The sequence below is a fragment of the Eretmochelys imbricata genome, chromosome 1 (assembly GCF_965152235.1).
Source record: "Eretmochelys imbricata isolate rEreImb1 chromosome 1, rEreImb1.hap1, whole genome shotgun sequence".
Classification (NCBI taxonomy): domain Eukaryota; kingdom Metazoa; phylum Chordata; order Testudines; family Cheloniidae; genus Eretmochelys; species Eretmochelys imbricata.
In genome coordinates this window covers 278037877-278182055 of record NC_135572.1, presented here as the reverse complement: position 1 = coordinate 278182055, position 144179 = coordinate 278037877, and the positions used below count along the sequence as shown (strand labels likewise).

At 42.2% G+C, this 144179-nt stretch overlaps 1 protein-coding gene across 2 annotated transcripts; it reads left to right on the top strand.

The window, feature by feature from the left end:
• The first annotated feature begins 89447 nt into the window (after positions 1–89447).
• On the top strand, positions 89448–143755 carry NUDT4 (nudix hydrolase 4). 2 transcript variants are annotated; one of them, XM_077832383.1, is made up of 5 exons: positions 89448–89751; positions 110697–110807; positions 130126–130170; positions 136454–136538; positions 139883–143755. In XM_077832383.1, the coding sequence occupies exons 1-5, from the start codon at positions 89653–89655 to the stop codon at positions 140083–140085; spliced, it is 543 nt and encodes a 180-aa protein (XP_077688509.1). In that variant the 5' UTR covers positions 89448–89652; the 3' UTR covers positions 140086–143755. The 2 variants fall into 2 exon arrangements, with proteins under 2 accessions (XP_077688509.1, XP_077688501.1); XM_077832375.1 differs by having other exon boundaries at positions 136451–136538.
• Positions 143756–144179: the final 424 nt, after the last annotated feature.

Below are 144179 nucleotides of genomic sequence, written 5' to 3'. Positions count from 1 at the left end.
TATGCATCTGATGAAGTGAGCTGTAGCTCACGAAAGCTCATGCTCAAATAAATTGGTTAGTCGCTAAGGTGCCACAAGTACTCCTTTTCTTTTTGCGAATACAGACTAACATGGCTGTTACTCTGAAACCTGTCATAGGCTTTTTGCTTTAGTTTCTAGAAAGTGGGATAGAACATGTCTACTCCACAGGGCTATTTTGACGATTAGATAATGTCTGCCTAGTGGAGTATAAAAATTATTTATTAGAAAGAAAGGAAAAAATAAGAATTGTTATGGACTGTCAAGAGCCAGGGTGATAGAAGAGAAGGAGGAGCATAAGTTAGAGAACAGAAGGAGAGGAAAGGCAAAGCCAATATGATGTAGAAGAAGAAGGGGGTAAACAACAGAAAATGAGGTGAATATGAAGGAAGGAATTAAAAAATAAAAACTGTAGACAGACTTGAGAAAAGAGATGGCAATGATTAGATAGGTCAGATATGGAATGAGGAAAGGGAATAGGGAAATGGTAGAAGGCAATGAGTAAGATTACAGCTTTTAGGCAGAGGGCTATTTTGAGTACTTACACTATAGCTGGCATCTCTTGTTTCTAAAGTTAAATAATTGGTGGTAATAAAAGACCAAAAATAACCTAAAATTCACTAGGATGTGCACAAAGCCCTTCCATGACCAGGTACCTAACAATGCCCAAATGCCAGTTTAATTTAGAGACTTCTCCATTGTTTTTTTTATTTTAGGATCTTGGCAGCTACTCCTAGACACTCGCACAAGCAGCTGGGCTCCACCTTCCCTGTAGGCCCAATGTTTCCCTCTTCACTTCAAAAAATATGAGCTAGTTACAAAGTATCTTCTTGCAGACCCTTCTCAGAATGCTACAGCTGGTCCTGGTTATCCTACTAGGCAGAACTCAGTTACCTTTGGTGGCCATAAAAAGGTGTTTTGCAGGCCTACCTCTAACTTCCAAAGTCAGCTCCTGGCACTATTTTGTCTGCCTGCCAAGGCAAATGTTTTGCATAAAACAAAGACCTTCGGGATCCCTTTGCTAAGGAGTAGAGCTGGGCAAAATTTTTGTTGACAAATAGTTTATTCGCCAAAAAATTCAGTTTTGGGTCAACTTCAATGCCACAAATTCAGGTCCAATTTGGCAGATAATTTCAGCCAAAAATAAATTAAAAAAAAAAAAGTCAAAATATTTTGACATTTTCTATACTAAATGTTTTGACTTTGTTTACAAACAATTCTTTTAGAATTTAGCTAGATATTAAAAATTAAAAAGAGTAATACATCTGAAAACTCATTTTTAATTCTTTTGTTTTTTAGGTTGACCAGAAACAAAATTTTTGGCCATTTGTGGTATAGCCACTGAACTGAAAAGTCAATCATTCTCTCAGCTCTACTAAGGAGTACTGCAGTTGCCCATGTTGATTATTGCAAGTCTTTGGTGGCTGTAGCTAGCTTACTAACTGCTTGCATAACAGCTGTTGGGCTATGAAGCAGTAAACACAAGGCAGTGTCTGTATGGATATGAAACATACAGAGCTGAACATAGGGTTTTTTTGCTAGGTGACACATCTTTGTTTTCTTTTACAGCCTTGCTTTAGACTGACATGCAAGGCTGTACTACAGTATTATAAAAGATTCTTGTTCCTTTCAGAGGCTAGCGGAGGAAGGGAACGTCTCTACTTCTTTCCTTCTGCCGGTGAACAGAGGGCACAGATAGTGGTGTGGTCTCCCTCCTTGTTCTCTCCAATTCTGACATGGAGAACCATCTCTTCCTCAGAGTAGGAGATGGATAGTCTTCTCCCAGATGACACACCTCTTTTGTCAAGTGCTTCTGCTTCTCCACATATTGGTGGGAAGACTGAGGCCCAGAAATTTCTCAGCTAGGCCCCAAGAGCTTTTGCTGCTTCCATTTAAAATTCCACTTTCAGGAGTATCTTCCCTTCACCAGTCTTGATCTAGGAAACAAGCACTCCCCATCAAGCTAGAGAATGGGAAGTAGAGGAGAAATGCTGTCTGCTAAAAACAAAAGAGGGGAGCTGTGTTCCCCTTTCCCCTTGCCTCTCCTGGTATTTTTAGAAATAGATTATGTCCTTGGTTTTTATAATTTCCTTTAATTTTGTTAACATGGATATGATCACTGACCTCTGGAAGAGAGAAGGCCTGACTAACAGTGAGCCCTAGGAAATATGGGGTCAGGGCTCCCTTTGTGCTAATACACATTCAGTATATAAGTGTCTGCAACCTAGTGTGATGTTTATAATGCTAATAAAAGTCTACTGGATTCAGTCCAGAAGCCAACATGAACTTTAAATATTAGCATCTATCATTTATATGAAAATCTTTATATATAAAGATATATAAATATATCTTTATTTTCCTATAGAAATGGAAGGCCATATAAATACTAAAGGCTTGATTCTGCACTGCCTTACCTTGTTGATCCTTTACATCAACACATGAGGGTGTAAGATGCCATATTTCTTATTTGGGAGCCATACATACTCATTTTCCTCTGGTATACAGAACCCCACACAGTGCAATGCAGTGGGGAATTAAGCCCTCAGACTGTTCATGTGGAGTATCAACTTGACAGCACTGGAGACCAAAGTAGTTCATTTCTTGACCACAGGAAGACCCCATAATGCCCTACCAGTGTGTCTCAACCTGCCATGGAGGGATCAACATCTAGGCATGAGACTGAATTTTAAGTTTCTATAACCAGTCATTCTTTGGCTCCTGTTGAGATTGCTAATTAATGTGTTGGTCATGGTGTTATTTTTGCTGTAGATACCTGTCAACTGGAGACTTGACTGGAACCACCAACTAATTTCAAGTACTTGAGCCATTAAATGGTAACAGCTTCAGATTAACGGGCAATTGATTCATGCCCTAAAGATAAAGGTCTCCACGCCCTCCAAGCTAACCTGTCCCCTCGCCCCCAGCTCTCTCTCTTTTATACTATTTTATATTATTTATACTAACTATAGTCCCAATACTTAGGTTTTAAATTTTTTTTTACAAAACTACTGTGTTACCATGTACGTCATTATCCAAACTGAACGTAAATAGACGTTATGGTTTTTTCACCCTTTCATTCAGTGAACAATGTCTGAGTTCCCATCAGTGCAGCACAGAGACATTTTACATCAAGTAAAAATTGTTGTTTTTGAAATCTAAAAACAACCCTTCATGAAAACTTCTGTAAACATGGCAGTGTAATAAAACCAACAAATATCTAAAATGTTGGCCCTAGAGGTAGTATGCCTGTCGGGCCTGATTCTGAGAAACACAGAGATGCCACATTTCCCATTAAGGCAATATTTATGTGGTGGAGGCACCACAGAAGAAGACCTTTTATGTGCACTTTGGGTGAATGGGTGTCACTCTACTTTTCGTAATGCCCAGCTAAATGTAACTCACTGGCGACTGTGCGTTACATATCTGTGCTGATCCACAGAAAACATGAGTTGCTACTTCCCCCTAGCTATTGAGTCTTGGCTCCTGAGCTAAAGCTATAGCAGTTCTTGCTTTTATTTCTGGAGGTCTCCAGTTCAAACCCCGCTGTATGTCAGCCAAGAGGACGGGTGTCATATAAGCAATAGTAAGTGTATTAATTAGTGCTATCACATGGTCTGCTGTACCTTATTGCCCAACTATTTTACAACTAAAGGGCATGTTCAGCCCTAGATCCAACTCCCATGAATATCAAGGGGACTTTTGTGCATAGGTCTGATGTAGTCTAGAGCCCCAAGAACTGTAGTAGTCTGACCTCCACAATTTTTTTTGGAAAGCAGAATGCTGCACTTAGCAAATGTTTGTACATTTGACTAATACGTACTGAAGCTGTACTTACACATGTAACTCCAGCAGAGTGCATTCATGAGGAAAACCATACAAGCTTACAGGTTAATCATTCTCTGAACATCAAAAGCCAGGGCAGATTAGGATGTACAGCGTGTTGGCTGGGCTACAAACCAAGCTGTTTTAGTATTAATAATAAATTTCTGAGGCAAAGAGATTTTTAATAGCTTTGTAGCACTTCTGCCGAGTCTGTGTAGGTATGGAGATTCTCACTCTACTGATTGTAGGGGGGTGTCGCGGGGTTGATACATCCATCACCCTTTGGGGCGCAGGGGTGGGGGTCGTTATGGCCCCACACTTGCATCTGTAGGGTTGTCCCCGGTCTCGGGGATGCATGGCCCTGTGGCCTTAGTCAGATGACCCTTGAGGTCAGGGCAGTGCGGCCTGATGGCTGGAGTCAGTAATGACCCCTGCTGCTGGGGCAGTGCAGCCTAGCGGCCAGAGTCAATAGTACTAGGGAGCTGGACCACCACCCTGTGGTGGGTGGTGGCCAGGTTAGGGGGACCTGGGCCCTACCTCTTCACTGGGTCTCAACCCAGGGCCCTGTAGGTGGTGGGATCACCCACCATCTGCTCGGCGGGGATCCTACAAAGCCTGTCTTCCTGGGTCACTTCCTACCTGACGCTCAGCAGTCCACTGTCTCCGGGTCTCCACAGTCTTTTCCCTCTGCATGGCGTCTTGAGCCTGAGCGTAGGGGTCCATCTCTGGTTGGCTGGCCTTCACATCCTGGAGTGCAGGCAGTCCTTCCCCAGGAGTCAGCAGCACACCTCCTTCCTCACCGATGGTCAGCCCAGACTGAGCCACTCTGCTGCCTTTTATATCCTGGCTCCAGTTGGAGCATACCCAACAGAGCTGAGGGGGCAAGAGAGAAGGGTTAATCCAGGGATCAGCAACCTTTGGCATGCAGCCCGTCAGGGAAAGCCGCTGGCGGGCCGGGACGGTTTGTTTATGCAGCATCCGCAGGTTCGGCCGCTCACAGCTCCCACTGGCCACGGCTTGCCATTCCAGGCCAATGGGGGCTGCGGGAAGCAGCAGCCAGCACATCCCTCGGTTCATGCCGCTTCCCGCAGTCCCCATTGGCTTGGGAGGGCGAGCGGCTTCCTCTGGCGGGCCGCGGGCCAAAGGTTGCTGATCCCTAGGTTAATCCCTGTTGTACTGGTGCAGGGTTGTTACACTCCATCACAGGGGGAAATAAAAATATTAAGAAAGAGAAGGGCTTTTATTGCATTGCTAAAAACAAAGAATGGTGTGGAGAATTTTTCTTTTATTTAGTTATATGTGTTTCAGTAAAGCAGATATTCTGCCTCGGTAAAAGTGAGCTGGTCAGTATATTATGCATCCCCCTCTGTGCCCAATCTACACAGGATAAGAGTTTGTTACCTTATTAGTAGTACTGTAGTGCCCAGAAGTCCTAGTCATAGATCAGGACCCTTTTGTGCTAGGTATTGCACAAACAGAACAAAAAGATGGTCCCTGCCCCCAAAAGCTTACGGGTTAAGTGTAAGACAAGAGACAACAGATTAATACAGATGGGGCAGTAGGAGGAATTCATATTGGTCAGCATGATAGCAGTGGTCTTAGCACCAGTAGCCTAATCAATGTCAAGTTTACATAGGTATCATGGCAGATGAGTGGTTTGAGGAGGGATTTGAAGATGGGTGAGTTGTGGATGTTACAGAACTGTAACATGTTCTTCTTATCTCTGTTCCAGTTACCCCCCACCCACCATGTTTTATGTTGTGTAGTTGTTGCACATGACAAGATGTAATGAGTTTGGAGATACGGTATGACATATGTACCCCTTCCTCTGCCCCCTCTTCTCCCCTTCCTTAAGAAGTGTCCTTCATGGCTCCTCAAATCAGATTAGAGAGTGTTTAGGGATGGGGGAGAGAAACAGACACTACCACATCACTAAATTTTGCAAAGGGGAAATTGCTTCTCCTACTTAAGGCTGCAACCTGCTCCCATTATAAACCCTTTAAAGTTTGTTTTAGCCTGGAAAATTGCCAGGTTTTCTTTGCAGGCAAAGGAAGAGAAGGTTTCTGGAAAAATTCTATCTACAAAAGTCAATAGGGGTCTGCCTGACCAGACAGTTTGCAAGATTGGGGCCTAATTTTAAATAGTCATTTTTCCTGTTTCCCTTTCATAAATCAAAATGTTGTCAAATGCCAAAAGTAAACAGTTTTTTTCTGATCTCAGTCAGTCATCCTAGCTGTTAGTTATAACAACAGCAGGTAAAAATTTGACTGAAGTGTGAATTTTAAGCTGACAGTGGCTGTCTAAATTTTGGCAGATGCTGTAGGATTGCTTGCAGTGTTAGCGGGTGAGAGAGGACTGATGATTGGTAAGGTAATTTCTGCTCTCTGCAGCTCTCACGACAGAAGGCACTATTGCCCAGTGAAGTCAGGATGACAGTTTTAATAGTGTGAAGTCAAATTAGCTTTCAACTGCTGTCGGCTGCCTCTAGGCTCCTGTCACATGTGAGGTTTCAGAGTAACAGCCGTGTTAGTCTGTATTCGCAAAAAGAAAAGAAAAGAAAAAAGAAAAGCCACAAGTACTCCTTTTCTTTTTGTCACATGTGAGAGGCCTTGTATGGTAGATAACCTTAGGCTAGTCTCTTTGTGAAGTAGTAACTTGGCACAGTAGTAACCCTGGCAGTACTGTAACGCCAATAACAAAAGCCTGTTGAGAGTTAACCAAAGGGTAACCAAAAAGAAAAGGAGTACTTGTGGCACCTTAGAGACTAACCAATTTATTTGAGCATAAAGTGTAACCAGTTCATCCTGTCTGATCAAAGACACTGGTGTGAGCAATATGAAGTACTCAGACATCATAAACCCAGGATGAAATTCAAGTCTCATTGAAATGAGTGGGAATTTTGCCATTTACATTAGTGAGCTTAAAATTTACCCCAAATGATTAATAAAATTATTTTTAAGTTATCTCAGAAACAGACCAAAAGAGATTATAAACAGGATTGGCATGGGAACCAGGGTTTCAGCAGTACCCTTTCTGAGTTTCATGGTGCTATGGTAGATTCTCACTCTACCGATTGTAGGGGGGAAATAAAAATATTAAGAAAGAGAGGGGCTTTTATTGCATTGCTAAAAATAAAGAATGGTGTGGAGAATTTCTCTTTTGTTTAGTTATATGCGTTTCAATAAAGCAGATATTCTGCCTCAGTACAAGTGAGATGGCCAGTTATGCATTCCCCTCTGTGCCTAGTCTACACTTGCTTTCTATTTTCTTGGTTTTGTAATTAATTGAATTACAATTCGTAATTGCTGTGCGAGGACTTTTTGGTTATTTGTTGCCATGAAATTTGTTTAGGTCTGTCATGTTTGTACTAACATGACTAACTTTGAGCAAAACCTGACAAGAATTTTTGGAACAGATTCACAAGCATCAACATCACCAGGTATTAGATATTTTGCCAAAATTTAGCAAAGTTTCAAGTTATGAAATTAACTGGGGAAAGTTGGACAGCAATGAAACTTATAGATCAGAATTCTCTTGCTGGAATTGTAAACAGGTGAACCTCAGATATAAATATCAAAACCAGTAACTAATTAAACTGTAATTAAAATATACCACAATCCTGTAACTGAATCTATTAAAATGGACATTGATAAATGAAAACAGCTGATCCTGTCAAGTTGTCAGTAACACAAAGAAAAATCTCTTACCAAGGTTGTTACACATCATTAATTCTCTTCCACCATATTTTTGTACAAGTGCAAAGTATTGTTTTTAAACCGATAATGAGCATGTAAATGTAGCATTACCTACATATATTGTCATTGTGAAGCCAAATTCTGCAAGTGTGATGGGTTTGTAATACCTCAGATCCTTTGTAAAATTTGAGGAGGAGCACCTGCTTTCAGGGAATAAAAAGTGTTTAGTTTTCTATCCCCAAAGGCACTGACAGAATCTGCCCCATAAAGGGTGAAGAAATTCTTGTACATTCTTGAATACCAATGGTGTATCCGGCACTTTGCATTTATTTAATAGGTCAGATTCCCACTGTTTTTGTGTTGGTCCGGTGACACAAAAGGAATAGAGAATTGCCCTGAACTAAGAGGAATCCCAAGGTGGTGAAAAGCCAGCATAAAGGGCATTTCTGGGAGTAGCCGGAGTATAATGTGATCCAACAGTCCCTGGTCAGTGAAGCAACCCTTAGGGAACTGGTCTGGCTGGAAGAACTTAGAGCAACCTTTCAATAGGGTCACAGATCAGGGAAATGCCCTGCCACTCCAGGTGCTATTCCTAATGCAGAGGTGTTTTGACACTCTGGTTAGAGTATAGCAATAGCCTGGGAAGCGTATTTAAAAACATTTCTAATTGAGTGTTTGGTAATGTCTTGATGTAAAATGCAGGGCATTTAATCAGTTTTCTGGCAAAGGACACCCAAATTAGTTATTGTTTAGGGTTACTTGCTGTAATTGTTTTTATTATTATAGTCACTAGGAGCACAAGTTAAGTTAAAGGTTTAAATGCTTCACGATCTTGGCTCCTTGAAATACAATGGAAAAGAGCTGTCTGAAAATTGTCACAGTCCAACCTATGCTTAAACTATAAGGTAAGCAGATCTAAATCAGACAGGTAGGACTTTGTGCATCATTACCATGTCTAAGAGGACAAACAACCCAATACTCATAATTCCCAGTTGTCTTTTTGTATAGCATTATAGAAATGACTCAGTTAACTGATGGAACAAAACCTCTTTTCTACCGTACGCTGTCATGAGCAAAGTACATCTCTCTAGTCTGTTCAGTTTGTGGATGTTTAGTGTGGAATTCAGAAGCATTTGGTATTGGCCCAGCTCTGCTCCCATGGTTCTAACCATCATGCTACTTTCAAGACTGAAAAAAGAAAAGGAGTTCTTGTGGCACCTTAGAGACTAACCAATTTATTTGAGCATGAGCTTTCGTGAGCTACAGCTCACTTCATCGGATGCATACCGTGGAAAATACAGAAGATGTTTGTTTTTATACACACAAATCATGAAAAAATGGGTGTTTATCACTACAAAAGGTTTTCTCTCCCCCCACCCCACTCTCCTGCTGGTAATAGCTTATGTAAAGTGATCACTCTCCTTATAATGTATATGATAATCAAGGTGGGGCATTTCCAGCACAAATCCAGGTTTCTCTCCCCCCCAAACAAACCCACTCTCCTGTTGGTAATAGCTTATCTAAAGTGATCACTCTCCTTACAATGTGTATGATAATCAAGATGGGCCATTTCCTGCACAAATCCAGGGTTTAACAAGAACGTCTGAGGAAGAGGGGCGGGGGGTTAGGAAAACAAGGGGAAATAGGTTACCTTGCATAATGACTTAGCCACTCCCAGTCTCTATTCAAGCCTAAGTTAATTGTATCCAATTTGCAAATGAATTCCAATTCAGCAGTCTCTCCCTGGAGTCTGGATTTGAAGTTTTTCTGTTGTAATATTGCAACTTTCATGTCTGTAATCGCGTGACCAGAGAGATTGAAGTGTTCTCTGACTGGTTTATGAACGTTATAATTCTTGACATCTGATTTGTGTCCATTTATTCTTTTACGTAGAGACTGTCCAGTTTGACCAATGTACATGGCAGAGGGGCATTGCTGGCACATGATGGCATATATCACATTGGTAGATGTGCAGGTGAACAAGCCTCTGATAGTGTGGCTGATGTTATTAGGCCCTGTGATGGTGTCCCCTGAATAGATATGTGGGCACAATTGGCAACGGGCTTTGTTGCAAGGATAGGTTCCTGGGTTAGTGGTTCTGTTGTGTGGTATGTGGTTGCTGGTGAGTATTTGCTTCAGGTTGGGGGGCCGTCTGTAGGCAAGGACTGGCCTGTCTCCCAAGATTTGTGAGAGTGTTGGGTCATCCTTCAGGATAGGTTGTAGATCCTTGATGATGCGTTGGAGAGGTTTTAGTTGGGGGCTGAAGGTGACGGCTAGTGGCGTTCTGTTATTTTCTTTGTTAGGCCTTGTCCTGTAGTAGGTGACTTCTGGGAACTCTTCTGGCTCTATCAATCTGTTTCTTCACTTCCGCAGGTGGGTATTGTAGTTGTAAGAATGCTTGATAGAGATCTTGTAGGTGTTTGTCTCTGTCTGAGGGGTTGGAGCAAATGCGGTTGTAACGCAGAGCTTGGCTGTAGACAATGGATCGTGTGGTGTGGTCAGGGTGAAAGCTGGAGGCATGTAGGTAGGAATAGCGGTCAGTAGGTTTCCAGTATAGGGTGGTGTTTATGTGACCATCGTTTATTAGCACTGTAGTGTCCAGGAAGTGGATCTCTTGTGTGGACTGGACCAGGCTGAGGTTGATGGTGGGATGGAAATTGCATAAGCTATTACCAGCAGAAGAATGGGGTGGGGGGAGAGAAAACCTTTTGTAGTGATAAACACCCATTTTTTCATGATTTGTGTGTATAAAAACAAACATCTTCTGTATTTTCCACGGTATGCATCCGATGAAGTGAGCTGTAGCTCACGAAAGCTTATGCTCAAATAAATTGGTTAGTCTCTAAGGTGCCACAAGTACTCCTTTTCTTTTTGCGAATACAGACTAACACGGCTGTTATTTGTGCTGGAAATGGCCCACCTTGATTATCATACACATTGTAAGGAGAGTGATCACTTTAGATAAGCTATTACCAGCAGGAGAGTGGGGTGGGAGGAGGTATTGTTTCATGGTCTCTGTGTATATAATGTCTTCTGCAGTTTCCACAGTATGCATCCGATGAAGTGAGCTGTAGCTCACGAAAGCTTATGCTCAAATAAATTGGTTAGTCTCTAAGGTGCCACAAGTACTCCTTTTCTTTTTGCGAATACAGACTAACACGGCTGTTACTCTGAAACCTTTCAAGACTGAGTAATTTTCGACATCTTGAGAGATTATTGGAGATGGGATAACTAATACATTTGCTAAATATCTATGTCAATTATATTTGCCTAGCTGAATCAAAGTCTGCCAGATATCTGGCAATACATATTACCAAAAAAATAGGGTTAGATGTAGAAGTTATTGAGACATTTTGAAGTCTCACAAGGGCAAACCAGCCACTCAGTGACAGTATTTAGATTATCAGGTGTGTGCCTGAACCATTTTGCAGCCATTGAGATTGCTTCCTGGAGGCAAGGAGAGGTTTACAACAGATTCTCTCATTATTACAAGGCAACAAGCATTATGTAAACTGTCAGGAGAACTTCTGAATAGGTTTTTATTCTTGTTGATTCCCCACAGAAATGGGAAGAAGCTCAAAGAGAGAACCAAGCTGTTATCCTTAGTAGCTGTCCTCACCTTAGACAAAGGTGTCACATGCCAAAACAGTCAGAAATGTACATACATCTCAACAGAAGACAGTAAATAAAGCAGTATCTAAGACTATTTTTGTTTCTAATCACTGGTGTTACTGGTATAACTGATATCAGCTGATACAGTTGGCTGCTGGGCTTAGTTTTGAATGTATTTAATATTATTCCAAGGGATCTAATTTTCAGCTCAGACTTTAGAAGGGCAGCTTAAAAAAATGAAAGAACAGTTTAGTTTGAGGGATCTAAGTACTCATTACATTATTTGTATTACAGTAATTCTTATAGATCCTAACCAAGATGAAATGCTTTAGACTTCCAAATAATCATTTGCACTTACAAACGAATATCGGTCAAAGACATCTGCTTTTATTTGACTCTAAAACGTATGGGTACAAAAAAGGTGAACTTTTAACCTTCTGGCTCTCCATGTTTGGAAAGACTATTGTTTGTGTTTGAGCTAGAGAGCTAGGAGTTATGCCTGCCAAATATGACTCACCTTCTCCGTTTTCACCCTTCAAAGAGGTAGCACCATCTCCATTGCTTCTGCCCTTATGTCAGCTTTGCTTCCCAAATTCACTCTCCTCTGCCGCCGTCCCTAACAAAAAAACTAAAGCCAGCAGTAGTAATGACACCATTAGTATAAGTGGCTGATATTTGTCTCCCTTGTAAGGTGCTTTGAGGCCCACGGATGAAAAGCACTGTATAAAACCTAGTTATTTTTCTACCCGTCCTGCCATGCAGTCTTCTCTTCCTAAGACCAAATTTAGTTCCTCTCACATCACTGCGCAGCAGACTGCATAGGTAACTTGGAAGAAGGAGACACTAGGTCTTCAGCCATGTCCAACAGTTGAAGAGGCTGGCTTTAATCAACAGCTAGCCACAGCTCTTAAATACTGAAAGACAGGTTCACATTACACCTGTTGATTCCATTATAGGTTCCTCTGAATCTCAGTATTTCCAAATAGAACCTCCAAATACAAGTATCATCTGAATACAGAGACTAGTCAGTCACCATCTTGTTCCTTTGTCTGGTTTCTCAACTCAGCTGCATTTGGAAAGTTTTCAGAGTAACAGCCGTGTTAGTCTGTATTCGCAAAAAGTACTTGTGGCACCTTAGAGACTAACCAATTTATTTGAGCATAAGCTTTCGTGAGCTACAGCTCACTTCATCGGATGCAAGGAAAGTGACAACCTTTTCTCATTTTCCTGAGTGAGTTCATTCTAAAGAGTAGTGATTGTCTGGTTTTCACCTACAGGGTTCCTATTGGGGTATTTAGTGCAATGGATGAGGTACACCACATGTTGTAGTAGGCATATGTAGGACCACGGAACTTGACAGGTGAGTTGTGGAGAGTGTTGATCATTGCAGTAGAAGAGGTATGTCTGCAGGTTTTGCATCTGTTGTTCTGGCAGGGTCTGGTACTGCTTTGAGTCGGTGAAGATGTATAAGCTCAAAAGCTCTCACCAACAGATGTTGGTCCAATAAAACATATTACCTCACCCACCTTGTCCTTCTAACCTCTGATTAACTCTGTCACCCAACTCTGTCTCTGAAATACTAATCACCTATATTTGGAGAAGTGATCAGGTCAGACATAAAAATAATCTTTAAGAAAGAATTTTGGAGAGAAAAAACAAATGTTTTAAAAAGGAAATTATAGAAGGGGAAAGATACATTGATAATGAAGTGAAAAGGGAAAGGATTGTTTTTAATAGGAAGTTTGCAGCATATAATATTTTGATTTAATAGTGGTTTTGCTGTTTTTAGCACACACACAAATCTGAATTTTCCTACGTTTGGAAAAAGAAACAGTTACACCCCTTCCCCAGACCTGATCTCTCCTTTAGATATCCACTTGATTTATTTCTCTGATTGTCTTTTTAGAGGATTGACAGATGTTTTTATGCATATATTTTAATGCTTCTATGCTTAGCCATTCTGTTGCTACAGACATTCTGTTGCTACAGAAATCCAGAGAGATAACAGGAGCAAGCAAAGATATATCAGATTTGTCTTCTATCAGATAAAAAAGTGGGAGTTTAAACAAATATATTGCTATCCCAACACTCCAAGTACTAGGGAGGCTTTGGTCTGCTTATATTAGTTCTGAAGAGTAAAATAAACACTGGAATGAGTCTGAAAACACCATATTTAATACCTAAACATACAGTTTTAATGCTTGTGTCTAGAGGCCAAATGTAAATCTCCCATGCAAGGGAGTTTACATTTAGGAGCTCAGACTGTGTGCTAAGCCCACATGACAAAGTCCTTGAAAACCTGTTAGGCAATCTGTTTGTGGAGATTTTCCTGAATTGCCACAGTAAATGTATAGGGTATAGGGAAAATAGCCACATTTGGACATGAAGGTTCCAAACCTGCTCCTATGGAAATCCAAGGCCAAACTCTCATAGACTTCAACTGGGAGCAGGCCCAGGCCCAAATCCCATAAAATAAAATGTAATCAGACTGAGCTATGGATGTGGTGGATATTTCCAGTCCCTTCACTGAAGTTATCTGAGTCACTCTGCACCGAGTGACCAAACACCACAAGTTCACAATATGTATTGTATACTTTTAAACTTACTTTTACATTTAAAGTCCCCAAATGACCTTCATAAATGAGATACAGTGTGAAAGGATGAGTGATCCCGCAGTAATCAGTATTGCCAGACCTAAGCATTCAGAAGTCATGAGCTTGCCACTGCCCTGAAAATCCTGAGATTGGTTGAAGAGCCATGAGATTTTTAAAATAGAGTCAGGGTTCTGCTGCCTTCTGATTCTTTAGATTTCACATTTTTAAGCTTGTCTCTGCAACCATAAGTGGCTAGACACTTTCCATTTACATTTTAAAAAAAATATTTTTAAAAATTAAGTTAATCGTCTCACGTAATTCCAGGAGCTGGGGCTTTAAGGAACACTAAGTATGTGAGAACTGTGATATTGTATTTACAGCTGGGAACATGGAGTCATCTTCCCGAAGATACCTATGAGGGTCTATAAGAAAGTAAGAAAGGACCTGATTTGCATTACAGTAGGGCCTATAGGTCCCACCTGAGATTGAGCCCCATTGTTTAGACACTGTACATGCCCTTAGGCCTTGTCCTCACTGCTCATAAGTGTGTTTTTACCTCAGTATTAGCTATCCTGCTGTAAAAACAGTAAAGACAAGGCACTTTAGTTTTATTATGAGGTAAACTAAGCGAGGACAATCATGGGCAGGGGTTTAGTGTTGACCTTACAGTCAAACCAAAGTGCCTCCTGGTAGCTATGCGTTACACTGAGGTAAGACAGTGAAGACAAGGCTTTAGTAAGGGATAGTCCCTGGCCACAAAATCGTACAGTCTAAATAGATAAGACAAAGAGCAGAACTAGAGACAGACTTGTCCACAGTCACAGTGCAGGCTAGTAGCAGAGCCAGGAGTACACAGCGGGTTGCCTCGTAAAATGCTCTATCCACTAGGCCCCACTGCCTTTGTTACTAACTCAGAGCTTTAAAAATAAAGAGGATGAGGGGGTAGTGATCATTAGTAAACAAAAAAATAATTATCTGTAATAGTAAATTATACCCTGTAAATCAGTTACTGGATTGGGACACAGAAGAGCTTGCTCCTATTCCCAGCTCTCCCGCTGACCAGCAGTGTGAAACTGGACAAGGCACGTCACCTCTGTGCCTCAATTTCCCCATCTGTAAAATGGGATTCATGAGACTCATTTCCTTTGTAAAATGCCAAGATCTGTGGTGGAAGAGTGCTATGTATGCTATTATCAATGGGCAAACAGAGCTGACTTGCAATTAGTGTCCCCACTGGGTAAGAATACAGATGACATGTTCTCCACACACACCCCATCACAACATTATGCTGTCCTACTGATCTCCACCTCAGTGAGGTTGCCTGACCTTTTACATCTTCACTCCCTCATCTTTATTTATGTAACTGCATCGTAACCGCAAGCTACACAATAAGTCTGTGGGAGGAATAGAAGTAGAACCAGGAGTCTGACTCCCAGATGCCTGATGTGACCCAAGTAGCTTGTTAAAAAAACATATAATTCTAACTCCAAGAATCTTGAGGTGAAATGCTAAAAACAAATTATCAGAATTTCTCTCTTAAAAAAACCATACTCCCTCAGGAAGAGAAATCCAGTGCTACAGAAAATAACTGGGGCAAAGGGTTCAAGTCTCAGGAACAGACAGACAACCAAGTAAGGTTTTTTCCAAAAAAATCCACAAAGAATTGTACTTGACAATGTTAGGTCTACTGCACTAATGAGCACTCTAAATTTTCAAACCAGGAACAAGTTTAGAAGTGGGATGAATTTTACACTTCATTCTAAACCATTCTGAAGCAGTAGTTTGGCCTGGTCTACACTGCAAACTCTAACTGCTGGCACAGCCTTTCATGAATCTACACTCAATTTTGTACCCTGCTGACAAAACCCTCAGCTTTTGCCAGGGAAGTTAAACCAGTTCCCCAAACAACGTTAAGACTCCTACTGGTATATTTCCACCAGCAACATACCACTGTGGATTCAGAAGTACCTGTACTAGTGTCCTCCAGCAACAAGCCTCCAAAACAACTGTCCCTGCAGCAGTGACCACTCTAGTCAAATTTCTGAGCTCCACTGTCCAGAGGGTCACAGTGACCGGAAGGCCGTCCCCCATTTGAAATCCACAGTATGTTTTTGAAATGCCTCTTTGCCGTCTGTCCCACCTTTGAAAGCACATCTGTACAGGCATGTCTCCACCTCACTCTGGTGCTGCTGCATGGTCTAGAGAAGATGTCCTAGACTTTCTCAACCTGTAAGGGAGGAACATGTGAATACATAACTGGAATTCCCACAGGAATAAAGATATATACTAGGAAATTGCAAAGGCTATGAAGGCCCGGGGCAGAGCAGGTGTGAGGGCCAGTACCAAGCAAAAGGGAAAGAGTTGCATCAGGATCACCAGAAGACAAAGGAGCACAACCTCCAGGCTGGTGTTGCCTCCCAAAACACACCCTATTATGAACAGCTTGATGCCATGCTGAGCTGGTACCCCACCACCTGCCCATCAATGACAGTGGATACCCCTTAAATGGCAACTGAGGAAGAGGTCACTGAGGATGGAGACATGGATGGTGCAGGAAGCAAGAGCCAAGTGCTCTTTGAGACCCATCTGGACTCACAGGATATAGATTCGGGTTTCAGAGAAGGTCATTCGTCTTAGGTCAGAGTCTTGCAATCTGCTGGCCCCATTTCACATAAGTTTTCCGGCAAGTAGTATTTAATCTTTGCCTGGACATCTCTAAGTAGAGCTGCCTTGTTTCTCCTGCCACTGTAGGACACCTTCCCAAGCCACTCTAAGAAGCTCTTGGAGAAGGAGGGAAAATCAGCTTTCAAGAGCCTGGCAGCGTGTGGCCAGCTGACAGCCAGCCATCTCAAGCATCTCTTTTCCCTGGCCCTCTGAGATCCTCATTGATCTATCCTCAAGGACCACAACTGCCTATAATAAGTTTAGCAGTCTTTACTACACTATCCAGAAGTTACCTATCCTCCCCCCTACGCCAGACCTCTCACAGCTAAAGGGGTTAGAAAGCAGCCCCAATATATGCACCAGGCCGTATGCTGCTAACAGCTCCTGGAGCAATGGTGATTGTGAGACTTATTATTTTCATACACCTTTGCCTGCTATAATTCCTTACATTTTCCCAGCTATCTGGTATCTCCTCTACAACTAGCAAGGGCTCTGTCTATCAGAGACTTTGCTGGGGTATCCTTGAGTATCCCTTCTACACCTGTTGAGTGATTTTGCATAATGAGGACAAAGAAGATGGGGAGACATGTTTTCCAGACTGATCCAGGCAGCCTAGGCCAGGGTCCATGAGACTCTGGAGTAGCAGGAGTGCATGCTCAAGGAGATACGGAAAGAAAATAAGAGATGCACAAAGACTTTAAATCCTACTGAGATGCTGGAGCACATTATTGATCAGCAACTCAGCCACCACGACACAATGTGGAGAACAAATCCTCTGGCTAGGACCATATGCCCTGACCCCTTCAAGCAGCAGCATTCCTGGCATTCAACCCCAGTGAATAACAAGGAGAACTGCTATGAATATGCCTAGTGCATATTGTGATGCAGCTGCATGAGACCAGCACCTTGCACTTTAAACATCAGTGACAACAAATACAAGTTCTGAGTTTTCACAAAATAGATTCTCTGTCTTACAACAGACATGAAAGTCCTCTAAAACAATAGCCCCTATTTCCCCACCCCAAACAATTGATAAACCAATTAGTGAACATGCACTAACACAAAGTAAAGCACTGCTTAAAGACTACTGCCTTCTGCTTAAAGCTTCCCTCAACAGCACAGCACCGCTAGTGGCAATCACAACTGGCCGTGCCTCAGGCTGCTCAAAATCAGCAGACAGTCTGGCCACATCATCCTTCCACCCTGCCGGTAATGTTTCCCCCTTGGCCTCACAGATGTTATGCAATAAACAACATGCAAAAAACATCAGGACTATTTTCCCCACTGAGATCCAGCCTTGTCATGAGACATTTTCTAACGGCCCTTTGATCCTCCAAAGGCACACTCTGCAGTGGCTCAGGAGATAGTTAACTCTGTCCTTGCTTCTGTCCAGGTGCCTGGTCTACAGCTTCATGAGCCAGGGAAGCAAAGGGTAGGATAAGTCCCCAAGAATCACAGCTGGTATTGCAAGCCCATTAATGTCAATAAGACTGTGTGGGGAAAATCTCCCTGCTTGCAGCTTTTCAATAAGCCCTGTATTCCTAAAGATGTGAGCATCGAGGGCTTCTCCTGATCAGTCAGCATTAGCATTGCTAAATCATCCATGATGACCCACCAATGGGTCTCATCTGAGTGTTTCTCCACTGAAGGTCTGGGTGAGTTTGGCGCACAACTCCAGGAACACAACCCTCTGCATGTGAAAGTTCTGAAGCCACTGTTGATTGTCCCAGGTTTGCACCATGAGCTGGTCCCACCACTCCGGACTCAAAACGGCCACTCTACTCTGTGCAGTTGGTCAGTGAATACCTGCAGGTACTACAGCTGGTCACTTCTCTCTCTTGCACGTATCCTCTGTGTTCCTGCTATGATTCTGAAAATACAAAAGAATCCCTTTCCCTTGTCCTTAAAATGGACAAGGCAGCTCCACTGATTGGTACAAAAGCCATGTTTCTGATAGTAAGAAGGAAAAAGGTGTAAAAAAGAATAGACTGTGGGATGGGCCAGAGGGATATGAGAATTTGATCCAAACTCCCATAATTCCCAACCAGTAATTGTGACAGTACCACAAAGCCCTGCAGAAGTTTTTCATAAGGTAATGCACCAGGTGATGACATGGGTGACACTGGGATGCCTATCCACAGTGCCAATAAAACCTGATACTGTGAGGATATATTGTCTCAGCAAAGGCAACCAAATGTGAACATTCTCTGCCAAAAGAGCCATGTTGGTTGCAGGACGTAGCAGAACTTATGCTGATAAAACTTTCTAGTTTGGACAAGGCCTTAGACAGAGCAGCGGAAAGAGGCTGGAAGTCAAACCAAGATTTTTGTTAATTGATGCATTAACATTTTAGCCAATAAGGTGACATTGATTTCCTACATATGTGTTGCTAGAGAGCAGAACCAGCCAGCCTGTCAATTAGTTTATACAGCCATTCACATTCAATTGCTTAACACAAAGGCTGTAAATATCTATGAGTCACTGTTAAAATCCATGAATGCTTTGTGGACTTAACTGTGGAATTTGAGAGAAGACCTTGTTGGGATTATTTTTGCTGATGCATCCACTATGGGCTCACTGCAACCACACAAACAAACATCCAGCATAGACCAGACTCACATGGCTTTATTGGTATTCAACAGTGCAAGTCACTAATGTAGATCTGTTGCATTGGGACAAAAAGTGACTTCACCAGCACAAATCACTCTTTATGCTAGTGCAGTGCAAGTGCAGTAGGGATTTGCACTGGTGCAGCTGCCGAAATATCTACATCAGTGCTGAAACCTCGTGTAGATAAGTCCTATAGGTTGTAAGTGTAGTGTTGCCTCAATCACACAAACACAAGGCTATTTCTAAAATGTTATCTGGCATTCTTTTTTCATCACGTAGGAGTAGATTTAAATCATGTGTCGCCCTGTACAGTTCTGTTACCAGTATTCAAGAAAGATTAATTCAAACGGGAATAGATGCAGAGGAGGGCTACTAGGTTGATCAGGGGGATGGAAAGCCTATCTTACAATAGGAGACGAAAAACTTTGCTTGTTTATCCTCGCAAAATTAAGGCTGAGAGGGTATATGATTACTCTCTATCAATACGGAGTAGACACCAGGGAGGTAGAATAGCTAATTAAGCTAAAGGAAAATGTTGGCACAAGAAGAAATGGGTATAATTGGCCATGAATAAAATTAGGCTGGAAATCAGAAGGTTTCTAACCATCAGCAGAGTGAGGTTAAACAAGGTGCATAAAGCATGAAGTGCCCGAGAGTTAGCGGCATCAATGTTCAGTAAATGCCCCTTGCCACACTCTAGAATTTATCTACACTGGATAAATTAGTGCACATATTACAGAAACTACTATCAAGGCCTGGTATGCACTCAAAGATTTAATATGTTTAATTCACAGGCTGTGACTGTTGCTTATTCCACTAATCATAACTGTCTCATTGTTACTCTATGCTCTTATCGTCTGTTGTATCTATTTGTTGTCTTTTGTCTTATAGACTGTAAACTTTTAAGGGCGGGAACATTTTGGTTATATTTCTGTAATGTACCTAGCGCAACGAGGCTCCAATTCTTGATTAGTGCCTTGAGGTACCACCATAATACAAATAGAACAGAGAGAAAATTCCCTAAAATCCTGTGTTGACATGGCCCAAAAATACATCAGTGGTAAATGTAGACAGAGTTCAGGTCTTTGTAACACATCCTTAGTTGGTCATTATTTAAGCAAAACTCTGATCAATTACACTGGGATCAATGTAACAAGATAGTGTCATCTGAGTCAACTCTTAGAGCAGGGGTGGGCAAACTACAGCCCGGGAGCCACATATGACCCTCCAGATGTTTTAATCCGGCCCTCGAGCTCCCTCCGGGGAACAGGTTCCAGGATTTGCCCTGCTCCAGCCAGGGAGCAGGGTTGGGGGCTTGCCTTGCTCCGTGCGGCTCCCAGAAGCAGCAACATGTCCCCCTTCTGGCTCCTATGCATAGGGGCAGCCAGGGGGCGCTGCACGCTGCCCCCGCCCCAAGTGCCACCCGCAGCTCCCATTGGCCAGGAACCACAGCCAATGGGAGCTGCCAGGGTGGTGCCTGCGGATGGGGCAGCACGCAGAGGCACCTGGCTGTGCCTCCGTGTAGGAGCCGGAGAGGGGACATGCCGCAGCTTCTGGGAGCTGCTTGAGGTAAGTGCACCTCAGAGCCTGCACCTCTGACCCCCTCCTGTGCCCCACGCCCCTGCCCCACCCCTGATGCCCCTTCCATCTGCCAAATCCCTCAGTCCCAGCCTGGAGCACCCTCCTGCACCCCCAACCCCTCATCCTCAGCCCCACCCCAGAGCCCTCACACACACCCCGCACCGCAACCCCAGCCTGGAGCCCACTTCTGCACCCTGAACTCCTCATTTCTGGCCGCACCCCAGAGCCCTCACCCCCCCAGCCAGAGCCCTCCCCATCTCCCGCACCCCAACCTCCATTTTCATGAGCATTCATGGCCCGCCATACAATTTTCATACCCAGATGTGGCCCTCGGGCCAAAAAGTTCACCCACCCCTGTCCTAGAGAATATATGACATTAGTGGGTCAGTAACTACCATTAAAGGAACATTATTCTGTTGAGTTTTATACCTTTATCACTTACATATGCTTTTCTGGAGTGTCAAAGATTGGGTATCTTGGCCGTAATTTTAAGAACAAACATTTCTGGAGCAAGAATAAGTGTCTGAAGTTTTGGAAGATTCGGGTGTATTTTGTCATTTTGATTAAAAATTTCATACTTGTGTCATCATCAAGCAGCTCTTTAGAGGTCTAGCCAACAGTCTTTGGAAAAGTTTGCTTGTTGCCTAGAGCTCATACCAGAGTGTTTGTAAACTGAAAAGCTCAGCAGTATAAGAAACAGATACTGAAACTGGACTGTTTTCTGTATCCCCCCTGCCATCTAGCCTGAGCAATTTTCTGACAGTTATGAGGGTGACCAAAGAGGAAATCTTTGCAAATAGTTTTGGTTTCCACCTCATGAATTTGAGAACCTGCTGAATGTTGATTATTTAAATGTTAAATATTGATTGTTAGATCCTCAGTGGGTATAAATTGGCTTAGCTGCACTGAATGAAATGGAGCTATGATAATTTATACCAGCTGATGATCTTGCCCAGGTTTTATAAATAAAATAAAAATAAATCTACTGGAAAGAAAGTCCCAGTCAGGTTCACAGACCCTAAAGGTTTATGGCTTTCCAAAGCCAATCAGAGCCCAATATTCCTTAGGTAGTAGATTTCTGAATGAATGTTAATATAATTTGTGTCTATTGGTCAAACACTTTGCACACAAACAAGTAGCACATCAATAGTTCATGAAAATGTTGAGAGTATTTGAGCTTTCATTAAATATCATTGATTACACTTTGCTTTATTATTTTGAACACTTATGCTCTCCATCTTATGGGAAGCTTTGTGAAAAAGACCAGCTCCCATTACACCTGGGTCTGCTAAGTGAAGAAACCTGTTTTTGTTTGGAATCTCATAATCTGGGAGAGGCCTCCCATTTCTAACACAACACAGAAAAAGATGTGCAATAACCTTTCTGGCTATAAGGGGAAAGGTGTGTGTTCCCTCCTTCCCCTTTGGCTAGGCATTACAGTCACCTACTTCTTCTCTTTCCTGGCATCCATAACGGAGAGTTCTTCAGTATCACTGGGAAAAAATCAGATGTGTTCCATTTAATAGATAGCCAGTACTGTAGAGCATGTAAACTGTTTATTACTATAACAAGGCACAAAAAAAAACAGCTTAAAGCTAACTCACTCTGTTGTTCCTGCTCCCTGAAAATGGCACAATGCTTAATTTCCAGAGGCGCCAAATGCCTTCAGTTCCATTGACTTCACATGGGGTTGTCAGAGCTCAGGGGGAATTGAATAAAGTGCTGCTATTTCTATCTTACTAAAAGAGACTAGTAAGGGAGAGGAGAGGAAGCTGTAATGTTACTGATTCTACAAGTTGACCTGAAGAACCTGATTCTGCCACAGAATCTAGCCTAAGTAAATGATGATACAAGTGATATATAAAAATAACTCAGCAAGGACATGGAGACTCTGTTGTTGCTCAGACCCTAGTCCTGTTTAAGGTCAGGTGTACATGACAAGTGTATAACTATGTCAGTCAAAACCCCCAGTGTTGATGGAATTATGCTGACAGAAGAAAGCTTCTGTTGGCATAGCTAATGTTGACTGGGGAGGAGGTGTTACTTACAGACAGAAAAACTCCATCAACATCAGTTGCATCAGTTCTAGAGGGCTCTTTGATCAGCCTCAATCAGCCTTGTGATCACCCTCCCCCTGTGTGATTAACAAGGGGGTAGGGCTGACTAGGAGAGAAGGCCTTCAAAGCCAGAGGCTAAGCGACCAAGGGGAGCTAGTGAACGGGAGTTTGAGGGAAGGAGACATAATGTAATCACTATGGTTAGGAAGGCCCACATCACCAGTGCCAACCCTGCTCCTGTCTCCTCCACCCGCACCTATATCCAGACAGACAACCTAACCATGGATGCCTCTACCCAGATCTTGGTGTGGATTTGCAAACACTGTGGCCTGCATTTCCCACTCACAGAAAGCCAAGCTGTTGGGATCATCCAGTGTGAAATGTGCCTGCTGCTGGAATCTCTCAGGAGCAGGAGGGAGAGCTACAGGAGGAGGTGGCTAGGCTGAGGAGCATCCATGCAAATGGGGGATTCTTCTAGAGTATTCACATGGAGACATCTAAGGCTGAGGAAGCTATCCAGCTACAGAGGACTGCTGTCACACCAGCGGGGGAGGAGGACATGACTCTGTCTCAGGGAGGACACTGGCAGCTGGTTACTTCTGGTAGCAGGCAGTGCTCTACCTCTACTCCCAACCCACCCACTATGGTGATGGAAAACCGATATGCTGCCCTGGCAACGAGTGATGAGGAATCACCCCCAGAGGAGGAGAAGAAGCCATGCACCCCCAAGGCTGGGAGGATCACAGCCACCATTCCCAGGAGGAAATGTAGGGTAGTGGATGGTGACTCTCTTCTGAGAGGGATGGAGGCACCCATCTGTCACCCTGACATGGCATCCCAGGAGGTACGCTGCCTGCCAGGGGCCTGTATCCGAGATGTTGTGGAGGGATTGTTGAGGATCATCTGGCCCTCTGACTACTACCCTAGGCTACTCATCCATGTGGGCACTAATGATACTGTGAGGTATGACCCTTAGCAGATCAGAAGTGACTACAGGGCTCTGGGAGTAAGTGTGAAGAAGTTGGGAGTGCAGGCAGTGTTCTCTTTGATCCTCCCGGTCAAGGGTAGGGGCCCAGGCAGAGACAGATACATCCTGAAGGTGAATGCCTGGCTACGAAGATGGTGTCACCAGGAGGGCTTCAGCTTCCTTGATCATGGGATAGTGTTCCAGGAAGAAGGACTGCTAAGTGGAGGGGGGTCCATCTATCGAGGAAGAGCATGTTTGGATACAGACTCGCTAGTCTAGTGAGGAGAGCTTTAAACTAAGTTCAAAGGGGTCAGGTGACCAATGCCAACAAGTAAGTCAAGAACATGGAGACCTGGGCAAAGGTTTGAAATTTGGGGGGAGCATGGGCTGTTATAGCAGGGATAAAGGAGAGACAAGACAGAACTGGGGGGGGGGAAATCCAATCAGTATCTTAGATATCTGTATACTAAATGCAAGAAGTATGGGAAATAAGCAGGAAGAACTCAAAATGCTAGTAAATAAACACAACTATGACATAGTTGGCATCACAGAGACCTGGTGGGATAATACGCATGACTGGAATACTGGTATAGAAGGGTACAAATTGCTCAGGAAGGACCGGCAGGAAAAAAAGGGAGGAGCTGTTGCCTTATATATTAAAAATGTATACACTTGGACTGAGATTGAGATGGAGATAAGAGACAGACTTGTTGAAAGTCTCTGGGTAAGGATAAAAGGGGTAAAAAACAAGGGTGATGTCATGGTAGGGGTCTACTACAGACCACCTAACCAGGAAGAAGAGGTGGATGAGGCTTTTTTAAAAAGAAGAGGTGGATGAGGTGGATAACAAAATCATCCAAAGCACAAGACTTCAGCTACCCAGACATCTGTTGGGAAAATAACACAGCAGGGCACAGATTATGCAATAAATTCTTGGAATGTATTGGAGACCATTTTTTATTTCAGAAGGTGGAGACAGCTACTAGGGGAGAGGCTATTCTAGATGTGATTTTGACAATAGGGAGGAACTGGTTGAGAATTTGAAAGTGGAAGGCAGCTTGGGAGAAAGTGATCATGAAATGATAGAGTTCATGATTCTAAGGAATGGCAGGAAGGAGAACAGTGAAATAAAGACAATGGATTTCAAGAAGGCAGACTTTAGCAAACTCAGGGAGTTGGCAGGTAAGATCCCATGGAAGCAAGTCTAAGGGGAAAAACAATAGAAGACAGTTAGCAGTTTTTCAAAGAGACATTATTAAGGGCACAAGAGCAAACTATCCCACTGCGTAGGAAAGATAAGAAGTATGGCAAGAGACCACTCTGGCTTAACCAGAACATCTTCAATGATCTAAAAATCAAAAAAGAGTCCTACACAAAGTGGAAACTAGGTCAAATTACAAAGGGTGAATATAAACAAGTAACACAAGTTATGTAGGGACAAAATTAGAAAGGCCAAGGCAAAAAAAAAAAAGATCAAACTAGACAGAGACATAAAGGGTAACAAGAAAACATTCTACAGATACATTAGAAGCAAGAGGAAGACCCAGGAGAGGGTAGGCTCGTTACTCAGTGGGGATGGGTGGGGAGAATAATAACAGAAAATGTGGAAATGGCAGAGGTGCTGAATGACTTCTTTGTTTCGGTTTTCACCAAGAAGGTTGGTGGTGATTGGACATCTAACGTAGTGAATGCCAGTGAAAATGAGGTAGGATCAGAAAAAGCTAAAATAGGGAAAGAAAAAGTTAAAAATTATTTGGACAAATTAGATGTCTTCAATTCACTAGGACCTGTTGAAATGTATCCTAGAATACTCAAGGAGCTGACTGAGCAGATATCTAAGCCATTAGCAATTATCTTTGAGAAGTCGTGGAAGATGGAAGAGATTCCAGAAGACTTGAAAAGAGCAAATATAGTGCCCATGTACAAAAAGGGAAATAAGGACAACCCAGGGAATTACAGATGAGTCATCTTAACTTCTCTACCTGGAAAGATAATGGACCAAATAATTAAGCAATCGCTTTGCAAACATCTAGAAGATAATGAGGTGATAAGTAACAGAATACGGACCCTGGACTTCAGGAAAGCAGACTTCAACTCCCTCAGGGAACTGATGGGTAGGATCCCCTGGGGGAATGACATGAGGGGGAAAGGAGTCCAGGAGAGCTGGCTGTATTTCAAAGAATCCCTATTGAGGTTACAGGGACAAACCATCCTGATGTGTCGAAAGAATAGTAAATATGGCAGGTGACCAGCTTGGCTTAACCGTGAAATCCTTGCGGATCTTAAACATAAAAAAGAAGCTTACAAGAAGTGGAAGATTGGACAAATGACCAGGGAAGAGTATAAAAATATTGCTCGGGCATGTAGGAATGAAATCAGGAGGGCCAAATCGCACCAGGAGCTGCAGCTAGCAAGAGATGTTAAGAGTAACAAGAAGGGTTTCTTCAGGTATGTTGGCAACAAGAAGAAAGCCAAGGAAAGTGTGGGCCCCTTACTGAATGAGGGAGGCAACCTAGTGACAGAGGATGTGGAAAAAGCTAATATACTCAATGCTTTTTTTGCCTCTGTCTTCACGAACAAGGTCAGCTCCCAGACTGCTGCGCTGGGCAACACAGCATGGGGAGTAGGTGGCCAGCCCTCTGTGGAGAAAGAAGTGATTAGGGACTATTTAGAAAAGCTGGATGTGCACAAGTCCATGGGGCTGGATGCGTTGCATCCGAGAGTGCTAAAGGAGTTGGCGGCTGTGATTGCAGAGCGATCGGGGGAAGTCCCGGACGACTGGAAAAAGGCTAATGTAGTGCCCATCTTTAAAAAAGGGAAGAAGAAGGATCCTGGGAACTACAGGCCAGTCAGCCTCACCTCAGTCCCCAGAAAAATCATGGAGCAGGTCCTCAAGGAATCAATCCTGAAGCACTTACACAAGAGGAAAGTGATCAGGAACAGTCAGCATGGATTCACCAAGGGAAGGTCATGCCTGACTAATCTAATCACCTTCTATGATGAGATTACTGGTTCTGTGGATGAAGGGAAAGCAGTAGATGTTTTGTTTCTTGACTTTAGCAAAGCTTTTGACACGGTCTCCCACAGTATTCTTGTCAGCAAGTTAAAGAAGTATGGGCTGGATGAATGCACTATAAGGTGGGTAGAAAGTTGGCTAGATTGTCGGGCTCAACGGGTAGTGATCAATGGCTCCATGTCTAGTTGGCAGACGGTATCAAGTGGAGTGCCCCAAGGGTTGGTCCTGGGGCCCTGGGGCCGGTTTTATTCAAGATCTTCATAAATGATCTGGAGGATGGTGTGGATTGCACTCTCAGCAAATTTGCGGATGATACTAAACTAGGAGGAGTGGTAGATACGGTGGCAGGTAGTGATAGGATACAGAGGGACCTAGACAAATTGGAGGATTGGGCCAAAAGAAATCTGATGAGGTTCAACAAGGATAAGTGCAGGGTCCTGCACTTAGGACGGAAGAATCCAATGCATCGCTACAGACTAGGGACCGAATGGCTAGGCAGCAGTTCTGCGGAAAAGGACCTAGGGGTGACAGTGGACAAGAAGCTGGATATGAGTCAACAGTGTGCCCTTGTTGCCAAGAAGGCCAATGGCATTTTGGGATGTATAAGTAGGGGCATAGCCAGCAGATCGAGGGACGTGATCGTTCCCCTCTATTTGACATTGGTGAGGCCTCATCTGGAGTACTGTGTCCAGTTTTGGGCCCCACACTACAAGAAGGATGTGAAAAAATTGGAGAGAGTCCAGCGAAGGGCAACAAAAATGATTAGGGGTCTGGAACACATGACTTCTGAGGAGATGCTGAGGGAACTGGGATTGTTTAGTCTGCAGAAGAGAAGAATGAGGGGGGATTTGATAGCTGCTTTCAACTACCTGAAAGGGGGTTCTAAAGAGGATGGTTCTAGACTATTCTCAGTGGTAGCAGATGACAGAACAAGGAGTAATGGTCTCAAGTTGCAGTGGGGGAGGTTTAGGTTGGATATTAGGAAAAACTTTTTCACTAGGAGGGTGGTGAAACACTGGAATGCGTTACCTAGGGAGGTGGTAGAATCTCCTTCCTTAGAAGTTTTTAAGGTCAGGCTTGACAAAGCCCTGGCTGGGATGATTTAGTTGGGGATTGGTCCTGCTTTGAGCAGGGGGTTGGACTAGATGACCTCCTGAGGTCCCTTCCAACCCTAATATTCTATGATTCTATGAGTCAGCATGGATTTGTCAAAAACAAATCTTGCCAATCCAACCTGATAACTTTCTTTGACAGGGTAACAAGCCTTGTGGATAGGGGGGAAGCAGTAGACATGGTATATCTTGACTTTAGTAAAGCTTTTGATACTGTCTCTCATGACCTTCTCATAAACAAACTAGGGAAATGCAACCTAGATGGAGCTACTATAATGTGGGTGCAAAACTGGTTAGAAAACAATTCCCATAGAGTAATTATCAGTGGTTCACAGTCATGCTGGAAGGGCATAACACATGGGGTCCCGCAGGGATCAGTTCTGGGTCCGGTTCTGTTCAATGTCTTCATCAATGAGTTAGATAATGGCATAGAGAGTACACTTATAAAATTTGAGGACGATACCAAGCTGGGAGTGGTTGCAAGTGCTTTGGAGGACAGGATTAAAATTCAAAATGATCTGGACAAACTGGAGAAATGGTCTGAAGTAATTTGGATGAAATTCAGTAAGGACAAATTCAAAGTTCTTCATTTGGGAAGGAACAATCAGTTGCACACATACAAAATGGGAAAGGACTGCTTAGGAAGGAGTACTGCGGAAAGCGATCATAGTGGACCACAAGCTAAATATCAGTCAACAGTGTAACACTGTTGTAAAAAAAGCAAACATCCTTCTGGGATGTATTAGCAGGAGTGTTTTAAGCAAGAGACGAGAAGTAATTCTTCCGCTCTACTCCGCTCTGATTAGGCCTCAACTACAGTATTGTGTCCAGTATTGCGCCACATTTCAGGAAGGATGTGGACAAATTGAAGAGAGTCCAGAGAAGAGTGACAAATGATTAAAGGTCTAAAAAACATGACCTATGAGGGAAGATTGAAAAAATTGTGTTTGTTTAGTCTGGAGAAGAGAAGACTGAGAGGGGACATAATAACAGTTTTCAAGTATGTAAAAGGCTGTTACAAGCAGGAGGAAGAAAAATTGTTTTTCTTAACCTCTGAGGAAAGGACAAGAAGCAATGGCCTTAAATTGCAGCAAGGGAGGTTTAGGTTGGACATTATGAAAAACTTCCTAACTGTCAGGGTGGTTAAGCACTTGAATAAATTGCCTAGGGAGATTGTGGAATCTCCATCATTGGAGATTTTTAAGAGCAGGTTATACAAACACCTGTCAGGAATGGTCTAGATAATTAGTCCTGCCATGGGTGCAGAGGACTGGACTAGATGACCTCTCCAGGTCCCTTCCAGTTCTATGATTCTATGCCTAGGGGCCCCAGCCAATTGGGGAGGCTGAAAAATGGGTGCCCCCCATGTCCTGACCCACTCAGCCCACCCAGTGCTCCTGCCGGGGAGTGGGGTCAGGGTGTGGGGGCAGAGCGTGGGGGCTTGCCCTGCGCCACCCACCCAGCACTGCTGCCGGGGAGTGGGGTCAGCTTGTGGGGGTCTGCCCCACTCTGCCCTGCCAGAGAGCAGGTTCGGGGTCTGGGGGCTTGTCCCACTCCGCCCACCTAGTTCTCCTGCCGGGAAGTGGGGTCGGGGCATGGAGGCTTGTCCTGCTCCACCTGCCCACTTGCTCTGGCCCAGGTCCCTACAAACTCCTAATCTGCCTCTGGCATTGCCAGTATAGGTATACCAAAGTATACTAGTAGGTATACCAAAGTATACTAGTTGGCAGCCGGTGTCAAGTGGAGTGCCCCAGGGGTCAGTCCTGGGGCCGGTTTTGTTCAATATCTTCATAAATGATCTGGAGGATGGTGTGGATTGCACTCTCAGCAAATTTGCGGACGATACTAAACTGGGAGGAGTGGTAGATACGCTGGAGGGGAGGGATAGGATACAGAAGGACCTAGACAAATTGGAGGATTGGGCCAAAAGAAATCTGATGAGGTTCAATAAGGATAAGTGCAGGGTCCTGCACTTAGGACGGAAGAATCCAATGCACCGCTACAGACTAGGGACCGAATGGCTAGGCAGCAGTTCTGCGGAAAAGGACCTAGGGGTGACAGTGGACGAGAAGCTGGATATGAGTCAGCAGTGTGCCCTTGTTGCCAAGAAGGCCAATGGCATTTTGGGATGTATAAGTAGGGGCATAGCGAGCAGATCGAGGGACGTGATCATCCCCCTCTATTCGACATTGGTGAGGCCTCATCTGGAGTACTGTGTCCAGTTTTGGGCCCCACACTACAAGAAGGATGTGGATAAATTGGAGAGAGTCCAGCGAAGGGCAACAAAAATGATTAGGGGTCTAGAACACATGACTTATGAGGAGAGGCTGAGGGAGCTGGGATTGTTTAGCCTGCAGAAGAGAAGAATGAGGGGGGATTTGATAGCTGCTTTCAACTACCTGAAAGGGGGTTCCAAAGAGGATGGCTCTAGACTGTTCTCAATGGTAGCAGATGACAGAACGAGGAGTAATGGCCTCAAGTTGCAGTGGGGGAGGTTTAGATTGGATATTAGGAAAAACTTTTTCACTAAGAGGGTGGTGAAACACTGGAATGCGTTGCCTAGGGAGGTGGTGGAATCTCCTTCCTTGGAAGTTTTTAAGGTCAGGCTTGACAAAGCCCTGGCTGGGATGATTTAACTGGGAATTGGTAGCTGGGAGTGCTGGTAGCGTAGGGCCTGAGGAGGGAGTCTACATAGCCAGACAATCCTGCTGTCAGGGTGCCAATGCCTGAAATGATGGGGCGCCCAGGAGTTCCAGGTTTATGGATCTTGGGTAGCAGATAGAATATCCCAGGTCGGGGTTCCAGGGGTGTGTCTGTGCGGATTTGATCTTGTGCTTTTTCAGGAAGTTTCTTGAGCAAATGCTGTAGTTTCTTTTGGTAACTCTCAGTGGGGTCATAGGGTAATGGCTTGTAGAAACTCGTGTTGGAGAGCTGCCGAGCAGCCTCTTGTTCATATTCCAACCTATTCATGATGACAACAGCACCTCCTTTGTCAGCCTTTTTGATTATGATGTCAGAGTTGTTTCTGAGGCTGTGGATGGCATTGCGTTCCGCATGGCTGAGGTTATGGGGCAAGTGATGCTGCTTTTCCACAATTTCAGCCCGTGCACGTCGGCGGAAGCACTCTATGTAGAAGTCCAGTCTGCTGTTTCGACCTTCAGGAGGAGTCCACCTAGAATTCTTCTTCTTATGTAGACTCCCTCCTCAGGCCCTACGCTACCAGCACTCCCAGCTACCTTCGAGACACCACTGACTTCCTGAAGAAACTTCAATCCATCGGTGATCTTCCTGATAACACCATCCTGGCCACTATGGATGTAGAAGCCCTCTACACCAACATTCCACACAAAGATGGACTACAAGCCGTCAGGAACACTATCCCCGATAATGTCACGGCTAACCTGGTGGCTGAACTTTGTGACTTTGTCCTTACCCATAACTATTTCACATTTGGGGACAATGTATACCTTCAGATCAGCGGCACTGCTATGGGTACCCGCATGGCCCCACAGTATGCCAACATTTTTATGGCTGATTTAGAACAACGCTTCCTCAGCTCTCGTCCCCTAAAGCCCCTACTCTACTTGCGCTATATTGATGACATCTTCATCATCTGGACCCATGGAAAAGAAGCCCTTGAGGAATTCCACCATGATTTCAACAATTTCCATCCCACCACCAACCTCAGCCTGGTCCAGTCCACACAAGAGATCCACTTCCTGGACACTACAGTGCTAATAAACAATGGTCACATAAACACCACCCTATACCGGAAACCTACTGACCGCTATTCCTACCTGCATGCCTCCAGCTTTCACCCTGACCACACCACACGATCCATCGTCTACAGCCAAGCTCTGCGTTACAACCGCATTTGCTCCAACCCCTCAGACAGAGACAAATACCTACAAGATCTCTGTCAAGCTTTCTTACAACTACAATACCCACCTGCGGAAGTAAAGAAACAGATTGATAGAGCCAGAAGAGTTCCCAGAAGTTACCTACTACAGGACAGGCCTAACAAAGAAAATAACAGAACGCCACTAGCCGTCACCTTCAGCCCCCAACTAAAACCCCTCCAACGCATTATTAAGGATCTACAACCTATCCTAAAGGATGACCCAACACTCTCACAAATCTTGGGAGACAGGCCAGTCCTTGCCTACAGACAGCCCCGCAACCTGAAGCAAATACTCACCAACAACCACATACCACACAACAGAACCACTAACCCAGGAACTTATCCTTGCAACAAAGCCCGTTGCCAATTGTGCCCACATATCTATTCAGGGGACACCATCACAGGGCCTAATAACATCAGCCACACTATCAGAGGCTCGTTCACCTGCACATCCACCAATGTGATTTATGCCATCATGTGCCAGCAATGCCCCTCTGCCATGTACAATGGTCAAACTGGACAGTCTCTACGTAAAAGAATAAATGGACACAAATCAGATGTCAAGAATTATAACATTCATAAACCAGTCGGAGAACACTTCAATCTCTCTGGTCACGCAATCACAGACATGAAGGTCGCTATCTTACAACAAAAAAACTTCAAATCCAGACTCCAGCGAGAAACTGCTGAATTGGAATTCATTTGCAAATTGGATACTATTAATTTAGGCTTGAATAGAGACTGGGAGTGGCTAAGTCATTATGCAAGGTAGCCTATTTCCTCTTGTTTTTTCCTACCCCCCCCCCCCAGATGTTCTGGTTTAACTTGGATTTAAACTTGGAGAGTGGTCAGTTTGGATGAGCTATTACCAGCAGGAGAGTGAGTTTGTGTGTGTATGGGGGTGGGTTTTTGGAGGGGGGTGAGGGAGTGAGAGAACCTGGATTTGTGCAGGAAATGGCCTAACTTGATTATCATGACAGGTTTCAGAGTAACAGCCGTGTTAGTCTGTATTCGCAAAAAGAAAAGGAGTACTTGTGGCACCTTAGAGACTAACCAATTTATTTGAGCATGAGCTTTCGTGAGCTACAGCAAGTTTCCACGGTATGTATCTGATGAAGTGAGCTGTAGCTCACGAAAGCTCATGCTCAAATAAATTGGTTAGTCTCTAAGGTGCCACAAGTACTCCTTTTCTTTTTGATTATCATGCACATTGTGTAAAGAGTTGTCACTTTGGATGGGCTATCACCAGCAGGAGAGTGAATTTGTGTGGGGGGGTGGAGGGTGAGAAAACCTGGATTTGTGCTGGAAATGGCCTAACCTGAAGATTACTTTAGATAAGCTATTACCAGCAGGACAGTGGGGTGGGAGGAGGTATTGTTTCATATTCTCTGTGTATATATAAAGTCTGCTGCAGTTTCCATGGTATGCATCTGATGAAGTGAGCTGTAGTTCACGAAAGCTCATGCTCAAATAAATTGAGTCTCTAAGGTGCCACAAGTACTCCTTTTCTTTTTGCGAATACAGACTAACACGGCTGTTACTCTGAAACCTAAGGTTTTCTTATTATCCATGGTTGTACTTAACATATTTGACACAGTCCAAATGTTTGAACAGTTTGAGTTGGATTTGTAAATGTATTCTTTTCTCTAATTAATAGGAATTTTAGATCAGATTCCCTTGCAACACTGAGTGCTCCAGCTGCAGGGTTTGACTAGTATTGCAGGGGATTTAGCATGTCTGATAATTAGCATATTTGTTTTCTAGTTTTCAGAGTAGATCTGTCTCCAACTTTAGTAGGTACATGACAGTGCATTTAAAAAAGCTCAAATCAAGTGTCAATTAAAAAAAACACTTTTTTAATATTTAAGGGTTGATGTTCTGAAGCCTTGCCCAGGCAACATACAGGCTTTCCTTTTTCAAAAGGGCATACAGCTGTGCTTCTTTCATTGGCTTTAGGAAGAAGGGCAGAGTTCTCACCTTGCAGCATGGCATTTGAAACTGGCTGCACTGTGTTAAATTTAAGTATGACTGACAAAACTATCCAGCATAATTTTACTTGCTAAACAACACTTTCTGAATCCAACAATGAATCCTTCTCACAACTGATTACATGCAGAGCTGAAACTTTTACTCTGTAAATTACATAGGATTATAAATAGGGTGACCAGACAGCAAGTGTAAAAAATCAGGATGGGGGTGGGGGTAATAGGTGCCTGTATAAGAAAAAAACAAACCAAAATTGGTATTGTCCCTATAAAATCGGGACATCTGGTCACCCTAAGTATAAATATTTGTATTTGTTAGAAATCTTAGAAAAAGAGGCACATGCTAATTGCTTGACTGAAGGTATTTATCCAATAGGGGGGTTTTTTTGGGGTGGGGGTTTTGTTTTGTTTTGTTTTTTTTAATGATGTACAACCATTTGCTGGAATTCCTGGAGAAGGATGCTTATTCAGACATTTATCTTCTGTAGAGGAAGTACATTTTCAAAGCAGTAGGACAATCAAAGCCATATATATTTCTAGCATTTGTCACCTACAACATTTATACCATGCTCATCACTATGGTATGCAAGAGGTTTATGTATTTGCTCTGTGTTTCCATGTATTTTCCCAGTCAAACAAGATCTCTTATGTTACTTTTAAGCTGGTATTATAACTTGAAACTAATCAGTTGCACACCCTTGCCCTTGCAGGTCAAATTACATTATGATTCTTTAGCCAAGTCTGCCAAATTAGGGCCATATGCTACTTTTGATACATAAAGCTTTTCACAACATATGGTGGATTATGACTCTTATACATAATGCTTAAAATGGTCTGAAAGTGGGGGGGCAGGGTCTATCATTTTCTACAGAAATGAAAGCAACAGCAGTTCTGCCCTCTCAACCTCAGCTCTGCTTCTCCTGCAGTTTCTGGAGTTCTTTACTCCCCTGTCCTCCTCCCCCGACCAGGTGTTGCAGAAATTAAAGCTGTTTCAGGTTGTCTGCAAAGTCAGAGATGACTATTCATTAGTTACACTTCTCTCTCCCACTCTTTTTGACCTCAAGACCACCATAATCAGTCTCTGATATGAAGTATGTTATGTTTTTTCTTCAGATAAGTTGAAGATTCAGTAGTGTCCTTTCCAAAAGTTAGCCTTTTATTCACAAGTCAGATCTAGCCCTTTAGTACAGTGTGAAGGGCAGCACTGCTAGCAAACGAAAGATAGTTGGGGAAAGGGTGTTGATCTTTTCTTTTTCATCACACATTCAAATGCTTGGTGCAACCCAATATCAGGGACTGGGTCCAAATTTCACTATGTGCTGGAAGTCACCATGTTATAACTTTACTAAGCAATTCTATAACTGGATTCTACTGTGTAATTTTCATCACCAGACTCTTTTGAGGTAATAAATGCAGATATGACAGATACTATGTACAATAAAGTAGATTGTTTTGATAACTTTTTCCTGGTGGCAGAGTGAGTGTATGACTCAGTCCTTGCTCGACCAATATAAGGAGCCCTATTTTCACCTTCAGCTCATTTCAGAACCAGGGGAGTAGTCAGGAATACACCCCACTTACAGGCCTGGTGGCTGCCTTCACCGTAGGAGAATTTTAGCAATGTAACCAATATTATGCGCACCCTGGTGTATGTGTGTAGGGATTAGTCTTTCCATTCTTATTGCAAAAGGGAGACAACATGCCAGGGTAAAACAGTGATTAGACAAGACAGAAAAGGACTGAACATGAATGGACACAATGCAAGTACAGAAACCCCTCCCACATCCCCTCGCCTTTCACTCTTTCTGCTTCCTTTTCCTCCCCCCGTGCTATATGGCTAAATGTTAGGAACAATGATTTATTGAAAGCAAATAGCTAGATAGCTTATTCAAACAAATCAGTAACAAAGACTACTGCACAGATTAGCAATAGCCAGGGTTCTCTGTCTTGATATATATTTAACTCTTACCTCCACACTAATTCTGATGCCATATTCCGCTATGATTATATATTCCTGCCTCCCAGTTAAGGCATACACCGGCAGGGTGTTTAACCTTAGTCCAATTCACTTACCCCTCTCCCTTATTACAAAATCAAATTCAAACTTCTGCTTTACACAGCTCTCCATTACTTCACATTCATGTCACTAAAATGTCAATGGATAAATAGCTTTTTCAATAATGATTTGTACTGTAATAGTTTAGGATATCACTGACATGTGTGCCAAACTGGTATTTATCAGTTAAAGGGCAGGAGGAAACATCGCTAGCCAAGTCTCATTTGGAAGTGTAGTTGTGGTCAGGGCCCCAGAATATTTGGAATCACTTATGCAACTTGATAGCACACAGGTTTCAGAGTAACAGCCGTGTTAGTCTGTATTCGCAAAAAGAAAAGGAGTACTTGTGGCACCTTAGAGACTAACCAATTTATTTGAGCATAAGCTTTCGTGAGCTACAGCTCACTTCATCGGATGTATCCGATGAAGTGAGCTGTATCCGATGAAGTGAGCTGTAGCTCACGAAAGCTTATGCTCAAATAAATTGGTTAGTCTCTAAGGTGCCACAAGTACTCCTTTTCTTTTTGATAGCACACAGTAACTCCAAACACCAGCTGAGCTGACCTTTGTTGTACCATGCAGAAAAATCTGCTGGGACAAAAACTTAAAAAATACTCACCTGCTAATAGTTGGAATCCGCTACCCACTGCATTAAGAGGAATATACTAGATACTCTTTCACTGAATTAGGTTATACACACACCTCTGATTTTAGAAAATCATGCATTTCCTGGGCACTGGATTATTTAGCACTACTGAAGTAGGTATTGAAAGATTAATATAGGATTAGTGGGGAAAGCCAGTGATCAGAGTGGAGCTGACTTCCACTTTAGGGTAGCTTGCATTGCCAGACAAGTGTAAAGTGGCCCTAGTGTAAATGAGAATCAAGTCCAATAACTTCATCACTGACTTCATCCACTTTAATTCTAGTAGTAGTCAATGACCAAATTAGTTTGTCCATGTGTTCTATTATTAAATCAAAGAGGAGGGTAAAGGGGGCAGCCTTGCCTCATATTAGATGATAACAAGAAAAGCAAAGTGACCTTTCCAGTAACTAGAGAGGATGTTATGAGACCATTCGGTGTTTTTATCCACTTCCCAAAATCTTGGTACTATCACTTGTGTGCACAATAATTGAATGTACACTTACAACATTCATGAACATGCAAATGTTTGTGCACACAAATACAGCCCTATGTTAAAAATGGGACCTCCTCTGTTTAACTGTTTCATTATAAAAGCTATGTAGATGGAAGATCAGTTGGTTTTGGCATCAGGTTTACTCCTACCAAGTTAAATTATGGAAACTAAGAGAACAAGGAGACAGATCCTCAACTGTGCTGTGCTGACATTTAGCACAATTGGAGACTTGGGATGGAAGGTGGCTCTAAGCCAACTTTCCTAATCCTGAGGGAAGAAGAGTCCCTAGTGCAAACTAACAACTGATTTGAGGCATGCCAGCTGCAGCCAGCTCATAGCAACCAATCTCAGCCAAAAATCAGCCAGACCACTACATTCTGGCCCAGCACCCTTGCACACTTGGCACCTTGCTACATGCTCCTGACGCTAGAGATGTCCAGCGCTAGGGAATCCTCAGCAGCCCTATAAAGCTGTTCTGAGCAGTGCAAAGGGACCTTAGCAGGGCTGAGGCTTTGGCCCAAGGTGGACAGAATTCCAGCTTAGGTGTTTGTTTTTTAAATGGATAGTAAATCTGTATTTTCAGATATTGAGATCTGAGTTTCTTCAAACCTGCTCCTTGTCAACCTGTAGTTTTATATACACAGGAACATATAACATTAGGGTGAAATTTTCAAAAAGCACCCAATGACTTAGGAGCTTAAGTCTCTGAAAGTCAGTAGGACTTAGGTGCCTAAGTCATTTTTGAAAATGGGACTTAGGTGCTTTGAAAGTTTTACTCTGTGTCTCTAAATTAGGGAGAAAACTAAAATAAAAACCTCAAAAGTACAACAGAGGGCCATGTGATTAGATAGAAATGTCCCTGAGCAAAATTAGTGTAACTTTTAAAACAGGTTATAATCAGTTTGGAAAAATGGTGAAAGGCAGAAGACCAAAGGAGGGGGAAGTTAATGCAGGAATTACTTATAAATTATGATGTAAATTAAATACCATCCCCTGGCATCTTGAGACTTGGGATATGTTTTCTTCATGAGACACAAGTTAGCCATCCCCAGCACAGACTTGGTACAGCCATGTCACAAGAACATGTTTCTCTCCCTCTTCTCAGAGATTCTGAAGGAAAGTCAGGCAAGAGAGAGGTGTTGTAAAGACTGAGAGGTTGTCTATATGATGATTTAGTGCGCAGCAAGCTGCAGTGTGAATCTATGGCGCTCTGAGCCTGTCACACACTAAGGCCTTCTCTACGCTGGCAGGTTTGTGCACGGTAAAGCAGCTTTCTGCGCTGTAACTCCCGAGGTGTACCCACTCCTGAGCCGCTTAGTATGCAGCAACCGCACAGCTGTAGCACTGTAAAAAAAACACCCCAATGAGAGGCGTACAGCTTTCTGCACCGGGGCTACAGCACCACGGTGCCAGTGTAGACACCCTGGTCAATTACAGCGCTACGACTGGCCTCCGTAGATGTCCCACAACGCCTGTTCTCGCCTCTCTGGTCATCGGTTTGAACTCTACTGCCCTGACCTCAGGTGACCAACCATCATCTTCCCCCCGGCCTTTAAATTCCTTGGGAATTTTGAAAGTTCCCTTCCTGTTTGCTCAGTGATGCGTGCAATGATCTCAGCGCATCTTTCCAGGTGACCAGGCCTGTTCCATGTACCAGACGATTCCCCACTTGGAGCAACGCCAAGCTGCTGGACCTCATTAGCATTTGGGGAGAGGACGCTGTCCAGTCCCAGCTGTACTCCAGCCATAGGAATTATGGTACCTACGGACAGATTTCACGATGCATGACAGAAAGGGGCCATGACGGGGACACGCTGCAGTGCAGGGTCAATGTGAAGCAGCTGCGGAACGCCTACCACAAGGCGTGGGAGGCAAACTGCCTCTCCGGTGCTATGCCCTCGAGCTGCTGGTTCTACAAAGAGCTGCCATGGAGAAACTGGGCAATCTACTGTTGCAGGTTCTTTGGCAGAACTGCTTTGTTTCTTGCCCCATTAAGGATAACTTTCCCGCACCACTCTGCCATCACTTGGGGGGACTGGGCGGGGGACCATTGCTGGACACAGGTTTGGAGAAGACCCTCCCTTGATTCCCTGCTCACCTTCAGCAATGAGATATCTTCCAGCCTGTGGAAAATGTGGGGACAGGAATGATTATAAGCCCCGCCCCCCAGTGCTTTCTCTCCCCAAGAGCCACATGCCCAGTGTACAGTACAATCCAGTAACACTGATTTCCCTTGCCCCTGCAATTACTCACCATTCTGGGGGTCTTGGGGCTCATGTGTGCTTGCATGGGGTCAGCCAGTTAGTGACAGGTATGTGAATAGCGGCTGTGTTTTAAATAATTGAATCACGGGTCTGTGTGTTGCAAACAATACTGTGTCTGTAAAATGTTGCATTTTGGCTTCACAGATATGATCTGCAGAGCCCTGTCTCCCTCTTTGTTATCACCAGCTGAATGGCTGCACAGAATTAGAAAGTGGCCATAAAGAATTAAAGAAGATTTTCTACGTGATGTCATGATGCACTCCATGGCCCAAAACCAAGAACTGAAGGAGTGGTGGGACAGCGAGAAGAGGGACCGAAAGGAGAACGCGGCGCACCAGAACGAAGCCGTGGAGCGGCTCTTAAACGTTATGGAGCGCCAAGCAGACATGCTCCAGGCACTACTAGCACTGCAAACCGAGCAGCTCCGTGCCCACCCTCCCCTGCAGCCGCTGTCACAAAACTCTTTCCCATGCACCCCCCAGACACCAACAACACACTGTCAACCTCCTGGCTCCAGTCTGTACCCGTGCCATTCCATTCCTCCCCCGTCACAATCCAGCACTGTGGACTCCCAATAATCACTGCACTCAACACCCATCCCTCTGCAGTTTAGCCCTGCTGAAGTACAGTACTGTATTCCAAAGGAGAAGGTTGGATATGATACCTGGACATACACAAATCTTTAACCGTCCCGGGACCCCACCTCCTCCTGGAACGCTCCCTTCCCCCATCCCCCTCAGTGCTGATGTGTTTTTTTATTTGTCTCTCTCCTCCGGTTGTTGTTTTTTAATAAAAGAATTGTTTTGGCTTGAAAGCAATCTTTATTCCATTAATTGAAAGCAAACAGAGCTCTGCAAAGCAACAGGCAATTTTCTTACACCTTCATAGTGCATCGTCTGCACCAATCACAATCACCTGCTAGCATTATAAGCACTGCACTCCTGAGCATAGCAGCAAATATTAGTGGCTTTCAGCTTCAAATTGCTGCCTCAAAGCATCCCTGACCCTTATGGCCCCATGCTGCACACCTCTAATAGCCCTGGTCTCTGGATGTTCAAATTCAGCCTCCAGGCGCTGAGCCTCAGCAGTCCAGCCCTGAGTGAAGCTTTCACTGTTCCCTTCACAAATATTATGGAGCGTACAGCATGCGGCAAAAAGCATGGGAATATTGTTATCGGCCAGGTCCAGCCTCCCATACAGGCAGCACCAGCGGGCCTTTAAATGGCCAAAAGCACACTCAACAGTCATTCGGCACTTGCTCAGCCTGTTGTTGAACCACTCCTTGCTGCTGTCAAGGTGTCCCGTGGATGGCTTCATAAGCCACAGCATTAAGGGGTAGGCAGGGTCTCCCAGGATCACAATGGGCATTTTGACTTCCTCCAAAGTGATCTTCTGGTCCAGGAAGAAAGTTTCCTAAACAAGCCAGCGTTTCAAAAGATGCGTGCGTCGTGCACCTTTCTGGACCAGCCTGTGTTAATGTCTGTGAAATGCCCACGGTGATCCACAAGTGCCTGGAGAACCATTGAGAAATACCACTTCCGATTAATGTACTCGGCTAGGTGGTCTGGTGCCAGAATTGGGATATGCGTGCCATCTATTACCCCTCCGCAGTGAGGGAAGCCCATTTGTACAAAGCCATCCACAATGTCATGCATGTTGCCCAGAGTCACGGTCTTTCCGAGCAGGATGTGATTAATGGCCCTGCACACTTTTGTCAACACGAGTCTAACTGTCAACTTTCACACTCTGAACTGGTTAGCAACCAATCAGTAGCAGTCTGGAGTAGCCAGCTTTCACAGTGCAATCGCCATGTGCTTCTCGAATGGCAGGGCAGCTCTCATTCTCATGTCCTTGTGTAGCAGGGCTGAGGCGAGCTCATCACCCAGTCCTATGGATGTGGCTTTCCTCATCCGAAAGTTCTGCAGACACTGCTCATCATCCCAGATGTGCACCATGATGTGATCCCACAATTCAGTGCTTGTTTCCTGAGCCCAAAAGCAGCTTTCCACTGTGGTCAGCACCTCCTTGAATGCCACAAGCAATCTCATGTCATAGCTACTACGTGTGGCAAGATCAGTGCTAAACTGCTCTTGCCTTTGTAGTTTAAGGAACAACTCCACTGCCACTCGTGACGTTTTAGTGAGAGCAAGCAGCATACTGGTCAACAATACGGGACCCATTCCTGCAGACCAAAGAGGGAGAGCAGAGCGTGCAGCACACAAACGATTGAAAGATGGCGCCAAATGCGGGTGGTAGCACAGGGATTGCTGGGATGCGAAGTAATGCATCACGGGACATTGGGACAGGACCCAGGATGCCCCGCGACCCCGCCTTCCCACAGCTCTTAGCGGCAGAAGAGGAAGAGGGGCTCTGTGGGATAGCTGCCCAGAGTGCACCGCTCTGAATACCGCTGCAAGTACCGCAAGTGTGAACCCGCTACTGCGCAGGCCGCTTTGTAACTGCCGGCACTAGAACCCTGCCAGTGTAGACATACCCTAACTAGCTGTGTGGACCCTGCTGGTGTGCACGAAAAGTCCGCTAGTGTATTTTGACCTAATGCTCTTTAAACAGTAAGTCAAAGCACACTTTTAGTGCACAGTAGCAGGGTCCACATGGCCTCTTAGCATGCGACACACTAAAGTGTGGTAGATTTACACCCCAGCTTGATTACCATATAGACATGCCTTAAGTGAGAGATCTCACCCTCATATTAAATGATTAGAGATCTACCTGATGGCAAATCTCTGCTCTTTACTTCTATTTATAGCTACAGTGTGTTTTTCCAATAATAACTTGTTTCTTTCTGAATATCTGCTATGAACGGTATTGCATATAACTCATTTATGAATAAGGGCCTGAATTTCAGAGGTGCTGAGCACCTGCAGCTCACATTTCCTTCAATTCACTTTGCAGGGAAGGGATCAAGCTCTGAGTTTCTAGATAATTACAATTAATTATTTTATTTTGCAGAATTAGTGAAAAAGTCTAAAATGTAAATAAGCTGGAAAAAACCCTATTTGTCTCTCATAGGTAGGATCTCCATATACACTACTTATGTATTTTGTTACTAAAGTAATTTTAGAGGTTAATAGTTTGGAAGAAAAAGAATCTCACCCCAGTGCATGTTAGTATGTAGATGTACTGTAGCTAGAATTATAGGGTAAACATCAGTGCACTAAGACCTCCTCTCCTGATCTTTTGCATTATGTATATCTAAACCTGAGTATTTGGGTAGATATATTGCTAAGCCTTCTGCTGTTTTCTTTAGCAGAATGCATTTGCTTCTACCCATTTATATTTAGTTATTGACTTTCAGATTTTTAAAGTCATTCCATAGAAAGGAATGTCTATCCTTTGCTTTAGGCACTCTCACACATTTTAAAAATAGATCAGGCCAGTAACTTCTCCCTTTGCCCAACATAATAACCTAGCAGCTGGAGATATCTTTACAATCTCTTACCAGAATCCTCCCAACCCCTTACTGCTAGGGAAAACAAGTGGGCCTTTGCAATATGCCCTGAGGGTTAATATACTAGGACTATTTTGGAGACTCAGAGGTGTGAGCTCCAAAGCAGAGAAGAATGCCCTGCCAACTGACCCGTCTCACAGAAGTGGGACTCCAGCTTAAGCACCCCCAATGATCAACTATTGCAGGATAGCAGAGAGAGATGTTTTTTCAGAAAAGAAGGTCCAAAGTCATTTAAAGCTTTACAGGTCAGACACCAACACCTTACGTTACACTCAGTACTTAAGTAGCCAGTGCAGCTCCAAACACATTAGTGTTGTGTGTTCCTGGAAAGATCCATGGCAGTGTCGCCAACTATTTTTATTCATGTCATAATATTTGTTATTTTTTAGAGCCTCAATTCCCTGGAGTCACATGATTATATGAGAATTTCAACTTTCCTTTAAAAAAAGATTCTAGCCTTCACGGTTGTGGAGGAAAGATTGAAAACATAACCTCTAATGGCTCACGTGGCAGGAAGCAAATGAAAAGCCCAACTTTTTTCAAAATCTCATGATTTTCTGGGGCCTGGCTCATGATGTTTGAAAGCATGCAGCTGGCAATCATGCCACTAAGAAACAAGCTGCTGTATTCTACACCACCTTCAATTTCTGCATTGAGTGCAGATGTAGCCCAAGTAGTGTGCTGCTGTACTTCAGTCTGGAGGTGACTAAGGCGAGGATGACAGTTCCAAGGTCTGCATCCAGAAGAAACAAATAGACTTCTGACTGTACATACAAGAAAAAACTGGATCTGGCTGGAACTGCTATCTGCTCTAACAGCAGCTAGGGGTTGAGCCAGATTCCTGGCTGGAAAGGGTAACGTCCCTCGGCCCGCGCCGCTTCCCGCAGTCCCCATTGGCCTGGAGCAGCGAACCGCGGCCACTGGGAGCCGCGATTGGCCGAATCTCCGGACGCAGCAGGTAAACAAACAGGCCTGGCTCGCCAGAGGCTTTCCCTGCACAAGAAGCAGAACAAGTTTGGGAACCACTGATGTAGTGGATATAAACGTTGCTTGCACATATTTTAAGCTTTAATTTCAGAAGATGTGAAATCTATATGCCCCAGGGGAAGGGCACAGACATATTAGAGGAGAAATTTCAAAAGAGTGCTAGGAATTGTCCTGTTCTTGCATTATCTTATAGGAGTATTGGACCGTCAACTGAAGTATTGTTCTCACTGAATTTGGTCCTTCTCCCAGTTACACTGTTACAATGGAATTACATCAGTTTAATGGATCCCAATTTGGCCAACCTCTTTTTTGTCTGTAACTTACTGTTGAGCCACTCAGTGCTCTATTCCTCTTAAAATTCCCACTGAAGTAACCAGAAGCTTTGCCTGGTTGGAGAGTATGGCATGAAGAGTCTGATACCCCTTCCACCCACCCCATCACTACAACCCAAAAACTGCTGGCCAAAAAAAAACAAGTGTGAAGAAAACGTTGGCAAAGGTTTCAAACAAGATCTGCAGAATTCTACAGCTTCAAGAGGTAAATTGCCCTCTCTGCTACACCAGTTCAACCACACTGAGGTCAATGAGGTTGGCCAGTGCAACTGAGAAGGGAATTTGGACCAACTAATCTTCATTCTAACCATCACAAGTTTTAACATACTAGGCATTGCAACAGTATGTACTCAAAGGGTAGAGTGCATCGAGTTCAAGGGTTGTCCCTGCCAGATACAACAGCAGTAAAATGAAGCTGCCACTTACTCATCCTCTACGTTTGCTACAGAAGAGGCAAGATTCGAGACAGATGTTGCCCACAGTATGGTTTGCACTATAGCCCTCCCACTGTGCTAATCCAACTTTAGCTGCACTGAAAGTCCTAGTAGGTGTTTTTCTGGCACCAGCACCAGTTTTTGACATGTCAATGAAGTCGCCACAGAAATGACTCAGCCACAGCGTTCCAGTGTCAGCAGTCCATCTATGCTGGGGTTCCAATGTTGAAACACTGGGTGCAGCTGAAAAGGCATTAGCAATGGTGGGCTTTTCACACACACACAACTTCTAGTGTTGAAAAGGTTTACAGCTAGATAGCTTCAACAGTTGTTGCTCAAAAGTGGCTATTTTCAGAAAAATGGCAAGCATTTTTTCCTGTTTGTAAAAGGGTCTGTCCAATGGGAATTGGAATTTTGTTTTAGCACACATGCTAAATGAAACTAGTGAACCCATACACAATAGCAGATTTAAAGGTAGCCATCCTGCAGCAAAAAAACTTCAGGACCAGACTTCAAAGAGAAACTGCTGAGCTTCAGTTCATTTGCAAATTTGACACCATCAGCTCAGGATAAAACAAAGACTGTGAATGGCTAGCCAGCTACAAAAGCAGTTTCTCCTCCCTTGGTGTTCACACCTCAACTGCTAGAAAAGGGCCTCATCCTCCCTGATTGAACTAACCTCGTTATCCCTACCCTGAGTCTTGCTTGCATATTTATACCTGCCTCTGGAAATTTCCACTACATGCATCCGACAAAGAGGGTATTCACCCACGAAAGCTTATGCTCCAATACATCTGTTAGTCTATAAGGTGCCACAGGACTCTTTACCGCTAGTTAAGCTATAGCACAGTTTGGGACACAAGCTGTTATAACCCATACTGTTATAACCCATTCTGACAGGGCCCATACATAATGCAAAAACCTAGCAGGGACACAACTATATGGTTACTTGTCTGTCCTACAACATGATTCTTCTGTGGTTTGCCTGGAGAAAATTTTCTGCAGAGCTTTCATATCAGAATTTCCAAGCACTTTACCAACAATCAAGTGAGTGCCATAGTGTCACTGCGGTAGGCAGGTATTACTCTCCCATTTTACAGACGGGGAAGCCAAAAGCAGGGTCCTGTATGGTCTGGCTATGGAGCCTGGCCAGAACTTAAAACCACTTCCTATAGCCAGTGGACAAAGGAGATATTGACACCATCCTAGTAAAAATACTAATGTAAGATGAGATTTAAACTTAGTATAAACACAGTTCTAGCTTGGTCGATTTCTTATGATTTGACTAACCAATATGGGCTGGATCAAGCCACATTAGAATTATGTTTAGTTAAGCTAGATCCTGGGACGCGGGGGGAGGAGGGGTGGTTATTTTTAAAAATCATTCTTCAGTTCAGTCCACACTTGCAAGGTATAACAAACAAGAAATGAATTCCACAGGTTCAGCAAGTTTAGTGTAAATGAAGCTGAGTTGATTTGCCCAAGGTCACACTGGGCCCCATCTACACTATATGATTCATGACATTGTTATGACACAGTTTGGTCCCAAGACGACTGTGCTATGTGGTTGGAGGAATGTGATAAAATGCCTTGGAGCCAGCCTCTGGTGAGTTAGGCCTGGTCTACACTACCAAGTTAGGTCGATGCAAGGCAGCTTATGTAGACTTAGTCGTGCACGTGTCTACACTTAAATGTGTCTCCCACTGTTGTAAGTGTCCTGTTATGCTGACATAGTAGCACCACCTCCCCGAGCAGTGTAGCGTCACAGTCGATGTACTTAGATCTACGCAGTGTGAATGCAGACACTGTGTTACTTAGGTTGACCCTAACTGTCCTCCAGCAGCTGTCCCACAATGTCCCATGCTGACTGTTCAAGTCACCATTGTGAACTTCACTGCCCAAGGTTCACGTAGACTGGAAGTCCTGCTCCCCGCCCCCCCGCCCCCCTTCTCTTTAAAGCCCTGCTGCTTTTTGAAATTCCTTTTCCTGGTGGTCTGGCTTGGCACCTAGCAGCTCTCCATTGTTGAGTGCACCTGTCCGGCTGACCATGCCAGCTACACGCTGCAGACACGCTCCTGCCTGGAGCACACAGGAGGTGGTGGACCTCCTGGGCCTGTGGGGAGAAGAGGATGTGCAGGCACGGCTACACACCAGCTGCAGAAAGGTCGCTATCTATGAGCAGCTTGCTCAGAGAGTGCAGGAGAAGGGGTACGACAGGGACCAGCAGCAGTGCCGTGTGAAATCTAAGGAGCTGCAGCAGGCATATCTGAAGGCCAGGGAGGACAAAAATGGACCCAGTGCCAAGACGCAGACCTGCTGCTTTTATAAAGAGCTGCACGCCATCCTCGGCGGAGACCCCATCACCATCCCCCATGCCACCATGAACACCAAGGTGCCTGAGTTATAGGTCCCTGCTGTGACCAGACAGCAGGATTATGGGAGACAGGAAACTGGGTGATCCAGCTGTGCAGTGAGCCAGGCCTGGTTTTTCACTCTACCACAGTCCAGCCAGCCCTGCCAGTCAGGCACTGGTGAGCCTGACGCAAGGGAAGGAACCTGAGATAAGTGTGTAGATAAATTTTCAATTACAGGGATGGCACCCACAAAGTAGCCCGACACAGCTTTTGACTTTTCATTAATTTACCCGTGCTAGAAGAGATAGTGGTATAACCAAGAGAGGTAGAATTGCTATCTGCTTTTCAAAAAGAAAAGGAGTACTTGTGGCACCTTAGAGACTAACCAATTTATTTGAGCGTGAGCTTTCGTGAGCTACAGCTCACTTCACTGATGAAGTGAGCTGTAGCTCACGAAAGCTCACGCTCAAATAAATTGGTTAGTCTCTAAGGTGCCACAAGTACTCCTTTTCTTTTTGCGAATACAGACTAACACGGCTGTTACTCTGAAACCTATCTGCTTTTCATTTCCCTCTAGAACTGGGGGTTGGGGTGTATGTGAAGTTGATGTACAGGGATATCCCTTGAATCCTGCTGAGAGATCTCAAAGAAACTGCAATTTTCTGCCAAAGTTTCTAGGGAGGGCTGCTTTATTTCTTTCCCACACCACTCAGCGATTACTTCAGCAGGCACCATTGCAGCACACAGGCTAGCAGCATATGGGTCCAGGTGGCATCAGGATGCCAGCAGCAGCTGTGCTGTCTCTGCATCTGTTAACCCTGAAGAGTAAGATATCAGGTAAAATCACCCCTGCCTGTGGAAAACGGTGCCAGTATTCAGTGCCATTGCTCTGCACAACTAGAATCGTACAACCAAGCAATTCCCTCCTCATTTCCCCAACTCCCGGAGGGCCACACTCACCATGGTTGGTGCTGCGACTGGTGCTGTGCAAAAGCAAACCCAAACAGAAGTGAGAATGTATTGCTTACAACTTTAGGGGAGCAAGAGAAATGAGTTCATCATCTTAAGTTTTGCTTTCTGACAAATGGTACCTCTGACAATGATACCTCTGTGTGTTTAATCTTCAGCTGCTACCATTGCAGCCTTCAGGGTGTCTCCTCCACACCCACGAAATGCCTGAGCCAGATAAGGAGGATAAAGGAGAAGGACTCGGAGTGATATGTTCAGTGAGATCCTGCAAACCAGTGCTGCATCAAGTCGTGAGCACAGGGCCTGGAGGTTGAACATTGTGGACAGCCTGGAGAAGAAAAGAGTGGAGAGGAGAAAGGCCCAGGAGTCGCAGCAGGAAAAGGAGAGGGAGATGCACCAGGACATAATCGGGCTTCTCAGGCAGCAAACACAGATGCTCCAGACTCTGATGGTCCTGCAGATTCAACAACCCAGGGCTCACCTCTCTCTGCAGTCCACTGAGAACTCAATACTGGGACCTTCCTATACCGCCTCTTCTCATTCTACAGTGTCAGTGGTCGCTGCACGACCACTATCACCAGGGCTAGCGTTAGACTCACTGGGGCTCAGGGCACAAACTCAGGAGTGGGCCCCTACCCTGTTGAAGCCCAAGCCCGAGCCCCACCACCTGGGCTGAAGCCAAAGCCCAAGGCCCATCACTCATAACTTAGCTTCACGGGGCCCACTATAGCATGAGCCCCCGGGCAATTGCCCTGCTTGATACCCACAAACACCAGGCCTGCCTACCACTCTCCTTAGGGGGAGATTAAAGACCATCATAGCATCGCATACATTGACCTGCAAAAGCCAGGGTTGGTGTAGATGTAGTTGAAATGGACATGACTGTTCTTTCCCCTTCATAAGTTCTGCTCTCTTAATTATTAAGTTTTTAATTTAATTATTTTAAAATTGCAAGGTTTTTTTTTTCTTTGTTTTTTTGTTTTAACGCTGATTTTGTTACAGAATAAAATTCTATGGTTTGGAACATAATTCATCTTTCTTAGTTCACAGTATATGCTGCAGTGCTCAGCAGTTCTGAGAGCAACCAATTAGCCGTTACTGCAGTGTCACACAACTCATAGAATCATTCACCAACAAAATTAATAGGAGTATTGACAATGTTATATTCCTACATGTACAGCAATCACCACACAATTCCTATCAGAACACAAAAGGCGACTACAGCAACACCCTCTACTCCAGCTCATTGTCTTTCAAAGCCTCCCTGAGCCATATAGCTCCACGCTACACTCTTCTAATAGCCTTTGTGTCTGGCTGTTCAAATTCAGCAGACAGCTACTCCACCTCTGCCCTCCACCCCGGCAGCAATTTTTCCCACTTTGCATCATGGATATTATGCAGGACAGAGCAGGCAGCTATAACGATTGGGATATTTTTCCCACTGGGGTCCAATCTTGTGAGTAAACAATGCCAGCGACCCTTCGAAAGACCAACACACATTCAGCTGTCATTCTGCACCTATTGAGCCAGTAGTTGAATCATTCCTTGCCTCTGATGAGGTGACGGGGGAAGGCTTCATGAGTGCAGGGAGCAAGGGGTAGGCTGGGTCCCCCAGGATCACATTGGCATTGCCAGTGGTAATCCGCCAGTTGGAAAAGAAAGTCCCTGGTTGTAACTTTCTGAACAGTCCCGTGTTCTTCAAAGATGCAGACATGATGTATCTTCCCTGACCAGCCTACACTGAGTCAGTGAAGCATCCCCGGTAGTGCACCAATGCTTGCGTTACCATAGAAAAGTAGTCCTTTCTGATGATGTATTCAGTGGTAAGGTGGTCTGGTGCCAAAATAGGGATATAAGTGCCACCTATTGCTCCACCATAGTTCAGGAACCCCACTGCTGCAAACCCATCCACTCTGTCCTGCACATTACCAAGAATCACAGTCCTGCATAGCAGGAGGTGATTAATGGCCCTGCACTCTTGCATCACAGTGGCCCCCACAGTGCATTTCCCAACTCCAAATTGATTCCTGACTGACCAGTAGCAATCTAGCATTGCAAGTTTCCACAGTGCAATCACCACTCACTTCTCCATTGTCAGTGCAGCTCTCATTTTGGCGTCCCTATGCTGGAGGGCTGGGGTGAGCTGAGGACACTGACCCAGGAATGTGGCCTTGGCATCTGAAAGTTCTTCAGCCACTGTTCGTCATCCCAAACCTGCATTATGATAAGATCCCACCAGTCGGTATTTGTTTCTCAGGCCCAGAAGCAGCACTCCACCATCTGCAGCTATTCTATGAATGCCACCAACAACCTTGAATTGGTTCTTGCTGTGTCCCACCGCAATCTGCCCTCCAACAAATCGTCATATTCCCCACTCATTCGGTTCTTCCTGTGGCTCTGCAGTACTTCAGGATCATGCGCCCTGTGTTGCAACACTTATGACAATAGTGCAGAGCTGTGCAGCCTCCACACTTCTGTCAGAGATGGTGGATAGAGACAAGGGCAGAAGCATCTGTGGGATTTTGAAAAAAAGGTGTGAAAATCATGGACTACAGATAACATTATGAGATGGAGACAGTTGCAAACTGGGAATTTGACCCCAGGCTCCCAGTCATCCCTGCACAACTCATTTCAGCCCCACCATGCATTGCCAAAACTTCCAAAAGACAGTGCACTGGATGGAGGTGAGTCGTAGAGTTGAATACCTACCCATGGATCACCGCTCTCTGCATCGATACAAGAGTATCTGGTGAGTACATGCACTGCCAACACAAGGAGCCAAGTGTGCACGTGCACAAGCGACATACTAACTGTGGCAGCTGTATGCCAATGTAACTTGTGCCAATGTCAGTTTGTAGTGTAGACATTGGGTTCACCACATCTCCTGTGGAATTCCTACTTGTGAGCTTGCTATGGAGTATGGCCAGAACTTAAAACCACTTCCTATAGCCAGTGGACAAAGGAGATATTGACACCTCCATTCTTCATGGGCACGTCCTCACTCTCAAGCAGCTGCCCCAAAGCCTGAGAGAGCATGCAAATAGCAAACATCCATGCCTCAGGGTGAATCAAATCCTACTGCACGGAGGTCACTATATCTCTGATTAAGATGTGAAAATATGGCAAATGTGTATCCCAAAAGAAACCTGGCACAGAAGTAATATTTTCATAGATTCATAGATATTTAGGTCAGAAGGGACCATTATGATCATCTAGTCTGACCTCCTGCACAACGCAGGCCACAGAATTTCACCCACCACTCCTACAAAAAAAACCTCACACCTATATCTGTGCTATTGAAGTCCTCAAATTGTAGTTTAAAGACCTCAAGAAGCAGAGAATCCTCCAGCAAGTGACCCGTGCCCCATGCTACAGAGGAAGGCGAAAAACCTCCAGGGCCTCTTCCAATCTGCCCTGGAGGAAAATTCCTTCCCGACCCCAAATATGGCGATCAGCTAAACCCTGAGCATATGGGCAAGATTCATCAGCCAGATACTACAAAAAATTCTTTCCCAGGTAACTTGGATCTTACCCCATCTAAAACCCATCACAGGCCATTGGGCCTATTTACCATGAATATTTAATTACCAAAACCATGTTATCCCATCATACCATCTCCTCCATAAACTTATCGAGTTTAATCTTAAAGCAAGATAGATCTTTTGCCCCCACTACTTCCCTCGGAAGGCTATTCCAAAACTTCACTCCTCTGATGGTTAGAAACCTTCGTCTAATTTCTAATCTAAATTTCCTAGTGGCCAGTTTATATCCATTTGTTCTTGTGTCCACATTGGTACTGAGTTTAAATAATTCCTCTCCCTCTCTGGTATTTATCCCTCTGATATATTTATAGAGAGCAATCATATCTCCCCTCAGCCTTCTTTTAGTTAGGCTAAACAAGCCAAGCTCCCTGAGTCTCCTTTCATAAGACAAGTTTTCCATTCCTCGGATCATCCTAGTAGCCCTTCTCTGTACCTGTTCCAGTTTGAATTCATCCTTCTTAAACATGGGAGACCAGAACTGCACACAGTACTCCAGGTGAGGTCTCACCAGTGCCTTATATAACGGTACTAAAACCTCCTTATCCCTACTGGAAATACCTCTCCTGATGCATCCCAAGACGACATTAGCTTTTTTCACAGCCATATCACATTGGCAGCTCATAGTCATCCTATGATCAACCAATACTTTTATATTTCCTTAAACAAGAACCAGGATAATTTAATGAGAAATACAATAGCTAAATTGGTCAGTGTGAACTATTACACTGGTTTAAAACTGAAATATCTTGCATTGACTTCAGTAGAGATACATTCCTATAAATCCAGAACAACAGATTTCATAGTCAAGCACACAATATGTAATAGTTTGGGTATTATTTATATGTAACATTTTGTTAATGAGTATCTGTAAAGCACTTTGAACACTTAAAATGCCAAGTATTAATGAACATCTCACAAAATCTAATAAAACTACAGACAAGCTAATGTGTACACTGTCGCATAATGAGGGCATGCTGCACAAGTTGGTAACAGTTATAAAGTACCTTCTGTATTTAATTTGTAGCCTAAAAGATATTCAAGAGATGAATCTTAGTGGCAAATTATATTGAGGCCTACAACACCCTCACAGTTCTGCAATTGGGCAAAAACACAATATTAAGAAAACTTCATGTTTCTTGATGAATCTGGGTTTGGGTGGACCTTTGCCCCTATATTTACTGGGGAGGCATTTATGATTCAAGCAAAAGTACAGCTTTTTAATTACCTTATGTGCTGGGTGATCTATCATGAGCCCATGTTTACCTATGTTTTCCCTCATAAGTCAATGACATTTTGATTGGCATATCCTGGTGGATTTGTTTTTAATAGTAAGTTTGGCATTAGTTGGTTACTGCTACAGTACTATGTCTTTTTCTTAAAATGTGGCTTTGCACTAACATTATAATATGTAATCTTGATGTAATATGATGGTATGTATGTAATATGTAATTTGATGGTCTTATTTATTTTTGTTTGCCCCCTTTTTTCAAACTCCTTCCTGAAATAGCTCAAAGGCTTCTACTGCGTATGAACTATGTTTGTTAGCTATTTTATAACCAAAATATTTGAAAGTAAACTTGGGTATAGTTACCATGTCTGTCAACCAGTCTGTTTGCATCAGTTATTAATAACACAATGAAATAGAAGTTGGAGTAGTGTACAGCTGTATTTAAGGTGACCTTCCTTTGGAATGATCTTGTATAGCAGTTCAGCCTCCTACATGGTCTGATATGAGGGGAAACAGTATATTGAGGAAAAGACAGAGCACAAGGCAGCTATTTCCAAACAGAGGATTTGTTACAGCTTTTACTGAACTCCTCTCCCCCACCTCCCCACTCAAACTTCTGTGAGCGCAAAAGAATTGAAGGAAAATATTTCATTTTCATCTGCCTTCTGTCAGAAAATGTGTGTGTTCATTATTGGGCTTGCAACAGGACACCTTTGGGTGTACTGTACATTGTATAGTTATGATTTGGGCCCTACCAAATTCACGGTCCATTTTGGTCAATTTTACAGTGTGACGTTCCTCTCTGATGTTATCCGGACTGGTGATCTGCTAGGTCACTCCAACCCTTGACTCTGGGAGCCAGCTCTGCTGTGAGAACCCCCACTCCAGGCTTTTCATGCACAGCGTCTGGCATGTAAGCTGCTCCTTGGATTGTGCAACAGAATGATACTAGCCAATATCTTCAGTCCCAGACACAACTCTAAGAACCTCCATCTTGCAGTGTCCAATTATGCCCGCTGGATGCTGAAAGCTTATATGAGTTCATCAATTTAACAAAGAAATTGATATGTGCCAGGTGTGTTATCCCAAGGGGAGTCTCTGACACACTTCAAACCAAATGCACTGCTTCAGGTAGAATAAACAAACAAATTTATTAACTATAAAGATTGATTTTAAGTGATTATAAGTCAAAACATAACAAGTCAGATTTGGTTAAATGAAATAAAAGCAAAATGCATTCTAAGCTGCTCTTAACACTTTCAATGTCCTTACAAACTTAGATGCTTCTCACCACAGGCTGGCTGGTTGCTCTTCAGCCAGGCTCTCGCTTTTGATCAGTGCTTCAGGCGCTTGGTGTGGTGTCTGTAGATGTAGGTGAAAGAGAGACAGAGAGCATGGCAAATGTCTCTCCCTTTTATCATGTCCTTTTTTCCCTCTTGGCTTTGCCCCCCTCCCCTTCAGAGTCAGGTGAGCATTACCTCATCGCAGTTCCAAACTGACCAAAGGAAGGGGGGTGATGCCTTCGAGAGTCTAACAGATTCTTTTGTTGATGCCGAGGCCAGCGTCCTTTGTTCCTGTGAGGCTGGGCTGGGTTTGTCCCATACCTACCCTGATGAGGTGTGAACTGCCTCTCTGTTCTTGGAGAGTTTTTGCCTGGGCTTGCTTTTCAGTCATGGGATACATTTTCAGTCTCATAACTATACACATGAAATTATAAGCTATAACATTACTGTAACAATTATTGTAACATTACTAAAACAACCATGCTCGGTGCATCATGAGCCTTCCAAAGACATCCGACATGAGAAACTTTGCATTGGATACCACACAATCATTTTGCAAAGAGGAACACGGGGGGTGCTGGGTGTTCTCTGGAGGTAAAGAGCATCACACACAGTCACAGAATTTTAAAAATAGTAAATTTAATGATTTCAGCTATTTAAATCTGAAATTTCACAGTGTTGTAATTGTAGGGGTCCTGACCCAAAAAGGAGTTGTGGGGTGGTCGCAAGGTTATTGAAGGTAGGGTTGCAGTACTGTTGCCCTTACTTCTGCGCTGCTGCTGGCAGCAGTGCAGAAATAAGGACTGGGCCCTCAGTCAGCAGCTGCCACTCTCTGGCTGCCCAGCTCTGAAGGCAGCAGCGCAGAAGTAAAGGTGGCCTGGTACAGTATCGCCACCCTTACTTCTGTGCTGCTGCTGGCGGGGCGCTGCCTTCAGAGCTGGGCACCTGGCCAACAGCCACCACCCTCCGGCCGCCCAGCTCTGAAGGCAGCATGGAAGTAATGGTGGCAATACTGCAACCCCCCTAAAATAACCATGCGACCACCCCTGCCCTCCACAACTCCCTTTTGGGTCAGGACCCCCAATTTGAGAAATGCTGGTCTCCCCGTGAAATCTGTGAAAGACCAGATTTCACGGTCTGTGACTTTTTTTCATGGCCATGAATTTGGTAGGGCCCTAGATATGATATTCACCAAAATAAGCAAGACAGTGCTAAAGGACATGAACCTCAATGAAAACTGTAAATGCTAGCAGCACAAGTTGAATCTTGCCCTGTCGCATTTTCTTTGGAATGTGTTCCTGCCAGGTTTCAGCCTAAGAAAACATGGATTTGAAGCAGAAATTCTTGTTGCTGAGGAGGTAAAGATAAGTGCATAAGATGCTAAACAACAAGCTATATACTGATGATGAAATATACCAGCCTTGGAAATGCAACTAGATTTATTTAATCAGTTTAGTAATTTAGTATTGTATTATATTTCTACATTAAGAAATTATATATTTCTATTCTATTTCTCAATTAAGGATTATATTACATCATCCTTGCTTGTGCTATTACTTTATTCCATTAGTAACCCTCCCATTGATTGCCTTAGCATACCACAAGAATATTTTTTTAAAATGCTCCGCGATGCGTACCAGCAGCTTGCAAATTTCAGGTTCTGGTTTTAACTTTTAAAGCTGTAAAAGGGTTAGGATCTGCCTACCCATTAGACCATCTCTCTCTATACCATACTGTCATAGTAGCGATCAGAAGAGGTGGTTGAACTGGAGCCCTTTTGATATAAATCAAGGGGAAACTGACTGCTCCCCAGTCTGAAAAAGCCCAAATCTGATGATCTTCAGGGCACACTGCAAAGCCTAGCTTTTTCCTCGCTCGGCTGACTATGGGGTTTGTTTCCTGGCTCACTGGCAGTTCATCATTTTAAATTGTACAGTTGCACTTAGAATGTATTTTAACTATACCATTGGGTGAAGAGCATGTAAATAAGTGACCTTTTATAGAAATCTAGATAAATAATCTAACCATAAAAGCTTTTTATGTTCCTAGGAATGCAGAATAACTAACCCAGGAACCTATCCTTGCAACAAAGCCCGTTGTCAACTGTGCCCACATATTTATTCAGGGGACACCATCATAGGGCCTAATAACATCAGCCACACTATCAGAGGCTCGTTCACCTGCACATCCACCAATGTGATATATGCCATCATGTGCCAGCAATGCCCCTCTGCCATGTACATTGGTCAAACTGGACAGTCTCTACGTAAAAGAATAAATGGACACAAATCAGATGTCAAGAATTATAACATTCATAAACTAGTCGGACAACACTTCAATCTCTCGGGTCACGCGATTACAGACATGAAAGTTGCAATATTACAACAGAAAAACTTCAAAACCAGACTCCAGAGAGAGACTGTTGAATTGGAATTCATTTGCAAATTGGATACAATTAACTTAGGCTTGAATAGAGACTGGGAGTGGCTAAGTCATTATGCAAGGTAACCTATTTCCCCTTGTTCCCCCCCACCCCCAGACGTTCTTGTTAAACCCTAGATTTGTGCTGGAAATGGCCCACCTTGATTATCATACACATTGTAAGGAGAGTGATCACTTTAGATAAGCTATTACCAACAGGAGAGTGGGTTTGTGGGGGGAGGGGGGACAAAACCTAGATTTGTGCTGGAAATGGCCCAACTTGATCATCATACACATTGTAAGGAGAAAGAAAAGGAGTACTTGTGGCACCTTAGAGACTAACCAATTTATTTGAGCATAAGCTTTCGTGAGCTACAGCTCACTTCATCGGATGCTGTAGCTCACGAAAGCTCATGCTCAAATAAATTGGTTAGTCTCTAAGGTGCCACAAGTACTCCTTTTCTTTTTGCGAATACAGACTAACACGGCTGTTACTCTGAAACCTGTCATTGTAAGGAGAGTGATCACTTTAGATAAGCTATTACCAGTAGGAGAGTGGGGTGGGGGGAGAGAAAACCTTTTGTAGTGGTAAACACCCATTTTTTCATGGTTTGTGTGTATAAAAAGATCTTCTGTACTTTCCACAGTATTCATCCGATGAAGTGAGCTGTAGCTCACAAAAGCTTATGCTCAAATAAATTGGTTAGTCTCTAAGGTACCACAAGTACTCCTTTTATTTTTGCGAATACAGACTAACACGGCTGTTACTCTGAAACCTAGGAATGCTTTGACTTGCAGGGCTGGATCTTGCAAGCTGATGACTACCTCCTTGTGACATGCCAAACACCTGTCACTCATTGACATAAAAAAGAATTGAGCATGCTCAGTGTTTGAAGGCTTGGACTCCTTATAAGGTACTGAAAAGGTAAGTGTCTTATTTTCATCCAGATCTTTCAAATTCCAGCGCCCATGTACACGCAGGGACATATCTTACTCCAACTGAAATGGCTGGTAAAACTTATGTTAACTACAGTGGAAGCAGGATCAAGCAAAGCAAGCACAAAAAAGGTCATTATAAGTCAAGCATTATAAGTTTTGGCATTACTAAATAAATGTCAATTATAATTAATAAAAGTCCAAGTCTTCAAGGTTGAGGTATGAAGCTTCTAGCTACAACAGTCCATGACAAGCTATTTGTGCAGTAATAAAATTAAGGAGCCAGGCTGACATCCTTTGGGCTGCATGTTAGACTCCGCAGAACAATTTCTAGGGAGCATATTTTAGGAACTAGAATCTGCAGTCTCTGAAGTCACAGCAGTGAAGCAGGAAAGTCACATTTTGACAATTAGGTGAGCAGAGACACATCCTGGAAAACAATACAGGATTACTCCAGCTAAGAGCTTGGTTCAATTCAGATTTAAATCCAACAAGGATGTCATGGATCCACAGGTCTGGTCTGTGTCCCAGCCTGTAATCAGTCTCTTGGGAGTCACCCCTTTAATGTGCAGGGTCTCAACTCTGAGACCCAGCCTTCAGCACCAGTAATTCCTGTCTCTCTCTCTCTGGCTCCCTGCAGTGAATCCAGCCAAGCCAGAGTCCTGTGAGAGACTTGTACTGTAGCCCGTCAGGGTGCAATGATCTCATTGAGTATTTGCAGTGACACCAGGCAGCCTTTCCAAAACAAGGTAACAGTTTATTAGTCACCTGGCACACAAAATCTGAAAGTTCTGGCCAGGCAGTGCCACAAGCCAGCTAACTTGTCATGGACTCCAGTTCCAGCACTCCCTCCCCATCTCTTTGTCCTTAGTCCCATGTGAGAGAGCACCTGAGAGTCTCTCCAAAGGGCAGCTCTTATTTAGCCAAGTGACCTGACACCTTCTCTTCTTGGTTTTCCAGTTCAGTTTGCATATCATGTCTGCGGGGGTTTCCTGCTTTTAGGTGTTGATTGTTCAGTGGCTGGGGGGGCCTCCTTGTTTTCTTGGATCCTCTGTTAATTTGGGTCAGTTTCAGCCAGTTCTTTAATGATCCAGCCATTCCACCTAGACAGCGAGGTGACAATCATACCTCCTGTCTCCTGCGCTGTTCCAGGAGCCCTGTTAACCGTTTTGCTCCCACTGGGTAGCAATGTGCAGTGCAGAGAAAATTGAGGCATGCATCAGAATCATAAAAATATTACAGAAAAATTTTCACTTCATCACAAAGGGTTTGCAGTTCAAGTTGATCAGCAAAAAATTATGAAAAGATACATTTTGTTTGTTCTGCTTGGGTTTTTGTTTGTTTGTTTACCCTAGATTAGGTAAAAAGAAAAGGAGTACTTGTGGCACCTCAGAGACTAACAAATTTATTTGAGCATAAGCTTTCGTGAGCTATAGCTCACTTCATCAGATGCATTAGCTTATGTTACATTCCTGATATTTCTATTTTTGCTGCAGAACTTTCTTAAAGGTATGAGAAGTGCGTGAGCTCAGAGCCTCACAAAAGTGGCAATGATGTTGAAATTAAGTCATACTTTTTTCCAAATACTCATCAGACAATTAGAGTTAAACAGGCATTAACAAAAAAGTTTTACAATGTCTGACTTAAAAATCTCTCCCCTCTCCATTTCACTTTCCGTTCTTACTCTTGTCATGGTTTTACTAGTTCTCCCATAAGCAGGGTCTTCCAGGATACAAATTCAGGTGTTGTATACATTTGTTAGTGAAGTTTGGCATGCATTAGACATTATGAAGCTGCAACAAAGGTCAAAACTTGTTTCCTTTGCAATTCACCTTTAACACCAAAGGTAAGAGAGTCTGGAGGGTAGAGTTGACAAGTTTGGTGATAATATTGTTTAGCTAGGGAACATCAGTTTATCATGCAAATTTTATGTTGCTAATCAAATCTTGGAAATCCTTTTTGTAAAATATAAACTTGGTTTCATGAAATTGCAGAAACACCCCACAAGTACAACCCCTGTCTCTTTCCAAGTGGTTTTCCTATAACCTGTCCCTGTACAACATTAAGGACAAATCATGACGCAGTTTTAACACTAGTTATAATACAATGCAGAAAGACAAGAAATATGCTTCATTTTCTGCATCTATTCTTTATTAGGAATTTTATGCCAAAGAACTTGGTTATCATTAGACATAGGACATGGCATGTCTAGCCTGTTACTAAACAAACAATCTTTCCCTACCCAAAGGGTAATGGTAATCAATGTAGTTTAATCAACCAGGTGATAAAAATGTTATTTCAGAGACTTGGATTGCTTACATTACTCTTAAGTATCCTACTGTAAAATCTGCTAAATGAATGCTTCTCTTCAGAAGAGTTTTATATTTTGTTGTTGTATCTGCATGTCTGGCTTCTGTGTAACAAAACGACAACAACAAAAAACCACACAGAGAGAAGCCACAACTTGTGAAGTCAAGCAAAGCTTTGGATGAATTTTTTTCTGTTGCCTAATCGCCAAGGGTGAAGTGACGGCCCTCTGTTCAGGGTGGAATGTCCCCAAGGTGATAAAACATTTCCTCATAGAAGGTTTTATAACCAAATTAGAAGTTCACGGTATAAGAATCTGTTTTTACTGTCGCAAAGGTCAAAACTTCAAGGCGAGCACCTGAAGTGTCACATGAAGTGAGCTGTAGCCCATGAAAGCTTATGCTCAAAAAAATTTGTTAGTCTCTAAGGTGCCACAAGTACTCCTTTTCTTTTTGCGGATACAGACTGTCAAGGTTCCTCCCCCACTCTGAACTCTAGGGTACAGATGTGGGGACCTGCATGAAAAACCTCCTAAGCTTATCTTTACCAGCTTAGGTCAAAACTTCCCCAAGGTACAAAGTATTCCACCCGTTGTCCTTGGAATGGCCGCTACCACCACCAAACTAATACTGGTTACTGGGGAAGAGCTGTTTGGACGCGTCTTTCCCCCCAAAATACTTCCCAAAACCCCACACCCCACTTCCTGGACAAGGTTTGGTAAAAAGCCTCACCAATTTGCCTAGGTGACTACAGACCCAGACCCTTGGATCTTAAGAACAATGAACAATCCTCCCAACACTTGCACCCCCCTTTCCTGGGAAATGTTGGATAAAAAGCCTCACCAATTTGCATAGGTGACCACAGACCCAAACCCTTGGATCTGAGAACAATGAAAAAGCATTCAGTTTTTTACAAGAAGACTTTTAATAGAAAATAGAAGTAAATAGAAATAAAGAAATCCCCCCTGTAAAATCAGGATGGTAGATATCTTACAGGGTAATTAGATTAAAAAACATAGAGAACCCCTCTAGGCAAAACCTTAAGTTACAAAAAAGATACACAGACAGAAATAGTTATTCTATTCAGCACAATTATTTTCTCAGCCATTTAAAGAAATCATAATCTAACACATACCTAGCTAGATTACTTACTAAAAGTTCTAAGACTCCATTCCTGGTCTATCCCTGGCAAAGACCAGCATACAGACAGACACAGACCCTTTGTTTCTCTCCCTCCTCCCAGCTTTTGAAAGTATCTTGTCTCCTCATTGGTCATTTTGGTCAGGTGCCAGCGAGGTTACCTTTAGCTTCTTAACCCTTTACAGGTGAGAGGAGCTTTCCCCTGGCCAGGAGGAATTTCAAAGGGGTTTACCCTTCCCCTTATATTTATGACACAGACTAACACGGCTGCTACTCTGAAACCATTCTAATAACTGCAGCTGCATCCAATCTAAAGCCTCCCAGCTGCTGAACCACCCAACATTCCTATTGCCCCTCCACTGCTCAGCAGTTGCTCCTTCCACCTCTCTGACCTGCACTCTCTCCTGCTCCATCAGCCCCATCACACTGACCACCCCATCCACTCACTTGATCCCCCTGCCTCACACCTATTGCTTTACCTGACCTAAATCCCCCTAACTTCTCAGTCTAGATTCCTTCCCTGACTATTACAATCCACAGACAAGAATCAGTTTTATGCCATGTAATTGTAGCCATGTCCCAGGATATTAGAGAGAGAAGGTGGGTGAGGTAATATCTTTTATACTTCTGTTGGTGAGAGAGACATGCTTTTGAGCTTACACAGAGCTCTTCTTCAAGTTTTCTTCAAGTCTGAGGGTCATAGCTAAATGCAAGGTGGAACAGATTGTTTAGCATAAGTAGTTGGCACATATTCTAAGGGATCATTCAAGGTAGAGTGGCCTGTTAACACCTCTGCAGTTATACAACAGAAAGAGAGGGTTAGTGCATTACAGATTGTTGTAATAAACCATAAATCCAGTGTCTACTACTTATGCTAAACAACCTTGCATTTAGCGATGATGCTTGGAGTACCTTCCCTAGACCTGAAGAAGAGCTCTGTGTGGCTCGAAAGCTTGTCTCACTCACCAACAGAAGTGGGTCTAATCAATTATATTACCTCACCTACCTTGTCTCTCTAAGATTCAGTTTTGTCAGTTTTCCAGAAAAGAATTAAGGGGAAACCATTTTGTTACTTTCAGTTAACCAGTTTCTAATTCCCCTTTTCATGTACTTATACAGGTATAAAGAAAAGGAGTACTTGTGGCACCTTAGAGACTAACAAATTTATTTGAGCATAAGCTTTCGTGAGCTACAGCTCACTTCATCGGATGCATGCAGTGGAAAATACAGTGGGGAGATTTTATATACACAGAGAACATGAAACAATGGGTGTTACCGTACACACTGTAACGAGAGTGACAAAGCCAGAAGAGTACCCAAAAGTTACCTATTACAGGACAGGCCCAACAAAGAAAATAACAGAACGCAACTAGCCATCACCTTCAGCCCCCAACTAAAACCTCTCCAACGCATCATCAAGGATCTACAACCTATCCTGAAGGATGACCCATCACTCTCACAGAACTTGAGAGACAGGCCAGTCCTTGCTTACAGACAGCCCCCCAACCTGAAGCAAATACTCACCAGCAACCACACACTTCACAACAAAAACACTAACCCAGGAACCTATCCTTGCAACAAAGCCTGTTGCCAACTGTGTCCACATATCTATTCAGGGGACACCATCATAGGGCCTAATCACATCAGCCACACTATCAGAGGCTCGTTCACCTGCACATCTACCAATGTGCCATCATGTGCCAGCAATGCCCCTCTGCCATGTACATTGGCCAAACTGGACAGTCTCTACGTAAAAGAATAAATGGACACAAATCAGACGTCAAGAATTATAACATTCAAAAACCAGTTGGAGAACACTTCAATCTCTCTGGTCACTTGATTACAGACCTAAAAGTGGCAATTCTTCAACAAAAAAACTTCAAAAACAGACTCCAATGAGAGACTGCTGAATTGGAATTAATTTGCAAACTGGATACAATTAACTTAGGCTTGAATAGAGCCTGGGAGTGGATGGGTGATTACACAAAGTAAAACTATTTCCCCATGTTTATTCCCCCCCACTACTGTTCCTCAGATATTCTTGTCAACTGCTGGAAATGGCCCACCTTGATTATCACTACAAATCCCCTCCCCTGCCCCCACTCTCCTGCTGGTAATAGCTCACCTTACCTGATCACTCTTGTTACAGTGTGTATGGTAACACCCAGTGATGAGCTGCCAAAATCTTAACAACCAGTTCCCTCCTCACCCCACGAGGGGGTTGTGGCCCGGCCCCGCCCCCAGGACTCCTGCCCTGCAGAGCACCCACGGAGTCAGCACCTGCGCACGTAGACATATCCTACGTCTTCCAAGTCACTTAGGCACGTTTGAAAATTTTACCCATAATAAGCAACATTGTACACCTGTCCATCATACCTAACAATGACATCACAGCATCTCACATATAGTAATACATATGTAGGCATGTGTAGGCTCCTGTTGAAGACTTGACATTGCGCTTAGCCCTTTTTTCAATCATTTTTTCATGTCTGTCTTTCCCAAAGTGTTTATATTCTTTATTGATAGTTGCTCTCCATTCAGTTCTGTCCTGGGCTGTGTCTTCAAGGTTATCTATATCCATGTCACGCAAGTTGAGATTCTACTTAAGGGTATCTTTCAAGTGTTTATGTTGACCACTATTTCTGTGCTGTCTGAGTTTCAGCTTACCATAGAGGACTTTTTGTGGGACTCAATCACCACCCATTCTGATAACATGACCTGTCCATCTAAGCTGAGCTTTCCTGATCATTGTCTCGATGCTGGTTGGTTTTGTTCTTTCCAGGATGATAATGATTTACACTTATGGACCTTCAAAACAAAGCAAAGACAGCACATGTGAAATTTTTCAAGTTGTTTGATGTGTCTGGGGTAAACTATCCATGTTTCACGTCTGTATAAAAGAGATGCTCTGACAGCTGAATTGTACCTCAGTTTTATTGACAGTTTGTTGGTATACAGCTGAGTGTCCTATAGCGAAGTCTTCCAAAAGCCAGGCTTGCCTTTTAGATTCTATTTGATATTTCTTGATCCTAGGAACTGTCACTTGAGATGGTACTGCCAAGGTATGTAAAGTGATTGATGTGCATTAGTTTTGTACTCTCAATGGTGACGTTTGCTCTGTGATAGTGGTTGATGGGACTGTTTGGAAGAGGACTTTGTTTTTTCCAGACTGATGGTGAGTCCAAACTGTTAGTTGCTTTTGAGAACCTGTCAAGGATAAGTGGTAGGTCACTTTCACAATCATTCACAAAAAGGACTTCACATATGAGTTCCTCGAGGACTTTTGTCTTTGCAATAAACTTTCAGAGACTGACGAGTTTTCCATCAGTTCTGAACCTTATGTAGATGCCCTTTTGAAGATTGTTAGCTGCATAATTCAGAACAGCTGCAAAGAAGAGACCAAAGAGGACTGGTGCCAGCACACAGCCTTGTTTCACCCCCCATTAAACATGGGAAATTGATTAGAGAGACCACCATCTGACAGTACTTGACCAGTCATGTCTTTGTAGAATTGACATATGATGTTAAATTTGGTGGGCCAGCCAAACTTTCCTAAAATTTTCCAGAGGCCATTTCTACTCACAGTCGTTGAACACTGGTTTTTAGATCAATGAAGACAGCATACAGTTTTGTTCACTGCATTTTTCCTGAACCTATCTCACAATGAAGCATGTCTGTGGTGCTATGACCTGATCTAAATCCATATTGGGTCTCTAGTAGAAGCTTCTCCAATACTGTTTTGTCATGTCAGCTAAGCAAAATATAAGCAAGGATTTTACCACCTACAGTGAGATTGCTGAAACTGCCACTGTCCTATAACTGAGCAAAATTATCACTGAAGTCATAGGACTTACCATATTTGTCAGGTCAGTGACTGATCTACTCTAATAGTGGCTACTAATTTTACTAAAAGATACTTCATATGGTGTAACAAGAAGACCTGAAGTGGGAAGTTATGGAATAATGTTCCCATGTGGGAAGATTCATCTCAGTTAAAGAAAAGAGGTTGTCCCTATATTTTCAAGCTTGATTGACATTATTCTATGTTGCTTCAAACGGGTTATTTGTTTTACATTGAAGTTAGAGGCTTTCATTGCCTTGAATGAAGGTGTGAAAAGTGCAGAGTAGTAATTTAAGTTTTTAATTTTGCAAACTATAAAAACCCAAATTTTTAAGATATAAAAACCTTTTGTGACAGACTCAGACCAGAAGGATACAACAGAGTAGTAAAAGCTTCAGAATGAGCAGCTCCCTGTTCCCTAGATAGCCAAACAAAGGCTACGCCAGGCTAATCGAGACACCTGATGCCAATTAACCAGTTAAGGCCGTTAGGCTAATGGAGACAGCTGGAACCAATCGAGGTCTCACTCATACTGCTTAAAAGCTCTCCTTCCCAGTTCCCTTGTGGGAAGTGTAGGTGAAAGGAGCTGGAGGAGAGGAAGCATTGCTGAACCTTGAGGTAAGGGTAAAGCCAGGAAAAGGGGACCATGGGGAAGTAGCCCTGGGAATCGAAGCAGTGTCAGTGGTGAAGGGAAAATTGCTAACAGCTGCTGCTATTAGGGTCCTGGGCTGGAACCTGGAGTAGAGGGTGGGCCTGGGTTCCTGCCCTTCCCCCCATGCTTTACAGAGATCCCCTTGAGAGGGACAGCAGACTTGCCTCCAGGCAGGAGGCCAAGCTGCACCTACTGAGCTCTAAGGAGCAACAGAGACTGTGGGTATTCTACCTCCCATACTGGCCTGTGATGAAAGTAGCTCAATAAGCTGTGACCTTTGCCATTATACTGAGAAAGGGAGGTCATATTGAGGGTCTTAGTGAGCTTCTGAGGCCACTGAATCCACCTGGAAGCATGGAACCCACCAGTACAGGCTTGGAGCTTTGTCACACTTTCCAAAATCCTATTCATATGCAATTTTATTTGGATAAAATGGAAAACAAAACATTGAAAAAATACAGCAGGCCTAATGCTGTAATTTTGGTGAAGGTAAAATTTTCACTTAAACCAATGAGTGTTACCTGCCTGAAAATACAAGAACTGGATCAATTTATTTTTCTTCAAATACAAATTTAGGTGCCTAATTATGTTGAACATGAATAAGCATACTTATGATGGCCTTGCTTCTAGCCATACCCACTTATATTTGTGGCCAGTTAAGCATCAAGAAGGTTTAAATTTCTTAAGAGCTACATACTGAAAATAGTAAAGTGTGCACTAATACAATGACACACTATCAGATTGAAAATTTAGACCTCCGTGTCTACAGTTATGTCACTCTTCACTAGTGATGAAGGGCTCTAGATCAGGGGTTCCAAAACTTGGTTTGTGGCTTTTTCAGAGGAAGCTTTGTTTACCTGAGCATCCATAGGTATGGCTCAATGGGAAGGTCAACTAGATTTCACAAAATTGAGTTTTGGAAAGATGAAGTGTGAGAGTTATGACTGATCTGTAACAAATAATTCTGTACACATGTATAGTCTGCAGTCAATGGGGAGAAGAAGCTGCTGTCCCCCATGCTCCCTCCTTTAATCCCTGGACTACAGGCATGTCTAGTATTAGAGAGCAGAGAGAACATAGTCAACTGTGTGTTAAGATTAGACTATGTAACCCATCAAAAGCCATAAAAGCAAGGAAATAACCACTTAAATAATGCAACTTCCCCATTTCTCATCCATAATCCACCTTCCAGTCCCCTTCTCAGCCTCAACTACCCCCATTATGCCACCTACAGCAGACATATTTCCACCCTTACCCTGAAAAAGGAGTGGGTGCCCTTGAGCTCTGACCATCTTTGTTGGCAATATGTTCCTGTATTGCAATGACAAATGTAGGATTGGGGTGTGCGTCTTTCAAAAGTTATATTGTATACACTTTGAGCTGGGAAAAAAAGGAGGACATTTTCTGGCAAAACTTCTTTTCAGAACAAACCATTTCAATGTCTCATTTCAAAATGAACCACTGTCTTTTGAAACATTATTTCAAAAATGTCACTTTGAATCACATTTCATTTAGAAATGACAACTTGAAACATTTAACTTGACCCAAACGAATTTGTTTTCAGTTTTTCATTTTGGCAAGAAAAAAAGAAACAGTTTGCATTCAAAAGGAAACTACCTTTTTCCCCCTAGATTTGTCAGTTCAACCACTGAACAAATAAATACATAAATTTTTATTCGCTCGGCTCTACTTCCTAATTCATGTAACAGGGAACTAAAACACATTCTCTTCTCAATACTGACTGCAACACTATATAACAGCTTGCAGAGGTACTACAAATCAGAATTTGCAGTTTATTGATAGTACAGGAAGGAAAAGTTTGCACACCATGGCCAGATTCTGATCTCAGTTTTCCCCACTGGGTGAGGTTGCATTTATGTAAAAGACAGCAGAATTCTACTCCAACCACTGAAATCTAGGCCTAGTTATTCTGAATATAATATTCATTACCTTATGAAGAATTTCTTAAAGTGCTTGAAATATTTATCTAGATTGTTTTACTATTAAAAAGTAATACTATTCATAATAGCTCACTCATTCTGGAATGTGATGCGGTAATCGATACTGTACAACTAGTTACAATTTCTATGATGGCAGAGGCTCTATTGTTATATGTAAATTAGATATCTTCAGGTATCTGTGAGGGCTGTATCATGGTTTGATCATATCCATAAAAGTACACGAAAGTACGCATTTCACAGTAATTATATGCCTTTAAGACTAAGGCTACTGAAATAGTTTCACAGCTTGAGCCAAAATGATTATATAACAGAAGTTGGTAAAACAGTCATTATTTCTAATTATCTTAGAATAAAATTAACATTTTGGTTTAATGCTTGCATATAATATTTAAAATTGTTTAATGTGAGATGTAATACCAGTGTGCTGCAGCTCACAGTGCTATTATGAAACATAAACATGCATAATTAAGTCTTTGCAACATCATGCTTGTTCTATGTTACTTTATATAAGAAGTCTGATTCTCAATTTAACTTGATGTACAATCTAATGGCAGCCGTTACATCAAAGAGAATAGGAATGCTCAACTGTTTCTGAATCAGGAGAAAGTATATTTGAAGTTGACACCACAGAATTAGCACGGCACTCTCTAATGCTTTAGAGTGAAAGTGACATTAAGATTAGACCTGGGTGAAATATTTTCCATGAGTAAAAATGTAGTTTCAGTCAACCCAAAATGATTAATGCATTTGTGCTGAGGTCACTGAATAGTTTTGACAAAACTGAGAAGATTGAAATGTTTCAGAAATGTCAAAATGTTTCATTTCAACCTAACTCAAATTTTTTTCTTTCCGTTTCAGGCACTTCGGCAAAAGCAAAGGAGTACTAGATTCATAAAATAGGGAGAAGGGTGGCCACCCTTGTAATCTTTAGCCCAGTAGTTAGGAAACTCACCTGCGTTGTAGGAAATCCAGATTTGATTTCTCCTTCAGGTGGAGATGGGATTTAAACTTGGGTCTCCTACATCACAGCAGAGTACCCTAGCCACTGGGCTATGAGTTACTTTGGTATGGCTTTTTCTCACTCTCCTGTTGAAGCTGTTCCACTTCTTATAAGTCATCACTGGAGTAGGGACTTGAATATGGGTCTCCCACATACTCCATGAGTGCCCTGACCATCAGGCACTAAAGTCATTATACTCTTTGCTGGGCTCAATCACTATTCATTGCCATTCATAATGGCAATCGTCATTGGGACAGAGAAAGAAAGTGAGTGACTCTATAGTCTAATAAAGCAACAAGGTGGGTAGGGTAATATCTTTTACTGGACCAACTTCTAAAGCCTAGTGGTAGCGCACTCTTCTGCACTTTGTGCAACCCATGTGAAAAGAAGAGGAGGAAATAGAACCCAAATCTCCTATGTCCTGGATGAGTTCCCTAGCCACTGGGCTAAAGGTTATAAGGGAGGCCAGGTCTTCCCCCTCTCCCCATCATTTAATCTCCTCCACCTTTTGTCAAAATGCCCCAAATCGAAACATTCTGAATTGGGTTTATTTTGACTTGACTCGATCTTTTTTTGACTTTTTGATTCACCAATATTTTTTGAAATTTTTCATTTTTGATTAAACAACTTCTTTTTAAATCCCTTTTTGGAATTTCTAGCAAACTAAAAATTCATTATTTCTCCAGGTCAACTTATGATCTCTTATATAGGGGTAATACTTACCTACTTGCCACCTCACAATGCTGTTCTCACTGATAACATTAAGCATACTCCTGATTCTGCAACTGGATCAGGGCAGGGAAATATTTGCACTTTCATGGAGCCCCATTGACTTCAGTAGTGCAAAGGTCCACCTGCAAGATCTAAATTACAGGACTGTTTGTTTGTAGAGTGCTATATAAATGCTATTAGTATTAGAGAAACAATGGAATACAGGTAGATGCAATAGTAACAGAGGTGAGACTGGAGCAGAGATGTGAGACCTAAGAAGTAGGTGAGTAAGGGTGAGAGAGAATAACATAGGAGAGAGCCAGGTCCAGACAGTAGTGTGTATGTGTATAGGAGAGGAAATGAGGGGATGCTATTTGTCAAAGAAAAAAGACAAAAGAAAAGAGAATATGTAGATGGCCAGAACGAACTAGACATGGAATAAGAAAATGCGTATAGAAAAAGAGAAACTTAAAGGCTACAAGAAATGCACAGCTTCTAGGTTGTTAAAAATCAATTATCCTGAATACCATAAATAAAATTTATTAGACTTCCCTGGGAGCATCCCATGGTAAATCTCTGTAAATTCTCCTCTAAATTTGTGTTGTATTGGTATGGTAATACCATCCACCAGTTTTGGTTCCAAGAGAAACAAACCACATAGCAAACATCCTATTTCCAGATCTAGTTCAGCCACGATCCAAGATAGCAAAAAACTTATCCTAATAACTAATTTCACAAGACTTCCAACATTCAAAGTAGTACTAATTTTGCAGGAACTTTTTACATTTCTATGATTAGGGTATGAAATTTGGTAATGGCTCATAAGATTTCTGCACTGTCCACCTAATCTTCATTCTGGCTCAGTCTAAGGCAGGGGTGGGCAAACTTTTTGGGCCGAGGACCACATCTGGGTGGGGAAATTGTATGCAGGGCTGGGGCAGGAGGTTGGGGTGTGGGAGGGAGTGCGGTGTGCAGGAACAGGCTCAGGGCAAGGGATTGGGGCAGAGGAGGGGTGCAGCGTGTATGAGGGGGCTTAGGGAAGGGGGTTGGGGGTGCAGGAGGGGTGTGGAGTGCAGGAGGGGGCTCAGGGAAGGGGTGCAGGAGGGGTGTGGACTGCAGGAAGGAGCTCAGGGCAGGGGCTTGGGGTGCAGGAGGGGTGTGGTGTGGCAGGGAGCTCAGGGCAGGGAGTAGGGTACAGGGGGCTCAGGACAGGGGCTGGGGTGCGCAGGGGCTCAGGACAGGGGGTTGGGGTGCATGAGGGTGCAGCAGGGGGCTCAGGGCAGGGGGTTGGGATGCAGGAGGGGTGCAAGGGGCTTAGAGCAGGGAGTTAGAGGGTGGGGAGCAAGAGGGGTTTGGGCTCCAGCCCAGCACCACTTATCTAAAGTGGCTCTGGTGTGGCAGCGGTGTGCACCAGGGCCAGGTCAGGCTCCCTGCCTGCCCGCCCTGGCCCCACACTGTGCTGCTCCGAGAAGTGGCCAGAACCATGTCCCTGTGAGGTCTCTGCGGTGGGGGGGGCCCACAGGGCTCTAGGCGCTGCCTTTGCCATGCCACCAGGTACCTCCCCCAAAGCTCCCTTTGGATGCAGTTCCCCATTCCCAGCCAATGGGAGCTGCGGGGGGTGGTGCTTGGAGGCAAGGGCAATATACAGAGCCCTCTGCCCCCACCCCAGGGATGTGGTGCCCACCGCTTCTGAGAGCAGCACGGGGCCTGCAGCACCGCGGGGGGCAATCCGGCGGGCAAGATCCAAAGTCCTGAGAGGCCAGATCCGGCCTGTGGGCTGTAGTTTGCCCACCCTTGGTCTAAGGGCTTGTCTACACTGGCAAGTTACAGCCCTGCAACTTTTTCGCTTGGGGGTGTGACAAAACACACCCCTGAGCACTGCAAGTTCCAGCACTGTAACGTTCCAGTATAGACAGTGCAATTACAGGACAATGGTATATTTCCAGGCCTCAGGCTGAAGTGACACAGGCTCGTGGAGGTGGGTTTTTTTAGAGCCCTGGGAGACCTCTCTCCCAGTGCTGGTGCTGCAATTACAAAAGCCATGTTAAAGTGCTGCCACGGCAGCACTTTAACGGTGCCAGTGTAGACAAGTCCTAAGTGTCAACCCCTATTCTAAACCTAAATTTTTGGTTTAAAATACCATTTCTTGGCTCATCTTTAATATAGCATCAACTTTTTCTTTTCTATCTAATAACAAACCTTGTAAGATACGTCTGCAGAGCACTCTGCAAAAGGTGGGCTTAGCAGGAAATTCAGGTGGAAATGCTTGTAAGAACAAAACAGATATGCTGTGTTGCAACAGCCAGCTTTACCAGTCCCTCCCTGTAAGGAGTCTTCATTGTGCAAATTGCAAAACAATGCAACAAACAATGAACAGTGGGTAGAGCTCAGGTCTTCTCTTTTTTTTATTTTTCCTCAATCATATCTTTTTGAAAAACAAAGACCCTGCTAATGGTTAACTCTGTCTGCAGTAGTGCATTGTTCTTGTCAAGATATTTCTGATGTAAAAAGATGTTTTCTGTAGACTTTGAACTGCACTAAATCTGTTCATTAACTCCTTTATTCGTAAGAACAGTCTCAGGAAAGAGTGTAAAAATCAACAGAAGTCGTATTCTTCTACAGCTTGTCTATAGCCTCTACTATACTACCAGAAATTTTAAAAATCACTTCAGAAACAAAAGATGAGAAATAAGGTATGTCTTGCTATCTGTACAGCATGAAAAACAATATAAATGAAGTTTGAGAATGAAGATATTGGCTGTCGTCGTCGTCGTTTAAAAAAAATACAGGCCTATCACATTAATCACCTCACTCTTTGAAGAAAGTATTATAAATCCATACAGAGGGATTGATTCTAATGTCTATTGACTACATTAGAAATATTCCTGATTTACACCAGTACAAGCAAGATCAGAATCACACTCCAAACATATACTGAAAAGCAAAGGTTTTTATAAACCATATTTTAGCATTGAGAGCTTGATTCTGCAAGATGAAGAGCACCTTCTAAAGTTTGATTGCCCTACCATCCCAGTAGTTTTACTGGCAGTGGAGCATGCTTAGCACCTTGCAAAATCAGGCTAGAGAAGTTTAAAAGGCCTGCTCCTGTTTCTATTGACTTCAAGGAGACCATGGCTTGGGACCCAAGACAATATTTTTAGAAAGTCTTGTGATGAATGTGCAATTGCTACCTACAAATACTGAGATGTAGTAATTTTTATCTACACTGACTTGGCCAGAGTGGGCAAGTTACTGTACAACTATGGAGGGTTATTATAATTTCCTGTATTAATGTATTGATCTAACTCAAAATGGGACTGTTGGAAAAACATGCAGGGAAGCAACATAATGGTGCTTGATAAGCAACCCCCAAACAACTGGGGAGGCAATTACAGGACAATGGCATATCTTCAGGCTGAAGTGACACAGCTCTCTTCTGCCAATGCTGAAAACAAAGATCAAAAGTACAGTACACTAAGTTGTTAAACCCTTTTGGGGAAGAAGGAGGGGTCAATTGTCAGGATCTGTCATCAGGATAGGTTAACTGAGAGGCTGGGCAGAGGAGTCTGAAACAGTTGGGCCTTTAAGGAAAGACAGGCCAGCATGTGGACTGTCTATTGTTTTAAGATGTATTTTCTCTATTTTTTTTGTTCAAATAGATTATACATTGCATCAAGAAGGCTGTTTGGTCACTGGTTACCACTGCCACTGCTCCAAGAGTATAGGTATGGAACATAGGTCACACCTCCTGAGGTAATCATAGTTAGTACTAGGGGACTGCAGCCTGGGCACAGTTTGAGAGTGGAAGAATGATTTCATCCAAGAAAGGTGACAGCATAATGCCTTGGGGGGTGTCCTCTGAGTCTAGGAAGGGTCAGAGGTGCAGTTAGCCTGAAACGGTGATCAGTATCACCAAACAAATAAATAATCATTAAGAGGTTTATTTGTGGTTTAGCTTTACAAACAGTAACTGTGCATAAAGCCTTCACTTATACAGTGCTTATGCTAGAGACCACCTCAGACTACAGACAGACAATATTGCCAGAGTTGTTGTCATCAGAGGCACTAAAGCTGGAGCCCCATTAAAATAAGGGAAGGGAAACTGCTGGTAGAGATTTCAATGAGGAACTTAACTTCAGACCCTACTCCCCCAGCCTTGATCTGAAATGGCCCTTATTTGTTGGCCTTCAGGGCACACTCCAAAGCCTACTGACTCAGACTTTTGGGAAGTGGGTGGTATTTGTGATAAAGGAACAATGGCTGGCTTATTTTTGGGTTTCAGAGGGAGGAGCAGCTGCTAACTTAATTTTTTTTCTAGGTAATTGTATTTTTTCATTTATGCCATGGGCATCTAAAACCTAGCAGATCTACTTAAAATGTGCATTAGAATTCAGAATAAATATGGGACAAATTAATACTTTTCAAAGAATATATGGATGTAAAGTGGGCCTGTTCCCAGTTGTGGTATAATGGGGAAAACAAAATCACAGTAAAAAAAATAAACACATAAGATTTCACAGTTGTAAAACCCAAGAGGGGAAATTCTCCAGTATTCATGGAAGGGTCATTATATGTCCTCCTAGTCTGAGGTTTGCAATAAATATGTTTGCAAAAAGAAAAGGAGTACTTGTGGCACCTTAGAGACTAACCAATTTATTTGAGCATGAACTTCTGTGAGCTACAGCTCACTTCATCAGATGCATACCGTGGAAACTGCAGCAGACTTTATATATACACAGAGAATATGAAACAATACCTCCTCCCACCCCACTGTCCTGCTGGTAATAGCTTATCTAAAGTAATCTTCAGGTTAGGCCATTTCCAGCACAAATCCAGGTTTTCTCACCCTCCACCCCCCCACACACAAATTCACTCTCCTGCTGGTGATAGCCCATCCAAAGTGACAACTCTTTACACAATGTGCATGATAATCAAGTTGGGCCATTTCCTGCACAAAGCCAGGTTCTCTCACTCCCTCACCCCCCTCCAAAAACCCACCCCCATACACACACAAACTCACTCTCCTGCTGGTAATAGCTCATCCAAACTGACCACTCTCCAAGTTTAAATCCAAGTTAAACCAGAACATCGGGGGGGGGGGGGTAGGAAAAAACAAGAGGAAATAGGCTACCTTGCATAATGACTTAGCCACTCCCAGTCTCTATTTAAGCCTAAATTAATAGTATCCAATTTGCAAATGAGTTCCAATTCAGCAGTTTCTCGCTGGAGTCTGGATTTGAAGTTTTTTTGTTTTAAGATAGCGACCTTCATGTCTGTGATTGCGTGACCAGAGAGATTGAAGTGTTCTCCGACTGGTTTATGAATGTTATAATTCTTGACATCTGATTTGTGTCCATTTATTCTTTTACGTAGAGACTGTCCAGTTTGACCAATGTACATGGCAGAGGGGCATTGCTGGCACATGATGGCATAAATCACATTGGTGGATGTGCAGGTGAACGAGCCTCTGATAGTGTGGCTGATGTTATTAGGCCCTGTGATGGTGTCCCCTGAATAGATATGTGGGCACAATTGGCAACGGGCTTTGTTGCAAGGATAAGTTCCTGGGTTAGTGGTTCTGTTGTGTGGTATGTGGTTGTTGGTGAGTATTTGCTTCAGGTTGCGGGGCTGTCTGTAGGCAAGGACTGGCCTGTCTCCCAAGATTTGTGAGAGTGTTGGGTCATCCTTTAGGATAGGTTGTAGATCCTTAATAATGCGTTGGAGGGGTTTTAGTTGGGGGCTGAAGGTGACGGCTAGTGGAGTTCTGTTATTTTCTTTGTTAGGCCTGTCCTGTAGTAGGTAACTTCTGGGAACTCTTCTGGCTCTATCAATCTGTTTCTTTACTTCCGCAGGTGGGTATTGTAGTTGTAAGAGAGCTTGACAGAGATCTTGTAGGTGTTTGTCTCTGTCTGAGGGGTTGGAGCAAATGCAGTTGTATCGCAGAGCTTGGCTGTAGACGATGGATCGTGTGGTGTGGTCAGGGTGAAAGCTGGAGGCATGCAGGTAGGAACAGCGGTCAGTAGGTTTCGGGTATAGGGTGGTGTGTTTATGTGACTATCGCTTATTAGCACTGTAGTGTCCAGGAAGTGGATCTCTTGTGTGGACTGGACCAGGCTGAGGTTGGTGGTGGGATGGAAATTGTTGAAATCATGGTGGAATTCTTCAAGGGCTTCTTTTCCATGGGTCCAGATGATGAAGATGTCCTCAATATAGCGCAAGTAGAGTAGGGGCTTTAGGGGACGAGAGCTGAGGAAGCGTTGTTCTAAGTCAGCCATAAAAATGTTGGCATACTGTGGGGCCATGCGGGTACCCATAGCAGTGCCGCTGATCTGAAGGTATACATTGTCCCCAAATGTGAAATAGTTATGGGTAAGGACAAAGGGGTGGGAGGAGGTATTGTTTCATATTCTCTGTGTATATATAAAGTCTGCTGCAGTTTCCACGGTATGCATCTGATGAAGTGAGCTGTAGCTCACGAAAGCTCATGCTCAAATAAATTGGTTAGTCTCTAAGGTGCCACAAGTACTCCTTTTCTTTTTGCGAATACAGACTAACACGGCTGTTACTCTGAAACCAATAAATATGTTGCAGAGACAGGCTTAAAATGTACCAGTAACAAAGGTCCCTGAAGTTTGACTATACTAACAAAGTTACAGGCTTAACATGTTTCCATCTTCTGACAGGAGCCTGATCTTGCAAAGTGGGGAGAGGACAAACTTGATACAACAGGTCATTTTCATTTCCAACTACTATGATTCTAAGTGAATTCACAAAAAGAAAAGGAGCACTTGTGGCACCTTAGAGACTAACAAATTTATTTGAGCATAATCTTTTGCGAGCTACAGTTCACTTCATCCCTTATGCATCCGATGAAGTGAGCTATAGCTCATGAAAGCTTATCCTCTAATAAATTTGTTAGTCTCTAAGGTGCTACAAGTACTCCTTTTCTTTTTGCAGATACAGACCAACACAGCTGCTACTCTGAAACCTGTCATTATGCAAGTAAGTGAATTCAGATTCCCTCCCAGTGCCATTGACGGAAAGAGTTAATATTTCTGAGTCATTCAAAATTTAAATGGGGATAGTAACTTATACACGCACTCACACAAAGTACCAAAGAGATCTTACTCTGTAGTTTGAACTAAGGACAAACTTTCCCTTTCTGATATATAGGGTATACCTCTATGTAACAGGATGTCACTAGGAGATTTATGCATGTACATCAGACTACTTGTGTTGAGATCCATCATGTGGATATGTAAGAGCAAAATTTTGCCCTATGACTGCAAAATTCAGTCTAGTCATTCTACAGAGAGTGCAAAAAGCTTCTGAAACTGGCCATAATGCAGTCCCCCCCACCCCCTCCTGTATATACTAACACTATTAGATGCCATGGTCTTGTGCCTCTATAGGTGAAATTCATGCCACTTCCATGAAGGTTGTGTTTTCTAGCTCTAGAGAGATAGAAAACAGGGACATGAAATCCAGGGGCAAGGTGTGGGGCAAAATGGTAGACTCAGTGTCCCTTATGTCCATTCCTTCTGGGATTTTGAGATGTTATCTGTTTCTCCACAGGCTGGTGAAATAATGGCAGCTGGGAGACTAAGGGAGTTACCAGCTGTTGAATATCTCTTGAGTACTTCTGTCTTATTGCTATTGATTAACTTGGGGGGCAGGGGAGGAAGGTGCACTTTGTGCTGGGAACTTGTCATCAAGTTTGGCAGGACTCTGGGCTTGTTTACTAGTTTGCTGTTTGAAATCTAGGCTTGGCTGCCCAACCTTCTGGGGTAAATTGCTGACCATCTGGGCTAGATTGCCATGCAGTTAGGTGGGGTAACACCTGATTTCTAGCAGGGCTCTTTAAAGTGAGGGCAGTGAATAGGTCAGTGATTAGAGGCAGTTGAGAGGGTTAAATTACCCATTCCAGCTGGGTGTGGGGTCCAGGCTTTAAAAAACACAGGCTCCCAGTAGCTGGGACACTAAGGGAGTTTGCAAGCAGAGGAAACCAGGGAGGGATTTTTTCCCTTAATTTGCAGGTACTTGGAAGAACCTGCAATAGGAGGAAATACACATGTTGCCAACACCACTGTTAGCACTTCCTCTACTTTCATGTGGTGGGGGCGTTGGCAGCGGGGAGAGGAGGGGGAAAGAGGTAAAGGAGAGCAACAGAAGTGATAAAAGGTTTAGAAAACCTGACCTCTCAGGAAAGGTTTGAAAAAACTGGGCATCTTTAGTCTTGGGAAAAGAAGACTGAGTGGGGACTGGATAACATTCTTCTAATATCTTAAGGGCTGTTATAAAGAGGATGAGGATCAATTGTTCTCCATGTCTACTGAAGGTAGGACAAGCGAGATCTACATTAAATATTAGGAAAAACTTTCTAATTATAAAGTAGTTAAGCACTGGAATAGGATTCAGGGAAGGTTGTAGAATCCCTGATGGTGGAGGTTTTAAAGAATAGGTAAAACAAACACCCATCAGAGATGGTCTAAATATGCATGCCTCAGTGCAGGGGAGTTGAACTAGATGACTTCTGGAGGTCCCTTCCAGCCTTACATTTCTCTGATTATATGTATCCATCTAGGGTGACAACCTCATGTCTTTGACACCATCTTGTGACACCACTGCTGTTTGCAAACAGCATTCCCATTGCAGAGATGCACAGCCTCATTTTCATGAAGTGGTGCAGCCATTCCACACAGCTGCTAAACTAGCCAATGCAGCTGTGTGGGGTACTGCAGCCACATGCACAGAGAGAGACCTGGAGGGAGGTTTCAAATCTAGTCTCTAGATCAGTGGCTCTCAACCTTTAGGAGTCTGATTTGTCTTGCGTACCCCAAGTTTCACCTCACTTAAAAATGACTTGCTTACAAAATCAGACATAAAAAATACAAACATGGCACAGCACGCTATTACTGGAAAAGTGCTTACTTTTTCATTTTTACCGTATAATTATAAAATCAACTGGAATATAAATATTGTCCTTACATTTCAGTGTATAATATATAAAGCAGTATAAACGGGTCATTGTATGAAATTTTAGTTTGTATTGACTTCGCTAGTGCTATTTATGTAGCCTGTGTAGTAAGAAGAGAGCCTCGTGCACATGCACAGCCAAACATCTGTCAACAGCCTCTTGTAAAACCAGGCAAATATCTAGATGAGTTGATGTACCCCCAGAAAGACCTCTGCATACCCTGATGGGTACGTATACTTCTGGTTGAGAACCACTGCTATAGATCGCCCACAAACTGCTCTTTCATGTCAGTCCCTTGTAGGTTGGCGGAGAGACCAGCTCTGTGGTGTGCTGGGGTACACAGGCACCTGTCTATGATCACTCAGTTAACTTCACCCTATAAAACCCTAAGCTGGGCTTTAGTGGTATCTTGTGCTGGCCCTCCACACGGAGCAGAATTTCACTGTGTGCGCAAAAAGATAAATCACTGTATGAAACAAAGTGATAGTAAATGAACAAAATGAAATAAAATTGATAGTATCAGGCCACCCAGTGATCTGGCACCAGAGTTTGGAACATATTCAAACATCACCTGCCAGCTCTGCTGCTTGAAAATGCAGCAACAAGCTGATGTGTGTGTGCCTACCTACTTCCAGATATCTCATAAGTTTTAGGCTATCAAAGGCATATCCTTTTGTAATATAGCTTGTTATGACAAAATTCCATAAAAAGCTGATAGGGCAGATGTGATGAGTCTTCCCAGACTCACGTGTAAACTTGCAAAAGAGTGTTTTGTAGGAGAAAGGTTGTGCTTGACTAAACAAAGTGGGGGGGGGGGTCAAAAGTCAACATTTTTGAAGAGAAGCTTTCTGATGAAAACAGCAAAGAAATGAGGTCCATAAATTTTTTATTGCTTTTTCTGCCACCTCACCCCTGCATTAATTTTTTTCCAATAATCTGGTTGATGTTTAAAACATAACAATCCTGCAAAACATTATGAGGTGATACAAGAGGTACATTTATTTAGGAGAATTCATCATTATATTCTGTCTACTAAAGTTTGCTTCACAAGTTCTATTGGGTATAATGTGGTTCATCACTGCTTTCCCTGCTCTATTGTATAGAGTTCCCATCAACTGTTAAAGGACTGCTGCATTCCACTGTAAAGATGGTTGCATTTCAAAGATTCTAGCATTCAACATTTTGCAGCAAGGTGTCCGAAGTTTGCAAAAATCTGGAGATTCTTTGGATGAAAGTATTCAAGAAAAAAATTCCTAGATCAATGCACAGTGTCATTTGATCTACCTTAGTGGGTTTTTTCCTCGGTACTCATGGAGACAGGATATAATTTTACTTATGTTTAGTTTGAATCTTTATCCAGTGTATTGTAGTCAACCACCCAGTACATTTCCATTCCAAAAATAACCACAGACTTCTCTGCTTAAACAAAAGAAAGCGCCCCTCTTTGTTAGGAAAAACCTTACATATTAGATTTCTATAACCTCATATCAGAGAGAAGTTCAAATGCCCTGCCCATTGCCTGGCTACACAAACATATCAACATAAATATAACAAATAAACAAAACCACCTAAGCTGTAGGGCTTGATTATCAGGTCTAGCCAAGTAGATTCTCCAAGCTTCCTAGAGAAAAGGAAAGAAATTTGCTCAAGCAATCTTTTGTCACTGGTCTGTGTATCCTTTCTCAGCTCCTCTATTAATAAGAATAGCACCATTGCCTTTCTAGCCAGAATGACCTTCCAGGGGAGGAAGCTCAACAGGGAAGTTCTCTGCAACTGGGGGCCCAACCTGGATGGGACAGGTCTTTATTTTGATATTGCTGGCAGGTTTTACAGAGCAAGGTTGGCTTCAGACCCTGCCTCCAAAGAGACTATTAATCTCTTCCTGCCCTGGTCTGGGGTAGGGTTCATTCACCCCACCAGAAGAATTTTCTTGTAATGGTGCTTCCTTCTACAAGTTTTCTTGTACGGGGGTACAGGCTGGCACAGGGACACATCTGCATGCTTCACGGCTCCGCTTGGTATTATGTCTTTTGAGAGGATGTAAAAAACTCAATAGCTAATGCTAGACACAAGACTGGTGTCATTAGAAGAAGCACATTTGGTGCCCAGCTCATTGATTGGTTTCTGTTCTAAATCATACTATATTGTACAAAATTCTGGAAATCCAAACTATGAGTGCATTACTGGTGTAAATTTGTGTCGGAGATTGGTGCTCTGGAGCATGAGGGACAATCTTCAACAAAAAGAGGGCTAATTTCCCTGTCTGATCCATTCGGTCACTGGAGCCCTATCATATAAGTTTTTGGCATTGTGTCCTGCCCAAAAGGATTATGTATGTACCAGCATTTTCTACATTTCCATATTTTGAGGCGTACTTTCTTCCCTCCCTCCCCCCGCATTACCTGTTTAGAGCAGGATTATCCCTTACCCTATGCACCTGCATAGGAGAGTAAGGGGCATAAAATTAATCCTGAGTGTGAACTACCTACATCATGGGTCACAGTATGGGATGGGTCGCAGTATGGGTCCACTGAGCTGCTACAATGGTACTAATGGTTTTTCAGACTGAACATGAATCTGCAAAATACTGGATTCATATCAGGAAATGTTACTAAATTAGTAATACAATACACCAAAAACACCTATTCCCCACCGCTGATCCTTCCCTACATGCTCACTGTGCTAGGGATTGGAACACAGCTATTACATCAGCTCTACACCAGCTTGGGAGGCCTCCTATACAGGGGATATTGCTGGGGACTGTTTCTCCCCTTTCAAGGCCCATTTATGTCGTCGGCAGAGTACAAAGGGGCCATAAGGTAAATAACAATGAGGCCCATTACTCACCAAAATATTTTTCAGTATTTATCCAGTTGTTTTATGGATAAATAGCATCTGAAGTATCTTGTGACATTTTTAAGAGAGTAGCTATCTTCACAGGAATTCAATGATTATAATTTTCAGTAACAGAATCACAGAACTATCACCCAGGCCGTTTGACCTGCCTCTCAATAACAAATTGGCTGGAGATATGATTATCAACAACTGCAATGGTTCAGCCTGAAAAAAGGTGATGATATGCATATTGGAAGTTCAATCCACATATCTGGTAAACCTGTACATTTGAATTAAAAAAAAAAATTTTCTAGTATATTAGATTCAAGAAAACAGATTGTACATCTGGGGCTAAGGAACATAGGACCTAGTATTAAAAACTGCTTTAATGGGGAGTAATAGTTGGAAATAAATATTTACTAGTTTCCTATGTTGCATGTTAATTAAAGAAGCATGTGTGTGTTTCTTGGTAGGCTTCTCTGATGGCAGTGGCATTTACAAAGGTTGTAAGTCTAATGTTGGCACATTCATAACTGGTGAAAGCATCATAGAGATTCTCTATTTACATTGAAAATAGATTGGCATTTCTCCTGATCACTTCATCAGGGCTAACAAAAAGTGGCATTATTAAATCTCAGAAGAAACATCACCCATTTCATTTGTAACTTGGGAAAGGTGAACTGTGTTAAAATAAGAACCTAGCTAATGAATCTTTGCTCTTCCCTCACTCTGAACCTTTTTTTTTAAGATAAAGAAGATACAGTTAAGGCTATGTCCTGGCATAGAAAAGGAGATAAAAGTTCTGCAATATGACTGTCTAGTTGACCTTCCCATTCCTGATCACTACAATTCTTGGTAAATTTTATTGATATGATTACAGGGCAGCCTCTTTACTGGGTTGTGATGCAGCTGAATTAGGATATAGTATTCTCTGAGGCATTCAGTGTGCTCCAAAGAGGTTGTTTACCTCTGGACTATAGCATTTCTGTGGCAGTCTAACTGATGACATACCAAAAAGGGTTATAATCATGAAGGAACAAATGGCAATTTAGCATGAAGACAGTTAAAAACAATGAGATCTAATTAATCTGACTCACTGATTTGAGAACAAAGTTGGGCTTTCTCTGTTTTCAGGATAAATGGTAAACAAATGACTAAAGCACCTTCAACACAAATATCTTATTTGTATTAATCATAATAAAATACATGAGTGCAAAATATATTTTTTTCTGGTATCAATTCCCAGAACACAGTTATTAAACCCTGCAGTTTCTAATCTGGGCAATAAATGTAGGTCAAGGAAATCAGAAAACCTACGTCTGTAAATTTTTAAACCATTTCTTCAATCTCAAGGAAGAAAAGGTTTGCTCGTAGTCACACCAAGGTAAACTTTGCTTCACTCAAGATTTTAGTTAAAACTAGTTGGAGATCTATTTTTGTTTGATTACCAAGGCTTTTTGAACCTTTGTTACATCATCATTACATATAACATTGTGTAAACTAGTTCTAAATAAATTTGAATTCAAGGTGTCCAATTTTACTTTATAACCAAATCATTATGTTATTGTATGAGCTCCAAACAGAGACACTTTAATAAAATATTATTCTGAATCACTATGAAGTTGAAATACAAGTGACAGATACTGTGACTGCATGGTAATATACAATGTATAACCATTATTTACTTTATTTCTTTTAAAATATGCCATAAGGGCTCCACATTACAGCTACTGGTTTAAAATTCTAAAGTTTAATGATATGTAATTCTAAATAACATGGCCTTTTTACAATTACAAGACCATAAAATGGTCAAAACTTGTAAATTTAAAAAAATAGACTTTAAAGATTACAAAATCTATAATAATTTCAGATTTCCATCCGTAATGGAAGCCACATCACTCCAGACATTTAAAACTAGACCATGATGTTCAAAAATCATGACTCAGGCTCCTCAAAACTGTGTAATTTTAAAAAAAGAAATGTGTTCTTACTTCCCTTCTGTTTTTTGAATCTTTAGTATATGCTTGGGTCACATTTTCAAGCTTTTTTCCACAACTAGAAGGGTTAGAAACTTTTAAATGAAAGCCTAATCACATGCCTCTCGAAACTAAGGCTTCTGGGAAAACACAAAAACAATGAGACTCATGATTAAATCATAAGAATTGGCAACACTGACTGGACAAAACACAGAAGAATATACTGTTGCTGCTTTAGAAAGGATATGGACTAGATGAGGTAATAGGTCTTTTCCATCTCTAGCTACTATGAATCTAAAGTTTAAAAGGAATTACACACATTGTTATTCTGCTTCTCTGAATGCATCATCTTGCAGGATTCTTATTCCTGGCTCTTATCTCATCAATACAATATTAATGGAACTACCTAATTTTTAAAGTTTTTTGACTCTGAAGGGCAGGGAGTTCTCCTGCTGGCATAGGTAACGCAGCTCCCCAAGAGGTGGTAGCTAGGTCAATGGAAGAATTCTTCCGTCAACCTAGCCAAATCTATACCGGAGCTAGGTCACCTTAACTACGTCTCTCGGGTGTGAATTTTTCACACCCCTGAGCAACATAACTAGGTTGACCTAAATTTTAGGTGTAGACCAGGCCTAAGAAACCTGCAAGATTATCTTTTTAGAAAAGCAGAATGACTCAGGTCCCTTTTAGAGTAACAGCCATGTTAGTCTGTATTTGCAAAAAGAAAAGGAGTACTTGTGGCACCTTAGAGACTAACCAATTTATTTGAGCATAAGCTTTCGTGAGCTACAGCTCACTTCATCGGATGCATACTGTGGAAAGTGTAGAAGATCTTTTTATATACACACACAGCATGAAAAAATACCTCCTCCCACCCCACTCTCCTGCTGGTAATAGCTTATCTAAAGTGATCACTCTCCTTACAATGTGTATGATAATCAAGTTGGGCCATTTCCAGCACAAATCCAGGTTTTCTCACCCCCCCCCGCCCACCACACACACAAACCCACTCTCCTGCTGGTAATAGCTTATCTAAAGTGACCACTCTCCTTACAATGTGTACCTGAGTAATTACGTTGAACATAGTGGGACTACTCATGTATCTGAAGTTAAATACCTTATTGAATTGGGGTAGGGGACAAAAGTAAGGGCTTGGCTACTCTCACATTTTATAGCGCTCTAACTTGCTGGCTCAGGGGTATGAAAAATCACCCCCCTGAGTGCAGCAAGTCACAGCCTTTAAAGCGCCAGTGTAAACAGGCTCTGGCACTGGGAGCTGCGCTCCCAGCGCTCAGAGCTAATTCCCTCATGGAGGTGGATTACCAGGAGCACTGGGGGAGCTCTCTCCCAGCGCTTGCGTGCGACCACACTCACACTTCAAAGCGCTGCCATGGGAGTACTCCCGCTACAGCGCTTTGAAATTTCCAGTGTAGCCAGGCCCTAAAGTTACCATCTGAGGAGGATTCCAACTCCTGGAGCTCAAGGGGTGTCCCAAAAGAACATGTGAGCACAACTGCTATGCTAACAGTCTATACAGGAAAACTTTTTACATATACACAGAAAGAGACTATGTACACGCTATGGTTATCTATATTATATTAAAAAACTATGTAAAGAGAATGTTATGGTTGCCGAGTCAATGAATGGGTAATTACTCAATATTTCTTTCTATTCTCCTCATTCAACACGTAGACACAGGCAGGCTTGTCTCCACTACAGAGCCGTTGGGGTAGAGCTATGCCAGCAAAGCCTCCTGATGGAGATGCAGCAAATGCTGGCAAAGGAGTACTTCTACCCATGTAGCTATCCCACCTCATTGATTCCAAGGCCAGAAGGACCATTGTGATTATCTAGTCTGACCTCCTATATAACACAGGCCATAGAACTTCCCCAAAATAATGCCTAGATCATATATTTCAGAAAAACATCCAATCTTGATTTTAAAATTGTCAGTGATGGCTAATGTTAGCTATGCAGACAAAGGCACTCTTCTGTTAGTATAGTTGGGTATCTACTCTAGGGGTTCTACTGGCATAGATATGTTGCTTAGGGGGTGTGAATTTTTCTCCTAGCTGCCATAGCTATGCTGGCAAAACTTTGTAGGGTAGACACAGCCCTTATTTACCACAGACCTTCAAACCCTGCACTGAATACAAAACTAATTACCTCATGGGAATTTCTAAGGTGCTTTCACTATAGTATCTGAGTACTTCACAAATATTGATGAATTTATCTTCACAATGCCCCTGTAAGGTGAGGTGGTTTTAACACCCATCCATACCCTTTTACAGTGGGAGAATGGAGACACAGAGAGATTGTCTGTCAAAACTGTCAAAGTATGCACTAAACTTGGATAGACAGCTTAAGACATCTAAGGCTCTGATTTTCCAGAGTACTTACCATTTTAATAGGACATTATATGCTCAAAATACAGTGTCAATTGACTTCAGGTGAAGTTGTGAGTGCTCAGCACTTCTGCAAATCTGACCTCCAGGTGTTTCACGTTCAACACTCTGAAAATGAGCAACACACAATTAGTGGCTAACTGTGAAAATTTTGGCTCAACTTGTTAAGACTAGTATTCTCGTAGGAACTCTGTTGCAGAGGCAGGGATAGAGTCCAATTCTCCAGGCTTGCATTCAGCAGCTTTTGCAACAAATGATAAAGGGGTACTAGAGCCAACAACCTTATTCACTACACAGTCCTGATTCATACCCAGCGTAGGTCCATCCTGTGCACTGAGTGTGCAAAAAATAGCACACAATCATGTAATTAAATACTGAATCATAGTGCATGCTGCACAAGCAACCTTAATGCTGGTATTTTCCAACTTTTGAGTCTTTGACTTTGCAAACTTAATGTTATTTTAATGTTTTATTTGTTTATTTTGGGTGTACTTTCCTAAGTTTCTTAGAAAACAAACTGAAAAAACAGAAATCTGATCATGTGGATCCCAAACTTAAGTCATCAGCAGGGTTTGGACCTTTAGATTCACAGCATAGATTTCTGCCAAGGGAGCTAACAGAGTAACTGATAGTAGTCCTAGGCTGTTATTCTCTTCATGCCCCTGCCACTAAAGCAGTGGTTCTCAACCAGGGGTCTGTGTATCCAGCTACTTTGCACTAAGAGATATAAAATGGCTGAAATGGAACCAAGACTCAATCTATCTATTTTAGGGTTTTATACTTCTGCCCATCACTGTAGTAGCCAAACACCTTCCACATAAAATCAATAACAATACAGTAGTCCCCATGGGAGTTCATGCAGTTGCTAGTTCTTTCCCCTTTTGGGGGTAAAAACCTCCATTTCAGGTAAGTTTTTGTTTGCTTGTTTTTAGGGATTATGGAGTAGAAGAAGGTGTCAGTACAGTGAGTGTAAAATTCTTATGGTGACTTTTTCAAAGATGAAGGTTTTGCAACATTTCATGAAGACAGTCAATCTGCACTGCCTGATTTCCTCTGCAAATTCAGTGCAGAGCCAGACTGCCTTGATTAAAAATGTTTTGTTCTGAGTTCTCATATGCTTCATCCTGGACTTTGTGATCTTCATTGGACCAGAAGAATGCAGCTGTAAGGCCAAATCCTAATAGTAATGCTATGTAAATGTGTAGAGAGAGCAGCATGAAGCTGTTTTGAAGATGTCTGTGTAAAGAACTTCCTTGGGTTACAGAGTAACAGCCGTGTTAGTCTGTATTCACAAAAAGAAAAGGAGTACTTGTGGCACCTTAGAGACTAACCAATTTATTTGAGCATGAGCATACATCTGATGAAGTGAGCTGTAGCTCATGAAAGCTCATGCTCAAATAAATTGGTTAGTCTCTAAGGTGCCACAAGTACTCCTTTCCTTGGGTTAGGCAATGATGGTCTTGTCTCAAATCAAGTGAGTGAGCCTGATGATTTTAGCAGCTGATTCAGGATTTTTGAGTACTTGAGATTGACAATATTGTGCCACTCACAGCAAATTGTTCAGATCTTCCCACTTCCTTCTACATACTTTGATCAAAGTGAAATAGTTAATGCTGACATTTAAATTACCACTAACAGGCATCTATATTAACACCCATCCAGATGACTGGTCAGCTCACACTTCTCTGAAGTATTAAATCAGCACAGTATTACTAGAAAGGGTTTGCCTGTATAACTGTATTGATAACTCCTCCTTTTGTGTAGATGCATGGGCTATACTAGTTCCCCAAAGAAAACTTAACTGGCAAAAGCATTTTGCTGGTACAACTGCATCTACACGAGGGCTTTTGACTGTATAAATATGTCATAAAAAACACACACCATAAGAGACATTACTGGCCAAAGTTTATAGAGTAGATCAGGTCTCAGATACAACCAATGGCATGATGTTTCCGTGAGTTTGCAGAATTGTAATAATTGAGGTTGGTCTACAGCCAGAACTTGCCCCAGTTTAACTAAAATCAGATTTCAAATTGATTTAGGGCTTGTCTACATGGGGAAGTTATACTGGCGTAAGGTAGGGTATGAATTTAAAGTTCTATAGTTATAGTGGTATATCTCCCTGCCTGAACACTCTTATTCTGGAATCAGGCTATGCTAGACTACGGATTTTACAATGGCACAGCTGTACTGCTACAGCTGTGTCGCTGTAAGGTCTCCTATGTAGCTACTTTATGCCAGGAGGAAAAAGCTCTCCTGCCAGCAAAATTAAACCTAAGAAGCAGAGGTAGTTATGTTGGCAGGAGAGCATCTCCCGCCGACATAGTGCTGTCCACACCGGCACTTTTGTCAGTGAAACTTTTGTTGATCGGGGGATGTTTTTTTCACACCCCTGACTGACAAAAGTTTTACCAACAAAAGTGCTAGTGTAGCTTAAGTCTAGTTTCAGAGTAACAGCCGTGTTAGTCTGTATTCGCAAAAAGAAAAGGAGTAGAAAAGAAAAGAAAAGAAAAGGAGTACTTGTGGCACCTTAGAGACTAACCAGTTTATTTGAGCATGAGCTTTCGTGAGCTACAGCTCAGCTCTGATGAAGTGAGCTGTAGCTCACGAAAGCTCATGCTCAAATAAACTGGTTAGTCTCTAAGGTGCCACAAGTACTCCTTTTCTTAAGTCTAGTGCCTTTTTCCAGTTTAGCTTATGTCACTTTGAAAGTGTTTTAAACTAAGGGCTTGTCTACACTTAAAATGCCGCAGCTCCACCACTTTAGCACTTCAGTGAACTTTCCTATCGACCTAGCACTTGATCTTAGCCAAAAGGCCGAGAAGCCCCTAGTCTACACCGGGGCTTAGACCAGTTTAACTGCATCACTTGGGTGTGGATTTTTCACACCTGGGAACAACATAGTTATATTGACTTAATTTCCTAGTGTAGACCAGGCCTTGGAGCATGGCTACACTTGGAGATGTAGAAAGCTTTGAGTTAAACCAGCCTTTGTAGAGCACAGTAGGGAAGGCGCTGCAGTCTGTCCACATTTGCGGCACTTACAGCGGCATTGGGAGTGGTGCATTATGGGCAGCTATCCTAGCATCCAAGTGGCTGCAAGGTGCTTTTCAAATGGGGGTGATGGTGGAGTGTGACAGGGAGTGTGTTGTGTGGATGTGAGGGGAGAGAGAGTGGGTTTTTGGGGGGCTGAGAGCATGTCAGCATGTCATCCTGTAAGTTCAGACCCCCCTCATTCCCCCGCCTCGCTCTCTCACACACAGCATTCCACAGTAATAGTTGCTTTGTCTCGGAGGAGACAAGCAGCTGGCTGTCAGAAACAGAGCTTTCAGCGGGCATTTCCGCATTCCTACAGCTGATTCCAAACAATGACAAGAGTGGCCTCTTGATTTAAGGGGATTATGGGACATTTCCAGAGGCTGATCAGAGCGCAGTAAAGCAACACCTCTTTCACACTGGCGCTGCGCGGCTCTCCAGCGGGGGTGCAGCAAACGTTATTCCACTCGCCAAGGTGGAGTACCAGGAGTGCTGTAGCCGCGGAGTCAGAGCGCTCTACGTGTCTTGCCAGTGCGAACGGGTAGTGAGGTAGTGCACCCAGGGCTCCTTTATTGAGCTGTAACTCGCAAGTGTAGCCAAGCCCTTAGCCAAAAAAGCCATGCTTATTCCAGAATAAGAGTGTTCACATGAGAGAGTTATACCAGTATAGCAATTTAACTACTGGTATAACTGGAAAAACCTTGTGTAGACAAACCCTTAGTTATTCCCGTGCAAACCCTTAAATGGGCAGCCTGACATCAGTTTGCCGGACTTATCTTTTTTAGGCCTGGTCTATGCTTAAAACTTTTGCCAGCGTAGCTAAGACAGTCGGAGCATGATCAACCCCAGTCAACACAACCCTGCTAGCAAAAGCCCTAGCACCCACAAAGTTATATTGGCAAAAAGAGCCCTCCCCCCAACACAGCTCCTTGCATGCCAGGAACTTGCACAGGAGTGAATCTACAGCTCAGGGGTGCTGAGAGCCATTGACCCAAACCGTAAACCATGTATATGATGGAAACTACTTCAAGCCAAGGGGTGCAGGAGCATCCCTGCTTCCAGCACTTATGCTATAGCTAAACCACTAAGTAGACCCGGCCTACCGGTTGACTAAGCAGAGAGAAGGATGGGCCACATCCACCAGTGCCTCGGTCCCTGCTCTGCACTCAGGACACCATCCAGTGACGGACTGGCCTCTCCCTCCAGCTGCCACTCATCGCTTCCAGCCAGCGCTACTACGCCCCGCCCTGTGCTCCCGTCCCCTTCCCTTCCCTTCCCTTGCGCTCCAGCTCCGCTCGCCTCCCTCCGCCTCGCCAGCCCCGCCCGCCTCTGAGCTCCCTCCCCCTTCTCTCTCTCTCTCACGCGCGCGCGCTCCGCTCCCCCGCCCCTCGCCGGGCCTGGCGGCGCCTGCGCAGTGCGGCGGGGAGGCGGTGGCGCGCGGGGGGCCGCGCGGGCGCAGGAATGTGCGTTACAGTTAAATAGTGGGCGCAGGGGCTGCCGCCGCGGCGCTCGGAGCTGGGCAGCGCAGGGAGGCGGCGGTGGCGAGCCGTTAGGCTAGGCAGGGCAGGGCAACGGGTGGGCTCCATGGCGCGGCTCCCTAGGCGGTAGCAGCAGCGGTGGCGCCGGCGCCTCGCTCCTGGGAGAGACGCTTCCCCGCCGGGACCGAGCGGAGCTTGGCCGCGGCCGGTGCCGGGCGGAGCGGGGCCGCGTCTGCCGGGCGCGCCGGGGCTTGGGGCGGGCGGCGGCCGGGGCACCTCCGCCTCTATGATGAAGCTGAAGCCGAACCAAACGCGGACCTACGACCGGGAGGGCTTCAAGAAGCGGGCGGCGTGTCTGTGCTTCCGCAGCGAGCGAGAGGACGAGGTGAGCGGCCCGGGGCAGCGGCGGGGCAGGGCCGTGAGCTGGGCACTGGGGTGGGGCGGGGTCCGGGGCTGGTTCCCCGCGCCGGAGCCAGGCTGCGGGGCTCCCATCGCCCGTCCCCGCCGCTCCCTTTGTCCCGCGCGGGGTGTCGGGGGAAGGGGCTGTTCCGTGGGGAGTCCCGCTCTCTTTCCACTTCCCTGGCCCCGGGGCAGGGTAGCGGCAGCCGCATGGCTGGGTGCGAGACGCTGTCCCTCCCAGGCTCCGCGGCGCTTGCCTGAGGCCCGATCGGATCGCTTTGCGGTCTAGGGCGCCGGTCCTAGCGCGGCGCTTCGCCTTGGCGAGCCCGGGGCGCTGGGAGGCGGGCGGCCGGCGCTGGGAGGCTGGCGGCCAGCTCCGGGTTTCAGACAGAACATGTCCCGGTGACGCTGTGAAGAAAGGTTGCGGGGGGGGCGGGGCGGGGTGTCTCAGACCTCTCGGCTGTGGTACGGTGAATGGGGGCTAAAAGCCGTCTGTTCACATCACTGGTTCCGCGCATGTGGCAACAGCGGCATCATCTCGGCATAACCCGTGCGCATCGCCCTGCCGGGCGTCTCGTTCCACTTGCGCACCCGTCGGGCTCCAGCACGCGAAGACATGTCTCTCTTTCAAAGTATAACGTAGCGAAACATCACTTCGATTACTTTCTTTCATGTGTTTCAACTTCATTATTTCGGGGGACAGATATTTGGGACTGTCACCATTTTATAATCAACAAACCCAGCGTGTAAAGCGGAGTGCTGACAGATAGGCGGCACCAGCTGTGATTTGTGGCCAGAATCGTTATAGTGGGCGAAAACGGTTTCTCTGAATCTATTGTTTTTTAGTTTGTAGGCTATTTAGAATTATGACTTGACTGTACAGCAGTCTTCGTGCTGACGTTAACCAGAACATGATTAGCTTACAATAACTTCTTAAATGCTGACTTTCTCTTAATTAAATGTATATTCATTATTTGCACTTTTTTTTACCAAACATTTGATAACGGGATTTGTAATTTAACAGATTGTACTGCATATATTTGAAGATGAGGCATGCTTGGTGTGTGACAACATAGTGTTATGATGAATTTGGGATAAACCTGATTGTGCCCTTCTCATGAATTTGTGTAGTTGTCTTGGATTTTTACTTGTCATTGAAAGAACTTTGAGTCTTTAGCACAGAGTTTTGTGGAGAATGAACACTTTACAGTTTAAAAATATTGCATAGACATTTTCTACATTGCACTGAATTTTAGAGGAAAGTTGAAATGGTGAATTTAGATGTGAGCAGGGTCTTATGTTGCAGCAAATATAGGCGGCAACAAAGTTCTGTACCCTTAATCAAGGTCAATTGCACAGGCAGTCATTTAAGAACTTTTTTTGATGGTTGCATTGCACAATGTAATTAGACATTATCTGTGACTTGGAAGCATGAACACTAGGAACTTGAGTTACTATTGTTTTTAAATAACTAAAATGGTCATGAAACTTATCTACCAGAAATTTAAGACTTGGATGTCCCCCCCCCTTCATCTGCATATGGGAAGATGTCTTTTCTAAAGACACCATCTTGCAGGTTTCTTATTCCTAGGACATGGCACCTTAGTTTGAGACAGCAGAAGTTCCTTATCAGAGTATCGACCCTTGAGGTCTGCAATAGCTGGGGAGACTATCCTAACTTCTGGACATTCCACTCAATTCCTCCTTTACCATGGTTTGTAAAGGAGCAACCTGCAAGAGACTATGCCCTGGTCCACACTACAAACTTGTCAGTGTAACTGTGTTGCTCAAGGGTGTGAAAAATCCACACCCCTGGGGAATGCAGTTATACTAACCAAACTCTCAGTGTAGATAGTGCTCGTGCTTTCTCTGGTTGGTCGCATCTTCACTAAGTGCTACAGCAGCATTGTAGGTGTAGACAAGCTCTATGTCTCCTCAGCTATTGCACCACCTTTTCTTTGGATCCCGGCAGCACTTCAGGTGTTCTGGCACACTTCAGTGCTTCTGCAGTTGTTTTTCTCAAATTTGAGTGCCTAGCTCAGTACTCAGGAACTGCTGGTTTTTGCCTTTCTTGGTGCCCAAACAACTGTTTTGTTCAGCACTGTTACAGCTTTCTTGTCTCACTGAATCAGAAAAAGAAAAGGAGTACTTGTGGCACCTTAGAGACTAACCAATTTATTTGAGCATAAGCTTTCATGAGCTACAGCTCACTTCATCAGGTGCATACTGTGGAAACTGAATCAGGTGACATTAGCCAGTTGTAGGTGTTTAATTGCAGTGTAGACAACCTGTTTTTTCACAGCCCAGAGCAACAAAAGTTTTGCTGACATAAGTGCTGCTGTAGACATGGCCTTAGTTTAGGTGTTCAGAAATATACTGTTTCTTTACATTCCACATACTCCTTTCCACCCAGACAACTCCATTGAACAGCTAGTCATTTGTTGAATTAACTCTTAAGTCACATGAACTATATCATGTAACCTCAATAGAAGGTATGAAAAAGCAGTAACTTAAAATTCTTAATTTCATTAGATTCTTTGTGTTCCTCAAACCTCTTGTTAGGCTCCTGGTGTATGTTCATCACTTGTTCGTATTACTTAGCCTAGTGCTTTCAGGAACACTTGGGGTGTACTCTCTAGTATAGCCTCCCCAGTTTGCTTTTGAGATGGGGCTTGCCAAGTGCTGTAGTAAATTCCAAACAATTAGCTGCTGTAATTAGAGTTCATCCATATCTGCATGTAGCATGCATTAACCTCTTTTTGGTACTGTCCAGGACACCCTGAGAGTGTACACTTTTTTAAATGTGATGCAGTCAGATTGTAAATTAAATCTTTTATGTACCATATTCAAGGCTGGCAAACTCCCCAAACCAGAAGTGTATAGAAAGATGCACAGGTTATCTATTTTGACTTACGTTGAATGTCAATACATTTCTTAAAAGCAATGTTGTTGCCTATGTAGCATCATATATAAAAGCATTTACTGTATAGCATAATATAAAAGCTCAAAGAAGCAACTAGCATGTACATGTAGTGAATGTTTGCCTCCTTTTGTATTGTAGCTCCTTATTGATCTCTGTATTCTTTTTTGTGGGGAACTTAATAAAATAGAAGGATCTCCTGCCTGATTTCGTCTGAGCTGTTTCGAACAATGTCTCCTTATTAGTAGGATCACTTTTTCTTCTGTACAGGCCTGGATTGAATGAACTTTCCAAATGGTTAGCTTTGATGTAAAAATCTGTCTGGCTTCTGTGCATTTGAAAGACCAGTTCTGTTCATGTTGCATCCCTGCAGACTGGAGTTACTTAGGATATGTCTGCCCTAGGAAAAAAGGTGTAGTTTTAAAACTTTATCTGATTGAATTAGGGTTTACCTGAGCTGTGTTTAAAAACACAAATGTCTTCTGTACACTAAGATTTTAATATTTAGCTAATACATGTTAAAAATGCATTCTTTTGCCTAGAAAACGTGGCCACATACCCTGTCTTGATTATGGGAGAGTGTTTTTAAAAATTAGCTAATCTGACATTAAGGTGTCATATGCGCTGTTGCGTCCGTGTTGGTCTCAGGATATTAGCGACACAAGGTTCAATAAAAGATATTTCCTTACCCATCTTGTCTCATCAAGATGTCATGTTTAACTTAATTTTAAAAAAGTGACCTTGTTTTTAAAACCACCATTTCCCCCAGTAAATAAAAGTCCTAACTGAGTGTCTGAAATGTGCTTTAGGCAGTATATAATACCTAAATCTGGGGGCATAGGGCTTTTGACTGGAACATATTCTGCTCTCAACTGTCAGAGTAGAATTTGTTCACAGGTATATTGCAAAGTTTTTGTTCAGTGGAGTTTTCTATTAGTGCTGGCTTGACAGAGGATGGTCTTGGTTTTGTAGTGTTCTATAATGTTGATATTAGGCCAGTTTGACGTGTTAAGTTTTTGATTTCTTTGGACCTAAAGAATTTTGGAGCCACTCTCTAAATTTAAATACTAATAAAATCAAATACCTAGAAGCAAAACCTCTCCTCTGCAAAAATGTAATGTGCTCTTCTAGGTATCTTAATGCCAAGACAGGTCAGTGATATTTAATTGGTCCGTCCTAAAGCAGTGAAATTATTTTACGCATAACTGAATGATTCTCAAAGGTATGGAACTTCTTCCTACTTCTGCAAAGGAAATATTGACATGCTGATCCGTAAACCATACTCCTTCCCCACTAACTACAAGCGGCGGTAAGCACAACACAAAGAGGAAAAATGGCTCTTGCAAAGAGCCCAAAGTGATTGTGATACTGAATTACCAGTAAAAACCATATTCTGCTGCAGTTTGGGCTCATTATTCAAGCTCAAGTGAGATCCTATTTAGTATGGCTGTGGTGTGCATTTAAGGTGAGGGAGGTCTTTGCATAGTGATCTAAGTCTGTCATTTAATTTTCTCAACCAATTTTCAGTAGAGTATAGATCTGTCTAGCTTAATCATACAAAGACGGTCCTGTTCAAGCTCTTGGGTATTAACATATGTAAAGGAACTTGAGTTCATGTCACCTGTAAGTAATGTTGGCCACACCACCCTGTTATGGTGGTGGGGCCTTTCAGCACTATAATTAAAAAAAAAAAAAAAAAAAAAAATCGGGGAACCTGGTTACAACAGTTTGTACTCAGGATGGATTTAAGATTGTAACAAAATTGGGCAACTAGAGTACAGCTTGGGGTACAACTGTAGGACTAGTAGGATCATGTGATCACAGGTACAAAGATAGTGAAAGTGATTAAATGAAAGGATATTTTTATTTATTGAACACTAATTTAACTTAAATGCTTTACAAATAATTGGGAATGTGTCTGTCAACATTCCTGAATCATCAGTTAAGGAGAGCGCAACTTCACAATTTGGAACCTCCAACAAAGTTAGGCTAAACTGCCATGTTTTGTTTCCAAGGGTGGATGGGTGTGGGGTGTGTATAAAGGGGGAAGGTGGTGCAACCGGAAGAGTTTGAGACCTTTCTGGCCTTCATACAACATAAGGGCAAACTCTTTTTTTCCTTTAGAGGTCACCTTTCAATGCAGCAGCTGCATGCTGATTACTCCACATTGTTTAATCTCACTTTAATACGGTCTAAAATGCAGGTAAACTTTCAATTTAAAGTTTTGATAACTATAACAATGAAAATGTAGCTAATGAAGTTACAAACTTAATGAAATATTTGTAAAAAAGTGACTTTTTAGCCCATTCACAAATACAGCTACTTAGTGTTGTCTGAGTTAAGAGCGGCACCTTTTAGCATTTCATGTTAAATCACATCAACCAAAAAGACTGCTTTGCAGTTGTGTCATAGTAACATTATTATGAATTTAGCATGGCAACCAGTCTGTGGCACTTTACATGGAACTGAAGAAAACAATGCCCCCAAACTTTAAGTAAAACTTAAATACCTTACCTTCTTTGCCACTAGCAAACAGGAAGCTTTCCCTGAAAAATGGGGTGGACCAATGCTATCAGGTTGTGCATCTAAGGTTTTATTAAGTAGCATTTCACATATATTGATGTCTTAGGGCAGTGGTTCTCAACCTTTCCAGACTACAGTACTCCTTTCAGGAGTCTGATTTGTTTTGTGTACCCCCAAGTTTCATCTCACTTAAACTACTTGCATACAAAATCAGACATAAAAATGCAAAAGCATCACAGCACACTTACAGAAAAATTGCTTACTTTCTCACTTTCTGTGTATGAAATTTTAGCTTGTACTGACTTTGCTAGCTTGTACTGACTTTTATGTAGCCTGTTGTAAAACGAGGCAAATATCTAGATGAATTGATATACCCCGTGGAAGACTGCTGCATGCCCCAGGGGTATGTGTACCCCTGGTTGAGAACCACGGTCTTAGGGCTTGCCTATGTGGGAACATTTACTGGCATAACTATACTGTTGTAATTATCAGTATAACTTCCCATATGGACAGTTATTGCAGAATAAGAGTGCTTTTTTCCAATTTAGTTTGTTGCGAAGAGGAAAAAGGCTCTCTGGAGCAAGTGTGGTGACCAGAGTTACACTGATAACTAAGTTATGCCAATAAATTCCCCATATAGACAATTCCTGAGGAATCAACCGCATTTAAAGTGCTACTTAAAGCTGCACAGCCTGATAGCTTTGGTCCTTACCAGTCTTCAGGGAAAGCTTCAGTTTTAAAGTTTCATTGCAGTCTTCTGCAGACTGCAGTTTTCTGGAGTCCAAGCTGAAATAGTAATATTATGGACCCATGGTAAGCTCAGTTACAGAAGAGAAACTGAGAAACTATTTTAGAATTACAGGATTCTTAAAGACAGAGCAAGGAAATATCTAATAGTATTTTAACTTAACTAGAGAAGCAGGCTTAACAGAATTCTTAAGTCCAAAACCCCATATACATCACTTCTTGAAAATGTGATAAACCCTTTGAACAAAATACCACCAGAAGCTGTAAAAGCATCTACTGTGACATGCAGTCAAGAACACAAGCTTTTCTATGCTCTGTGATATGGGGCGTATGTGTATTACAGGTATATTATAAGTTACTATTATAGTTAAGGCTTCACTATACTTCCCATTATAAACTTTAACCACACAAGCTGAAATTTTCCATGATGAAAAGGAGTACTTGTGGCACCTTAGACTAACAAATTTATTTGAGCATAAGCTTTCGTGAGCTACAGCTCACTTCATTGGATGCATTCAGTGGTTTATTTATTCTCAAATTTTGTTAGTCTCTAAGGTGCCACAAGTACTCCTTTTTGCACATACAGACTAACATGGCTGCTACTCTGAAACCTGTCATTTCCATGATGGTTATCCATCTTGGATTTATTTAAAAAAAAAAAAAATCATCTGAAGTGGCTTCTTGGTTTTTGAGAGTAGGGGAAAAACGTTTGGCCCATATTAAACAACATTTTCAACCATTTTGTTGAGGAGCTCTAGCTTTGGAGCAGAAACTTGAAATCTGGCATAGGAGTTGCCCTGTGCAAATTTGACCAAGTTTCATCAAGTTACAAGATTGTGCAAACTTAGATTTTTCGGATACTCAGAATAGCTAGGTTAGTAGTAACAATTCTCCAAATATTCTGTCTGCACTGAGTAGGGTTATGCATTTGACAAGTCAGATACTGTCAAATGTCAAAAATGGTGTAGTAATTTAAAGCACTAATTTATTAAAATAGTAATAAAAGAATAAGTTATGGTTTCCAGTAACCTTTGCCTTAGATACTTAGGCCTAATTCCAAAAAACAAGTTAAGTTATTTTAACTCAGAAAAATGGGATAGGGAAATGAAGTTCTAAAAAAAACCCTACCTTTTAGCAATGTTAGGTTAGCACTTAAATGCTAAAGTTTTTCAAACTAAACAGTTACAAAAGATGTATGAAATTAAACAAATGCATATCAACTGAGACATTTTTAAATGCAGTTATGATAGGTAGGTAGCCTACCAAATTTTCAAGGAGCTAATGGCTATGCATCTATTCTTTTTGTTGAGGGACGAAGTTTAATGACTGAACTCTTCTCCCTCCCCCCACTCTGAGTTAATTTCTGTATGTTTGTCGAGTCAGTTTAGATTGTAAGCTCTTCGGGGCAGGGACCATGTCTGTTTAATGGGCTTTGTAAACTGCCATGTACAGTAGAACCTCAAAGTTACAAACACCTTGGGAATGGAGGTTCGTAACTCTGAATAAACCAGTATGGTGGTTCTTTTAAAAGTTTACAACTGACCATTGACTTAATACAGCTTTGTAATTTTACTATGAAGAAAAGTGTCTTTCCCTTTATTTTTTTAGTAGTTTACGTTTAACACCATACTGAACCATATTTGCTTTTTTGTCTCTGCTGCTGCCTGATTGTGTACTTCTGGTTCCAAATGCAGCATGTGGTTGACTGGTCAGTTTGTAACTCTTGTGTTCCGAACTGAGGTTCTACTGTACATTGATGGCCTAGTATACAAATAAGGATAGTGTTTGTTGTAGAAGATTCTAGCCAATTAAGATGCTCAACTTTCAGTTAATTCATCTTGCTAGCAGGTGGCAACCAAAAAGGCAGGCTGCTGCCTACATTAGGACTTCCTTGCAGGAGTATTTACTGATACCTGATTATGGTCAAATTGACCAGCTTGCCAGGCCTAGCACTGAGCATGAGTTATCCCCTCTCAACACCTGTGTGCTGTCCAAACTGCACGTGCCATCCCCATAGAGTGATTGAGCATTCCTAGGGCTGAGCAGGACTTACCCTGCAATTGCTTTTTCTAGCTGTTGTGGGTCACTATGGCAATAAACACTGGAATTGAGAGAAGGGAAACGCTCCTGTCTTTCAGTAGTCCTCCTGACATGCAGTCAGAGAGGAGGAGGCGGCGGTGGCAGCAGGTTGAGGAACAGGGTGGATAGAAGAAATGTGTGGGGGAGAAATTGTGGGGCAAGAGCTGCCCAGGAGGAGATGTGTGAGGGAGAGGATACAGATGAGTCTCTAACCACTAGGACATTCCCCCTTCAGAACCTGATGAAACTGAACAAATTATTCTTGAGTATAAACACACCTTTGCTATCCAGCAAATAGTAGTGAAACCCACTTGTGAAGTGTCTCCATCCCCCTCTAGTGGCTAGTCACATGGAATAACTGGCAGTAGACTGCTATTTTCTATTAGCTAAAGTGGTAGAGGACTGTGCTCTGGATCTAAAGATCCCAGACCTGCTGATTCCACTGTTTGGGGATGGTTATGGTTCTACAAGACTGGATTTTTTTTGTTAACCTTTTAAAAACTGTATCCAAGGAACTTGAGTGGTAAGGTTCCAAAGACAAGCACTCAAAAATTAGGATATGACAGTATTCTGGTACAAGAGTATGCGCAAGGCAACTTTGATTTTGGCATTTTCTAACTTGGAGTGGCTGACTTTGCAACCTTACAATTTTTAAGTAGATTTTGAATATTATATATAGCTTTATTACATAACATGTTATTCCAGAACATGAGGTGTTGTATCTTAAGCATTTTATTACAAGCCAAGAGATCAAAAGAGCCCAAAAGAAACATGCAATAATGTTTCCTTCAGTTTCTAAAGACTAGTCCAGAACTTTTATAGCTGCGTCTTGAGTTTCTTCCCAGAGTTTTTTAAATCCTCCTGTTTTTCTAATAGAGCTTTCTGCATAATGAAAGCCCCATGATGCTACATGTTCTGTCAATTGGTATATACCTGTGACTTTTGGTTAACCACAGCTGTGCTAGGCAGCTTCCAATTGCTTCTTATAACCAGGAGATTGCTAGCAGCTTCTCTTCCTCCTTGAATGCAGGGTACAACTATTTCTGTACTTCAGATACGGGTAAAAACTTGCTCAGTAAGACCTACTGGGAGACCAGCTTTTGCCTCCCTGCTGCCACACTGGCTAACTTATCTTCTGTGGCAGGTGTAAGAGATTAACTTTCTCTCAGCTTCTGGGAGAAGTTAAATTTAGAGGTGGGTGTAGCTAGCTAACCTATCCGAATCACCTTCTTTTCACAAAGAAAGAATCTCCAAAGAGGGAACTGGTCATCAAGGCAAAACCTCCCCAGGCTTTTGGGAAAGGGGACCAAAATTTGGGTCAGGGAGCCCAAATAAGTGATAGTATGGCAAGAAATCGAATTCCATTTTATACAATTTGAGAGCCTTCCTTCATGGACAAGAAGAGAAATTCCTCAAGCTGTGACCATGTCAAATAAGTGTTGCATTGTGTTCTGAACCTAGTGAGATTTTGATGTAGAACTCCAGGAACTGTCGAAAGCCATGTGTTAAAGTTTGCTTTCTTGCTTGCATTCATCTCATCATTTGTAGTTGACAGCTCCATTGTTTCACTAAAACAGAATTGGTAACGATTATGTAGAGGAAAGCCTTCGGCTAGCATTTCACAGGTTGCCCCAGGTTATCAGAACCTGGAATTTCATTCTCTAACGAGCAGAGCAGTGGGGGAATGGGTTCTTGGCAACTTGTGCTGCTGGGTTGGTGAGCTGCTGTACTCTGAACAGTTGGAGCTTTTCAGTGCTTTCATTAAGTCACAAATGCGTGGATCACTGTGGTCAAATCAGTCTGATGGGGTGGGATGCATCTTCTAGCCAGCTATAGGTGGCAGGTGGTGTTAGTAGCTGTAGTTAGTCTGATATCGAGAGCTAGTGAGGAGTTGAGTCCAAAATTGCATGTTGCCTTCATTGGAGGAAGTGAGCTCTCTATGGAGATTGTATATGTGGTGAGTTCTCCAAAGCACTTCCTTCTCCCCATCAGCATAACCTATTATCTCCCACTTCGTTTTCAGCCAGTTATTTATTCTGGGGCAGATAATACTCTGCTGGGAGATGGTGCTGGTTTTTATATTGGTAAGAACTAGGTGCCAGTGAATTGGTGACACATCCCATAGGGTCTCATGAATGTCCCAGTAGCTTCATGTTTAATAGGATAAGGGGGAGTATTTTGCATTGTGGAACTTCACACGTGAGGATCCTAGGTGTGGTGTAGTCATTTCTTCATGCTCTGAACCCAGAGGATCATGAAGAGTTGCAGATTTTTGTGCTCATTCATTCAATACTGGTACATCTCTTGAGGCAGGACAGATATATTTGGTGACTGACTGTATCAAATGAGAAATCCAGCAGTATGTCTGCCCATTGAAAGATGAAGTCATTCATTGGCACAATAAATACTGTTTGTCCTGTGTCCTGGATGAAACTTACTTGTCAATATTCTGGGTCCTTTTTAGTTAACAAATTAGAAGTGACTGTTAGCACCTCTATTGGCTTGCTCACAAATGTGGTCACTGAGTAGCATGTGATAATTTCTTAAGTGTTCGCCATGTCTTTGCCTGGTTCAATTACACTTCCTCCTTCAAAGAAGGTGCTAATTACTTATGGTAGGGGTCCCAGATATTACTGACTGTTCCACTAGCCATGAAGAGTATGGAACTTGCAGGATTTCCTCATCCATGAATGGACCGGATTCTTGGATGGAGATACTCTTATGGTCTTACGTTGCAAAATTAGAATGAACTGAATGAGATCTGTGCCTTAAGATTTTTCTCTTGGGGGGGGTGTGTGTGTGTGTGTGTGTGTGTTAATATTTTTGGATATTTAATCTAGTTAATATTGCCTCACATTACACACTTCACAAAACTTTCCAGGACAAATGGGAGTGGGAGGAGGGGTGTGAGCCAGACAAAAGCTTCAAAGTGAGTACTGCTGACTTGTAACCAATGACCTTCACACTTGTGGGTTTCCTTACTGTACCTATAATTGTGAAGTCTATTTGGTAATCTTAACATGCATTTGTGTCCATTTCTCGAAGGGTATGTTCACTCTATAAACAATCCATCATACAAACACAATTTAGTGCTAACTGTTCAGGTCAATGGTAAAATCAAACATTTTATACAGTAGTGTAAAAATGCATGGCTTTATGCTAAGCTTCCAGTCAGGGCAAGCAGCCTGATTTATCCTCTACTAGTAAACTAGAATTTGTTTTCAGTCCTTAACTAAACAATAAATGCTGATTAAAACCATTCCACTAAGCGCTGAATGATTTAATGTAATAGTCATCACTATTACTAGTTGCTTTCACATAAGAGAGCTTTAAACTAGGAATTTGGGGGAGATGGTTGGGAGATGTCCAGGTAATCTCCACGCTGGATTTTAACATTGAGAGGGAAGAAAACAAAGTAAGAAAGGATACAGCCGTGGGTAGGAGAATGGACATAAGGACAAAGGGCAGTGTGGCAACCAGTCTAATAGGTCATACTGGCTGTAGAATGTCAGTGCCTAATTGGGTAAAGAATGTGAGCGAGGCCAAACAGCAAAAATTAAGATGTTTGTACACCAATGCAAGGAGCCTAGGTAACAAAATGGAGGAACTAGAGCTACTGGTGCAGGAAGTGAAAATGGATATTATAGGGATAACAGAAACCTGAAATAGTAGTGAAATAGTAGTCATGACTGGACTACAGGTATTGAAGGGTATGTGCTGTTTAGGAAAGACAGAAATAAAAGATAAAGGTGGTGGAATAGCATTATATATCAGTGATGAGGTAGAATGTAAAGAAATAAGAAGCGATGGAATGGATAAGACAGTCTGTCTGGGCAAAAATCACATTGGGGAAGAAAACTACTGGAGCCTGACCTGGGATAGTGCTTGGGGTGTGCTATAGACCGCTGGGATCTAATTTGGATATGGATAGAGCCCTCTTTAATGTTTTTAATGAAGTAAATACTAATGGAAACTGCATGATGATGGGAGACTTTAACTTCCCAGATATAGACTGGAGGACAAGTGCTAGTAATAGGGCTCAGATTTTCCTAGATGCGATAGCTGATGGATTCCTTCATCAAGTAGTTGCTGAACCGACAAGAGGGGGATGCCATTTTAGATTTGGTTTTGGTGAGTAGTGAGGACCTCATAGAAGAAATGGTTGTAGGGGACAACCTTGGTTCAAGTGATCATGAGCTAATTCAGTTCAAACTAAATGGAAGGATAAACAAAAATCTGCGACTAGGGTTTTTGATTTCAAAAGGGCTGACCTTCAAAAATTAAGGAAATTAGGGAAGTGGATTGGACTGAAGAATTTATGGATCTAAAGGCAGAGGCGGCCTGGAATTCAAGTCAAAGTTGCAGACGCTATCAGAAGCCTGTATCCCAAGAAAGGGGAAAAAATTCATAGGCAGGAGTTGTAGACCAAGCTGGATGAGCAAGCATCTCAGGGAGATGATTAAGAAAAAGCAGAAGGCATACAGGGAGTGGAAGATAGGAGGGATCAGCAAGGAAAGCTACCTTATTGAGGTCAGAACATGTAGGGATAAAGTGAGACAGGCTAAAAGTGAAGCAGAGTTGGACCTTGCAAAGGGAATTAAAACCAATAGTAAAAGGTTCTATAGCCATATAAATAAGAAGAAAACAAAGAAGAAGTGGGACCGCTAAACACTGAGGATGGAGTGGAGGTCAAGGATAATCTAGGCATGGCCCAATATCTAAACAGATACTTTGCCTCAATCTTTAATAAGGCTAATGAGGATCCTAGGGATAATGGTAGCATGACAAATGGGAATGAGGATATGAAGGCAGATATTACCATATCTGAGGTAGAAGTGAAACTGGAACAGCTTAATGGGACTAAATCAGGAGGCCCAGATAATCTTCTTCCAAGAATATTAAAGGAATTTGCACATGAAACTGCAAGCCCATTAGCAAGAACTTTTAATGAATCTGTAAACTTAGGGGTTGTACCGTATGACTGGAGAATTGCTAACATAGTTCCTATTTTTAAGAAAGGAGGGAAAAAAGTCATCTGGGTAACTACAGGCCTGTTGGACACCTATAGAATGAAAGGTCTTGGAAAAAATTTTGAAGGAGAAAGTTAAGGACATTGAGGTCAATGATAAATGGGACAAAATACAACATGGTTTTACAAAAGGTAGATCGTGCCAAACCAACCTGATCTCCTTCTTTGAGAAAGTAACAGATTTTTTTTTTTTAGACAAAGGAAATGCAGTGGATCTAATTTACCTAGATTTCAGTAAGGCGTTTGATACAGTGCCACATGGGGAATTATTCGTTAAATTGAAAAAGATGGGAATCAATATGAAAATTGAAAGGTGGATAAGGAATTGGTTAAAAGGGAGACTACAGCGGGTCCTACTGAAAGGTGAACTGTCAGGCTGGAGGGAGGTTAGCAGTGAAGTCCCTCAAGGATCGGTTTTGGGACCAATCTTATTTAATCTTTTCATTACTGACCTCGGCACAAAAAGTGGGAGTGTGCTAATAAAGTTTGTGGATGATACAAAGCTGGGAGGTATTGCCAATTTAGAGAAGGACTGGGATATCATACAGGAGGATCTGGATGACCTTGTAAACTGGAGTAATAGTAATAGGATGAAATTTAATAGTGAAAAGTGTAAGGTCATGCATTTAGGGATTAATAACAAGCATTTTAGTTATAAGCTGGGGACGCATCAATTAGAAGTAACAGAGGAGGAGAAGGACCTTGGAGTATTGGTTAACCATAGGATGACTATGAGCCGCCAATGTGATATGGCTGTGAAAAAGGCTAATGTGGTCTTGGGATGCATCAGACAAGGTATTTCCAGTAGAGATAAGGAGGTTTTAGTACCATTATACAAGGCACTGGTGAGACCTCACCTGGAATACTGTGTGCAGTTCTAGTCTCCCATGTTTAAGATGAATTCAAACTGGAACAGGTACAAAGAATGGCTACTAGGATGATCCGAGGAATGGAAAACTTGTCTTATGAGAGGAGACTCAAGGAGCTTGGCTTGCTTAGCCTAACTAAAAGAAGGTTGAGGGGAGATATGATTGCTCTCTATAAATATATCAGAGGGATAAATACCGGAGAGGGAGAGGAATTATTTAAGCTCAGTACCAATGTGGACACAAGAACAAATGGATATAAACTGGCCATCAGGAAGTTTAGACTTGAAATTAGACAAAGGTTTCTAACCATTAGAGGAGTGAAGTTCTGGAACAGCCTTCCAAGGGAAGCAGTGGGGGCAAAAGATATATCTGGCTTCAAGATTAAACTCGATAAATTTATGGAGGAGGTGGTATGAGGGGATAATAGGATTTTGGCAGTTTGATCTTTAACTATTCATGGTAAATAGGCCCAATGGCCTGTGATAGGATGTTAGATGGGGTGGGATCTGAGTTACTACAGAAAATTCTTTCCTGGGTATCTGGCTAGTGAATCTTGCCCACATGCTCAGGGTTCAGCTGATCGCCATATTTGGGGTCAGGAAGGAATTTTCCTCCAGGGCAGATTGGCAGAGGCCCTGGGGGTTTTTCACCTTCCTCTGCAACATGGGACATGGGTTACTTGCTGGAGGATTCTCTGCACCTCAAAGTCGTTAAACCATGATTTGAGGACTTCAATAGCTCAGACATAGGTTTATTGCAGGAGGGGGTGGGTGAGATTCCTGCATTGTGCAGGAGGTCAGACTAGATCATAATGGTCCCTTCTGACCTTAATGAGTCTGAGACTCCAATGAACGCTAGTTTGATCAGCATGAAGTTGTGTGTAATGGTCATGTTATGTGGAATATCAGCTGTGCTTAGCATTTAATCCTCTTGTAAGGTTTTAACGTTGCTCTTTGAGCATTGTTTAAGTGGATCCTACTCAAGGAAATATACATGCCCTCAGGTTACAAGCGCTAAACTTTCTGAATAGCGCCATGTATGTATGCACCCTGCCTATACACCCATACCAAAGGATATAAGGGGAATCGGCCTTAATACATAAGCATTGAGCAGAATCTTGGTGATGACCATTGCTTAACTCTGTTTTTGTCTGCTAGGAAACTACTCTGGGCTTTCAGTTAAGTAAGTAAGGTCTTCTGCTTTGGGGGCCTTGTTTGGCTGTTTTCTTCAGTCTTTATGGTTGTCCACTTGTTGTGGGTCTGCTTCCTTGTTTGGGGGATGGTGGAGACAGTCTTCAAGCTATGTCCCCCTGCATTAGCACATGCTGATGACATGAATACTCCTGGTGTTTGCTCTGCCTTGGAAATATACAATTCCAAATTCTACTCATGTGCCTGAGCTTCTCCAAATTCATATATGGAGCATGAGCATAGCTCTCAAGAACAATTTGTGGGAGGTGGCAATGCAGGTCTTATTGCCTACATGGAAGGCACTGATCTGGAACAGACCTTGATGTTGAGTCCAGCATCAGCAGTCAAACACTATACAGCCAGAGAAGCCTTGATGTTGGGGGGTCTCAAGGTCCTGTAAAGCAAGTTCCAGTACGTAAGAATATTCTAGAGAATTCTCAGGTACAACTTTCCCATTCCCCAAATATTCTCTTAATGGTTTTAGAAGAGGTAAATGCTGCCATTGAGCATTATGTCAGCATCGCTGTAAAGTCTTCACAGCAACTTTGAGGTGCCTTCAAGTGATGCTGTTCTGACACCATTATCCTTTGGAACCAAGGGAGAAGGGGTAAAAAGTCATGAGTCTCGTGATTCTTTCCAACATAGTAACTGCTTCCACACTGAAAGCTTGGTGTTGGGGAGGAGGCAGGGTTGAGGGACTCATTTAGTGACCAGAATCTAATGCCTTGCTTTTGGATATAATCTTGATAGGCAGTTTTCACTGCTGGATGCGTCTACACCATCAGATTTGGTGATTCAAAATGTCTCTCACATCTGTGGTGGTGATTTTTTTATTGCCTTTCCATATGGCAATTTCTTCCTGTGCTGTCCTCAGGAGAGGGCACTCTTATTTGCCCTTTCCATACATCTTCTATTTAGTTCACAAAGATCAGATTGAAAGACCCAGAGGATTAGTCAACCTCACCCTTAATCATGATGGGGGTCTGATTTTGAGAGAGATCCTAGAAAAAACACTATGCACCTGTATTTGGGTAAAGAGATGTGCCACTTACAGTATTTGTTAGCCCTTGGATTTCAAAATTGAGATACTGTGAGCTCCTTGACCTGATTGGCAATACAGGCTAAGCAGTTTGAGGTCCAGAAAAGCAAAAGATTCCCCAGTGTCACAGAAGAATTGCCTCCAGTTAAATCTTCATTTGAGCTTCTGTAAGGACTCATGCATCTCGGGTGTCCTTATAAAGGTTGTCCATTCTCTGAACAACTAGTAGCTGCATTTAGAAGAGCTGTTGCCATCTTCAGTTTCTGGAGGGTTGTCCCCAAACTTAGTCTTTCCATCTGATTTCAAGTTTCCATGAACTCTTAAAGGTGACTTGCTGAACTTTTGGAATTATCTGTATAATGAATGACAAAGATCTGACTTTTCTTCATTCTTCAATTCAAGCAGTCTTTGAGAGACTTTCTTCAGCTAGATCCTGTATCCCAACTAGAGGTACCAAAGTACAACAGTCTGGTTGCTGACTAGTTCAGCAACTTGGACAGATTCTTCTGTAGAAGTCCAGAAAATGGTGTTAGAAAGCAGAAAACCTTCTATTAAATTTCCTTTCATCTCGACAAGATAAAGGATATGCTTCGCTCCAGTTTTCCATTCATTCCCTTTATTCTGGACTGCCTGCTTTGCTGCAGTCTATTCTCTTCCTGGGCTTGAGTGCACACCTGGCTTCAAATTTCTGTCTTCAGTCTCACTAGTACAGGAATCTTTGATCTCTCCTTGTTAGTGTTGAGACTTTCAAAAGGCATGTGTCTGTCATTTTCAGGAGTTGTCCCTGTCCTGGAACTTGCATGTAGTGCAAACCAAATCAGTGGCACCACTTATCTGCTAAGATGTTTTTTACATTAATTTTTTTTAGTCTTCATTCCTATTAGACTGTCCAAGCTGATGCATACTCCTTTTCCATTCTCCATGCTGATGCATCAGTGTGTTCTATAAAGATAAGATGCTGCTCTGACCTCAAAGCTCTTAGCAAAGCCTCTTTATATTAATCTAACCATACTGTCTTTCTCCCACACACCACTTGAGACCAGGGGAGGAGACTAGGCTGCAATATTAAAGTATAGAGAACATTTTGTAATACATGAAATTTCCAAAGTCTTAGATTTGTAGCACTTGATGCGAGTTGGCTTTCTCCTAGACATTAAGTGGTGAAGACTGACTTCTTGCTTGAGACCAGGGGTATCACTAGGTTGCTTGAGCACATTGACAAGCCCAGGAGGTAAAACTGTCTAGTGTGGGCTGGTACTCTTTCTGGGAGATTCTGTCTTGTGCTTAAAGAAAAAGAAAACTTATGTGACTGTGGCTCTTGTGGTTGCAAAATCTTAAATGCAAATAAAGGCATTCCTGATAGAATAATGGTAAACTAACACACTGATGTCTGCATGAATCTACAGCCTTAAGACAAATATTGTGAATGACTCCATCTCAGTGTTAACTTTAGCATTAACTAATGAAAGCACAGAGGTACCCGGCTGTAGGAGCAGCTTGGTAATCTGCCACTGTTCCTTTCCAGCTCCTACCCCATCTGTTCTAAGGTAGCTTCAACAGTTTCAGTAAGACTTATTCCTGGGGGAATTATGTGCCACTGTGCAATGAATTTTCACAGAATTAAAGTTCTGTGCAGAATTTAATTTTTCCCTGCAGAATTGGTGCCACAGAGCTGTTGGGCACCAGTGGGAACCGCTGGACCCAGCAGAGCCTGGCTCTCTGGCTTGCAAATACAGGACTCTCTCAGGGAGAGGGAGCTGGAGGGTTCTGGGCAGCTGTGGTTTCCAGCATGTCCTGAAGGAAGGAGGTGGCTTTATACAAGCTCAGGACCCAGCATCAGGCTGTTTCACTCTTGCATGCTCTCAAGATCCCTGGGCTCTGGGGAGGAGGGAGTGTGGATGTCTGAACCAGGGGATGCCTCACAGCTTAGGCTCTGGGGGTGGGAGGGGTGTGTCTGAGACCACAGGGGCATAGTTCCCACACACACACGCACATGTGCCCAGGTGGCATTTGTGACACACCCAGACTGAGGCACCCAACAAAAAGCATAAGAGGAACTGGAACTGGGTTGTTGTAGGGGGTTTCTTTAATTCTTTACTCCTGGGGGGAATCTTTTTTTCTTTGTTTGTATTGGTGCAGACATACTTGTTGACATTTTTGGAATAAATTACCAAAATAATTGAAAGTGGTATGATTGTAGTATTCTGACAATTAAAATTCTGCATATTTTATAATAGTGTGCAGACTTCCTCCAGGAGTAAATACTGACCCTTGCTAGGACAGCATTTTAGCCATCTTCTTAAAACACATCTTTTCCCCAGAGCGGCAAATAGGCTACCTGGATTTATACTGATATATTTACACAGCATTACCCCTTGTAATTAGCTTGTAGAGCAGATACTTGAATAGGAGAGCAGTTCCACAATCATTGTTCAGTGGGTCTTCTCACACTCTCCTCCCTGGGTTAAAGACTACTTTGTAATCATCTTGTCTGGGAACCTCGCAGGTAATGCTCTTACATTTAATTAACATAACTGATTTTTTGAAGACTCCCTATGTTTATTCTGTATCTCCTTCCCCATAGTCTCTTATAATAGATTATTGATTTAGTAGGAAGAAATTAGGGGTATAGAGTATGGATCCATATAGGCAACTCCATGAGCCATAGTAATCTCTATTACTAGTAGTTTTAGGTTTTAAACAGCTGTGCTAACAAAAGTAGGTTGTAAAATATGTGGGGTGATCCTGTGGTCAGTGTTCTGGCCTTCTATACAAGAGACTGAGTTCACTTCAGAGGCCCAGTAAGTAGTGGGTTTCCTTCCCTGCTGTGAGAGAGTCCAACTTAGTTCTACTATACCACCAATAACTGGACCATAGGAGATACTGCAGAGTATTATAGTGCTGTAACAACTGTCTCCACAAATTAGGACTTTTGTCTTTGTCAAAGTATTAAAATAGAAGCCAGTTCTGTCTAAAAATCACTTGAGTGATAGTGGGGGAAAATGTCCACCATTGGTGGTAACACTGGTATGTATGTGAAATTAAAACAAGCTCTCTCCCAGCCGCTGCCCCCTTTCCCCCCCGAGAGTACAAAACACCCCATATCCCAGCCTTAGGTTGTTAAATTGTTCTGTTTAACTTTATTGCAATTGGATAGTAATCTGCATATTTTCTAGAATAATATATAATTAAGAACTCCTTACTGATTTATTTTTGTTCTGTAAAATGTCTCTGCGCCCCTCCTCTCCCTGGGCCAATCTCCCAGTAAGGCCAAATGTGGTCATCCAAACATCTAGCATAGCTAAACTGAGCAATATGTAGTGGATCTGAATTTTCAATAGAACATAATTTGGTTTTTTGCACTTATTGGCTTCATTTCTGCAAATAGCTCGCTTATAGTACATGTTTGTATTCCTTTCCATCCTTAAAGGAAAATGTATTTCCCAAGGAGAAAAGTGGTTACATAAGCTATCTTGTGCTAACTTCCAAGAAGCTTCATACTAAACTACTATAGATGACTGCAAATACAGGTAATCTTTTACTAACTCCAGATGCTCTTTCCATCAGAGTTCTGTTTTCATGGTCCTCCTTACCATATTTGACTTTTATATAAAACTATCCAATGTAACCTTTAACTTCACTACATTCTTGGATAAATGGTAAAATAAGTATTTTAAACTGCAGTGGCTGGCTAATTAATGGTGAGAACTGCACAATGCTAAAATTCTATTGTGGCAACAGTTATACAAGAAAGCTCCTTGGGCGAGAAGCCATCTTTATCCTCTTTGTACACTGCGTAGCACAGTGGAATCCCACTCTGACTTGGGGTCCTAGGCACTATGATACTAGTTTTATTAAAGGTCTGTTATACCTTTCTGCCCAAAATGTCCTTTCCAATTTTAATGCAAAATAGATGGCTAAACATGAAGACAAAACACATTTTAAATAGGTTTTTCCTAATTTACTAATAATGGATTAGTACATTTTGAAAACATTTTTATAATTAACTTGTTTTTGATTCTTGCTTTTTGTATTTCTCTAACTTGAACAACAAGTTCCAGTGAAGTTGCATCATTAAATCATGCAAAGTAAATATTGTAAAAATTGCAGGGAAATATCTAGTTTAAACTTTATATTTTTGACAATTCTACTTGTTTGGACTTTTTACAAAAGCCTTGTTATCAGCTGTCTAGAAAGGTGTCCCTCTAAATCAACTTGATATATTTCATTGTACAACGGTCAGGAAAGTTCTCACCAATATGATGTAAGAAAATGCCCTATTTAAACAAGTGCAGGGAGGTGAATATACAACTGAGGACCTTGACTCTTAACCTTCATTAATCTCAAGATTTTTAATAAGAGTTAGTACTTCACATGTAAATCTAGGTGCAAGTTATTTTTGATTTACGTTTTTGAAAGCTGTAATCCATCTGGCATGAACAAGTACACTGTAGGAAAATGGTCAGTAGCCTTCAGACTCTCCAATCAGATTATTTTCAAATGACTGCTTAAATGTGTGTATTTTGACCTTTCAGGTGCTGTTAGTGAGTAGTAGTCGGTACCCAGATCAGTGGATTGTACCAGGTGGAGGAATGGAGCCAGAGGAGGAACCAGGAGGTGCTGCAGTCCGAGAGGTTTATGAAGAGGTAAACCTAGATTTAACAATCCCACTCATATTCAGATAGGGATCCTTTTTTTAAAAGGAACTTCAGCGACTTTTCACAGTTTAATTTGCCAAAATTCAAATGATCCACAAACTCCAAAGAATTTATAGCTTATCCTATTTCATAGACTTAATTTGGATTCAAAATGAGATGAGTCATAAAATAAATGATCAGAATATGTTGCTCTGGAAATAGGTTATAGTCAATATTTAGATTAGATGTTATAGTAAATTCTTAAAGAATGTGACATGCAAAGAGTAAAAGGGGGAGTTCCTTTTTTTTCCTGAAGAGTTATAAAGAAGCCTGCAAGGTGGTGGTGGGAAAAAACCCTTTCTGATTATTTTTACCTTGATTTCAGATTTTTCAGTCTTACCTGTAAGACATTATGGACTACTAGAGGACTAGTAGGTCTCTTAAATCAAGTAACGAGACCTGAGTAGTTGGAAGGAAAGGGATTCTTAGTGTGTTCCTCAGTTTAAAATAATCTGACTCAAACTCCTGACAAAGTATTGAGAAAATATTTTAATAGTTAACCTCTGCCTCTTCATTTGAGGGCTAAGTTTCTGTTTTAATACTACAAGAAAATCTAATCTTTTGGCATCATGTAATGTTTGTATACTTGTGTGAGAACACTATATAGGCAGTAGCTTAGTACCTAAAATTTTTGTAAAAGGTTCTGGCAGTGAATATTTTGTTGACGTGCACAGCTGCTAAAAACGTTGCACCACAACATTTCTTCAAGATCATATATAGTAAGTTAAACAATTTACAAGTGGCATGTGGTGAACACCAATCGTGGTAATTCTTAAAGAAGAGACTTGATATTTCAATGGTAAAAATAGTGCTTCTGGCCATTATCCATCAATAAAGCAAGACAGGAACAACCCACATTTTTCTTCTAAAGCCAGCTTTAGATGTCTAAGTTTTGATGAACAAACAGTTCCTTTCAGTAGCTTGACACTTAAAGCAAATGAGGATTTTCTTTAAGTAAACTGCTACTCAAGTTTTAAATATTGTTCTTAGGCAAACTAGTTAAAAATACTATCTAAACACAGTTACAGGCTTCATCTGTATCTTTAGTCTGCAGAAATACTTCAAGAATATCATACTTAATTTTTGATAGCTACTTCACAACTAGATTTGCATTGCTAGTTTCTAGCTAAAATAAAGTACATCAATGATCAACTGCAGTAAAGTGAAATGTGTATAATTAAACTTAAAGTGAAAGTGTCATGAACTAATAAATCTCATGACTGGAATATTGGTATAGAGGGTTATAACTTCAGGAAGGACAGTCAGGTTAAAAAGAAGGTATTGCGTTGTACATAAAAAAAATATGCATTTGTTCTGACCTCCAGAAGGAGGTGACCAGTGAAGTCCCTGGTTGACCATGAAAGGGAAAAATACAGGGATGACGTCCTGGTAAGGGATTTCTGTAGATCCTCAAATCAGGAGGAAATGGAGGAGAGATTTCTAGAACAAATAATAACATATCCAAAACACAAGGTAATATATCTTACTGAGGAGGAAGGGGGGCAGTTCACAATTCTAAACTGTTCCAAGCTCTCTGTAGACTCACCAAAACATCTCTCCATTGGCTAAACTAGTTTGTTTTTATGCTTTTTTTCGACTATGGTAGCTAGCTTTATTTTAAATGAATACTGAGATTCTAGAGAACAAGTTTGAGAGGTACTGGTAACTGTATTGCTGCATATTCATTTTCCTAACCCTTGCTGCATGTATCTCGTGAACAGAAGTAGAAACTAGCTGGCTTCTTTAGTAAGCTTTCTGCCTATGTGTGAAAGACTGCAGTCTGCACTGGCATTCTTTCAACCTTTTATTTAAAATCATAAAAGCCACAGATTTAAAATATTTAGGTATTGTAAGCAAATGTTTAATCTGGGCTTCAATTAAATTAATTTACATTTTAAATCACACTCTTATTCCAGGTTTAATTATTGCTTTTTTATAGCATAAAACAAGCCTTAAAGGATGGCTTCATCTGCTGACAAAAGCAAGTAACAATCTTTAAGATCCCTTGACACCTTGAGTTTTCTATTGTAGTTTGCGTTTAGAGGAAAGAAACTTTGTATGTCCTTGTACAGATATCTATATAATGAGGCATCTGAGTATACTTAAAAAGGAATGCAAAACCTCTTAAACAGCACTTTAAAAAAAATCTGGGTTAAGGAAGAGGCCTTGGCAAGCCACTCCAGTAATTAAGGGTTTCACTTAAAGGATGAAGCCCTTGATTAATAAAGTATGGACGATGGAAATAAAACAGGCTGTGATTGCAAAAGGGAAGGGTCTCCAAAAGTAGTGAAGGATTGGCCAGCTGAAAGGACCAGGCCCTGTCTCTCAGCAAACTTAAATAAGAGTACCTGAAACAAAGTGAGTCTTGGCATTGTAGAAGATTGAATATAAGGATAGAGATCTATAATTATATTAATCTCTATTAGCTGTAAGCACCTGACTCCTCCCCATCTTCTCCTCCTCCCCCCCCCCCCCCCATATGACCTTCTGCAGAAATTTAACATATTGGTAGTCCCATGTCTGAGAGAACTTTCATAGGGGGATTAATTTAGACTAGGAAACTCACTCCAGCAATTATTAAATACATGGAAAATAATGAAACACAAGTGGTAGAGGGATACATAAGTGCCTACAAAAACTTTTCCTAAAAAGTGTTCTGCAGTATGTATGATATCTACTGACTGCAATTCTTCATTATTTGCAGCAATTGTGTTCCCTGCAGGAGAAACTCATTGGATTTTACTTTATATGAGCATGCAAAAAAGTGCAAGAATAGTGTCATATCAAAGTAATTTACTGCTTGGTTATTCAGTGTCTTTGGAATATAAATCTGGCAAAGCTTGGATGCCATCTTAATTTCAGCTCACAAAATCAAACTTCAAAGCTTGTAACTGTGTTATAAAATATACAGGAGTTCGCTTCACTAAACTAGATAACTACAGCATGTGTTTTGCTCCACCTAGAGGAAGCAGGAGGTAAGACGGTTAGCATTGTTGCCTGACACTGCAATATATGTATAAATCAGCTGATGGCTTATGACTCCTAGGCCTGAAGGATTACAGGCTAAAACTGAATTTATCTTCCAATTTAGATGCATGTTAAAAGCTACCAATATTTGGGAATGCATAAAATCTGATAAAGCAATGTCTTTCCTGCATCAGGTATTTCAAAGCCTGACAGTGACTTGACAGTCCTATCCTGCATAGGAGTAACAAGCTAACACTATTTGACTCCCAAAACCTGAATAAAGGCTCTAACTTGCTATTGCAACTGTAGAAACAAATTCTGTTCACATGCAGGAATAACTGCTTTTTAAATAGTTTACAGCACAGCTGTTTTTTTTACAACCAAGACTTTGCCACCAATATGCATATGGTGGCAAAAAGAAAACTATATATTGGGCAGCAGTAAAGTGGCTGAAGGGTTGTGATTCAACTGATGGATTAGAGTAGGAGTTCACACTCCAGAAGTGTAGTTCTTACCTTGCCTCCTAGGACAAAGCATAAACTACTTTGATCCTCCCTAACATTTAAATCTTACCTTCATATGCTTGAAACAAAGTGTGGGGGGTGGCAATTTAAGGAAAAGGTCATGTAAACAAAATCAAGTTCTCATGTTCCAGGGCATGAAAATATGTGCTTATTTTCATACTTCAAGCAATGCTGTGACTTGGACAAGCAAAGAACTATTTATTCTACAAGGAAAACCACAAACAATTCATCTTAATTCTCACCTTTTCTGTTGTAACTAGTAGACAGCTTCCAACAAAAACTACACTTCTCTTTAGGCAAACTAGAAGAGCCCTGGAGATGGACTATAACCAAAAAAAAAAAAAAAAAATCAGGTGGTTTCTGACTGCTTATCCTACTTAATCCAGTCCTGGTTAGTTGCTCAAATAGAAGCTCTCTTAAGAGTGGGTTTTACTAGAACCTTCTAGTGTATATTCCTGGCCTTTCCTCAAAATTAGAACGAGGAAATGCTCTTTAATTCAGTTCTTCAAAGAAGCTACCTATAGCTACTTAACACAACCTATTAAACCACTATTTGCATAGTAGCTTGACACTTGTTGTTCAGTGGAAATCAAGAAATCAAATAGAATGCCACCTAATGTTTATCTTGAGAGAAACCTGTTCACTTATCTTCAGGAGCATATTGTCTGTTTAGGATTTAATAGAAGCTTACCCAATAAGCATAAAGGTATTCAATATTGATCAGTCCAACTTGTAGTATTGCTTATGCAGAACATCCTTAACTGAAGCCTGGTGCTGGATGCCAGTGATATATTACAAAGTATCACTGACTGAGCCCTTTAGATGAATCATTTCCCCTTTCTCTTAATGTTGAAGAGTTGCCATAAAATTGTCCTAAGTAACATGTCAACAGCTTTTGTGCTGACATGCTTGTTCCCAGCTCTGATTTATCTTGGTTGATCCAGAAAAGAAAGCCAAAATGAATTAATGAGTTTGAGTTGGGTATCAGTCTGTTGGCTCACTAACTAGTTGACTGGTCTCAGTTTCTTCAGCAGTTGATGCATATAGATCAGGTAACCTTGTCAGGAGGGAATTTATGATCTTTCATAGCAGAGATGCTCAAGCCTTCTCTACTCAAGGTTTGCTGGCATAGTTATGTCTGGGGGGGAGAGGGAGGGGTGTATCAAACCCCTAATGAAAGTCCTAGTATAAAAGCAGCATATCAGCAAAAAGGTCATTTGGCTGAGAGTCTATTTTGTTTAGGGGAAGGTGAACTGGTGTAAGTGACACCAGCAAACCCTTCCTACTGTAGACAAGGCCTTAAGCTTATTTGAAAATCCCGGCCTGAAGTCTCCTCTTCTGAAGCATCTTATAATTTAGTAAGTGTCTGAGTATTTGGAAAGAGCCTTTTGAATATGGTTTTGTAACCTATATTGGACTCCTTTCGGTTTTACATGAAATCCTGAAATTCATACTAAAATATACTTCTAAGCTGTTTTTCATTAAATAGTTCTCTAGGATTCTTGTATAGCTTGGATTTGGGAATAACTGAATGAACAAACCACGATCTTGCAAGTAAAATTATAGATTTGAACAGCTCACGTATTAGCTAAAGGAACACTTAAATACTTAGTGTTGCTCACCGTTCATACTGAAATATCAAGGAGATCATGACAAACACTGCTTTTAGTCATGAAATATTTGCTATGAACTAAAATTTAAAAAAAGTAGAGGCACAAATTAATGACTAAATATTTATGCATGAAAAAGTTCAAGTGATTGTCCACACAGACTACACTGTGGTTGTGCATGCACCCTCATACGTGCAAAATCAGATTTTGAATGGTGTCCATTGGGACCCTGCAGGAGCTTTTGCAGCCACCGTAGCTGACAGTGTAGTTAGACCTTTTTGTTATCTATGAACTGTTAATTATTAGAATAAGTTAGTTTAGACTCATTTGTAAAGTTTTTATTGTAGTTAGTGAGGTTCAAGGTATAGATGGGTTTTCTTACCACCTCCACCTTCTGTGCAAGGGCTCGACTCCCTGCACATAGGTATAAATGGGCAAAAGCAAGTCTACAGGATTTAAAATAGGCACTGCTGTATTGCGAGGTGCATAACAATGACACACTTGAGGTGCCTCATGCTTGGGAGGGGGACATGTGCTGAGCACTGTTCAGTGTGCAGAACTTCAGAGCACACCCTGAGGGCAAGAAAAGTCAGATGGAAACTTAAACATTCACGCAAGCATCTGATTCCAGTAAGCAACTGAAGAGGCCACCTTCCTATCTCTCTCATTTGTCCAGTGAGTCATGATGTCACCCCAAATTTGAGGCACATTCAGAAACCTTGCTCCTATGCTCTGATTTTCCCCAGGAGACGGGAGGTAAAGAGCACCCCTCCAAGGATCAGGGAAGGACCTAGTTTTCGCTTCTCAGCCAGAAGACGCAGCCCCTCCTAAAGCTCCCATGTGTCAGGGCTTCAAGGCTGAGTCTTGCCTAAGCTCCAAGGCAAAATTTGTACAAAAGATGGTAGCTTTCCACAACAAGCACCACACTGCTACTGGTACCATTCAGGTGGCTGACCCTACACTAGCTCTGGGTGGTGCTGTGCTGATGAATGCAGTGCTGTGGAAAACTTTGGCATTGACCACTCAAGAGCTGGCAGTCTGTTTGGTACCAACAGTCTTATCTGCACTGACAGTTCTACACAGCAGCAGACTTAGCTGTAGGAACAGTACCAGAGTCTCCAATCCTGGACAGACGTAGAGGCAATCAGTAGATAGACAGGTCCCTCATGACTGATCAGAACCAGCCATAGATCTGACTGAGAACAAGACACCTGAATGGCATGATGGGAGGAGTGGTAGATACGCTGGAGGGGAGGGATAGGATACAGAAGGACCTAGACAAATTGGAGGATTGGGCCAAAAGAAATCTGATGAGGTTCAATAAGGATAAGTGCAGGGTCCTGCACTTAGGACGGAAGAATCCAATGCACCGCTACAGACTAGGGACCGAATGGCTAGGCAGCAGTTCTGCGGAAAAGGACCTAGGGGTGACAGTGGACGAGAAGCTGGATATGAGTCAGCAGTGTGCCCTTGTTGCCAAGAAGGCCAATGGCATTTTGGGATGTATAAGTAGGGGCATAGCGAGCAGATCGAGGGACGTGATCGTCCCCCTCTATTCGACATTGGTGAGGCCTCATCTGGAGTACTGTGTCCAGTTTTGGGCCCCACACTACAAGAAGGATGTGGATAAATTGGAGAGAGTCCAGCGAAGGGCAACAAAAATGATTAGGGGTCTAGAACACATGACTTATGAGGAGAGGCTGAGGGAGCTGGGATTGTTTAGCCTGCGGAAGAGAAGAATGAGGGGGGATTTGATAGCTGCTTTCAACTACCTGAAAGGGGGTTCCAAAGAGGATGGCTCTAGACTGTTCTCAATGGTAGCAGATGACAGAACGAGGAGTAATGGTCTCAAGTTGCAGTGGGGGAGGTTTAGATTGGATATTAGGAAAAACTTTTTCACTAAGAGGGTGGTGAAACACTGGAATGCGTTGCCTAGGGAGGTGGTGGAATCTCCTTCCTTGGAAGTTTTTAAGGTCAGGCTTGACAAAGCCCTGGCTGGGATGATTTAACTGGAAATTGGTCCTGCTTCGAGCAGGGGGTTGGACTAGATGACCTTCAGGGGTCCCTTCCAACCCTGATATTCTATGATTCTATGCCTCGCTTATGGAGGAGGATTTTGCTTCCTTTGCCTCTCAGGGAGCACAGCAGACAATCCTCATTGAAATATGACCCATCTCCACTGAGGATAGCACAGTGGGACGTGGCTACACAATGGAGGAAGGAATCCTATCATTTTTCAGAGTTCAGAAGAGCACCATCAAGCTGGTCTACACGTCCCCACTCCCACAGTGCTCCTATCAACATTGGCTCTGTTGGGCCCCTTGAAATGTCAAACCATATGTCATAAAGTAGGCTTCCAAAATAAACAGATAAGTACTCTGATATTTGGGTATCTTTTATGAATACCCTTAAGTACACTCACCTGCAAGAAAAGTATACCTATCTAATTTCTTCGAATATTAATATTTCGTAGACATGCCTGGTCTATTAAGTGAAATCTCTACCTATACACATTTAAGTGATTTTATTAAATTGACATGTTATGCTTGAGAGGTCTAGTCCAGTCCCCTGCACTCAAGGCAGGACTAGGTATTATCTAGACCATCCCTGACAGGTATTTGTCCAACCTGCTCTTAAAAATTCCCGATGATGGAGATTCCACAACCTCCCTAAGCAATTTATTCCAGTGCTAAACCACCCTGACAATTAGGAAGTTTTTCCTAATGCCCAACCTAAACCTCCCTTGCTGCAATTTAAGCCCATTGCTTCTTGTCCTATCCTCAGAGGTTAAGAAGAACAATTTTTCTCCCTCCTCCTTGTAACAACCTTTTATGTACTTGAAAACTTATCCTGTCCCCTCTGTCTTCTCTGCTCTAGACTAAACAAACCCAATTTTTTTCAATCTTCCTTCATAAGTCATGTTTTCTAGACCTTTAATCATTTTTGTTGCTCTTCTCTGGACTTTCTCCAACTTGTCCACATCTTTCCTAAAATGTGGCGCCCAGAACTGCACACAATACTCCAGTTGAGGCCTAATCAGAGTAGAGGGGAAGAATTACTTCCCATGTCTTGCTTACAATACTCCTGCTAATACATCCCAGAATGTTTGCTTTTTTTGCAAAAGTATTACACTCGTAACTCCTATTTAGCTTGTGATCCACTGTGACCCCCAGATCCCTTTCCACAGCACTCCTTCCTAGGCAGTCATTTCCCATATGGTAACACCTTGTCAAATAGAAGGATCTGATGATTATTCTGTATAATGTTTCTTTAAAACAAAAGCTATAATGAGGTTTCTTAAAGGACTGACCCATGTCTTCCAACCAGTTGGATTCCCCTGTTCGGTAGGATCTCTGTCACACTAGCTGGCTTAATGGGTCCTCCCTTTGAGCCCATGGCTACCTCTCCATGAAGACTACCTTCCTAATGCGCCGTTGGCCAGAAGAATAGGAAATCCGGGCTCTTATGTGGAAGGCTCCTTCTTAAACAAGTAAAGGTTGCTGTGAGGTAGTATCTGAAATTCCTGCCTATGAATGTATCAGACTTTCATATTCATCCTGTTCTTCTGCCAGTTTCTCTTCCCAAACAATGTTCTTCACTGAAAGCTGCTTGTGCTGATGTAGTTAGAGCATTGTCCTTTTGCCAACCTAGGATCTTGCCAAAGCTCTTTGTCTCATTCGCAGAAGATGAGGACAAACTCCTAGCCATGCAGATGCTGTCGAAATGGGTTTTGGACTGCACAAGTGCCTGCTGTCTAAGAAATTCCCTTGGACACATTAAGTCTGATTCGACTCAAGCCCAGGTGACTGCTGCTGCCACCTTGAACAATGTCCACTTGACTGAAATTTATAGGGCATCAACTTGGAGTTCACTCCACTCCAAGCTTCTACCACCCTATGTCCATACCTTGGTGCAGGCCTCTGGATCAGATGCAAGCTTCAGAAGGGTGGTCCTCCAATCTATAGGTAGGACTCTTACCCACCTCCAGGAACAGGATACTGTGAGGACAATCACTCAAAAGAACAAGTTATTTACCTTACAGTAACTCTTATTCTTTAAGATGTGTTGACCATATAAATTCCATGACCCATCCTCTTTCCCTGCTAACTTGGGATTCTTCATTGGCAAAAGAACTGGGGTGTTGAGGCTTCCCCACCCCTTATACCCTCAGCACTGGGGGTCATGAGGGTATCCAGGGCCCAAGCACTGCTCCAAGACATTGCTATTCAAAAGAATCCAATCTTGTGTGCACATGGTGCATGAGTCTGTGTGGACAACTCAGAACCATGGTAACTGTAAGGTAAACAACCATTCTTTTCTAACCTTTGGGTAAGTGAGTTTTGTAAATACCCTTAAACTTCAAATCTAGGCACATTCTCCCAAAGACTTCCTTTGTTTACTAAACATTCCAGGAGTAAACACTAAACTATTCTAAAACTATTAAGATTGTCTTGAGTAAGAACTTTTAATGAGTTTAAAATCTCTCCCCTTGTTAAGAGATGGGGAGGAGGGGAAAACTTCTATTTCTACCACAGAAGAGTGTCGGATATAAAATTGAATCATTTCACTCCTGTCTTTAAACTGGCATTTTGATCAAAACAAGCTCTTTAAGAAACATAAGTGACTTATTTTTGTGAGAACTTGACTGTCATGGGTGCCACAATAGTTTTAAGGGACAGGGTTCTGATATTAAAAAAAAAAAGTCAGTGGCATTGGGACGAACAATATAACTTGCGGAACACATTTACAAGGCTTTATGCTACTAATGGATAAGCATTCCGTAATGAGCAAATCTGGTGACACAGCTGACCCTTTTAAGATCAGCATAGGGCTTCCTTCACCCTAAAAGTGCTGCCCAGCCACCTTGATCTTCTGCTAGTGGTTGGATATTCTAGTCCCCACTACTATGTTTGCAGCAGCATCTGCAGAGGGAACTTTTTTTAACAATTTTAACAGGGCTCCAGGTAGTTCTTTGTAAAGTTCTGGCCATTTATAAAAGCAGCTGGAAACATCTGCTCCTTTGAAACTAGCCATCTCTGAAGACAACCACTTGGGAATCACTAAACTAAGATAAACTTCAAATTCCTGATATCAACTCAGTTCAAAAGTTTGAAATTTATGTCTACAATATATTTAATTCTTGGACATAATTTCAAATTAAGATTTTTATAATGCCGCCTCTAATTGAAACTGAATCACTTTTTGAAGGGATTTTCTTTCATAAGGGCCATTTTGTAGAAAACCTCTAGTAAAAGAAGCCAGACAAACCAGAATGCTGATTGCCTGGGCGTTGGGAGACTTTCTTGTTCACAACTTAAATCTAAAAGCAAATTAAGTTCTTAAATGTGATTCAGTAATTATTTCTGAGATTTTGAAATATGAAAACAGGACAAGTAATTTATGTAGATGTTGCAACAATACATCCTGTGTACACCGTATTCAGGCAACAGCTCTTAGTCCCTGAAACCCAATGTCACGACTAGTAAGATGAAAGCTAGCCTGCTTGACAGCATGTCAGGGGCATCTTACCTAATAGTATCTCAAAACTGAAAGCATGTGGATTGCCTTTCTGTATAATTTAATCTAATTCTTTGTAAAGAATTCAAATTTTCACAAATAGAAGTGGCTTAAATGGGCAAAAAGCAGGAAACTCTAAACTGCCCTATGTTTAGTGATATGTTTGTTCCCATTTTAGGAGACTTTTATATACTTACACACTACAATATTTAAGCAGAAAATCTTAGACTAGGACAACTGTCAATTTAAGAAATCGGGTATACTTAATAACATAGGGAGTAAAACTTAGGAAACATTAAGTTGCTATTGTGTAGTAGCAGTTTTCAAAACAGCGGCACCACCTGTCAGAGGCAAAAGCACAGACCATACTGTCCCTACGAAGATTGCCATCAGCACGGAAATCCTCTGTACGAAAACTTTTAAACAACCCTTGTCAGACTGTCCATGTTGAGTAAGGTTGCAAGTTGCCTCAGTACAGACAAACAACCCTGACAAACTGATCACCACGGCACTGCAGGAGTTTCATTTTTCCAGGGACCTGGTGGTATGAGATCCCAGTAGTCCCCTCTACTTGGTACCAGTACCAAGTGCATCTCAAATCCCGGAATACCAGCACCAAGGCATTCACTTCCACTCTCCTGATCGGCTCCATGAATATCCAGCAGATCCTCAGATAGGATGTCCTCCTGGTTACTTTCTCTGTATTCTCACCATGGTTCCGCTGTCTACCAGTTGGGGACTTCCCAGATATACCCTCGCTCTGAGCCTCCACTCCTGTGGTATAACCAGCCAAGGGTTCCACCACCCCAGGGGCCATATTGGGATCCGTGGGCAGTCTACAGGCACCATACTTCCTATGTATCTATTGTCAACAACTGAGTCTGAGACACTGTCTTTTCTGAGGCTCTGAATACAGAGCCTCAGAACCTTGATGAAACTTTTGAGAACAGGAGACCAGACTAGCAGAGGAGGCCACACCGCAAACAAATCTCATCCTAATCCCCAGACATGGTGATGCCCCCTCAACTGTCCATGGCAAATTATTTCAGACTCTTTCAGGATTTCACAAAGAGGGTGACAGACACTGCAGATCCCTCTCCCGGAGGTGAAGGACACCTGCCATAAGTTGTTGGACATACTGCACCATCCTCGAGGATTATCCTCCCAGTTAACTTGGTGCTTTTGGGTCCAGCTGAGGTAAGATGGCAAACACCAGCCTCAGTCACACCAACGTGAAAATGGGCCAACTAAAAACTACATACATGCCCATGGATACAGAATTATTTTTTTCACACGCTTCATGTAATTTCATCATTTTGCATGCAGTGAATTCCCATGGCCACCAACATCACACAAAATACCCCCCATAATATAGGGACTGGAAAAGACTTTACTACTTTGAAAGGCAGGCATACTTCTCAATAACCTTGTGCTTCAGAATCACAAATTACCAGGCCTTGGTGGCAAAATGTGACCACATGAATTATGCCAAACTTAATGCTTTTATTGACCACCTGCCAGGAGCACAATGAGAACAGTTTTAGGCCATCATTCATGAAGGGCAGTTAGTGGAGAGAACAGCACTCCAGACTGCACTAGATGCTGCAGATACAGCGGCCCGCTATGCATCACACCTTTCAGAGCTGCCAAAGAAGGTATAGACAACATTTGAGGCTCCAAATTGTTTGAGATGGAGTGATGCGTCACTCTTATCTGCAAAGACTCCAGGGCCACACTGAAATACTTGAGGGTCTACACACTGGGACAGAAAAGAAAATTTAGTCCTCAGTCTTCTGACAAATTATGGCTGCCCCAGTACCTGCTGCAGCACTACTGTGAGCCACAACAAAAGAAGTCTACAGTGAGAGGTGAAAACAGTCAGTCTCTCAATCCTCAATATCTCAGCCTTTCACCTCAAAATACCAATTTTGGTGCTCTGATCAAGGCCCTGAGAGACCACTCCCTAAAACAGCTGCAGCTCTCAAACTATTTGCATCCCTTTGGATGCTGCCTTGCTCTGTTCCTCCACAGTGGGAAAACTGACTGATGGGTCTTGGAGACTATCTCCAATGGATTCTCTGTCCATTTCACCTCCTCTCCCCATCCCTCTTCAGGGACCGCTCTCCAGAGTGACTGTTAAGATGAGAAATAGGTTACTTGCTATGCCTGGGAGCCATAGAACCCATTCCAGTACACCTCCGAGGCAACTGCTTTTATTCCCAATGTATCCTGATTTCCCAAGAAAAGAGATTGAAGACCAATACTAGACCTCATAGCACTGAACAAATATGTGAAGGCACAAAAATTCATGATGGTCACGCTAGCTGCAAAAGATTTTTTTTTTTAATTTCTAAAACAAGGAGATTTTGGTTCTTGCTGTCTACCTCCCAGGATTCCTATTTCCACATACCCATTTAACCATTCAAAAGACTATTCCTGAGGTTTACCCTAGGTCAGGACCATTACCAGTACAGAGTACTTTCTTTTGGCCTTTCATCAGCTTCCAGAGTATCTTCGAAGGTCCTCTCCATAGTAGCAGCTCATCTACACACCTGGGAATGGTGATTTACCCATACTTAGGCAGCTGTCTCCTCAGAACCCTCTCCTTTGAAGATGCCCTACAGGGAACTAAGGATGTATTCACAAAGTTGGGTCTACAAATCAGTGACCAAAAATCAACCTTAACTTCAGTTCAATGCTTGGCGTTTATAGAGGCCAATCTCTCCCCAACACAGATTTCACAGCCTGGTCACTCTGAGACAGTTCAGGCCAGCCCACAAATGTCAGACATTGCCTTCAGCTTCTTGGGCATGTGGTGGCAGGCATGTTTGTAATATCTCATGCCAGACTACACATGAGGTGCCTACAGACATGACTCAATCTGTCCTACAGACCAGACACACCTCTGTCGACACCCTCCAGGGTCACGCTCCCTGGAGTGGTGGAAAGACCCAACAAATGTCTGTACAGGAGTCTTATTCATGCACTCTTTCTCCCCCCCCCCCCTTCCCCCAACACACACACACACACACACACACACACACACACACTCTGCTTCTGACTAAGGACACATTCCTAAGAGGCTGGGGAGCACATCTGAACAATCTCAAGACTCAGGGCAAGTGGTCTCCTGTGGAGGCGACTCTCCATATTATCCTACTCGAATTCAGTGGTCAAATGTGTGTGCTCACTTTCTCCCACTGATCAGGGACACGCACACAAAAAACCATGACAGACAACAGCGTGCATGTACTCAAACCACCAAGGGGATGCCAAGTCATCCCCATTGTGCACAGAAATGCTAAAGCTATGGAATTGGTGCATTTGCCACAATGTTTTGATGTCAGTGGCTTACCTACTGGGAGTACAGAATACAACAGCAGACAGTCTGTTGCAAGTTCTCACATGACCACAAGTGGGAAATGAACACAACAGTACTCCACAGCATATTCTATCAATGGAGGACCCCAACAATGCTTATTCACTGCTTATCTGAACAGGAAATGCCCACTCTATTGCTCCATAGCTGGACTGCGAAAACATTTTGTTAGGAGACTGTCTCCCATGGGACAAGGGCCTCCTATACTCCTTTCCCCATTCCCTCTGCTGCAGAAGGTCCTGATAAAAATAAAAAGAGAAAAAGCAAACATTACACTAATTGCTTCTACCTGGCTGAGACAGATATGGTACCTGTCACAGCTTGTGATGTGTCCATCAATCCTTCAACCCACTCCTTAACTCCTCTCACAGGACAAACTCTCCATCCAACCTGCAGATACTCTGGCTCAAGTCTTGACTCCTTCATGATTCCAACACAGAGCTACTGCTCTGAGGAGGTACCGGAAATGCTACTAAACAGTAGAAAATTAGCTACCCACCTCACTTATCTGCAAAAGTGGGCAAGGTTTCAGGTTGGTGTGATTCCGAACAAATCACTGACATCTTCCGTCCTCCCCGTGATGTTGGACTGCATACTAGATCTCAAGAGGACAGAGCTATCTGTTTGCTCAAAGTAAATCTTGCAGTCATAATGGCTTTCCATCAACAGATAGGGGGAGACTGTTTTCACTCACCCAGCTACAAATAGATTCCTCAAGATTTTTCCAAACCAGACACCCCGTTCCAACATGAGATCTAAATCTAGTTTTAAAAAGCCTAACTAGACTGCCCTTTGAACCTGTGGCCACCTGCTTGATTACCTACCTGTCCATGGAGATGGCATTCCTAAGGGCTATCACCTCAGCAAGGAGAATAGGGGAGATTGCGGCACTAATGGCACACCCCACCCCTCCTTCATGGTATTCTTTAAAGACTAGGTCACTCTTTGGCCATATTCAAAGTTCATCCCCAAGATGTCCTCATCTTTTCACATAAACCAACTCATTCACCTCCCCACCTTTTACCCAAAGCCTCACCATGACAACAGGGAGGCTATACTAGATACACTCAACATTAGGAGGACTGTGGCCTTTTATTTTGACAGGGCGAGGGCCTTTAGGAAATCACCAAAGCTCTTCCTCTCCATTGCAGAAAGGTCAAAAGGCTCTGCGATGTCAGCTCAGAAATTCTCCAAATCAGTCTTGAACTGCATTAACCATTGCTGTCATGCTTGCGATAGGTTTTCTCCATCTGGAATCCAGACACATTCCATGAGATCAGTTTCCACATACATCACCTTCCTCAGGAATATTCCTCTCATAAATTTGCAAGGCAGCAACTTGGGCATCTGCTCATATATCTGCAGAACACTATGCGATTGCTGGAGACTCTGCTTCCAGTGCTATCTTCGACTCCACAGTGGTGTCATCCATAAAAGACTCGACTCTGAAGCTGCAACCTCCCATCAGAGATACTGCTTGGGAGTCACCTACAGTGGAGCACCCATAGGGACTCTACTCCAAGAAGAGGAAGTTATTCATCTTGTACAGCAACAAAGGCTCTTTGAGATTTGTCCCTATGGGTGCTCCAAAACCTACTCTCCTCCCCTCTACTTCAGAGTTCTCAATGGAGACTTTGCAGCAGAGAGGGAACTAAGGGTGGTTTACCCATGCAGCGCTACCTAGCCTCAACACAAGGGAGGGAGAGCATATGTGTGGGCCAAACAGACACTGCTACCAAAGATCTCCAATCAGAAGTGCAGGGATTCAGACACACCTAAAGTGGAGCAACCATAGGGACACAATCTCAAAGAACCATCATTATTATGCAAGGTGAGTAACTTTCTTCTTCTCAGGCTCAAAAACTGAGTACTAAGTCTCCTTTCCTGTCTTATGGTGGAGCCAAAACCTTTTATCTTCAAGTCCTGGTAGTCTGACACACTGTGTGTGTCTCTTTTCTCTTCTTCTTCTCTCTCGTCCACCCACCACCCCACTTCTGGGAAAGAATATTCTAGATTGCTGCTTAGTGTCAGTCCTCAGTTAGGACCTGCTGGCCTTAGAGCTTTAAATAGACTTGCTCCAAGAAGCAGATGCCAAAGATGGCATTGGAGTCAGGAAGGGATGACCTGCCAGCTGATGTTGCTCCAGTTTGAGACAGGAAAAACAGGAGCTATCTACTTTCTCTGAATAATTTGTTTTATATACTTTTGTCAAATCCCTTCTTACTCATTTCCTAAGGTAAATAATCCTAGTTTTCCCCCTTCACTTCATACTGCTTCTTGGAATCCCTCTATTTCTGCAATATTTTTGAGATGAGGTGACCAATACTGCAGGAGTTGCGCCATGTGTGTATATATAAGGCATTATAAATTCTTACACTCAATCCTATTCCTTATGAATCCTAACACCTTTTTTTTTACACTGCACCTAGAACCGAGGTCTTCATTGAGCTGTCTACAGTGACACTTAGGTTCCTTTCCTGTGTTAATTTAGAACCTTCTAAAGAGTATGAGCACTTCAGTTTTTCCCCCTCCAGTGTGCATTATCTTGCATTTATCAACAGTGAATTTAAATGGTCATCCTGTTGCCCATTTGCCCAGTTTGCTTAGATCTCTCTGAAATTCCTCTATCCTTCCTGGTCCTGACTAATCTAAACTGAGTCATCTGCAAACTTTGCTACCACACAACTTGCTTGAATTTCCAGTCCATATAAATATATTGAACACTGGACCTAGTATGGAACCTGGAGGCACCCTGCTTGTTGTTAACCCTTTATTGGTGAAAACTGATCATTTAATTCTACTGTCTTGTTTTCTAGCGAAATCTTTTACCAATGCCTCAGGACTTGCACAAAAGGCTACTAAAAATCAGAACCTTTTTGGAAGTCTACATTTTGTTAACCAGTTCCCCATATCCATTACTTTACTGACATGATCAAAATTCTAAGATTGGTGAGACATGATTTTCCTTTGTAGAAACCATACTGATTAGATCGGGTGCATCATGATCTCCTAGGTGTTGGACTAATTAAAAATAGGAAAAATCCTATTTGCCAGGAACAGGTATAAGACTTACTGATCTGTAATTCCCTGGATCACCTCTAAAGCCTTTTTCCAGACTTTCCAATATAAAATGCAGCTCTCCTATAATATAGACTAAGTCATTTGCAGGCTCAACCCTGAGTTGCTGGAAGATTTGACTAATACTGCTAAATGATTAAACTAATATGTTATTTTAAAACTTACTACTCTAAGCCAGCAGTTCTCAACCTGCAGCCTAATTAGCACACAGCTGCAGCCCACTTGTTTGCTAAAGGCCGTGGCCGCGCAGGTCCAGGTTACCAGCTGTCCAGTGCCGCAGGGTCCAGGCTGCCCAGCCAGGCAGGGCGGGTCAGGGTCACTGGCCAGCCCCTCATAGTGGGGCTACCACCGAGCCCCACATAATCTGGTTCAGTGTTGGGGCTGCCGTTGGGGCCCCCTGCCCAGGGTTTCCCTCCTGGCCCCGCTTTGTGGAGGGATCTCTGGGTGGGAGGTTCATGGGGAGGGGTAGAGGGGAGGAGTCTGTGGTTTTCAACCTGTGGCCCAGGTAACATGCACCCCACAATCATAAATAGGTTGAGAACCACTGCTCTAAGCAATTGAATACTTCCTACCGATTTTAACTGGTTTTGTAGAAAAGTCCCTGTGGCTTTTGAGGTAGGGAGGAGCCATACTGGTGTATTTGTAGTGAAGTGCGCTAAGCTAACTCTGCCAGACTTCTGGAACCCAATTTAACATGGTCTGTCAGACTAGGGTGCTTTAGAATCGGGACAAAGTTGAAAAACAAGCAAGCAGAACAAATCAATTTACTTAGAGCTTTTCTGGGTCAGATGAAACATAACCTAACTATATACTAAAAAAGTTGTCAGTAGGGTAGCTTCTGGAATGACACAATTTTCTCAGTTCACTGAACCATTCTTGTTTTCTTTTTTCTGACTTTCTCAAATGACACCCACTGCCTATCATTTTTGTCTTGGTACAGTTAGAGAAGAGAATCAACAGGTTTCCTTTATTTGCCTTAACTCTAGCCACACTCTCCATTAACTTTACTTCCAGTAAGCTGTCATTTTTACTACAGAATAGCTGGTTCTTTCAGGCTTTGGATTCTAGGAGCGGCAAGACAAGAACTTCTGGAGAGAATAAAAAATGAATACTTCTGATCTTGTACAATAAAGTTTAGAATTGACACATGCTAAAAAGGGTATGGTTAAAAATACAAGTCTGTGTTTCAGGCAATTTACTAAATTGCCAAGTTTTACTTATACACTAGGAGAGTAGACTGGTCAAATAAGAACAAATGTCTGGGCCGCTGCACCTCAGCAGAACAACCAGAGAAATTCCATCTGAAGTTACAATAGACACAGGGACCTCCAATGAATTACATAAGGTGGTAAATATTCTGAATCTCCGCTGTATTGTTCAGTGGTATACAAAGAATTATTTAGTAAGTATGCTCAACAGGTGGCTCGCTGCTGTTTTCGTTGAGGGTATGACTACACGACAAGCCGCTACAGCAGGACAGATGTGGTGCTGCAGCTGCGCTGCTGTAGCATAGACACTCACTACAATGACAGGGTTTTTCTATCACTAGTAAATCCAACCCCTCACGAGGTGGTAGCTAGGTCAGTGTTCTCAGACATCACTGGCTGGACTTCTACTTATGGAATGACGAATGACCCGTTAAAGGGGTTTCTGTTAGTTCTTTAGTTTTAATTTATTACTCAACCTCAGTAAATTATGCCTCTAATACTTTCATTTATTTCATTCTACTCACCTTAGCTTGCTGTGTCCATTTGGTTTCTTATTAATGTGTAAGCTTACAAGGAACATGGCAAATAAAATAACATTTAGGTCCAGATGCATATGTGAGTTAAGCTATTCTTTGTTCTCTGCACTTTGGTGCTAATATACTCTTGCACACCACCTTACGTCAATAAAATCAGATCTGTACCTTCCTATTCCTATTAGGCCCACAAATTATTGAATACGCAAATTTGTTGCACCACAAGCATATGTGCCAGATGCCAGAAAGTTTGGGGTCATTTTGAAGTAATATAATGGTGTCTAGGTAAAATCTCTCTGTGAACTAATATTCTACAGTATCTTCTAATAAAACTCTGTAATCCACTTCTATATGGCTTGTAACAACTCCATTACAAAAGCACAAGTCAGACTTCAGCTTTGAACTAAAAAAATTGATATGGTAACAGTTTCTTTTTTTTTTTTCTTCGTAGGCTGGAGTAAAGGGAAAACTAGGCAGACTGCTGGGGATATTTGAGGTGAGCTATTTAAAAACAAAACAAAAAACCCCCACATACCTAACTACAGATGTGTTGACTGTGCAAGTAGATAGGCTGGTGAAACCGACATCTATGCAGTAGTACCAGATTAGAAGTTCTCTAAGAAAATAAATGTTGTTTTAATCTTCCAAAGTAGATTTAAACATGGTTGGAAAAGGAGGAGGGGAAATGGGCTTGTGCTGTTTTGCTTCTCTAATGTGTAGGGCCTGGAAAGCAGAATTTCCAACATCTTGAAGACTTTCTAGTGTTTTCCCTATTTTCTGGGAAGAAATGTATGGATATCTGAAGAACTAATAAGTTTGACACTTGGAAACCAAAAAAGTGAAACCAGACTGAGCGGGGAGAGGCTTTTTAATTCAGACTAAACATTTTGTTCAACACCCAACTTTCTAAAATAGCCAAAAATCTTAAGCCCAGAAAAGACCACCAGATTATCTGGTCTGACCACCAGTATATCACGGGTCACTGAACACTACCAAGCACCTGCACACTAAAGCCCACTGGAATTAAACCAAAGTATTACTGCCGTTGTAAGACTTCTCTGTTGTATGCCACATAGAACAGGAGAGACTGAGGTGAACCAGTGCCTGAAGCCTCTGAAATCGGAGAATGAGACATCCAGGTGATTCTAGCAAGTGACTAGTCCCATGCTGCAGGGAAGGTGGTTGTGGGTGGGTGGGTTGGTTGGTTGGTTTGTTTGTTTGTGGGGGGGGTAAACCAGAAAAACTAGTCACTGCTGGGCGGGGGGGCATTCCTTCCTGATACGAATATGGGCATCAGTTAGTTGTTGAGCAAGACCCGAGAGAATGGCTGATACCACCTTAGACCACTGGTCAGTACCATCCAGTGTCCCTTCTCCAGCTGTGGCCATCTCTGGTGCTTCATATGAAAGACCCAAAAAAAAAAAGTGGAGAAAACTCAGATTCAATACCTAGGCCTTTTAAGGTCTCTGAGAGCTTTCAGTCCATTTCCTTGGTTTTACTTTTTGGCTTCAGGCAAGATAAGATTAAACATTCTTAGTATCTTGGAGATTTCATAAATCAATTCTAAAAATCAGGCAAAAAGAGAACAAATTCCTTTTCCCTTCAAGTGTGGGTGACAGAGACCCAATCTAGTCCGCTTGAGTTACTTTTTAGCTTCTGGTGGTACAACTGCATCTTCCAGTTTCTGTGGTTTGACAATCACTATATATTTTTTTTAAATGTTTCCCCTGATGCTTTGTGACAGACCCACACAAATGGGGGAACTGATACAAAGTAATGTCAAATGCTCACAAAGAATTGGGGAATAAAACCTCTAATTTTTTCTATAGTTATTTTAAATGTTGATTGAAACAGTAGCAGGCCAGACATTATGTTCTTTATTCCTTGAAAAGATTACCACATCAATAGTTTCAGAGACAAGTGGAGTCTTCCCCTGCTCCACAATCAAAGCAAACCTTGAGGTAGATGTGTTAATTATATCTCCCATATAAAAGCCTTTCCAGGTACTGTAAATAAATAGCTTATATTAACAATGCCAAAATAACTAAAATAGTTTATGGTCCAATTTAATACATAATACAATATGCACCTGAAGCACCACTTAAGTGTGTGGTGGGATCTATTAAATGATGCCAGGCTGTCCTGGAAAAGGAATGCTATACAAAATAAAGGTGTTTACTGAAAAAGGCATGTTGAACACATTGCATTGACTGGCCACTGTATGAAAACCGTTTTATTAGGAGAAGGTGTTACATATAAGCTAACAGATGCTGTCTGGCACAGGAAATTAAGTTATAAGGAAAGGTAGAGGTGAGTTACATCTACTACAAAAGGTTCTAAAGTGATAATTTTACCATTATTTCATGGCTGAAATCTAACACATGCACTTGAACTCATTGCCAGTATGAAAAATAAGTGGTGTGATCTTAAACTAAATTGGAGTAAGTAAAAAGATAGTCTCAGTATAGCATTGCTGCTTTAAAGAAAATTAATGTTTAGGATTACAGATTGTTAAAGAATAGATTAAAAATTACAAATCTTATTTTACATAGACCCTGAAAATAGTTCTCAATTTCCACCTTATTTATCTCCCCAAACTGTGTCTCTCAGGGTCTGATTCTCAGATAGTAGCTTAGCTGATGACATAACACACCAGGAAGTGCAGTGAATGTAGCTCTATTTTAGATGGTTATGTCAACTGTTGCACAAGTGTCTGAACTGGAGTCCTAACTAGCGTTTAGAAACCTGTAGCTGCCTCAGAGGAAGACAAAGATAATATACCTGCATACTTCGATATGCTATACCATGCAGAGCAGAAATTCCTTGAGAGAGCTGATAGTAAGCTTGGATGTATAGTACTGATGTTCAGAGTAACTCTTAGCCCAGTTAAACTATAAGTGCTTTTATTTTAATCCGGCTCTTATCTGTTTTCCATATTGTGCAGCAGTCAGTCCCATAGGCTGATGATACCCTGTTTCAAAATTTCCAGTCATGTGACTGTCAGACTTTATGTTGAACTGTTATGAATCATCAACAGATTAAAAACTAGAAATAAAATTAAAACAAATTCACTTGATTGTCAGATATTTAGTTTTAAGACATGAGTTAAAAGATACGGCTTCATATACCATCTGAGATAAAATATGGCTTCAGTGGCTAAATGATGTCTGAGTACTCGCATTCCTAATTTTTTCTTTCCACTTTGAAAACCCAGATGGCTTGAAATTTTCTTCCTTCTTTGGATCGTAAATGGCAGTCCTAGTAGAGACATACTATTTTTCTATTTGGTGGTATGAAATACATCAAGGAGAGACACTCAGATTACAAAAGTTCTGAATCAAATATTAGGTGGAGTTTATCTACAGCAGCAATCTGCCAGTGAACAGACTTAAAAAAAAAAAAAGGCATTTTATCCTACTCACAGGCTGAACAACAAACTTTGAATCAGCTAAAACATAAATGGCCCAGGGATACACCTCCATCTTTAGAAATAGCAAAAATCTGTCTCCCATACTTAAAATACCTCTTCCACATTCCATGTCAAATGACACCAACAGAAGTTGGTCCAGTAAAAACTATTACCTCACCCACCTTGTTTCTCTAACATCTTTAACAGTATAATACTCTTACCCCTTGAGGAGGATACTGTGGAACTGATGGATTGATGCCCAAGTCACGTAGAGTGAGGCAGTGAGATTACTGCATCTGCCATATCTACTTTAGCTGTAGGTTTCCAGAAACCAATAATGTTGGAGATCAGCCTCATTGGTGAATATTTTCTCAAAGTTCAGCCACTGTTCGTGCGAGTGTTGCCATAGTATCCAAATATTTCAGAGGTAAACTAGATATGCATGAGGTCCCTAATAGGTAGACTTTTTGAAAGCTTCTGTGCAGTTTTCTTCCTAAACTTGTATAGGTTATATACACAAACTATCATTTCGGTACAAAATCTTACTCTGATAGGATTTGTGGCATGCCCTAAAGGTGGTCAGATTTGGATTAGCCTAATTGCAGGCAGCCTATTCCTGTGGATCCCCCCTCAATGGAGAACACCCAAGATTTTTTTTTTTTTGGTACCTCTATTCTTTGGTTGCTTCCACTTTATTGCTCAGATTGTTTCATAGTGTAGCCCTTGCATTTCTTTTAGGCTGCATCTAACACTATAGGACTCCTAGGCCTGGCTCCACTGCCGCTTAAGTTGATGTAAGTTATGTTGCTCAGGGATATGAAAAAATCACCCCCCCAAGCAATGTAGCTTACGTCGACCTAGTGCGGTGTCTGCACTGCGCTATGTCGGCAGGAGATGCTCAAGGAGGTGGAGCACTTAAGTCAACAGGAGAGCACTCTGCCATGAACTTATCACATCTTCACGAAACCTGCTAAATCAGTGCTTCTGCATCGATCGCAGCGGTACCAATTTAGCATGCAGATCTAGGTAACACAGCTGTACCATGTCTGTCTAGTTACTCATCCCTTATTTGGCTCTTCAGCTGGAGGCCTGGCCACACCTTAAACAGCTTCACTCCCCCTAGGTAACTGACTTCAGTTTTAGGGCACATTGGATGGAGCTCCTTACCAGCTAATATAGTTAACTTTTTAAATCAAAGGCAGTTTGTGATGCCTCATCTCTAAAGCAAAGCTAGAAGGTAAGGAACTAGCCACCAAGTACAACCTCTTTTAGGAGAAGAGTTTAAAGCTAGGAGTTAAGCTACATATTTGAATGGTTTGTTAGGTTGTTTTTGGGCAGGCATGCTGGACTCCAGTGGTAAAGCAATAAAGATGCCTACACTGTGAGGACTAAGTTGACTGAATTGCAGAAGTTTCCTCTACCACTGTTGCGGTTACATGGCTAACTACACCTTTTTTCCCCCTTTTTAGTCTGAGTTTACCCACTTTAGGTGTTTGGTCTCTTGTCCTTATCTGTCCCTGTGTGGAATTTCTCAATTCTTCTACCCTTAGACTGGGATCTGGGTACACTACTTGCTTATTAGCCTGCAGCTCTAACAGGGTTTTAGGAATTTGACTGTGATGTTGACCAACAACCTTCTTAGAATGTTATTTAGTAATTAGAACAAAACATTAAACTATTTAAAACAGCCTACATGTGCACAGTTAAGGCATGTCTACACGAGACAGTACTGCATGGCAATCTAATACACTGTAGATGCACACCTCTGCTTGCCACACAGTAACATCCAGTGTAGATAAGTTAGAAGTCTCATATGTCACTACATACCAAGTTAGATGGTTCAGTTTTGTTCCAGTCGCCAACTTAAAAATTCCCCGACAAACCCTCCTGTCTCTGATGCTCAATCTGTTTCTCTGTTCTCCCTTGTCAAAACTGGCTTTGGAGCTCCCCAAAGAGCAGCCGTTAACAGTACTTACTTTGATATCGTCCATGAGTTACCCATAATTGTAAGGTGTTAGAGCCTCTTTCCTTCTTCCCTAGTCACCCTTCTAATAGGTTAGTGGGGGGTCTGCTAACCAGTCAGACCTCCAGGGTGAATGCAGCATTGTTATATAGTAAGTCACCTGTGTTCCCTCTAAGCTGTGCAGTTGGGCGGCCGCCCAGGAGTGATTCAAGTGCTGCGCACTTGATAAGCAGAGCTGTGCACATCCGGTAGCTGTGTGTTCAGGTGCTCCTCCCCCAGCTGCTTTGCAGCCACATTGCTCTTGCAGCTGCTCCTGGAACCCTCCTGCTGGCTGTGCAGGGAGGGGTGGAGTGGGGAAAGGGGGTGCTGATGGCAGGGTATTCCCCCTGTCCCCACCCCATACCCCATCTCTGCAGAGCAGGGGAGGGGGGACATGGCTCAGGATAGGAGCAGGAGAGCCTCCAGTGAGTGCCTTAAGGAGACAGCACACAGTGTCTCAAACTTCCCCAGCAGCCAGCACACCCAGTCTGTGTCACACTCACCTCCCAGTACATACTTGTGGTATTGTTGTTGTTACTGCTTGGTACTTCCTGCAATGCACATATATTCTCTGTAATTTTATTCTTTCAAAGTGTGTTATTTTAGTGTTTTGACTGGTCTATGCATTTTCATAGCTTTTATTTCTTACACTTAAATTTAATTTTAGTGAGTTCTAAAATGCTTAACCTGTGCTGGCTGGAGTAATTATCCCTATGATAACTTAAAAAAAAAATAATCTAGGTTTTTTGTTTCTACTGGTAGCACACATCTGCACATTATCTTGGTGTACATAAAAATTATTCCACACGGGTGGAAAAAATTAGAGGGAGCATTAAGTCATACCCTGCTATTGGCAGATCTAGATACAGTATTAATTATTAGAGTACTCAGTCTTGCTCATGAATCTAGGATACTTACCCTTGTCAATTTCACCTATGCTGAGTGAAATTCTATAGTCTCCATTATGCGTGTGGTCAGACTAGATGATCATGATGGTCCTTCGTGGACTCTCTCCTAGGTGTAGATGTTTGAGAGCTAACTAAATGAATATCATCCAGTTTTCACACCATAGCATCCACTATGCTTTCAATTTTGATTCTATTCAATACTAGGGGTGGCTTTCCTGTTTGATGGGAAAATGGAAGTTTAAATACTCTTGTGTTTCTTACTGCAATAGTAAGACTTATGAAGGATTTTATAACCATATCAAATATAGTAAATAAGAGTTGGTTTTGTTGTCTAGCAGATACATTGCACACTTTAATCTAAGGTAAATTTAAGAACATGAATTTTAAAAAGTGTATGTCTTTTTAAAAATAACTTCTAAATTACTGTGAATTGAAATGTGTATTTCTAACATTCAAGCAGAACCAAGACCGGAAGCATAGAACTTACGTTTATGTTCTTACGGTGACTGAAATATTGGAAGACTGGGAGGATTCAGTTAATATAGGCAAGTTTTGTTTTTATCCTTGCTATGTGCTAAATTTAAGTGTATTGTATTTTATTTTCTAGAACCTACAACAATGGATTCTTTTCTAAATCTGGAGAGAACCCTAATCTGTGGCAAAACTGAAATGATTGTAAATGGTTTTTCCTCAGCTGTACAAAACTTAACCTTCAAATATAATGTAGAAGTAACACAATCTAGGAAGTAGGCCTTGTAAAGCAATAAGATGGGGAAAACAGCAACTTTTTTAGACCTAATTGGAACTCCTAGTTGTCTAGTCATAATTAGTCTAGTCTTAATTGCAAGTGTTCAGAAAATGGGTGTGTTTTATGGAAAACTATTTGTAGCGGATTTTTGCTTTTTGTTGAAAAATTTTCAATTTCTTTCCAGAAAACAGAAAGAAAGATGTATTGATTTCCATAAGAAAACAATGAAAAGGCCATTATCAAACTTTAATGAAAAACTTTGACTAGCTTTTAGTCAAACTTCATCACTTCCCTAGCTCTTGAGCAATGCCAGTATTAGTCATAAGTAAGGATAAGATTAGATCATGGAAGTCACAGGTTCCGTAACTTTGAGACCTCTGTGACATTTTCCACTTCAGGCTCAGGGCGGCAGGGCCAGAGCTCTCAGCCAGCAGTGGGGTACGAGGAGCCAGTGGCTCCCTCTCCCACAGTGGGGCCTGGGCTCTCTTCCCCCTGCTTGGGCTCTGGTCTCTCACACCTCTCCCCCCAATTATTTTTAGTAAAAGTCACGGACAGGTCGCAGGCTTCTGTGAATTTTTGTTTGCCTACAACCTGTCTGTGTCTTTTACTAAAAAAAACCGTGAGAAAATTTCAACCTTAGACACAAGTTATGTTTACTGGCTAAAGCCTGCTAAGTTTAGAGGCATAGAGTATCTAGTCCAGTGGTTCTCAACCCATTTACCATTGTGGGCTGCATATGCAGTTCCCTGTATTATGTGGGCTGAATTCACACAATGTATACTACCTGTATGGCCCTGAGGCCATCATATGGGCTGCAGCTCTGTGCTGATTGGACAGTAGGCGGCCCGTGGGCCGCAGATTGAGAACCACTGATGTAGTCAGTCTAGTAAACAGCATTTTTTTGAAATGTATCACATGACTCTACCCTTTTGCTAAAGTTAATCAGTTACAGAGATCCCTAACTATTTAGTCTGCCTTCCATATGGCTTTACCTAAATATTAACATGTTGCACTCATTGAGCAGTATGTTGGTCAGTTATCTGATGGATCACAAAGGAATCTGCACCAAAACAGTATCCTTGGTTGGTTGATGGCTTTCCCATTTCAGGAACTGGAATTTTAATACTTTAACAGAATACTGTAAATTATAGTTTGTGTTTTTGTTTTTTTCCCCCATCAAGTGGTATGTCAGTCATGACTGTGTCCCTTTAAAAGAATGTTTTAAAAATTACAATAGCAGCGCAATATATGTAATGCAAGTTGTACAGAAAATGAAAATGGAATTAACAGATTTTTCATGTTTTCAGTGCAGAAATAACTCCTTTAAAAAAAAAAAACACCTTAGTGCAAGGGTCCCCAAACTGTGATAACTGTACCCCCAGGGATATGGAAGTCATCTCTGGGGGGTATGTGGGAGAAATTGTGCAATGGTGGATTTTATTTATTGCATTTTCATAGTAGGCTACTCAAATGAAGCTTTAAAACGCTGAACATTTGTTATATAAAATATGGTAGTTTAATTTACTTCAAGATATACCAATGAAAACACAGATGCTGACATACAGAGACCTCACCTCCAATCACTATACAGTGCGGGTTCAGTTGCCCAACAACTGTCCAGTGTACTGAGCTCAGAATTTAAAGGGTTTTTTCAGTACTATACATCACACTATAACTATATCTGTACGTAACAGTGAAATATGGACAGATGGCTTAAGACAGTGGGATAGGGGTATGTAGGCAGCTAGTAGATCTGGAATAGGGTACACAAAAGTTTGGGAACCTCCGCTTTAGTGCATTATGGTACTTTCTGGATCATTAAAGGTGTCACAATCATGTGTTTTGTGGTATCAAATAAGATTGTATAGGTTAAAATGAATACTAGAGTTTTTCATTTTGGGATACCCTTCATGAACCAGGAAGGAACACATTGATTTCAGGATACAGTAGCAACATTTTTGCAGTTTTAGTGGAAGAGGATTGGGCTTGTGGTTCGAGTCTGGTATACAAACATATCTTCAAATACAAATGGTAAAGAAATACTGACAACTTTTGTCAATATATTTGAAAAACAAAATGGAATAACTTATACTTAACTAATTCAGATATTTTTAAAATATTCGTTAAAGGACACACTTCTTAACAGCTGTGCTTTAGATGGCTTCAATTAGTCTGATCAGCTGAGACATGAGGTTTAAGAGCATTTTAGCAACTTAAAGGGGTTGCTTCGGCAAACTTCCAGGTTGCTCTGTTCTCATTGGCTGGAGGTATTCCTCCAGGAGTTGCCTGTTTTTCCTTATCAATTGCCAATGCCTGGAGTTCTGCTACTAATCGATCGTCTGACAAATGTCCGATGTTAAACTTACTACCCCTCTATCATCTTGAAGAAGGTAGATTAATAATGCATAATAATAATAATAATAATGAATAATGTTCCCTCTGGTATGTTTAAAGTGAAATAGCTATTCCAGAATAACTTCAGGCATGAACACTTAAAGTGGATTATGCTACTTTGGAAAAAGGCACTGCTTTCATAAGTGTTCACACACAGTTATTCAGGAGGAGTTTGTGTATACATGCCCTATGCCATAAAGAAGCCAAACATGAATCTGTTCCTGTTCCCAGCCATTAGGACTAGATGTCTTTGTTTTAAAGAGCATGGATTCTGCATAAACTGATCTACTGGATAGAGTAGGTATAGGTCCTCTACAAAAGAGACCCTGTGTCTAAAACGTTTTGTTAGCATCTATTTAGTTTCAATGAACAAGATAAATTTGACTAAATCTTTGTTGTCCAACTTTCTCTTGATGTCACTTTCCCATTCTCCAGTTGTCAGTCTAGCAGAGCACAGACACCCTGGATTTCCAGGGAAACAAGGGAAAACAAACCTTTTAGAACTCTATACCCTAAAGAGGGGGAGGCACAAAGACCACCTTTCCTCTGCTCAGCTGTTACTCCTGTGTTACATGCTACCCCCACTTACACTTGTGGGGAGGATGCATGATCTTAATTCAGTTCGTGTTTTTGCTTTGCACTTTTAAGTCTTTGGACCTGGAGTTTTTGGAACTGGCTGTTGTAGCTGAACTGCTATTGAAACTTGTTTGTAACATATTTTTCTTTGATTGTAAATTACTCCTTCAGGAAGGAAAAGAGAATGGTTTAAAGTAGAAGATGCTATCAAGGTTCTCCAGTGTCATAAGCCTGTTCATGCGGAATACCTGGAAAAACTGAAACTGGGCTGCTCCCCAACCAATGGGAATTCTGTGGTCCCCAGTCTTCCTGATAACAACTCCTTATATGTCACTTCTGCACAGACTTCTGGGTTGCCCTCTACTGTGAGATAAAAATTTGGATTACCTTTTTACTCATGCGCCATCACAAGGTGGGGGGTGGGGGAATGTCTGTGTTCACATGCAGACACCTTTGACTGTCAGTCCTCAGCAAAATGTGTGAATACATCATAACATTGACATCGACTTTTTCCCTTTTAGCAATGTAAAATAGTATTTCAGCAAACTAAAGCCATATATGGATCTTTTTAAGATGCCTTAACTGGCCATTTTTTAAAAACTATCAATATATAAATTTACACATCTGCTAAAATAATGAACATCTGGGTTAAGTGGAACTTATTCCAGATTTTGGTTTAAATGTTTTTAGTCAGGTAGTCTTAAAAAAAAAAAATTAAAAAAAAAGTTTAGTAGGAAAATTCTTGAACAAATGGCAGTGACATTTCTCTTAAACTTCCACTCAAAGTGTACAATTAAAGTGCTAGATGACCTCTAAAATACTACCACTATCTGGGAAACTGAGCATGCTATTCAGCTTAGATTACATAAGCATGACTACAATAAAGCACTAAATACATCCAGCCAATCACAGAAAAGGATTCAGTCATCAAGCAATGTTTTCCCCCGTTACCTGGACCTATGGAAACTTAACATACAAAATGTAGTCAGTTTGAGCAAAGATTCGGAAAAGAGGCTCAACCGTTGATGCTCTGTTGCTACAATTCCGAAAGCTGTTCTAAGACTTTTTTTGTAGTACTTGGCCAAATACGCAAGAAATTCATAATTGTAGAAAGAGGTACATGAAAACTGAAAACATGCTGCTGATCTCCCTTCCCCTCCTCCAATGATTAAGTGTTGCCTTCCTCTGATATCCTAGCATTCATTTTGCTGATGATGCAATCCCATAGTTTTCTACGATTGTTCAATTAGTAAAGAAATAGCATCAGTTTCTTCCAGTTTTGTGTCTCTTGTAGCTTCTGTGGCATATAAGAATAAAGTACAGGGTTTGGAAGAAAATTATACCTATAAGGGAACAACATGGCTAGGTCTAAGTCTGTTAGCAAACTAGTGATCAAGAGGAAATGGCACTTTGGACTAGGAGCAGAAAGGGCTGGTGTTAACATTTCAGATGTACCAAAATTTTTGTTACCTTATTAATGACTGTGCTGGATATCCCAATTAAAGTTGTAATATTCAGAAATATTTTTGATGATTCAAAATAACTGTTTTTGCTCTCTGAAGTAAAAGTAGAGCTAATGCTACAACTTAGCTGGAATAAACTTGGGACAGCATCCTGTCATAATTACCATTTTCCCCCCTGTACCTGTCAACCAAAAAAGGATGGAAACTGAACATGGGTCCCAAACATGTTCTTGCCACTGTGCCATTAAGACAGTTTTCTGCAAAGAATGCCATCTAGCTCATGCAGATACTTAACTTTTGGAATTTGTAGGATCTAAATATTAATTCCATCACCGCCTCTTTCTGGGCAGCAAGCCAAAACTGAGGTTGTGGTAAACGTGTCTTGTGAAGGCTGTTTTGGGTAAACTCATTCTTTTACATAGCATTTGAACCCTTTGTAAATAGTCCAACTGGTAAATAGTGAGTGTAAAATGAAAAGTAAATGTAATTTAAACATTTTGTTACTCAATACACAACTTCTACTTTTTTAGCACAAATTGTGTACAATGCTGCTATAAATTAAACTTTTGCGTGCTGTTACACTTTTTTAGGAAAATATTGGTGCCACAAGTGATCCTTTTTGAAAAATGAGATCTTTGTGCCATATATAAATGCATTTAAACCATGGATAGTAATGTTTTAGAGGTTTCACCTCATGTAAACTGCTCTTTGAAGAGGCCATAAGTACTACTGATTAGAGATGGCCCTGAACATGAGCCACAAAACAGAAGCCGCCTGAACTTTGAGGTGGGGTGTTCTTTAAATCGCTAGATTAGCACTAGCCCTATGGTTCTAGTTCCAGGTCACTTCTAAAACGGGAAGAGCAGGCAGGTCTTTATTTATAGTTCAGATGCACCACAAAATGGTGGAATCATCATGAACAGTTGATCTCATGAGACTTCAGGTATTTGAGGGCCAAAATCTCAACAATTCATGAGATTTTAAACCCATTTTAATTCTTCTGATCTAAATACCACCAACATTGCCTAGCTTTTGTCCTGACTGAAGGGCTTACAAAATTGGAGAGACTTACTAACTAAAACATCTAGAGAGCTGAAGTCAGGTGCTTTGAAAAGAAGGTCTAATGTACTATGACAGAGAATGGTTTAATGGTAATAGAAATGTCATTAAGTTGATCTAGTCTGCCTATTTGAAACAGTGAACCATTTAATGTTTCAGTCATGTACATTGACACTCATTTTTGTGCAGTAGTCATTAACACATTAAACTGAGCTCATAACTATTAGCCTTTTGAGAAGTTGCTTTTGATTGTACAAAATCCATGAAACTACATACAAAAGTCCAAAGTAGTTACTTGGCTTCTAGTTCATAACTGCTTCTATCTCAAAACCATTTCAGACTCCTGGAATTAAAAGAAAATCCATACTTGTATAAGATTAGTGGTAATGCATGATCTTTCTTTGTAGCTCTCTGTATTTGATAATGGTGTAAAAATGTACAGAATTGCTGTTGCTAACAAACTGTTGATTGCCTATAAATATTTTAATATTTTGGTTGCACACATTTGGACTGTTAATAGTGCCACTTGAATTCTTAAATGCCATTCATTGTACAGATCTCTTCAGTCTCTATGCAGCTTTCAAAATGAAGCCCCATATTGTTCAATTTGATTTCCTATGCTTTTCTATTCACAGAATTTTGCAGTATGTGACCCTAAAGGTAAACGGACAATACTGTGCAGGCAGTTTTAGGTATGCTACAGGAAACTGTTCTAGCAAATTCCTTTTGTATGTTTGAGTCTTTTAAGAGTCAGTGAACACTAAAGTTAAATTCTACAGAAATGGATGGTGTAAAACTTGGGATAAGACAGATAAAATTTTGCATCAGTTCCTGCTGTCAAGATTAAATATAGAAGCATGTTGCTGCTAGCAGTTTCCTCACATTCTTACAAAGGCTTCCAGTTTGGTTTATGAAGTAAACTAGTGGTGGTTTTATGGCTTACTGTGGTGCATTATTTGTGCAAATAGGACTGAATTTACATTTTTAATCCCCCCTCCAAAAAAAAAAAAGTGAGCTGCTGGCAGCTCTGAGGCTTGCCTGGCTATGTGAACAGAAAAAGGAATCTGATTTGCACCAATGGTTTTCCTGTAGCAGCCATGGTTTGGGATAATCATGACCTAAGATAAAATAGATGTGATAGGTATTGCCAATGGAAATAGCTTCAGCTCCACCTGAAGTGGAAGTTTTGTTACAATAAATACCTACTTGAAAATGGATGTTTTAACACTGCAGAAGTATCAAGTGTATTGCACAGAGCCTGTTAAAATGAAAAGCATAGTTTGGTGATTTATTGCACACTAACTTTGCCCAAAGTTGGCCTATTGACAAGTCACTGGAGAAAATCAAAAGGAAAAATCTAGTTGGTCTGTTTATCAACTTGGTCCTCAGAAGAGAAATTTGAAGAAAAACCCCCTAATTTAAGTTGTAAACATTTTGAACTGCTTGCATGGATTTTCTTTAAAGATCGATGTAAGAATTTTGACTTTTTATATTTGAGATAAATATCAAAATAAAACCTGAACTAGTGCTGTGGGTGTCATCTTTTGGTAGGCACTAGTTTTACCAGTGATGGCAAAGTGCTGATATATAATGCTTATGCCCAACCTGAAAAGGGTTTAAGGCCTGCTTAAATATAGCTCCATCAAGAATCTTTATAACCTTGGTTAGCCCTCTCCATGCTCCAGTTCAGACATGGTAAATGTGGCCTAAAACTGACAGTCATGCACATGTGTTCTTGTTGTGTTCTAAATAGTCCAGGTAATAGTGTGGGTGTGCAAATGTAATTGAGAAATAAAACTCTGCTTCTACAGATCTGTGCTGTAGGAGTTGTCTAGCCACAAACCTTTTTAAACAGAACTTGGCTGAGTTAAGCTGTTTTCATTTTTCAGGTCACCTATTTAATTGCTAGGGTGTGTAAATGTTCAAGACCTCTGCTCCAGCCAGAT

Excerpts from the sequence above, each read along its gene's own strand:
- NUDT4 (XM_077832375.1), top strand. The coding sequence starts at position 89,653 with ATGATGAAGCTGAAGCCGAACCAAACGCGGACCTACGACCGGGAGGGC. Across the intron at positions 130,171-136,450 it reads GACTGCTGGGGATATTTGAG|CAGAACCAAGACCGGAAGCA; the intron begins GTGAGCTATTTA and ends CTAACATTCAAG. Across the intron at positions 136,539-139,882 it reads GGAGGATTCAGTTAATATAG|GAAGGAAAAGAGAATGGTTT; the intron begins GCAAGTTTTGTT and ends TTACTCCTTCAG.